Source organism: Oncorhynchus clarkii, chromosome 25 (assembly GCF_045791955.1).
Source record: "Oncorhynchus clarkii lewisi isolate Uvic-CL-2024 chromosome 25, UVic_Ocla_1.0, whole genome shotgun sequence".
NCBI classification, from domain to species: Eukaryota; Metazoa; Chordata; class Actinopteri; order Salmoniformes; family Salmonidae; genus Oncorhynchus; species Oncorhynchus clarkii.
In genome coordinates, this window is record NC_092171.1 from 34,612,638 (window position 1) to 34,756,816 (window position 144,179).

Below are 144,179 nucleotides of genomic sequence, written 5' to 3' on the forward strand. Positions count from 1 at the left end.
TCAGGACGGTGTGACTGCTAATGGCACCCTATTCTTAAAGTGCACTACCTGTGACCAGGGATCTGGTGAAAAGTAGTGCACTATTTAGGGAACAAAGGGTGCTATTTGGGACACATCCATAGACCACATGGCAGATGAAACTTTGTAGACAAAACCTATAATACTCTATGTGGGATTACTTTACACCTGTGGTCTGGTTGTCGTTTAGTGGTGAAACCAAATGCTATTTGAAATTCACGTAATCTTTAGAGTCACAGAGAGAGCAGTCAGTGCATTAAATAAAGGGGCTTTAGTTCACCCTGTTCAGCTGAATATTGAGGGCTCAGGAAGACATCCTTTACAAAATGTCTACTAAAAAAAGGCCATTTCCCAGTAACCGTTTGGGTGGAGTAAATTATTAATGATTTTCTGCAGCTAGATGAAAACCAAATTACACCTTAATGTCAAATCTATTTAAAGATCATATCTCTTATGTAAGAAACCATTTCGAGTCAACCACCTGCAGGTCAGAGCGATGAGGGCAGTTCATCTCTCAGAGCAGAGTTTACACAGGATCAGTGTTCAGGCTTCTATTCTATTTGTTTTCTGCTATGCGGGTATGTTCATTCCATAATGAAATTAGCGGGAAAAGACTTGTCGCACCGCACATGCAAACGGTTTAACGTGACAGCAACAAATATCCATCAGAGATTTAGAAAGAGGGGAGATCTAAAGACGCAACAACTAGCATGGGTTACTAATATGACTGACTGTGCCTTTGGCTACTGGACAATGAAAGAAAGTTGATTTGAAAACCAATAGAACATGAGAGAAATAGGCTACATGGTTTCAATAGTATATGGAAGTCTTTAGAAAATGATTGCCTCTAAAGTTCTACGGTCACATCTTACTTTGAATGAAGGTAAGTCGTGCCTCATAATATGAAGTAAAACCTTCAGCTTTTAATCAATTAAGTATCAAGTACGTTTTCAAAATGCATACTGCCTCCAGCTCATTGCAAAGTGGTGTGTGATGCGCTGAAGCCTACTGTTGCCTATAAGCACTTGGCGAATGGGAAGCGTGCTTATTATGCAATTTACAGTTTGAGGAATAGGATTTGTAGCTCTTTATAATTTTTTTAACACGTGATTGCATTTAGATTTGTTATGCAATGATTGGTCTTATAAAAGCATGTTTCACTCCAGCAGCAATGAATGAGCTGTTTGAGAAGCTGTAGCAGCAGCTCTTGCACTGTCCGACAGACAATCCGCTCATAAGCTCTGTATCATGCTGTGCATGTGTGATAATCATAAAGACTAATGAAAATACACACGAGCCAATTTAATTCCACTAAATTATGCAAATTAACCTATAGAACTATAAGCATGACCGGTCAAATGTGTTTACATCGACTGGTGTTTCAATCAATGAATAGGAAATGCCTGCTCCTGCTCCTTCTCTCTGGCGCTCCAAGGGCGCCAGGCGGCCCTTCATTACACACACCTGTCACCATCATTACGCGCATCTGCACTCATTGGACTCACCTGGACTCCTTCACGTTTGTTGATTGCCCCTCTATATCTGTCTTTTCCTCGGTTAGATCCCTGTGTCAGCATTATTGTCGTTTTGTTTTCCCCTGTCCAGACGCTGTTCGTATTCGGTTCTTGTCCGTGTTTCATTAAAATGGTCACTCCCTGTACTTGCTTCACATCTCCAGCGTCTGTCCTTACAACTATAACGCACTGTCAGTTTTTAATAGTTTATATAATTACACTTTTAGTTTGTGTAGCTTACGGTCTGCAAACTACTGTCTGCTAGTTTGTATTTTCTTAGCAAGTTGTTGCTAAAATAAATTGTGTTAGCCGCTAATGCTAATCACTAGTTAGTTGACTAGCTAGCTTGCTAAATGTACAAGAATCAGAGAGCAAACGTAGCTAGCTAAAACAGTTCACCAATTAACTAGGCCTAGATTTTTTTCCCATATCAAGCAGACCTGTGTGGCAGTGTGGAAATGATAATAAAAGTTCAAAAAAATGCTTATTACCAGCTAGCTTCAATGCCAAACAACTCTCCTTCCGTGGCCTCCAATTGTTCTTAAATACAAGTAAAACTAAATGCATGCTCTTCAACCGATCGCTGCCTGCACTTGCCCGCCTGTCCAACATCACTACTCTGGACAGCTCTGACTTAGAATATGTGGACAACTACAAATACCTAGGTGTCTGGTTAGACTGTAAACTCTCCTTCCAGACTCACATCAAACATCTCCAATCCAAAGTTAAATCTAGAATTGGCTTCCTATTTCGCAACAAAGCATCCTTCACTCATGCTGCCAAACATACCCTTGTAAAACTGATCATCCTACCAATCCCTGACTTCGATGTCATTTCTAAATTAGCCTCCAATACCCTACTCAATAAATTGGATGCAGTCTATCACAGTGCCATCTGTTTTGTCACCAAAGCCCCATATATTACCCACCACTGCGACCTGTACACTCTCGTTGGCTGGCCCTCGCTTCAGACTCATCGTCAAACCCACTGGCTCCAGGTCACCATAGCAGCACCCACCTGTAGCACACGCTCCAGCAGGTATATCTCTCTGGTCACCCCCAAAACCAATTCTTCCTTTGGCCGCCTCTCCTTCCAGTTCTCTGCTGTCAATGACTGGAATGAACTACAAAAACTCTGAAACTGGAAAACACTTCTCCCTCACCAGCTTTAAGCACCAGCTGTCAGAGCAGCTCACAGATTACTGCACCTGTACAAAGCCCATCTATAATTTAGCCCAAACAACTACCTCTTTCCCTACCTTATTATTTATTTATTTTGCACCCCATTATTTCTCTGTACTTTGCACATTCTTCCACTGCAAATCAACCATTCCAGTGTTTTACTTGCTATATTGTATTTACTTCACCGCCATAGCCTTTTTTGTCTTTACCTCACCTCACATTGTATATAGACTTATTTTTCTACTGTATGTTTGTTTTACTCCATGTGTAACTCTGTTGTTGTTGTATCTGTCGAACTGTTTTGCTTTATCTTGGCCAGGTCGCAATTGTAAATGAGAACTTGTTCTCAACTTGCCTACCTGGTTAAATACAGACAAAGACAGACAGAAAGAGCCTTGTGTGTCTCGCTTTAAATAAAGACAAAGACAAAGCCATGCCCCCCCCCCCCCCCCCCTCCCCTCCCGCACTTAAATTCGGGAGAGGAATTCAAGGCCTGGAGCTAGAAAGACAAAGTAGGATAAAAAGAGGAAGAGAGAGAAAGAAGATTCAACATAGAAGAGTATCATAGCAGCACATCATCATTCTCTTCCTAGTTACCATGTTGTGCACAGGAGATGCTGGCTCTCATTATATTGGTCCCCTTAGGCCTTTTCGGGTTCAACTTTGGTTTACTGAGCCATGCCACCACACACACACACACACACACACACATACCCCTCTGGGTATCTGTCCTGGTCATATGTCAATCAATAGTCCATGTGCATTTAATTTCCAATACAGTTTCACATCTGTGAAGCTGCAGCAGTTGAAACTTGGAACACTAGAACTTTCATCTAACAAATGTGCAGCCATGCACTCTGGGAGTTAGAGTTCATGTCAACAACCGAAGGGGACATTCTGCATTCTTTCTCTGCCAACACTTAGGCTAAGGTTTTATTTTGGGATTTCATGAAATTTGCCTAAATCCATGATAATCTTGAATATAGGTTAAACATCCCACCTACTTGATATTATTGATGATTTAATCTGGTCCAGATTCTCTACATGGAATAGAAAGCTATGAATAAGTAAAGACAGGCTAAATAGAGATTTAACACAGAAAATAAAACAAATAAGATGATTGCAATGACTTGAAACGCCTCTAATACAGTCAACAGTTGCCTTAAATTAGAGGAGACTAAATATCACCATCTGCTAAAAGCAGCCCACTAAAGAAATAATAAAACATTACCTTTAGAAGACAACGTTTCCATTCCAGACAGTGGCACCATAAAGGGTTTCAAATGACAGACTACATAAAGAGAGGTAGGGATAAAACACCCACTGTTCCAATATTGGGCATTACCAGCTGCTGGAGGACTAGGTTGGGTGCAGACAGGGAGGTTCCTTCTCTACAGATGGCAAAGTCAAACCATCCTTGTAGCACATCCAGTAGCAACACTTTCTCCCAGCTGAAGGGAGTTAGGTCAGGTGGTTAAAGAGAGTTGTGTAGGTGATATTGTAGTAAGGCAGCAAGCCCAGCTCCTTCATTTGAGAGTAGCATTCTAGAACTCCTGAGTGACATCACCCTGATGTTCCAAGTTCCAACTAAGCAGAGGGCAGCATAGCCAAGAACAGTACCAGACCTCGCCCAGACCAGACTTCATCACTTCCTGCACCAAAACTGTTACTATACTTAGTTTCTCACCCACTCTTCATTAATCACTTATAATGCAGACAAACCCACACAGGTCTCTTCACTGACTGTTCTCTCAGGGCTAGCCCTATAATCAACTAGGATATTCCCAGTAAAACTGTTACTATAGTTGTACTGTAGAAATATATGAATGCAGTAAGCAACAACTTCAAAGATTTTACTGAGTTACAGTTCATAGAAAGAAATGAAACAATTGAAATAAATTCATTTGGCCCTAATCTATGGATTTCACATAACTGGGCAGGGGCAGAGCCATGGGTGGGCCTGGGAGGGCATAGACCCACCCACTTGGGAGCCAAGGCCATCCACTGGGGAGCCGGGCCCAGCCAATCAGAATTAATTTATTACAGAAATAAATACTCCTCAGCTCCCCCTCCCTCCACAGACGATCACACAGGTGAAGAAGCTGGATGTGGCGGTGACGTGGTTACAAACAAAAATCTAAAAACCAGGAAAAATACAACAGAGAAAACGTCACAGATTTTATAGGCCCCACCTTAGAATTGCTTAACCAATATTTTACCAGGTATATTGACAGAAAACATTGGGTACTACTTTCTCTTGTACACCAAGGACCCGTGGAAGAGTTGTAAAGAAATAATCATTTTAGCCCGCACTATTGTTTTTTTTTTTTTTTTTTTAAAGTAGCGCTCATGCTAGAAAAGACAGTTGGAGACTCTTGCTCTATAGCCATCATGTGCATTATCTGGCCTTGCTGGTCATCTATGAACATTTGAACGTCCCGAAACCCAGTACAGCCAGAAGAGGACTGGCCAAACCTCAAAGCCTGGTATCTCTCTAGGTTTCTTCCTAGGTTCCTGTTTTCGATGGAGTTTTTCCTAGCCACCGTGCTTCTACGTCTGCATTGCTTGCTGTTTGGGGTTTCAGGCTGGGTTTCTGTATAAACACTTTGTGACAACTGCTGATGTAAAAAGAGCTTTATAAAATACATTTGATTGATTGATTTTGATCTAGACTAGTCACTGACTGTTGTCAGTTATAGCTACAGTATCAACCCCATACAGCATCAACCCCATACAGCACTACAGATAAACATGGTGCCCCATACAGCACTACAGATAAACATGGTGCCCCAGGCAGCACTACAGATAAACATGGTGCCCCATACAGCACTACAGATAAACATGGTGCCCCAGGCAGCACTACAGATAAACATGGTGCCCCAGGCAGCACATGATGCCCCAGGCAGCACACAGATAAACATGGTGCCCCAGGCAGCAACATGATGCCCCATACAGCACTACAGATAAACATGGTGCCCCAGGCAGCACTCCACCCAACTGTGATGTGAAAACTTCACCCCACACGCAGTCTCAGTAAAACATGACTTGTTTCCCTCCCTCTGTGCACGCCACGCGTGTCTGTGTTACCGCCCTGTGTGTTACATAAAAATAAATAAATTAGGGGCAATGACATGACTCACCAAAGAACGGCTAACCGAGTAAAAGAGGCAGTGCTATACAGTATGTCATATAATGGTATTTGGTGCTCATCTGAAATCGTATTTGCCTGCTGTATGTAAACAATTGCCTGACTTGAGGGACTCTGGCATTGGCCCATAGGATGAGTAGCAGCTGTGATGTGCACAGCCTATTTTGCTGTTATAATATGACAGACGCTTCCACTCCCTAAATTGATTTGGACCTCATGGAAGCTTCATGCACTGTTAGGTGGTGATGTGTGTGAGATGTAGTTAGTTCGTGACAGGATGAGAACTAGCCAGGAATAATTGGTTGTTCCATGCTGACAGTATCAACACACATTGGCACACACGGACACACACACACACACACACAGATACAGTACACCTATCAAATCGGGTGACTGATTTTATCATGACATCAACTTATATATGACGCATGAGTGTGTGTCCCTGTGTGTGTTAATAAATCAAGTCTCTACACTGCCCAAACAGATGTTTGGTATCTTTGTTTGTGATCTGGGCATATGGTTGAGATGGAACAGCAGGTTTGGAACTGACACAGTTTGACTAGAACATAAGGCCACACTGCCTCCCTTCATATTGAACATTTGGCATGATCACATATTGGCACTGACCGAGTAAGCAAGGACTGACTGTGCCGCAACCTCCAAAGCCAAATGCCAAGCACAACACATTTACCAGGCTGTCATAGTTCAGTGTCAGAGATTAATCCAATATTTTGGGAATTTTAAATAATATGAATGAATACATACATACATACATACATACATACATACATGGAAGTTTGTGAGACTGAATGGATGTTTTTCAGGCACTAGTCTTATCCTCTATTGCGACTAACGTAATTACACTGCAACGTATTAGTCCATTAAAATGGGTTGTTCTAAAAATGGGTTACTCTGATTTGAGGAATGTCAGGAACGTGACAGGCTGAATACTATAGGACCATAAGGGTTTAGAAAAATAATCTAATTGAGTACATTTACAAATCCAATTAGCTATTAAAAACACCAGCTATAATGCAGACGTTCTTCTGTTTATACATGTTGGCCCTCCTTGATAATGAACAGACACTTTGTAGCTAGCTTTTGTAAACAATGACAAATTGTGCCCACAAATGTTGTGATTTTGGGTATGGATGTTTTCTACGTTATTCTTTGTGTAAAACACCGCTTTAGCTAACTAAAACGGGCTAACCTAGCTGTAGCAGGTTGCACTGACTCTTTGCATAATTTCCCACGGGTGTTATTTCGCTAATAAATCTCAGCTAACCATGTGCACCAGAAAATAACGTTAGATAAGAGTCAGGAAATCAAGTTACTTACCAAAATACACTGTCTTGTCACACTTGGGACACTTTGAAGCCATGTTGCGATGGTTTTATCGACGAAAAACCAGAGTTCTGTGTCCACGTTGTCTTTGTATCTCATTCAAGCGTAAGTGCTGCTCTGTTCGCTGAGAGCATCTCTTTCACATCACCGCGCTACATTTGCATAACCTCCGCCTCTTGCACCTCTTTGGTCCGGCTCGCCGTCAGTCACAGACAGGGCGGGAGAACAGGAGCGCCTGCCGGGCAGTGATGTCAAAGGAATCGGAATCAGTCTGGAGCACTCTGTCTGGAGCACTCCGTCTTTCCACACGCACACTTTTCTTTTTTCCACCCGGCGAGTAGGCAGTGGTTGGTTGAACCACAATGCGCTCTTTCACTGGAGACTTTTAGCTTTTTTTTTAGGGCATGCATGATGATGGCAGATGTTGACATTTGAAATCATTGTGCTGGCACAATAGCTGAGATATTTGTTTTACTAGTTCAGGGAAGCTTAGTAATAATATAACATGTATTTCATGACCAGTGCCCTGACATTTGACTGTTCAATCTGTAAACTCCATACAAACATGGGTCATGTTATCTGTATTCACATGGTATGCCTACAAGCAGCTGTTGAATTAACACATATGCTCCCCTCTCTGACAACATAACATGTTTGCCTTTATCTTTCACCAGAGGAGGAAGTGCATGTATTTCTTTCCAAGCTACATGACTGTTAGTTAGCTCACCCATTCACACAGTGCTGTCATGTCTAGGCCCTGGCCTCTTGGTGACATTCTGCAGGTCCCAACCCAAGAACACCCACATTCTCCAAGTGGAAGCTATTTCCCAGAGCCCTGTGAGCTTCCCAGATGATTAGCAGCGTGCCTCAGCCTGTGACCACTTCATCTTATCTCACTACAAACTCACTTACTGTTTTTCTAACCGTCGGGCTGTCTGTCTGTCTGCTGAGTGTCTGTCTCACTTTGTGTGTGTGTGTGGTATGTGGGTGGGTGCGTGTGTGTGTGTGTGTGTGTGTGTGTGTGTGTGTGTGTGTGTGTGTGTGTGTGTGTGTGTGTGTGTGTGTGTGTGTGTGTGTGTGTGTGTGTGTGTATGTGTGTGTGTGTGTATGTGCGTGCGTGTGTGTGTGTGGTATGTGGGTGGGTGTGTGTGTGTGTGTGTGTGTGTGTGTGTATGTGCGTGCGTGTGTGTGCCAGAGAGGACATGACTTCATTACCAGTCCATCAGTCCCCTCCATCACGTTGCTGTGGTTGCAGGTCTGTGTTCAGCTCATTCAGCTTCGGTGCTCTGGCTCGGAACAGGACGATTGTCAGAAAGTTTCGGAGAGAGTTGGAATTAAGGGAAATACAGGAGGGAAATTGAGGAGAAGGGTATTCACTAACTTGTGATCTAAAAGAGATGCTTTTGCCTCCCAGCTTCTGGGAAAGGAACACATACCCCATAACACTTCAATGTGATAGGAAAAAAGTAGGTTACTGACCGAGCATGAGAGAGTTAGACAGAACATAGGGAGAAAGTAGGTTACTGACCGAGCATGAGAGAGTTAGACAGAACATAGGGAAAAAGTAGGTTACTGACCGAGCATGAGAGAGTTAGACAGAACATAGGGAAAAAGTAGGTTACTGACCGAGCATGAGAGAGTTAGACAGAACATAGGGAAAAAGTAGGTTACTGACCGAGCATGAGAGAGTTAGACAGAACATAGGGAAAAAGTAGGTTACTGACCGAGCATGAGAGAGTTAGACAGAACATAGGGAAAAAGTAGGTTACTGACCGAGCATGAGAGAGTTAGACAGGACACAGGGAAAAAGTAGGTTACTGACCGAGCATGAGAGAGTTAGACAGAACATAGGGAGAAAGTAGGTTACTGACCAAGCATGAGAGAGTTAGACAGAACATAGGGAGAAAGTAGGTTCCTCTCCAAGCATGAGAGAGTTAGACAGAACATAGGGAGAAAGTAGGTTCCTCTCCAAGCATGAGAGAGTTAGACAGAACATAGGGAAAAAGTAGGTTACTGACCGAGCATGAGAGAGTTAGACAGAACATAGGGAGAAAGTAGGTTCCTCTCCAAGCATGAGGGAGTTAGACAGAACATAGGGAGAAAGTCGGTTCCTCTCCAAGCATGAGAGAGTTAGACAGGACATAGGGAGAAAGTAGGTTACTGACCGAGCATGAGAGAGTTAGACAGAACATAGGGAGAAAGTAGGTTCCTCTCCAAGCATGAGGGAGTTAGACAGAACATAGGGAGAAAGTAGGTTCATCTCCAAGCATGAGAGAGTTAGACAGGACATAGGGAGAAAGTAGGTTACTGACCGAGCATGAGAGAGTTAGACAGAACATAGGGAGAAAGTAGGTTCATCTCCAAGCATGAGAGAGTTAGACAGAACATAGGGAGAAAGTAGGTTCATCTCCAAGCATGAGAGAGTTAGACAGGACACAGGGAAAAAGAGCAAAAGAGATCAAGAGAAAAGGGGCAAAAAGATTGTTTAAAGAGAATGGATGGATGGATGGAGTCCGGAAAAAAGGACAGTGTAAAGGGGATGGACTGATGGATGAGAGGATCCTGCTGGGCTCTGAGGCACTGAGCCATGGTGAGGCCCTGTTTATACAGTCTATGGCTATGTGCCTCGGCTGGATCTGGTCTGGAGGGGCACTGAGCCATGGTGAGGCCCTGTTTATACAGTCTATGGCTATGTGCCACGGCTGGATCTGGTCTGGAGGGGCACTGAAGTAGCTAAAGGCAGATCCAGCTAAACATATCTCTGATCTGCTGCTTGCTTCAGACCTCACCACTAGCCTGGTCTCAGATTTGGTTGTGCTGTAAGTTATCGCCAATGGCCTAGGAGTTGGCTATATGACACAAACAGATCTGGGACCAGGCTACTATACAACTGACACTGAAGTCAGTCCAAATGGAGATAACATGTGTGTGAACCAGAGATATGTTTGTTACTACCTGCAACACATACACACATACACACACGCACGCACACGCACACACACACACACACACCTTCTCCAGAGATTCCTCACGCTCACCCCATCAGACCAACCAACCAGTCCAGGGGTATAGCCTAGGCCAAGGGCTATAAACCAGGGCAGGGGTGTGAGCAGAACCAGGGATGTCTGTTAATGTTCCAATTCCTACCTGCAGCACACACACCTGCTCCAGAAACTCTTCATACGTACACACCCATCAGACTGATAATCCATAGGGCCCAAGGGCTAACAGGTGTCAGAACCCTTTGGCGTGAGCCATGTGATCCTCTAGCCAGTGTTTCCTGAAGGCATCCCACAGAACACTCTACCCTGCCTATGGCCTCACACACACACACACACACACACACACACACACACACACACACACACACACACACACACACACACACACACACACACACACACACACACACACACACACACACACACACACCACCCAGCCCTACCCTCTCGCTCAGCCAGTGTGTGGGAGCCATTTTGGCCTGTTTATGTGTTGTGTACATGTTGTCTGTCAAGGGTTACTTTAACATGTTTTGTACAATTGAGGGCACTGTATGTTGGGGTCATGGGTCACTAGTCACATGTGTATATAGGTAGCACAGGTGACCAGGCACAGGTGAGAGGAGAGCACAGATAAAGCTTATAGAAAGCATCTCTCTACAGGAATATGTGTTTTTTTCTAAAGGAATATGTGTTTTGGAGATATTTACAGTGCCTTGCGAAAGTATTCGGCCCCCTTGAACTTTGCGACCTTTTGCCACATTTCAGGCTTCAAACATAAAGATATAAAACTGTATTTTTTTGTGAAGAATCAACAACAAGTGGGACACAATCATGAAGTGGAACGACATTTATTGGATATTTCAAACTTTTTTAACAAATCAAAAACTGAAAAATTGGGCGTGCAAAATTATTCAGCCCCTTTACTTTCAGTGCAGCAAACTCTCTCCAGAAGTTCAGTGAGGATCTCTGAATGATCCAATGTTGACCTAAATGACTAATGATGATAAATACAATCCACCTGTGTGTAATCAAGTCTCCGTATAAATGCACCTGCACTGTGATAGTCTCAGAGGTCCGTTAAAAGCGCAGAGAGCATCATGAAGAACAAGGAACACACCAGGCAGGTCCGAGATACTGTTGTGAAGAAGTTTAAAGCCGGATTTGGATACAAAAAGATTTCCCAAGCTTTAAACATCCCAAGGAGCACTGTGCAAGCGATAATATTGAAATGGAAGGAGTATCAGACCACTGCAAATCTACCAAGACCTGGCCGTCCCTCTAAACCTTCAGCTCATACAAGGAGAAGACTGATCAGAGATGCAGCCAAGAGGCCCATGATCACTCTGGATGAACTGCAGAGATCTACAGCTGAGGTGGGAGACTCTGTCCATAGGACAGCAATCAGTCGTATATTGCACTAATCTGGCCTTTATCGAAGAGTGGCAAGAAGAAAGCCATTTCTTAAAGAAATCCATAAAAAGTGTCGTTTAAAGTTTGCCACAAGCCACCTGGGAGACACACCAAACATGTGGAAGAAGGTGCTCTGGTCAGATGAAACCAAAATGGAACTTTTTGGCAACAATGCAAAACGTTATGTTTGGTGTAAAAGCAACACAGCTGAACACACCATCCCCACTGTCAAACATGGTGGTGGCAGCATCATGGTTTGGGCCTGCTTTTCTTCAGCAGGGACAGGGAAGATGGTTAAAATTGATGGGGAGATGGATGGAGCCAAATACAGGACCATTCTGGAAGAAAACCTGATGGAGTCTGCAAAAGACCTGAGACTGGGACGGAGATTTGTCTTCCAACAAGACAATGATCCAAAACATAAAGCAAAATCTACAATGGAATGGTTCAAAAATAAACATATCCAGGTGTTAGAATGGCCAAGTCAAAGTCCAGACCTGAATCCAATCGAGAATCTGTGGAAAGAACTGAAAACTGCTGTTCACAAATGCTATCCATCCAACCTCACTGAGCTCGAGCTGTTTTTCAAGGAGGAATGGGAAAAAAATTCAGTCTCTCGATGTGCAAAACTGATAGAGACATACCCCAAGCGACTTACAGCTGTAATCGCAGCAAAAGGTGGCGCTACAAAGTATTAACTTAAGGGGGCTGAATAATTTTGCACGCCCAATTTTTCAGTTTTTGATTTGTTAAAAAAGTTTGAAATATCCAATAAATGTCGTTCCACTTCATGATTGTGTCCCACTTGTTGTTGATTCTTCACAAAAAAATACAGTTTTATATATTTATGTTTGAAGCCTGAAATGTGGCAAAAGGTCGCAAAGTTCAAGGGGGCCGAATACTTTCGCAAGGCACTGTATATTTATATAGGCAATAAATATGAACTTCACCCTAAAAGAGGAACGTTTGGAAAGCTGATTCTTGTGGATGTGTTATGGACAGCTCTCTCCTGTGCCAGTGGCTTTTCAAAGGAAATCGCCACTACACAGTGAACACAAGCTAGTGAGAGGTTCCCACTACAGAATAATATACGTCAGTGTGAGGAGTGTGTGGAGTGTGTGGAGTGTGAGGAGTGTGTGGAGTGTGTGGAGTGTGAGGAGTGTGTGGAGTGTGAGGAGTGTGTGGACTGTGAAGAGTGTGTGGACTGTGAGGAGAGTGAGGAGTGTGTGGAGAGTGAGGAGAGTGTGGAGAGTGAGGTGTGTGTGGAGTGTGTGGAGTGTGTGGACTGTGAAGAGTGTGTGGAGTGTGAGGAGAGTGAGGAGTGTGTGGAGAGTGAGGAGTGTGTGGAGTGTGAGGAGTGTGTGGACTGTGAAGAGTGTGTGGAGTGTGAGGAGAGTGAGGAGTGTGTGGAGAGTGAGGAGTGTGTGGAGAGTGAGGAGTGTGTGGAGTGTGTGGAGTGTGTGGACTGTGAAGAGTGTGTGGAGTGTGAGGAGAGTGAGGAGTGTGTGGAGAGTGAGGAGTGTGTGGAGAGTGAGGAGTGTGTGTAGTGTGTGGAGGGTGTGGAGTGTGTGGAGGGTGTGGAGTGTGTGTAGTGTGTGGAGAGTGAGGAGTGTGTGGAGTGTGTGGAGTGTGTGGAGAGTGAGGAGTGTGTGTAGTGTGTGGAGGGTGTGGAGTGTGTGTAGTGTGTGGAGGGTGTGGAGGGTGTGGAGTGTGTGTAGTGTGTGGAGGTGTGGAGTGTGTGTAGTGTGTGGAGGGTGTGGAGTGTGTGTAGTGTGTGGAGGGTGTGGAGGGTGTGGAGGGTGTGTAGTGTGTGTAGTGTGTGGAGGGTGTGGACTGTGAAGAGTGTGTGGAGTGGAGGCACAATTAAAGTACATGCTCCTAGGAGACAGACAATTATGGGTGTGTGTTGTCTGTGTGTGTGTTGTGTGTGTGTGTGTGTTGTCTGTGTGTGTGTTGTGTGTGTGTGTGTGTTGTCTGTGTGTGTGTTGTGTGCAAGTGGAAAATACATAATTGATAGTGTTTAAACAGTCATTACATACAACTTTGTTCAAGGGGAAGCGTTTAACCCTTTAAACTGCGCTGATGAGTTGAACAGATTTGAGTCAGTAGGCCTAAGCAGACAGACAGACAGACAGACAGACAGACAGACAGACGGACCCATCTCACCCCCAGCTCCATCCCCATCTCCAGCTCCATCCCCATCTCCAGCCCCATCTCCAGTCCCAGCTCCAGCCCCATCTGCATCCCATCTCCATCCCATCTCCATACCCATCTCCAGTCCCAGCTCCATCCCATCTCCAGCCCCATCTCCAGTCCCATCTCCAGTCCCATCTCCATCCCATCTCCAGTCCCAGCTCCATCCCATCTCCAGCCCCATCTCCATCCCCATCTCCAGTCCCATCTCCAGTCCCATCTCCATCCCATCTCCAGTCCCAGCTCCATCCCATCTCCAGCCCCAGCTCCAGCCCCATCTCCAGTCCCATCTCCAGTCCCATCTCCAGTCCCATCTCCAGTCCCATCTCCATCCCATCTCCAGCCCCATCTCCAGTCCCATCTCCAGTCCCATCTCCATCCCATCTCCAGCCCCAGCTCCATCCCATCTCCAGCCCCATCTCCAGCCCCATCTCCATCCCATCTCCAGCCCCATCTCCAGCCCCATCTCCAGTCCCATCTCCATCCCATCTCCATCCCCATCTCCAGTCCCAGCTCCAGCCCCATCTGCATCCCATCTCCATACCCATCTCCAGTCCCAGCCCCATCCCCATCTCCAGCCCCATCTCCATCCCATCTCCATACCCATCTCCAGTCCCAGCTCCATCCCATCTCCAGCCCCATCTCCATCCCATCTCCAGCCCCAGCTCCATCCCATCTCCATCCCATCTCCAGCCCCAGCTCCATCCCATCTCCAGCCCCATCTCTAGTCCCATCTCCAGTCCCATCTCCATCCCATCTCCAGTCCCAGCTCCATCCCATCTCCAGCCCCATCTCCAGCCCCATCTCCAGTCCCATCTCCAGTCCCATCTCCAGTCCCATCTCCATCCCATCTCCAGCCTCATCTCCAGTCCCATCTCCAGTCCCATCTCCATCCCATCTCCAGCCCCAGCTCCATCCCATCTCCAGCCCCATCTCCAGCCCCATCTCCATCCCATCTCCAGCCCCATCTCCAGCCCCATCTCCAGTCCCATCTCCATCCCATCTCCATCCCCATCTCCAGTCCCAGCTCCAGCCCCATCTGCATCCCATCTCCATACCCATCTCCATACCCATCTCCAGTCCCAGCCCCATCCCCATCTCCAGCCCCATCTCCATCCCATCTCCATACCCATCTCCAGTCCCAGCTCCATCCCATCTCCAGCCCCATCTCCATCCCATCTCCAGCCCCAGCTCCATCCCATCTCCATCCCATCTCCAGCCCCAGCTCCATCCCATCTCCAGTCCCATCTCCATCCCAGCTCCATCCCATCTCCATCCCATCTCCATCCCCAGCTCCATCCCATCTCCAGTCCCATTTCCATACCCATCTCCAGTCCCATCTCCATACCCATCTCCAGCCCCAGCTCCATCCCATCTCCAGTCCCATCTCCATACCCATCTCCAGTCCCATCTCCATTCCCATCTCCAGCCCCATCTCCATCCCATCTCCAGCCCCATCTCCAGCCCCACCTCCAGCCCCAGCTCCATCCCATCTCCATCCCATCTCCAGCCCCAGCTCCATCCCATCTCCAGCCCCAGCTCCATCCCATCTCCATCCCCAGCCCCAGCTCCATCCCATCTCCAGCCCCATCTCCAGCCCCATCTCCAGTCCCATCTCCAGCCCCATCTCCAGTCCCATCTCCAGTCCCATCTCCATCCCATCTCCAGTCCCAGCTCCATCCCATCTCCAGCCCCATCTCCAGCCCCATCTCCAGTCCCATCTCCAGTCCCATCTCCATCCCATCTCCAGCCCCATCTCCAGTCCCATCTCCAGTCCCATCTCCATCCCATCTCCAGCCCCAGCTCCATCCCATCTCCAGCCCCATCTCCAGCCCCATCTCCATCCCATCTCCAGCCCCATCTCCAGCCCCATCTCCAGTCCCATCTCCATCCCATCTCCATCCCCATCTCCAGTCCCAGCTCCAGCCCCATCTGCATCCCATCTCCATACCCATCTCCATACCCATCTCCAGTCCCAGCCCCATCCCCATCTCCAGCCCCATCTCCATCCCATCTCCATCCCATCTCCAGCCCCAGCTCCATTCCATCTCCATCCCATCTCCAGCCCCAGCTCCATTCCATCTCCATCCCATCTCCAGCCCCAGCTCCATCCCATCTCCAGTCCCATTTCCATACCCATCTCCAGTCCCATCTCCATACCGATCTCCAGCCCCAGCTCCATCCCATCTCCAGTCCCATCTCCATACCCATCTCCAGTCCCATCTCCATTCCCATCTCCAGCCCCAGCTCCATCCCATCTCCAGCCCCATCTCCAGCCCCACCTCCAGCCCCAGCTCCATCCCATCTCCATCCCATCTCCAGCCCCAGCTCCATCCCATCTCCAGCCCCAGCTCCATCCCATCTCCATCCCCAGCCCCAGCTCCATCCCATCTCCAGTCCCATCTCCATCCCATCTCCAGTCCCATCTCCATACCCATCTCCAGTCCCATCTCCATCCCATCTCCAGTCCCATCTCCATCCCATCTCCAGCCCCATCTCCAGTCCCATCTCCATCCCATCTCCAGCCCCATCTCCAGCCCCATCTCCAGTCCCATCTCCATCCCATCTCCAGCCCCAGCTCCATCCCATCTCCAGCCCCATCTCCATCCCATCTCCAGCCCCACTTCCAGCCCCATCTCCATCCCATCTCCAGTCCCATCTCCAGTCCCAGCTCCATCCCATCTCCAGCCCCATCTCCAGTCCCATCTCCAGCCCCATCTCCAGTTCCAGCTCCAGTCCCATCTCCAGCCCCATCTCCAGTCCCAGCTCCATCCCATCTCCAGCCCCATCTCTAGCCCCATCTCCAGCCCCATCTCCAGTCCCAGCTCCAGTCCCAGCTCCATCCCATCTCCAGTCCCATCTCCAGTCCCAGCTCCAGTCCATCTCCAGCCCCATCTCCAGTCCCAGCTCCATCCCATCTCCAGCCCCATTCCCAGCCCCATTTCCACCATAGTGTAGGTTATGTGATCCCTTCCCTCCATCAGCTCCCACTCTAGGCTACTATTGCTATGTTATTACATACAATAACAAAAATACTACTACATAAAGTTAATATATTACAAACAACAACTAAAATACTATAATATGAAGTTACTATATTACAAACAACAACAAAAATACTATTACATAAAGTTAATATATTACAAACAATAACTGAAATACTATTATGAAGTTACTATATTACAAACAATAACTGAAATACTATTACATAAAGTTACTATATTGTAACATACAATAATATACTGTATAGGATACGTCAGCTTTTAGATACTCCATTGAGGAATGCAGTCTACAGTAGGGATCAAGTCTTAGAAACACTGTGTCTTTGTTTGTTAGTAATTGACGATAAAAACGTCTGATGTCTTTATGAATGAACAGAATTAAAGACTTAGCTTTCTTCAGTGTCTTGTGTGTCTTTAGTGTAACTAATTGGACATTGTTCAGTGATCCATCGTTCTGACCGGGTTTGGCTGAGCCAGCTGAAGTGTCAGTGGTCCCCTTCCCCTTCCCCCGCTGGGGGTCCCCTTCTTTCATGTGATGTGGTTTTTTATACTGCCCCCTTCAGCAGAGGGCTCATTCAACACTGACAAACCTTCAGACAAGCTCATTTGTCATCATTTCCTAGGTTTGCATGTGGGAAGGTATTAACATGCTCATGTAACAGAGGAGGACCTAAAGACGTGTGTTAGCTTCCCAAACTAGTGCCTAAACCTTAGCTCAGACGGCTAACATATTCCGTCCACTCCCCCAGTTTGTATGTGGGAAAACATTTAATTAACATGCTTATGTTACGGAGGTGGTTCAGGTGAACTACCCTGGTGTGATGAGTAACCTTGTCTGAAACTTGAAGACTTGTGCTTGCTCCCAGATGTAGTGCCAAGAGACATTAGTCGACAAGCTAACATGCTTGTAGGGGGAAGGAGGATACCTGGGTTTGAAGCCCAGTTGGTCTCACTTGAATGAAATAATTATTGAACCATGTTAGAGCTATTCACATCGGCCACAGTGTATCCTCAAGAGCAGGTGCAGCAGATCCAACGAAATGCACAGATATACAGCAGGGATCCGTCTCAATCCAAGGATACTTGCCTGGCTACCCAAACTCCTTGCTCCGGCCAAACGTTACGCCACGCCCACGGGCGTGAGTTTCTTCTTCGCAATGAGTCTGGATCGGAGTACCTCCCCTACGATATTTAGAACACAAACACATTCTAACCATTCTGAATGGTCCCAGTGTCACGTTTTGATCTTAGTTCTTTTATTTAGGTATTTGTTTTAGTATGGTCAGGGCGTGAGTTGGGTGGGTTGTCTATGTTCGTTTTTCTATGTTGGTTTTTGAGTTTGGCCTGGTATGGTTCTCAATCAGACGCAGGTGTCGTTAGTTGTCTCTGATTGAGAATCATACTTAGGTAGCCTTTTTCCACCTGTGTGTCGTGGGTGTTTATTTCCTGTGTCTGTGTGTTCCACACGGAACTGTTTCGGTTGATATTTTCACGTGTCGTTTATTGTTTTGTTTCAGTGTTCGCTTGTTGTAATAAAGAGCATGAACACGTACCACGCAGCGCATTGGTCCTCCAATCCTTACTACTCTTCCTCAGGAGAGGAAGAGGACGACCGTTACACCCAGAAACTGATGGGTTGGCACAGAACCAGAACACATGTGGGTAAAGCAGCGTTTTGACAATGTATCATTGGCTTTGATACTCTGATTGGTTATACCTGTAGATGATCCAGTCACTGATGACTTTGTTTTGTACAACACCCCTCATTTTGACTTCACCACACAAACAACTTCACTGATGTCAGTCTGACTGAAGTACGTAGCGAACATAGAGCAACGGAAGAATTCCGTTTGAGTCGTCAGGCAACAAGGATGCCGCCTTTTGAGGCAGGAAGGCAGGCAACGGGCAGGCAGGCAGCAGGCAGGAAGGCAGCAGCAGGCAGGAAAACAGGCAGCAGGCAGGAATGCAGGCAGCAGGCAGGAAGGCAGCAGGCAGGAAGGCAGGCAGCAGGCAGGAAGGCAGGCAGGCAGGCAGCAGGCAGGAAGGCAGCAGGCAGGAAGGCAGGCAGCAGGCAGGCAGCAGGCAGGAAGGCAGCAGGCAGGAAGGCAGCAGCAGGCAGGAAGGCAGGAAGGCAGGCAGCAGGCAGGAAGGCAGCAGGCAGGAAGGTAGCAGGCAGCTGCTGCCTTTGGATTGAGATAGACTGGAATCTGCAGCACCTCGTATTGAGGACAATCTTCATGTAATAAGCTGCTCGTACATCGTTCAAGAATGACTGTATAAAGCAGACCAACATCATTCAAAAATTATGAAAGAGCATGAAAAAAGGCTTTGACCAAAACAGTCTCTGCTCTGTTTGACATGGCTGCGTGTGTGTGAGAGAGAGAGAAAAAGAGAGAGAGAGAGAAAAAGAGAAAGAGAGAGAGAGAAAGGATAGTTCAGTGTCTGCTCTGTTTGACATACTGGTAATCTGTCAGCTATCTTCGGCTGCCGGGAACTCCCAGGCTAAATCGGGAACAATATCTGCTTTGCTTAAGCAAGGAGGTCTCGCCCTCTAGGCCCTTCCATGGCAATACACAGTTTTAGAATAAAAATAATAAAAACGCTTCAGATATTTTCCAGAGAGCCAGGGTTAAACAAAGACTAGGCTGTGTTTCTCCAATTTTCAAACAGAACCTAGTTTTTACACTGTTTAGGTCCCAGTAAAACTAGATGACGAGTCACATTCTAGTATTATTCACAGTTTTGTTCCACTTGACACAAGCAAGGAAACATGCATCTGAAAAGCTGTAGTATAGGTAGTCTGGGCACACAGTAAATAAGTCTACACTCTGTGACTACATCATTTAGCATCGGAACTAGGAGGAGGCCAGCTACATTAAATGCAAATGGTTGGCCACTCTTGAAATGTGTGTGGGTGTGTACTGTGTAACCAGAAGACATGGAAGTAGCAGAGAAATGCCAGACTTTGAAGTATCACAGCTTTGGAAGGCTGGTGGTGTGGTGATAGCCAATAAAAAGACAGACGTGGAATTCGGGAATAAGATACTGTCAATTCTATATTGGAGCCTCTAATTCCATATTCCATTGATAGCTGTGCCATTGCATTTCATACCGTTTTCATGGTCTCAACTTCATAGTTTTCAGCATACACCGCACATACCATCATCTCCCCCACCAACTGTCTGGGTTTCTCTGTGAAGACTGAGCAGCCCTTGGAGGAGGTTTGTAGCAGCTGCCTCTCCAACTGGACTTGTCCGGGTCCTGGTTGGCTGCTACCTGGTATTCTTGGCACATGTTGTTCTTCCTGTGCTGTAGAGGGTGTGTAGATTCCCCCGCAGGGAGGGGGAGATGGAGACAGTGGTCCTTGGTTTCAACTGTCTGATCAGGAGAAGAACATGGAGATGTATTAGATACACACTCAGAAAAGACAGGCATTAGACTACAACCCACAAAGAAAGAAAAGGCATGGAAGGCCTGTGTGTCCTAGTCCAGGCTGCTCCTGTCTAGTGTACTTGGCACATGTCTTTCCTCCTGTGAAGGCTGGAAGGTGGAGTGGAGGGGCACTGGGCAGGGGGGTGGATTCCCCTGCAGGGAAGGGCAGATGAAGATGGTGGTCCTTGGCTACCGAAGCAGCTGGGGTGTGTGTGTGTCCTTGTCTACCGGGCAACTGAAAGGGAGAGGGCGGGGGGAGGGGCAATTTCCTTTTGCCAAATATTTCACTGTCTCCATCCTTCTCCCAGTTTGTCAGTCCCCACCTAATCTTAAGAGCCAGACTTTACATACCTTTACATAGACACATTCATCCGGTTTCACAAGTCCAGTCCCCACCCAGTCTATGAATTTTATAATGCTCTATGCCATGGTCAATTCAATATCAATATCAGTGACATATGCAAGTTGGTTAATCCCTATGTATCTTTTCTTGAAACTGATGAAAGGGTTTCTGGAGGATAGTTGTTCCACCTCAAAAAGCACAACAAATAGGATTTAAATGATTTTGTTGAAATATTATTTGATTAGGCTATTTGATTGCACATAAATTGGCTTTTTCAATTTATAGGATTCATATAATATTCAATAAATACAGTACCAGTCAAAAGTTTGGACACACCTACTCTTTCAAGGGTTTTTCTTTATTTTTAATATTTTCTACACTTTAGAATAATAGTGAAGACGTCAAAACTATTAAATAACACCATCCTCATGCAGTAAACAAAAAATGGTTGTTGCTCAATATGCAATAATGTGACTAGAAAACGTTGTATACAACAGCTAACTTTCCGGGACATAGACATGTCTTATATGGGCAGAAAGCTCAAATTCTTGTTAATCTAAACTGCAGTGTCCAACTTACATTAGCTATTACAGAAAAAAAAAACATGTTATTGTTTGAGGATACTGCACAACAACAAAACACTTTTATCACGGCAACTGGTTTGATACAGTTGAAGTCGGAAGTTTACATACACTTAGATTGGAGTCATTAAAACTCGTTTTTCAACCACTCCACAAATGTATTTTTAACAAACTATAGTTTTGGTAAGTCGGTTAGGACATCTACTTTGTGCATGACACAAGTCATTTCCAACAATTGTTTACAGACAGATTATTTAACTTATAATTCACTATATCACAATTCCAGTAGGTCAGAAGTTTCCATACACTAAGTTGACTGTGCTTTAAACAGCTTGGAAAATTCCAGAAAATGATGTCAAGGCTTTAGAAGCTTTTGATAGGCTAATTGACATAATTTGAGTCAATTGGAGATGTACCTGTGAATGTATTTCAAGGCCTACCTTCCAACTCAGTGCCTCAACATGGGAAAATCAAACGAAATCAGACCTCCTGCTTTGCTGCAGGAGGGACTTGTGCATTTCACAAAATAGATTGCATCATGAGGGAGGAAAATTATGTGGATATATTGAAGCAACATCTCAAGACAGCAGTCGGGAAGTTAAAGCTTGGTTGCAAATGGGTCTTCCAAATCCCAAGCATACTTTCAAAGTTGTGGCAAAATGGCTTAAGGACCACAAAGTCAAGGTATTGGAGTGGCCATCACAAAGCCCTGACCTCAACCCTATAGAAAATGTGTGGGCAGAACTGAAAAAGCTTGTGCGAGCAAGGAGGCCTACAAACCTGACTGCGTTATACCAGCTCTGTCAGGAGGAATGGGCCAAAATTCCCCCAACTTATTGTGGGAAGCTTGTGGAAGTCTAGGTGTATGTAAACTTACGACTTCAACTGTACATTCACCTCTGAATGTAAATAATGTACTTACATTCAGTAATCTTGCTCTGATTTGTCATCCTAAGGGTCACAGACATAAAATATAGTGTAGTTTTGTTTGAAAAAATAAAGGTTTATATTCAAATGTAGGAACTGGGTTCTAAGGTTTGACCCCACTGCTGTCTCATTACCATAATGCCCAATTCTCATTACCATGCCATATGGTGGTCTGTTACGGTAATAAGAAGTTCAGTTATGGCAATGATTAAAACAGTTTCTGATGCATGTGCAATATAACTCCATCACACTATGTGCGCAAAACAGATAACCAAACAACAGTGCTAGGTGCATGCACACTTAAATGAAAGGGTAACTACACTCAACATTTAAATGTTTTTTTTCTTCTTCTCCGGATCTGGTTTAAGCATTGTTAGCACATCCAATTTAGTTTTTCTATTAGAAAAGTGAAAACCTGAAGGAAAAAAAAAATCATAACAACCACCACCCTTAACACCTTCAATGACTCTTTCACCTCCCACCACTGCTAAACAACACACTGAGTTAGATGGGGAGAGGTTTGTCTGTGATAAAGAGATCCTCTGCTTTTTTAACATCACAACCAACCTAGTCCTGCAAGCTCTGGCTTTGTCGCATTTGTATGGTCAGGTGTGGCAAAACATTTAGTAAAAAATCTGTAGCTGGCTCAGAACAGAACGTCTGGCCCTCAAATGTACACATGTCAATAACGTGCAGGTCAGACTCTCCTTGTTCAGAGTGGAAGAGAGATTAACTGCATCACTGCTGGTCTTTGTAAGAGGTATTGATGTGCTGAAAGTACAGAATTGTCTGTTCAGCCAGTTAACACACAGCTCAAAACCTATACATACCCCACAAGACACGCAATCAAGGGTCTCTTAAGTCCCCAAGAGAGGCTGGGAGGCACACAGTACTGTATAGGGCAATGACTACATGGAATTCTCTTCCACCTCAGGTTTAATTTATTTATTTAACTTGGCAAGTTAGTTAAGAGCTATTTCTTATTTACAATGATGGCCTACCGGGGAGCAGTGGGTTAATTGCCTTGTTCAGGGGCAGAACGACAATTGTTTACCTTGTCAGCTCAGGGATTTGATCCAGCAACCTTTCGGTTACTGGCCCAACACTCTACCCACTAGGCTACCTGCCACCTCTCAGGCAACTGGCCCAACACTCTACCCACTAGGCTACCTGCCACCTCTCAGGCAACTGGCCCAACACTCTACCCACTAGGCTACCTGCCACCTCTCAGGCAACTGGCCCAACACTCTACCCACTAGGCTACCTGCCACCTCTCAGGCAACTGGCCCAACACTCTACCCACTAGGCTACCTGCCACCTCTCAGGCAACTGGCCCAACACTCTACCCACTAGGCTACCTGCCACCTCTCAGGCAACTGGCCCAACACTCTACCCACTAGGCTACCTGCCACCTCTCAGGCAAGCAATAAAAAACAATGTGGATACACACACATAGTATTATTCATTTCTTCATTTTTCTTTATTTTCTCTTTCTTCTTATTATTACTTCTAAAATAGTCGTATTGTTTTTTAGTCGTAGTGTTCTTAGTCAAAATGTGTATTGTTGTTCCTGTCCATTAGTGTTCTGCATTTTGTCATGTTCTATGTTTTGTGTGGACCCCAGGAAGCTGCTTCTTCAATAGTTAATGGGTGTGCATAAAATGTGTCATTTGCTCTTTATTTTTTATATTAATTTAAAACAGAAATAATAATAAAAAATCCAGGTTATGAACATGAGACACATTACGGTAATGAGATAACTGATCAAATTTAAAATATACTTAAAATCAAAATCTAATTAGCATTAGCAAAACATTTGCTACATTTTCACCTTGCTATGTTTTTTTTCTAACTTTACAATTGTAACGGTAATGAGTTTTTTTTGTACATGGTTTTGTCAAATGTGTAGAAATCATTCAATCTGAACAGTTAAGATGATTCATTTAACATAGACAATAATTTAATATGGTATTTTATCCATTACAAAAATAAATAATATTTTCTACATTTACTAAGAGTAATACCAAGTTTGTGAGAATCACCCAGATGCTTGTTCTGGTGGTGAGTGAGATCTCCACTAGCCATACCCTAACAAAACCACCCTCCTTCATGGCATTGCCCTTATCTTGCCATGGTCTCTCTCTCCACACCCAAACAAACAATCTTCACCATTCACACGCACTCTCTCACGCAGGCACTTGCACGCAGGCATGCACGTACACACAACTCTTTGTTCCTCCTAATCTAACAAACCAACAGGAAAATGAACAGGAAGGCAAGGGCAAAAATGGTGGAAATAAACACTCAGTGCCTCAATAAATAAGAATAAGATGATGTCAGAGTTAATGGAGGTCAGCTGAGGACCCAGCTCTGTTAGCTGGCCTGCCCTGGGCCTCACGATAAACAGCGCTGACTGTGTGACTCAAACAGCCTAAAAAAAACATCATAAATAAACGACAGAAGTGTCATATCCGTATCATCAGGGATTGCAGCAAAGCCTGAACAGCCTTGCCTGTCTGCTGTCCACTCAACACTGCTGTGAACGGAGCATATGAGGACAATTGAGAAAAATGTGTTTGCTGTGACCTCTGTTGGCGAAGAGAGGAACCTGCACCTTAATGCATCATGGTAGTCATGATACTCACACGTCTCAGGTCTCACGTGGGTGGAGCCCTTGACCCAATGCAGTATGCATGCAGGAAGAACAGATCAGTGAAGGATGCAGTCTTGACGGTGATCCACAGTGCCGTGACACACCTGGGGAGGCCTCACTCTTATGTGTGCATCTTTTTGCTGGAGTTCTTCTTTGCTTTTAACTGCATGCAGCCTCACCACAAAACTCTCTCACCTACAGGTGGACCCCAGCATTACCTTGCGGGTGCTGGACTTCCTGCTTTACAGGGGGAAGTATGTCAAGTTCAACAACACAACATCCCTTCCTCTGTGTACGTCTACCAGTTCCCCCCAAGGAACTGTCATCTCTCCAGGGCTATTCTCGATATACACCAATGACCTGAGGTTCTTGGCAGTGAAATATGCAGATAACACTGCCTATGTCGACCTCTCGGATGACACACTACATTTCCAAACAGAAGATAACAGGGTTCATGACTGTTGCCATAACAACAATCTCACATAAAAAAAAATATTTGAAAAAACTGCTTATTGATTTCCAGAGGAAGGCAGACCCAGTGAGCCACCTAGTCCTGGGTGGTGAAGAGATAGAGAGTGGAGAGTTTTAAGTACCTGGGAACCATCATGGACAGCACACTTTCTTTATATGCCAACTCTCAGAACATCAATAAAAAGTGACAACGACTGTACCTCCTGCACAGGATACTGTCCAACTACTGCACCAGACTGAGACAACTGAATGTCAACACCAGGATACTGTCCAACTACTGTACCAGACTGAGACAACTGAATGTCAACACCAGGATACTGTCCAACTATTGCACCAGACTGAGACAACTGAATGTCAACACCAGGATACTGTCCAACTACTGCACCAGACTGAGACAACTGAATGTCAACACCAGGATACTGTCCAACTACTGCACCAGACTGAGACAACTGAATGTCAACACCAGGATACTGTCCAACTACTGCACCAGACTGAGACAACTGAATGTCAACACCAGGATACTGTCCAACTACTGCACCAGACTGAGACAACTGAATGTCAACACCAGGATACTGTCCAACTACTGCACCAGACTGAGACAACTGAATGTCAACACCAGGATACTGTCCAACTACTGCACCAGACTGAGACAACTGAATGTCAACACCAGGATACTGTCCAACTACTGCACCAGACTGAGACAACTGAATGTCAACACCAGGATACTGTCCAACTACTGCACCAGACTGAGACAACTGAATGTCAACACCAGGATACTGTCCAACTACTGCACCAGACTGAGACAACTGAATGTCAACACCAGGATACTGTCCAACTACTGCACCAGACTGAGACAACTGAATGTCAACACCAGGATACTGTCCAACTACTGCACCAGACATATAGAGAGTGTGCTGACTTTTTGTTTACTGGTCTGGTACGGTGGGCAGTCAGTGGCCTGGTACGGTGGGCAGTGAGTGGCCTGGTACGGTGAGCAGTCAGTGGCTTGGTACGGTGGGCAGTCAGTGGCTTGGTACGGTGGGCAGTCAGTGGCTTGGTACAGTGGGCAGTGAGTGGCCTGGTACAGTGGGCAGTGAGTGGCCTGGTACGGTGGGCTATCAGTGGCCTGGTACAGTGGGCAGTGAGTGGCTTGGTACGGTGGGCAGTGAGTGGCTTGGTACGGTGGGCAGTCAGTGGCCTGGTACGGTAGGCAGTCAGTGGCCTGGTACGGTGAGCAGTCAGTGGCCTGGTACGGTGAGCAGTCAGTGGCCTGGTATGGTGGCTAATAAGGGTACCCTCAGTCGGACTGTGAACTTGGGGTCCAAGCTTTGCGGGCTGCAGTGCAGGGGGCTTCAAGATCTCTATGATAAATGGGCAAGGGACAAGGCCAAACACATCATAGAGGACCCCACGCGTAATCTTGCCCAATGATATGAGCTGCTGCCCTCCGGTAGGAGTTTAAGGGTCCCAATGTAGGGTCCCACTTAAGGGTCTCACTTCAGTAAGAATAGGAGCAAGGCTAGCTTCATTCCATCAGCCGTCGGGCTGCTGAACAGTGGGACACAAGGCTGCACACACTTTGAATATGTGTAAATGTAAGTGGAACTTGTTTACTAATTTTCCAGTTTTCCGTACTGCGTGTATTATAGTGTGTTGTGTTTGTGTATTTGTATGCTGACGTCACAGAATTAATTTCCATGTAACTGGAAAAATAATAGTACAGTATATCATATCGTATGGAAGTAATGAAGAATGGGACAATAGTGCCCACTGCTGTCTGATACATGTAATTGCATACAATGCACTTCATTGCAACAATATGTTAGTACCATTGAGCTGCTTCTGTACTTTAGGTGGCTTACTCAATAACTGCTGTGTATACTTAGTAATAGCACACACCATGGACTGTATCATGTGTCCTTGGTATAGGATTGTACCCATAGAATAATAACTAATGGGGAATTTGGGGCACTAAGAGGTTTCTATTGATTTTTATCATGCTCAAAATAATGTTGAGAAATGCAGCTGTATTATTGCTACATTTCCTGTCGTCCACAGAGATATTCCACAGATATGTCGCCCACTGAGATATTCCACAGATCTGTCGCCCACAGAGATAATCCACAGATATGTCGCCCACTGAGATATTCCACAGATCTGTCGCCCACAGAGATAATCCACAGATCTGTCGCCCACTGAGATATTCCACAGATCTGTCGCCCACTGAGATATTCCACAGTTCTGTCGCCCACTGAGATATTCCACAGATATGTCGCCCACTGAGATATTCCACAGATCTGTCGCCCACTGAGATATTCCACAGATCTGTCGCCCACTGAGATATTCCACAGATCTGTCGCCCACTGAGATATTCCACAGATCTGTCGCCCACTGAGATATTCCACAGATCTGTCGCCCACTGAGATATTCCACAGATATGTCGCCCACTGAGATATTCCACAGATCTGTCGCCCACTGAGATATTCCACAGATCTGTCGCCCACTGAGATATTCCACAGATCTGTCGCCCACTGAGATATTCCACAGATCTGTCGCCCACTGAGATATTCCACAGATCTGTCGCCCGCTGAGATATTCCACAGATCTGTCGCCCACTGAGATATTCCACAGATCTGTCGCCCACTGAGATATTCCACAGATCTGTCGCCCACTGAGATATTCCACAGATATGTCGCCCACTGAGATATTCCACAGATCTGTCACCCACAGAGGTATTCCACAGATCTGTCGCCCACTGAGATATTCCACAGATCTGTCGCCCACTGAGATATTCCACAGATCTGTCGCCCACTGAGATATTCCACAGATCTGTCGCCCACTGAGATATTCCACAGATCTGTCGCCCACAGAGATATTCCACAGATCTGTCGCCCACAGAGATATTCCACAGATCTGTCGCCCACTGAGATATTCCACAGATATGTCGCCCACTAAGATATTTCACAGATATGTCGCCCACTGAGATATTCCACAGATTTGGCATGAGTAATTTAATGATACATTTCCACTACGTGAGTCAGAGCACACACACGCACACGCACGCGCACACACACACACACACACACACACACACACACACACACACACACACACACACACACACACACACACACACACACACACACACGCGCGCGCACACACACACACACACACACACACACACACACACACACACACACGCACACACACACACACACACACCAGTACAGGAATGGAGTGAGGCATGGTGGAGGAACAATAATCTGGATGTAGGGATTCCGCTATACAGGCGCGGGGGGGAACAGGCTGTGGCTCGGGAAGTTAAAGAGAAAACCTCATCCTCAGACAACTGGAATGTTTCTTCTGTTTCTCCTATGTCTCTCGCAGTTGTCTGACTGTGAGCGTGTCACAGACAAGGTTATGGGGAGAGGAGAGATAGGGGAGAGGTCATCAAGGCTGAATTCCAGGCTGACTATCTTACAGTCAGTCACCTGCCAGATCTCAAAACATATAAACTGTGAAGCCGATGATGTGGCATGTAATCATTGGTTGATGAGCACAAAGTGACTGTTATATATTCAACCTGGAATGGGGGCAGTATCTTTCTGGCCAATCAAACGTCACTGCCTGACTCAGTGTGGTTCATTAGGGAAAACAGCTGGATTGTACAGAGCTCTGACATCACAAAAATCTGGATGAGAAGCCAGGCAATCAAAGACAGCATCTGTACAGCAGCCAGAGAGCAGCCAAGCCAACAAACAGCATGATGCAGGAACTCATATTCACAGTTCCCAGTTCCCCACAAAACATGTACACAAACTTTCGTCTTGTTCAAATTGCCTACAGGACTGTTTCACTAGCACAGACTGGAATATGTTCTGGGATTCATCCGGTGGCATTGAGGCGTTTACCACATCAGTACATTGACAAAGTCGTCCCCACAGACTGAACATATCCCAACCAGAAGCAATGGATTACAGGCAACATCCAAACTGAGTTATAGGCTAGAGCTGCCGCTTTCAAAGAGCGGGACACTAATCCAGATGCTTATTAGAATTCCCGCTACGACCTCAGACAAGCCATCAAACAGGCAAAGCGTCAAAACAGGTCTAAGATCGAATCCTACTACGCCGGCTCGGACGCTCGTCGGATGTGGCAGGGCTTGCAAACTATCACGGATTATAAAAGGAAACCCAGCCGCAAACTGCCCAGTGACGTGAGCCTACCAGATGAGCTAAATGCCTTCTATGCTCACTTCGAGGCAAGCAACACTGAACCATGCATGAGACCACCAGCTGTTCAGGGCGACTGTGTGATCAAGCTCTCCATAGCCGATGTGAGTAAGACCTTTAAACAGGTTAACATTCACAAGGCAGCAGGGCCAGATGGATTACCAGAGCATGCGCTGACCAGCTGGCAAGTGTCTTCCTTCACATATTCAACCTCTCTCTGAACCACTCTGTAATACCTACACTACCGTTCAAAAGTTTGGGGTACTTGTTTTTGAAAGAAAAGGCCATTTTTTGTCCATTAAAATAACAGCAAATTGATCAGAAATACAGTGTAGACATTGTAAATGACTACTGTAGCTGGAAATGGCTGATTCTTTAATGGAATATCTACATAGGTGTACAAAGGCCTATTATCAGCATCCATCACTCCTGTGTTCCAATGGCACATTGTGTTAGCTAATCCAAGTTTATCATTTTAAAAGGCTAATTGATCATTAGAAAACCCTTTTGCAATTATGTTAGCACAGCTAGCACAGCAATTAAACAGTCCTCAACTGGCATCTTCATTAAATAGTACCCGCAAAACACCAATCTCAACATCAACAGTGAAGAGACGACTCGGGGATGCGGCCTTCTAGGCAGAGTTCCTCTGTCCAGTGTCTGTGTTCTTTGCCCATCTTAATCTTTCATTTTTATTGGCCATTCTGAGATATGGCTTTTTCTTTGCAACTCTGCCTTGAAGGCCAGCATCCTGTAGTCGCCTCTTCACTGTTGACGTTGAGACTGGTGTTTTGCGGGTACTATTTAATGAAGCTGCCGGTTGAGAACTTGTGAGTTGTCTGTTTCTCAAACTAAACACTCTAATGTACTTGTCCTCTTGCTCAGTTGTGCACCGGGGCCTCCCACTCCTCTTTCCAATATCTATGTAGATATTCCATAAAAATCAGCCTTTTCCATTGACTATCGCCCAATAGCATTGACTATCGCCCAATAGCACACATCTGTAGCCATTAAAGGCTTTGAAATGCTGGTCATGGCTCACATCAACACCCTCATCACAGACACCCTGGACCCACTCCAACTCACATACTGCCCCAACAGATCCACAGATAATGCATTCTCTATTGCATTCCACACTGCCCTATCCCAACTGGACAAGAGGAACACCTACAGTATATCACAAAATTGAGTACACCCCTCACATTTTTTTTTAAATATTTGAGTATATCTTTTCATGTGACAACACTGAAGAAATGACATTTTCACTTAGGGGTGTACTCACTGTTGTTGCCAGCGGTTTAGACATTAATGGCTGTGTGTTGAGTTATTTTGAGGGGACAACAAATGTACACTGTTATACAAGCTGTACACTCACTACTTTACATTGTAGCAAAGTGTCATTTCTTCAGTGTTGTCACATGAAAAGATACACTCAAATATTTACAAAAATGTTAGGGGTGTACTCACTTTTGTGATATACTGTATGTGAGAATGCTGTTCATTGACTACAGCTCATTGTTCAACACCATAGTGTCCTCCAAGCTCATCACTAAGCTAGGGACCCTGGGACTGAACACCTCTCTCTGCAACTGAATTCTGGAATTCCTGACGGGCCACCCCCAGGTGGATACTGGAGGCAACAACACATCCGCCACGTTGAGGGGTCCCCTCAGGGGTATGTGCTTAGTCCCCTCCCTGTACACCCACGACTGCGTGACAACACATGACTCCAAAACCATCATTAAGTTTGCTGACAACACAACGGTGTTAGGCCTGATCACCGACGATGATGAGATAGCCTATAGGGAGGAGGTCAGTGACCTGGCCAGGGCAACAACCTCTCCCTAAACGTCAGGAAGACAAAGGAGCTGATCGTGGACTACAGGAAACAGAGGGCCAAGCATGCCCCCATTCACATCGACAGGGCTGTGTTGGAGCGGGTTGAGAGTTTCAAGTTCCTCTGTGTTCACATCCCTAAGGATCTATTACAGTCCACACAAACCAACAGAGTCGTGAAAAGGGCATGAAAACGGCTCTTCCCTCTCAGGAGGCTGAAAAGTTTTGGCATGGGCCCTCAGATCCTCAAAGTTCTACAGCTGCACCATTGAGAGCATCTTGACTGGCTGCATCACCACTTGGGATGGCAACTGTGTAAAGCCCAGTACATCACTGGGGCTGAGCTCCCTGAAATCCAGGACCTCTATACCAGGCAGTGTCAGACGGTCCTAAAAATGGTCAAAGACTCCAGCCACCGCACGGCAAGAGGTACCAATGCACCAAGTCTGGAACCAACAAGCCATAAGACTACTAAATAGTTAGTTAAATAGTTAACCAAATAGCTGTTAGTTAACCATTTTTACTCATCACATACGCTGCTGCTACTGTTTAGTATCTATCCTGTTGCCTAGTCACTTTAAACCTACCTATATGTACATATACTGTATACTTCAATTACCTCATACACCTGCACATCACCTCGCTACTGGTACACCGTGTATAAAGCATTACTCATTGTGTATTTATTATTACTTGTTATTAATTTTCTATTATTTCTCTATCTCTGCATTGTTGGGAAGGGCCTGCAAGTAAGCATTTCATTGTTAGTCTACACCTGTTGTTAACGAAGAATGTGACAAATACAATTTCATTTGATTTGAGAGCAGATTGTCTTGGATTAGATCCTGTTGATGAATGCAGGCTAGGATAGTGTAGTCACAAGAGGATGCTGTCTGGTTGTAAATCCAATAAACTGGGCAACAATGTCAGTAAATGTATAGAAGTGCCAACCTACAGCACACACATACACAAGCGAGCACACTAACACACTAACACACACACACAATGTTACTTAATATTGAATGTGCAAGTAGACAATACTATCTATACCTGCCTACTGTTACATAGAACTACTTCACTGCGAGTGCATTTGAGGTAAAAAAAATATATAGAGACCTGTGATTGGCTTACCATGGTCACATGACTGCAGATTTTGGTCCCTATACACTTGGCTTAGTAATTGAGGTTTCCATATGATATAGATCAGATGTTAACCACAGACTTCCTCCAAGCCTCCATTTACATTTAAAACCACCTCGCCAAACACAGTACAGATTCAGTACACCATCAGAGGAAGAACCAGAGACCTAGGAGACAATCTCTGCAATAAAATGCCCTATCTATCTGTGTCTCTGTCGGTCTGTCTCTCTGTGTCCATCTGTCTTTTTGTCTGTCTGGCTCTCTCTGCCTCTCTGCTGGTGTGTTGGTCTGTCAGCCTGCCTGCCTGCCTGCCTGCCTGCCTGCCTGCCTGCCTGCCTGCCTGCCTGTCTGTCTGCTTGCCTGTCTGTTACTGTTTCTGTCCATCTCTGTGTCTGTCTCGGTCTGCCTTCCCTCCTGCCTGTCTATCTCCCTGGCCTCTGACATGTTTTCATAGTAATAATCTCCTTGCTTGGACCCAGACATATCACACACCACAGCTCTCTATACGAGGCATCATTGAAGCTGTCCAAACCAGAAAGACGACTGTGTGGGTAGTGGGTACCTAACTATTTTATCAAACTGTCCTAAACAGCACATCTCCTAATGACGTTTTACCCAATTCTGTTCAGAATTAGCTGTTGTGTGATGTCAATGTTGGCCTAGCAGTTCAGGACAGTTCAGGACGTGTTGCCTAATTCTGTTTTACTCTTATCCTTTAGAAAACAAATGAATGATGAAGAGAATGAATGTGATTTGAAACTCTCCTTTGTCTGATAGTAATAAAAAACACATTGAAAACAGAGGTTGTTATATATAGTTAATGTAGCCTAAGACTACAACATCATCATCTCCGCCTCTGTCTTCCGTTTGAACATAATGGGGCAATGAGGCCAAGGGAGATTAACAGATATTTAAAAGGAATTGACCACACAAAACCATTGTAGTCTACTCATATGAAAGTTTAATTCAATCAAACAGCTAAACAGTTGAATACTTTATACATTTCCCATCTAATAGTGAGTCTGAGGTAAGTAACCAGCAAGGTCACACCAGCAACAGCATTGTTGTGTTGTGTGAGGGAGGCGGGTAGTGAGAGGGCAGTGACGCTGAATAGTGCCCTCCTCCCCTTCCCAATTCCGCCGATTTAGCGTCTGCCCACTCCTCGCTGCTGCACCGACCTCCAGGGGAAACCGCTTTGTTACCAACCGTATCCAAATTTTACGCGGGTTACCCAAGTCCGACTCAATTAAAATACAGTAGCCCCAGAGAAGTAGGTTTTGGAGAAATAACGTGTACTGTCTCTTTAAGATCACTTGGCTAGTTTGCTTCGTATTGATCAATCCACCATTTTCCAACACACAGCGGCGGCAGTGGTAACACAGCGACAGCTAACCCTACCTGGAGACGCCAGGACCCGGGGCAGTCATGGCAGCGAACATGTACCGGGTTGGAGGTAAGGGGGAACACATTTTGGGACAATTTTGTATCCTTTATGTTGCGCTCGTCCGGTTCGTCGCAGGATTTGCAGCATGTTTTTACCCTTCCTTTTATTTCCTAAAGCGCCTTGTGTTTCAGTCAGAGTGATGAAGACGATGGTGACTGTGTGAGGAGGAGGATGGTGATGAAGGGGAGTCTCGTAGCGCTAGGGATCGACCCCGGGGTTTTATTGTTGTTGTTTCCATCCCGTATCGCTATTGTTGTTACACAAACCAATATGATCGTCTTTGGTTGGCCTAACAGCATTTGTTTTCACTAAAATAGTTCAACCGCGATTCGCTTTTAAAAGTAAAGTTTGGCTTGCCAGTCAGCTACCAAACGTTAGCTAGCTAGGTTGCTAACATGTTATTTGGCTCTGGATGGAGTGAGTCAGAATTAAAGGAATTAGTATTAAATTAGTTTAATACCATCTCTGGTACGAGTGTTATGAGGCAGGGCAGGATGACTACTACTGGTCTCTGAAGTTAGCTAACTTAAATAAGGTGCCTTTCAGAATTATAATAAATTACAATTTAGTCTACTCAGGTTCAGGTTGAGTTAATTTACCTGAGAGTCTAGCTATTCAACTCACCTGGATATTTTAGTGTTGGGGGATTGATTATAGTTAGAAGACTGGGGTCAGGTGTTTCTCACTCCTGCAATACATTTGAACAGGAGTCTGACAACAAATTGGTGACTGTATCTAGTAGGCAAACGTTAGTCAAGCCACAGTTTTTAAACCAAGCTTGTTAGCTAGTGTGAAAATGTTTGTTGGACCACAACTGTGTGTGTGTGTAAAGTGTTGGTTTCATAAATGGAAATAAAAGATCCCAGAAATGTTCCATATGCACAAAAAGGGTATTTCTCTCAAATTTTGTCAACAAATGTGTTTACATTTCTCCTTTACCAAGATAATCCATCCACCTGACCGGTATGGCATATCAAGAAGCTGATTAAACAACCTGGTCAGTACACAGGTGCATCTTGTGTTGGGGACAATAAAAGGCCACTCTAAAATATGCAGTTTTGTCACACAACACAATAGATGTCTCAAGTTTTGAGAGAGTGTGCAATTGGCATGCTGACTGCAGGAATGTCCATCAGAGCTGTTGGCAGATAATTTGATGTGAATTTCTCTACCATAAGCCACCTCCAACTTCGTTTTAGAGAATTTGGCAGTACGTCCAACAGGCATCACAACCGCAGACCACATGTATGGGGTCATGGGTGAGTGTTTTTCTGATGTCGACGTCATGAACAGAGTGCCCCACGGGTGGGGTTATGGTACGGGCAGGCATAAGCTACGGACAACAAATACAATTACATTTTATCGATGGCAATTAGAATGCTCTAAAATACCGTAATGAGATCCTAAGGCCCTTTTTTTTAGGTATCAGATGCATATCTGTATTCCCAGTCGTGAAATCAATAGATTAAGGCCTAATTAATTTATTTCAATTGACTGATCTCTTATGAACTGTAACTCGGTGAAATTGTTGCATACATATATATATACATACATACATACATACATACATACATACATAAATGCATACAGTGGGGCAAAAAAGTATTTAGTCAGCCACCAATTGTGCAAGTTCTCCCACTTAAAAAGATGAGAGGCCTGTAATTTTCATCATAGGTACACTTCAACTATGACAGACAAAATTAGAAAATAAATCCAGAAAATTACATTGTAGGATTTTTTAATGAATTTATTTGCAAATTATGGTGGAAAATAAGTATTTGGTCACCTACAAACAAGCAAGATTTCTGGCTCTCACAGACCTGTAACTTCTTCTTTAAGAGGCTCCTCTGTCCTCCACTCGTTACCTGTATTAATGGCACCTGTTTGAACTTGTTATCAGTATAAAAGACACCTGCCCACAACCTCAGTCACACTCCAAACTCCACTATGGCCAAGACCAAAGAGCTGTCAAAGGACACCAGAAACAAAATTGTAGACCTGCACCAGGCTGGAAAGACTGAATCTGCAATAGGTTAACAGCTTGGTTTGAAGAAATCAACTGTGGGAGCAATTATTAGGAAATGGAAGACATACAAGACCACTGATAATCTCCCTCAATCTGGGGCTCCACGCAAGATCTCACCCCGTGGGGTCAAAATGATCACAAGAACGGTGAGCAAAAATCCCAGAACCACACGGGGGGACCTAGTGAATGACCTGCAGAGAGCTGGGACCAAAGTAAAAAAGCCTACCATCAGTAACACACTACGCCGCCAGGGACTCAAATCCTGCGGTGCCAGACGTGTCCCCCTGCTTAAGCCAGTACATGTCCAGGCCCGTCTGAAGTTTGCTAGAGAGCATTTGGATGATCCAGAAGAAGATTGGGAGAATGTCATATGGTCAGATGAAACCAAAATATAACTTTTTGGCAAAAACTCAACTCGTCGTGTTTGGAGGACAAAGAATGCTGAGTTGCATCCAAATAACACCATACCTACTGTGAAGCATGGGGGTGGAAACATCATGCTTTGGGGCTGTTTTTCTGCAAAGGGACCAGGACGACTGATCCGTGTAAAGGAAAGAATGAATGGGGCCATGTATCGTGAGATTTTGAGTGAAAACCTCCTTCCATCAGCAAGGGCATTGAAGATGAAACATGGCTGGGTCTTTCAGCATGACAATGATCCCAAACACACCGCCCGGGCAACGAAGGAGTGGCTTCGTAAGAAGCATTTCAAGGTCCTGGAGTGGCCTAGCCAGTCTCCAGATCTCAACCCCATAGAACATCTTTGGAGGGAGTTGAAAGTCCGTGTTGCCCAGCAACAGCCCCAAAACAGCACTGCTCTAGAGGAGATCTGCATGGAGGAATGGGCCAAAATACCAGCAACAGTGTGTAAAAACCTTGTGAAGACTTACAGAAAATGTTTGACCTCTGTCATTGCCAACAAAGGGTATATAACAAAGTATTGAGAAACTTTTGTTATGACCAAATACTTATTTTCCACCATAATTTGCAAATAAATTCATTAAAAATCCTACAATGTGATTTTCTGGAATTTTTTTTCTCATTTTGTCTGTAGTGTACCTATGATGAAGTGTACCTATGATGAACATTACAGGCCTCTCTTTTTAGGTGGGAGAACTTGCACAATTGGTGGCTGACTAAATACTTTTTTTGCCCCACTATATATATATATATATATATATATATATATATATAACTCAAATGTCTGCTTTTACTGAGTTAGTTCATATAAGGAAATCAGTCAATTTAAATATATTCATTAGGGCCTAATCTATGAATTTCACTTGACTGGACAGGGACGCAGTCATGGGTGGGGCCTGGGAGGACATAGGCCCACCCACATGGGATCCATGCCCAGCCAATCAGGAGTTTTCCCCCCACAGAAGTGCTTTATTACAGACAGAAATACTCCTCAGTTTCATCAGATGTCCGGGTGGCTGGTCTCAGATGGTCCAGCAGGTGAAAAAAATGGATGTGGAGGTCCTGGGCGTGGTTGCATGTGGTCTGCGGTTGTGAGGCCGGTTGGACATACTTCCAAATTCTCAAAAATTACAATGGAGGCGGATTAGAGTAGAGAAATTAACATTACATTCTCTGGCAACAGCTCTAGTGGACATTCCTGCAGTCAGCAGGCCAATTGCACACTCCCTCAACTTGAGACATCTGTGGCATTGTGTTGTGACACAACTGCACATTTTTAGTGACCTTTTATTGTCCCCAGCACAAGGTGCACGTGTGTAATGATCATCTTCTTGATATGCCACACCTGTCAGGTGGATGTATTATCTTAGCATTGGAGAAATGCTCACTAACAGGAATGCAAACACATTTGTGCACAACATTTCTAGAGAAATAAGCTTTGTGCGTCTGTAACATTTCTGGGATCTTTTACTTCAGCTCATAAAACATTGGACAAACACTTTACATGTTGCGTTTTTATATTTTTGTTCTGTTTAAAAATTTTTTTTTTTAAACAATTGTTAACGATGACCACGGCCATTTTGCTGACCAATAACCATCATCCAAAATTCCATAACCTCAACAACAGTGTCAGCAGCACCAGTTGTAGATTGTGAATGTGACAGATGGGGTCAATGGGACCAGTCATGGAGGAGACAATACTATATAACAACACAGCCTAGTCTTCCCACTCTTATTATTCATACGTGTCAACTGGCTGTCGGCTGTTCTGAACAAGTTGTTTTTCAGACAAGTGAGACAACTCACTGTTAAGATAGCTAGCTTTCATAAAAAATTGCCTACGGTTTGGTTCAGGCACTGTGTTGAAATGGTGAGGATTGTGTGTGTGTTGTTGTGCCTGTCTGCATGCGATCAGGCCCATGCTGCTGTATAGAAGAGACCCATGAGTTGTTGTGGAAACCGGTGAATTGAAGCCACTCCTCTTCTGTGTTAAACAGTCACTCGGTGCACACTGAGACAAGCTACATCCCCCCCCCCCCCCCCCCCCCCCCCGTTTCCAGCAGATCATTTTAATTGATAGCTGGAAATGCAACTTTTGACAGTAGATTCACTACTGCTTTACACTCATTTTAGGAATGATGGAACTGTTTGACAGTTTCTCAAGAAGCTCTGATTTATGGCCAATCAATCAGTACCAAGATAGTAAAAGTAGACCTAGATTTTAAGAAGGGGAAATGGTTTTGAATTTCCATGTCAATAACATTTATTAAATTCTTTTTACATCAGCAGTTACCCAGCCTAGAACCCAAAAGAGCAAGCAATGCAGAAGCATGGTGGCCAGGAATAACTCCCTAGAAGGCTGGAAACTAGGGAGGAACCAGGCACCAAGTGGTGGACGGTTCTCTTCTGACCCTCTACATTCACCATAGGTCTCCTGTTTGGACCTACCGCCCCAGTCATTGCCTTAGCTCTTCGGTACAATGGCAGTACACTGATGTTCAGAAATGGCTTTGGTCACAATTAGGGTTCTGAAGAGAGTCCCACATGTTAGTGAACCATTGTCAGAAGAAGCACCCATGACATGCTTTGAACCTCTGTGCAAGGATCCAGGATAAAACAGATGCCTCTGTGGCTGCCTTGTCCCCTCCTCCAGTCTAAGGCCTTGGCTTGGCTGGCATCAAAACAAACCTGGCTCCTCTCAAAGATGGCCAACACTTAGCAAGACAATGCTAGATCATCAGAGGCACTGAGGACTTTCCTTGTGGCTGAAGTACGCTTGCCAGGCCCTAATGTCTTTGTTTCCCCCATTAGATCAGGCCTTAGACCACTGCGCCACCCGGGAGGCCCTCATCCAATAGATCATTTGTATTTTCTAGTACATCACTCTTCCAGAGAGAGAGAGAGAGAGAGAGAGAGAGAGAGAGAGACACCTCTGGCATTTAGGTACCCTGAACATGTTATCCTCCAAAACCCAAGGAACCTTTTTAAAACAAGAGTCTGGATGGTCGTTATTGGATATTAGTCACACATCATTATTGTGAACTACAGGTAACTGCCAAAATAAAGAAAACACCAACATATCTATCTTAGTAGGGCATTGGGCCACCAGGAGCCAGAACAGCTTCAAAGCACGTGGTGTAGATTCAACCAATGTCTGGAACTCTATTGGAAGGATGCGACACTTCTTCACAAGAAATTTCATTTTGTGTGTGTGTTTTTGTTGATGGTGGTGGAAAACGCTGTCTCAGACGCCATTCCAGAATCTCCCTTAAGTGTTCAATTGCGTTGAGATCTGGTGACTGAGACGGCCATTGCGAATGGTTTACACCGTTTTCATGCTCATCAAACCATTCAGTGACCACTCGTGCCCTGTGGATGGGGACATTGTCATCCTATGGGGGCATAGCCATGGTAGTCAAAATAATGGCCTGTCCAGCATTTTTATAGATGATCCTAAAGCATGTTTGGATGTTAATTGCTTCATTAACTTAGGAACCATACCTGTGTGGGAGCACCTGCTTTCAATATACTTTGTATCCCTCATTTACTTAAATGTTTCCATTATTTTGACAGTTACCCGTGCCATCATAATATCCAAAACAGATGAGTTGTCCGGGCATTGAGTGTCCCTGAACATTACCCTTAACAAAACCCATTGTATCCTTCCTCCTTACATCAGAGGAGAGTTAACCAGAGTTGCTTGATCAGCATTATCTACCTGGCATCTTCAGCTTATTTTCTTGGCTCACACTAAATTATCACCTAATTGCCATCATGCCTACTTTCCCTGTAGGCGTGTAGTCTCAAGCCCTGGGATCAAAGGCCAGGAGAGGATCCAGCTAGTTGCTTGAACAAGCTCTACTAAGTGTTTAGTTGGATTGGCTCTCCTGTGAAAAAAAAACAAAAAAAACATGGCACGGTCACATGGCATCTTCCTGACAAATGGGATTGGCTCATCAGAAAAGGCTTCATGTCATGCAGAGACAGCCCATGGTGGGATCGATGTTTCGATGAAGAACACTGTTAGGACAAAGAGCATCACTGTCTTCAGTGACAAGTCCCCCGACGGCCAGTCACTGTGATAGAGATGTGATATATAACAGCAGAAATAACTGTAAACCATTTCCTCAGCAGATCAGTAACATATTGTGTGATGGTTAGGTGACAAACAAATGACCTGCGGCCACACAGAGGTGGGCACAACTGCACACACACACACACACACACTGCGTCTCCATGGAGCCGAACAGACTCCATCACACAGGTGGTAAACACACAGCATAGATTGTCAGCAGGATTGCTGCAGGTTCTAGAGAGAGAGAGAGAACATGACACCGTGTGTCTCTGATAGAAGGCATCGCCTCCACCTATTTCCCAACAGTCACGGACAGCACAGGTTATCATAGTATGTTTGGCTGTTGTTCATAAGAGGAAACGCAGGACCTATTTTAGTGAGATGGATGGACCGAGTGTATATGAGAGTTGGAGAGTAAGTGGGAAAAGAAGAGTGTGATAGGTTCAGTGGGGGATTGAATTACCTGACTGCCATTGCCATAGTAACCCCCATACCATATCCCTGCACACTGAGACTGACCCTGATATGGCCTGTGGTGTCTGCTCCTCTCCACAAGAACATACCGCTGTGTAAGTGTGGACTGGACTTGCGTGGGAGGATGTTCTCTACCTCTCGTCTGTTTCTCCCGCTAGTCCCTATGCCCATGTCTTTGTCTGTTTTTAATTGCTTACTTATTTACTTATTTCTGCTTATCTGTCAGTCGATGTCTGTCTGGCTCTTTCTCATTCCGTTTCTGTTTGTCTGTCTCTCTACATGTCTGTCTTTCTGTCTGACTCTGGCCTGGTTTGGTTCCACTCAGAGCGGGCTGACTGTCTCTTTGGGTCTCAGCTCAGCAACATGGTATGATTGGCTCAGAGGATATTTGACTGCACTGTGACGTAGCGATTAATGAGGGCCCGTGATTGGCTGAGGCTGGCAGTGGGGGAGGGGTGGGTGTAGCAGACGCTGGCTGTGGGCACATGTCGGCTGAGATGGCAGGAGGGTAGGCAAACAGACAGTTTGGTCTGCATGGAGCATGTTCTGTATTTTGGCTGTATAACAGTTTTCTGCTTGTATGTTGTTTTTCTAGGAGCCCCTCTCTCTCTCTCTTTCCCATCCCATCTTTCTCTCGCTCTTTGTTTACATGGACCCTGAAGTGTGTGTGTGTGTGTGTTCCTCCCTTCCTGGGAGAGTGGAGACCTACTCAGACGAGACGAAGACTCAGACTGGAGGGAATGGGGCAGGCCTGGAATTATGTGATTTTCAGGGGCAAGGCCATATTAACCAACCAATTAACCAAAAAATTGCCAATTTGAAATAGATTTGAAAACCTAAAAAAGACTAGCTGTTCTGTTACGAAAAACCCAAGTGTATGTAAGTGTACATAAGTAATTAGCCTACAGGTCAAAGGGTAGGTGATAGCCTATGGGAATTGGTTACAGTTTGTCATTTCCACACTGACACTGGCAGGAGGAAGGTGCCTGAAAATGTAGCCAAACTTTTTAATGAGACATTTTTATTTACAGATACACACACACACACACACAGGCTAAACAGCAGTCTTGGTTAACAATTAGAATGCAGGATAATGAACATGGACATCTAAGGCTTGATTCTGTAGTACTAGCGCCACTGTTTTCAGATGGCAGAGAAAGGCCTGTTCCGCACCACATTACCCACCTTGCAATCTGAGCAGAGGCACTTATCATTTTTTTAAACGATTTAACCATAAATGCAATTGTTCAAAAGCTGGACTTATGTATATTACCATGTTCTGACCATAGGAATGTTAAGAGGAATGTTTTATAAACACTTCCTCGTATGCCATTTAAACCAGTGTTTCTCCTTTGTTGTCCAGCAGCCAAAGACACAGTCCTAGTGATATTAACAACCCTGTGCTAGTTGTTGCATTTCTACATCTTCTCTCTTTCTACATTTCTAAAGGAGATTTTCATCTCGCATTTATGAAACCGCTCTCATTTGCGGCGCAATTTGGAGAACCGGTGTATTCCTGCTAATTGCATTTTGGAACATTCGTGCTTATAGACATGGCTTACTGGCTTGTGCGCGTTGCTGCGCTTATAATGTGAAGAAATGCCCTAATAGCTTATCAACATTTTAAGCTAAATGTTCTGATCTGTTGGCATCAGCGTAATTGTTTTTTAAAATGTTTTTGATGTACAGTGAGTTTATTCATTTGGAATCTATCGTCACACAACTGTCCCAGTCTTTCTGTAGTATTTATTTCTCGCCCGGAATGACAAGCTTGCTAATAGAATTGGTCAACTTTTGTACTATGGGGGACAGTAGATTGACAGGCTAGTGCTTTTGTTGATTGTTACTCCATCTTGTTTGCTTACGAAAAGTAAATGTGGACAGTTCTTCTACCGTCTTTGAATTTGATAAGAAGGATGTGCTCCGTTTCCTCTCCGATCTGTCTTCACTAGTAGCCTACTTCGGAGCTGCGATGCCTGTGAGAAGGACCCGATCACGTGACGGGCATTGGCTAATAAGAATTGAGATATCTGAAAGAGCCATGTGAGTGAGAGGTGCTTCGGAACAGGGTGATTGGCAGACGGGAGAATGGAATTATAATTATTATGTTCATGGCACAACAGCCACTTTTGCTGCAAGACATGAAAATGGGAGGCCTGGATAGGGGTCGACTAGGTAGTGTGGAGGGGGGAGATTTGAGGGGGTGGGAGTAGACTGTGGAGGGGTGAGAGAGTAGGGTAGACTACGGAGGGTTGAGGGGGTGGGAGTAGACTGTGGAGGTTGGGGGGGTGACATGGAGGAGGATGAGAGTGAATGGATGTAGGGGAATAGAGGAGGAGACGAGGGAGGGTTTAGCTCCAGGCAGCCTACCAAGTGTGCGGTGTGATAATCTGACGTTAGCCAAGACGCATGCAGGGTTAAGACTAGGCACCCTACCAAGCCCAGGGCCTAAAGGGATGTCAGGCTGAGTACTGAGGCTGCTATGGGCCTGGAGCTGGGCCAAGATCAGGGAGAGAGGAGTGGGGGAGGGGAGAGCATTGTGGTGTGAGAGCAGGGTGGAGGGGATAGGAGAGCAGGGGGAGGGGGGGGTGCAATGAGGGGGGGGGGTGGAGAGCAGGGGGGGATTGGAATGGGATGGGAGAGCAGGGGGGGGATGGGAGAGCAGGAGGGATTGGAGGGGGATGGAGAGCAGAGGGGGGTGGGAGAGCAGGGGGGGATGGGAGAGCAGGGGATGGAGGGAAGGGAGAGCAGGGGATGGAGGGATGGGAGAGCAGGGGAGAAGGGATAGGGGAGAGCAGGGGGAGAACAATGGGAGGGGACGGGAGAGCAGGGGGAGAGGGGAGAGCATTGGGGTAGGAGAGCAGGGTGGAGGGGATAGGAGAGCAGGGGGGATGGGAGAGCAGGGGATGGAGGGGATGGGAGAGCAGAGCAAGAGTGGAGAGCAGGGGGAGAGGGGAGAGCAGGGGGGATGGGAGAGCAGAGGATGGATGGGAGAGATGTGGCAGAGGGGAGAGGGATGAGAGAGCAGGGGGAGAGGAGGAGGAGAGCAGAGGGAGGGGATAGGGGAGGAGAGCAATTGGAGGGGATAGGAGAGCAGAGAGGAGGGGAGAGCAAGTGGGGAGGGGATAGGAGAGCAGAGAGGAGGGGAGAGCAAGTGGGGAGGGGATGGGAGAGTAGGGGATGGATGGGAGAGAAGTGGCAGATAGGAGAGGGATGAGAGAGGAGGAGGAGAGCAGAGGGAGGGGATGGAGGAGGAGAGCAGAGGGAGGGGATAGGGGAGGAGAGCAGGGGGAGAGGGGAGGAGAGCAATGGGAGGGGAAGGAATAGGAGAGCAATGGGAGAGGGGATGAGAGCAGGGGGCGAGGGGACGAGAGCAGGGGGCGAGGGGAAGAGAGCAGGGGGAGAGGGGAGGAGAGCACTGGGAGGGGATAGGAGAGCACTGGGAGGGGATAGGAGAGCACTGGGAGGGGATAGGAGAGCACTGGGAGGGGATAGGAGAGCACTGGGAGGGGATAGGAGAGCAATGGGAGGGGATAGGAGAGCAATGGGAGAGGGGAGGGGAGAGGAGAGCACTGGGAGGGGATAGGAGAGCACTGGGAGGGGATAGGAGAGCACTGGGATAGAAAAGCAGGGGGGATGGGAGAGCAGGGGATGGAGGGGATGGGAGAGCAGAGCAGGGGGGATGGGAGAGCAGAGCAAGAGGGGAGAGCAGGGAGGATGGGAGAGCAGATAGAGAGCAGGGGGAGGGGATAGGAGAGCAGGGGATGGATGGGAAAGAAGTGGCAGATGGGAGAGGGATGAGAGAGCAGGGGGAGAGGAGGAGGAGAGCAGAGGGAGGGGATAGGGGAGGAGAGCAGGGGGAGAGGGGAGGAGAGCAATGGAAGGGGATAGGAGAGCAATGGAAGGGGATAGGAGAGCAGAGGGAGGGGATAGGGGAGGAGAGCAGGGGGAGAGGGGAGGAGAGCAATGGGAGGGGAAGGAATAGGAGAGCAATGGGAGAGGGGATGAGAGCAGGGGGCGAGGGGAAGAGAGCAGGGGGCGAGGGGAAGAGAGCAGGGGGAGAGGGGAGGAGAGCACTGGGAGGGGATAGGAGAGCACTGGGAGGGGATAGGAGAGCACTGGGAGGGGATAGGAGAGCACTGGGAGGGGATAGGAGAGCACTGGGAGGGGATAGGAGAGCAATGGGAGGGGATAGGAGAGCAATGGGAGAGGGGAGGGGAGAGGAGAGCACTGGGAGGGGATAGGAGAGCACTGGGAGGGGATAGGAGAGCACTGGGATAGAAAAGCAGGGGGGATGGGAGAGCAGGGGATGGAGGGGATGGGAGAGCAGAGCAGGGGGGATGGGAGAGCAGAGCAAGAGGGGAGAGCAGGGAGGATGGGAGAGCAGATAGAGAGCAGGGGGAGGGGATAGGAGAGCAGGGGATGGATGGGAAAGAAGTGGCAGATGGGAGAGGGATGAGAGAGCAGGGGGAGAGGAGGAGGAGAGCAGAGGGAGGGGATAGGGGAGGAGAGCAGGGGGAGAGGGGAGGAGAGCAATGGAAGGGGATAGGAGAGCAATGGAAGGGGATAGGAGAGCAATGGAAGGGGATAGGAGAGCACTGGGAGGGGATAGGAGAGCACTGGGAGGGGATAGGAGAGCACTGGGAAGGGATAGGAGAGCAATGGGAAGGGATAGGAGAGCAATGGGAAGGGATAGGAGAGCAATGGGAAGGGATAGGAGAGCACTGGGAAGGGATAGGAGAGCACTGGGAGGGGATAGGAGAGCACTGGGAGGGGATAGGAGAGCACTGGGAGGGGATAGGAGAGCACTGGGAAGGGATAGGAGAGCACTGGGAAGGGATAGGAGAGCACTGGGAAGGGATAGGAGAGCACTGGGAGGGGATAGGAGAGCACTGGGAGGGGATAGGAGAGCACTGGGAGGGGATAGGAGAGCACTGGGAGGGGATAGGAGAGCACTGGGAGGGGATAGGAGAGCAATGGGAGGGGATAGGAGAGCACTGTGAGAGGGGAGAGGAGCTGGGTCAAGAGCACAGACTGAGGTAGAGGGAGCTGGAAATGGAAAAATGAAAAAAATATTGAATTGTGGGTCGGCACGTGTTTTGATTTACTGTACAACAAGCTATTGAAGTCATCCATTGGTCAGAGGGGCTAAACCACTCCGTGAGAATCCAGTTGCCACTGTCTGTCAGTTGGATATACAGAGTAACCTTGTTAAGACACTGTACTGACATTCTCTCTCCCTCCTTTCTTCCCTCTTCCTCCACAGATTATGTTTATTTTGAAAACTCATCCAGTAACCCACTGCTGATCCGGCGGATAGAAGAGCTCAACAAGGTGAGACCGTGGTGTGTGTGTGTGTGTGTGTGTGTGTGTGTGTGTGTGCGCGTGCGCGAAGTCTCTGGAGTCCAGACAGGTGCCAACTGTCCTCAATGTTTGGCTGTTTGAAGGTACTGGAGACTAGTGTCTGTCTGCTGTGATTAAAGGGACACTTCGGGATTTTGGCCCTTTTATCTACTTCCCAAGAGTCAGATGACCTCGTGGATACCATTTTTATGTTTCTGTGTGCCATTTGAAGGAAGTTGCAAACTAGCGCTAGCGCAATTGCTAGCAGATACCCATAGACTTCCAGTCATTGTGCTAATAATAGTTAGCATTGACTCACAAAACTACCACTTACTTCCTTCATACTGGACACAGAGACATACAAATGGTATCCACGAGTTCATCTGACTCTGAGGAAGTAGATAAAGTGCCAATCATTGCCAAAATCCGAAGTGTCCCTTTAATAGATGGACACAGACCTGACCCTAGGCCTAGCTAAGCTGCTGTACTCACTCACGCCACTGTCAGTCTGCCCAGACCGGCCTAGCAGTGGCTCTTTCCCAAATAGTCTCAAATAGTCTCCCTTCCTTCCTCTTTCTTCCACTCCTAAAAAAAAAATGCATTGGAAGAGAAGGTCAGAGGGGAGGGCCCTTGGATCTTCTCCAATATGGTTTGAGAAGGTGACGAGATTAACACCATAAATCATTAGTCACCTCACCTTGATCAATCAACACTGGCATGTAAATGACTTCTTATAGCATAGTTATTATATAACCTAGCCTAGTTCTACTGTTGCTCACCAGACTTCACCAGAGTTTCTGTTCGTTCTGAAATCGTAAGCAAACCTGAACTCCAACTCGACACTCTCTGTGTGTGTGACCAATGACGGTGTGGCAGGCGCGAGGCTTGTGGTCAGTTACCATGGCAACCCCCAGTCTTCAGTTCTCTCTCTCTGTCCCGTATTGTTTACAGACGGCCAATGGAAACGTGGAGGCTAAAGTGGTCTGTTTCTACCGACGCAGAGACATCTCCTCAACGCTCATCGCCCTCGCTGACAAACACGCACGTGAGTGACACGCACGGTTCACTGTTCAGTCAGAATCCACTATTTCTTCACCAGCTAACCACTGTGACTGTTCAACATTGAATGTCAGGGTTCAAATCCCCTTTATTTATACAGGTTAAGATATTGTCATTCAGATTAAACCTCTTGCAAGAGAGACCAGTTCCCTCTACACTGATTGACTAAGCACCATTCAGCATCCAATGCCACTTCATTCCCTTGTATAGGCTAGTTCACAGAGAGATGGTTTGACTGAACTGTTGGGGCGGCAGGGTAGCCTAGTGGTTAGAGCGTTGGACTAGTAACCGAAAGGTTGCAACCCCGAGCTGACAAGGTACAAATCTGTTGTTCTGCCCCTGAACAGGCAGTTAACCCACTGTTCCTAGGCCGTCATTGAAAATAAGAATTTGTTCTTAATTAACCGACTTGCCTAGTTAAATAAAGGTCAAATAAAAAAATGAAATAGCACATTTAAATCTGAGTTCTGTGAAAGACAATAGTGAAAGACAATAGCTGTGTTCAAATACTCATACTAACTGTACTATTTGTGATGTGAATTGAGGATATTGTTAGTATGCCAAAAGTTCCCGGAAGTCGTACAAAATTTGCCAAAATACGAAGTATACACGCAGTGGACACTATTTCTGTACTTTTAAGGCCCATAATGCAATTCTTCAGAAAATGGGCGTGGCTTCAGATTTGAAGAAAATGGCGAAAAATATGCAGCCGAAGTCCGATGAGAGGGTATAAAAATTAATTGCTTTATATATTAATTTAACTATATAAACTGTATTTAATCTTTATTACTTTAACCAATTAAATAAAATGTTGAGTAATGTAATAAACAAATTACTTTTCAAATAAGTTCTATTACACGTTATGTTGGCTGACAATTTGTTAGCTTACAAATTGCATACCCGGTACATACTGCTGTAACGTAAACTCGAACATCGCCTTGGTCCGTACAATTGCCCTTATTTTAGCGCCCCAAAAAAGTAACACTTCCAGATCAACTGTAATGTCAATACCATTGTAAAGCACAATTTCTCCCCTTTCCAACAGAATCAATTACATGACCTAAACGCTGCTCGTTTCTGTATAATTCAAGCAGGCAATGAGCCCCGTCGGGTCTTGTTAAAAATGGCGGGTGGGGAAGCGAAACTAATGCGTGGTAGTGACAAGGACAGATGTTGTGGGAAAACTGCTTTTTTTCACTTGATCTGTCCAACTTATCACCTTATCGCCTCTAAAATGTAAATAAAACACTATAAAGAGTTTATATAACGTGTCATTACATACCCATTTGAAGGTTTGTGTCGAATTTGAATTGTGTTTTTAGGGCGGTGCTAAAGTGATCTTAGAAGTAAACAGCGGCTTTGAGAATGATGATCGCATGCAATGATGACGCAAAAAATGACTAGGTATCCCCCCTTACCCCCGTCACTGTCCATTTCTTGTTTTTAAATGATGAGAGAAGTGCTACACCTGGTGGAGAGAGATTGTAAGACAGAAATAGTAGCTTTATGCGTGCTGTACATTACGACATGACACGTCAACATGTAACGGAGGGTCCGTTTTTTTCAACTTTTCTCCAATACTACAGAGCCATTTCCATGTCGATCAACGCTTGAATAGAAACCTAGTTCACACCCCCGATTTTGACGTCAACACAGTCGCTACAGTCCCATTCGTTTTCTTTGTAGACTCTTTTGAATGTTGCGGTTGCGCATTGTACGGAATGGGGTGAGTTTACGTTAATGATATGCTATGTTGGCTACCTACTGTAACATTAGTTGGCTACTAGTACATCAAACTTGCCAGTATATTTACTTTATGCTAACTAACTAACCAATGTTTATTGACTTGATTATTCACGTCATTCATAGCTTGGCATAGTCATTTTTGGATTTGTTCGTAAATTCGCTCTGGCTATCTACTCCAATTACATAGCATTCTCGTTTGACTGCCAGAGGCAGAGCTCAGAATAACTGATGAATTGACAAACGCTCAACACCCGTTGAATGTGGCCGGTGTCAGTAAACGTCGGTAAAAAAGTGTAATTAAATTGTTGCCAGCAGAACGGTTACAGTCACCAACGGCTCTAGATAACATGAAAACAGCCTTAGTAAAATGGTCAGAGGGATGTGTTCTCTCATTTGTCTCTGGGAATAGCTAGCCAACTTTAGCCAGTTAGTTTGGGTGCTTTACTGCCGTTCTGAGGTCAGTACGCTCGGATCAACCATTCTCCTCGGCCAGAGCGTCCAGTGTGCGCTCTGAACACTCCAAGAGCGAAATGCTCTGAATTTATAAACTGACAATCTAACAACTCCCTGAATATACAAACGCCCAGAGCGCACCCTGGCACTTCAGATTGAATTTACGAACACACCCGAAGTCTAGCTAGTAATTTGTTATGCTAACAAGCTAGCAAGAGGTTGCATAGCAACAGCATCAACTTCCGGTAGACTCGGTGAAGCGCTAGTATGCTCAACTGAAAGGATATCGTTAGTTTACAGCATACTAAAATGAACTAATAGTATGAAGTATACAGGATGTTAGTATGGGTATTCGAACACAGCTAATATCTCTGTATTGGTCCTAGACTAGTCTAGGCAAATGTCAGTGTTTGTTTACTTTTGCTCATCTAAGCAGAACTGTGTGTGAATTACTATTTTCAGGCCAGCGTAACTGTGTACTCATCCGTCTGTGTGTGTGTGTGTGAGAGAGCTGGCTCTGCAGTGTTAGCGGCTGTAGCTAGCTGTGTACTGTATCTTCGAACTGTTGCTGTTTTGGGCTGCTTGTATCTGTTCTATCAGAGTGCAGTAGACTGTAGCTGTGAGGGCCTGACTGGAAAAAAGTGAATCCTTCTAGAGCAGTACGCCCTCTGTTCTGTCCTACTCTGTGCTGCTAGAACCAGCAGTAAGTCCTTCCAGTCACCTACTCCCAACCTGCGTCCTTCCAGTCACCTACTCCCAACCTGCGTCCTTCCAGTCACCTACTCCCAACCTGCGTCCTTCCAGTCACCTACTCCCAACCTGGGTCCTTCCAGTCACCTATTCCCAACCTGCTTCCTTCCAGTCACCTACTCCCAACCTGCTTCCTTCCAGTCACCTACTCCCAACTTGCGCCCTTCCAGTCACCTACTCCCAACCTGCGCCCTTCCAGTCACCTACTCCCAACCTGCGCCCTTCCAGTCACCTACTCCCAACCTGCGCCCTTCCAGTCACCTACTCCCAACCTGGGTCCTTCCAGTCACCTACTCCCAACCTGGGTCCTTCCAGTCACCTACTCCCAACCTGGGTCCTTCCAGTCACCTACTCCCAACCTGGGTCCTTCCAGTCACCTACTCCCAACCTGGGTCCTTCCAGTCACCTACTCCCAACCTGGGTCCTTCCAGTCACCTACTCCCAACCTGGGTCCTTCCAGTCACCTACTCCCAACCTGGGTCCTTCCAGTCACCTACTCCCAACCTGCTTCCTTCCAGTCACCTACTCCCAACCTGCGCCCTTCCAGTCACCTACTCCCAACCTGCGCCCTTCCAGTCACCTACTCCCAACCTGCGCCCTTCCAGTCACCTACTCCCAACCTGGGTCCTTCCAGTCACCTACTCCCAACCTGGGTCCTTCCAGTCACCTACTCCCAACCTGGGTCCTTCCAGTCACCTACTCCCAACCTGGGTCCTTCCAGTCACCTACTCCCAACCTGGGTCCTTCCAGTCACCTACTCCCAACCTGGGTCCTTCCAGTCACCTACTCCCAACCTGGGTCCTTCCAGTCACCTACTCCCAACCTGGGTCCTTCCAGTCACCTACTCCCAACCTGGGTCCTTCCAGTCACCTACTCCCAACCTGGGTCCTTCCAGTCACCTACTCCCAACCTGGGTCCTTCCAGTCACCTACTCCCAACCTGGGTCCTTCCAGTCACCTACTCCCAACCTGGGTCCTTCCAGTCACCTACTCCCAACCTGGGTCCTTCCAGTCACCTACTCCCAACCTGGGTCCTTCCAGTCACCTACTCCCAACCTGGGTCCTTCCAGTCACCTACTCCCAACCTGGGTCCTTCCAGTCACCTACTCCCAACCTGGGTCCTTCCAGTCACCTACTCCCAACCTGCGTCCTTCCAGTCACCTACTCCCAACCTGCGTCCTTCCAGTCACCTACTCCCAACCTGGGTCCTTCCAGTCACCTACTCCCAACCTGCGTCCTTCCAGTCACCTACTCCCAACCTGGGTCCTTCCAGTCACCTACTCCCAACCTGGGTCCTTCCAGTCACCTACTCCCAACCTGGGTCCTTCCAGTCACCTACTCCCAACCTGGGTCCTTCCAGTCACCTACTCCCAACCTGGGTCCTTCCAGTCACCTACTCCCAACCTGGGTCCTTCCAGTCACCTACTCCCAACCTGGGTCCTTCCAGTCACCTACTCCCAACCTGCGTCCTTCCAGTCACCTACTCCCAACTTGCGTCCTTCCACCGACTCCCAACTTGCGTCACAAATTACACACTGCTTCTTAGTGCACTATGTAGGGAATAGGGTGCCATTTGGGATGCATGGTGAGCTGGGGTGTGTGTACATGGTGGGCTGGGGGGTGTGTGTACATGGTGGGCTGGGGGGTGTGTGTACATGGTGGGCTGGGGGGGTGTGTACATGGTGGGCTGGGGTGTGTGTGTGTGTGGTGTGTGTGTACATGGTGGGCTGGGGTGTGTGTACATGGTGGGCTGGGGTGTGTGTGTGTACATGGTGGGCTGGGTTGTGTGTGTGTGTGTGTGTGTGTACATGGTGGGCTGCTGCTGTATCCTGGAGCCAGCTGCCCAGACTGACACCAAGGACCTGCGAGAGCGAAGAGGGGATGATCAGAGGGCCTGGTGTCTTGTCCAAACTTTCTGTGTGTTTAACAGCGGCAACCGGGTAAAATAACTTGGAGAAACCGGTATATTATTATCATTTATTTCTATGAACAGCATGGGGTGAAATGGAACTGTTATATGCAATGTCTAAATCTGGCTTCTCACAGCCTTCTTTACTAACTGCATGATCAATCATCAACGCTCAGTGTGTGTCTGCGTGTGTGTGTGCTGTTGTACTTGCCTATCGTATTTACTATGTTGTTTAAGCATATTTTTAATGCTGAAACTTTACACGCCACCTTGAACTGCAGTTGGTAGGCCTATGGCAGGGCTGCCCAACCCTCTTCCTGGAGGTCTACTGTCCTGTAGGTTTTCGGTCCAACCCTAATTTAGCATATCTGATGAAAATCCCAAATGTATTTATTTTATGGATGTCGGATGTTGATTGATTTATTTAATTATCATAACATTCCTATGAATAGCCTATGCCTTCGTTAACAAATAACACCTTGCGAGATTATCAATGTCTTCATTGCTTTAGAATTACTGTTAGGCTAACGAATGATACAAATGATACTTTAGAATTACTGTTAGGCTAACGGATGATACAAATGATACTTTATAATTACTGTTAGGCTAACGGATGATACAAATGATACTTTAGAATTACTGTTAGGCTAACGGATGATACAAATGATACTTTAGAATTACTGTTAGGCTAACGGATGATACAAATGATACTTTAGAATTACTGTTAGGCTAACGGATGATACAAATGATACTTTAGAATTACTGTTAGGCTAACGAATGATACAAATGATACTTTAGAATTACTGTTAGGCTAACGAATGATACAAATGATACTTTAGAATTACTGTTAGGCTAACGAATTATACAAATGATACTTTAGAATTACTGTTAGGCTAACGAATGATACAAATGATACTTTAGAATTACTGTTATGCTAGGCTAACAAATGATACAAATGATACTTTAGAATTACTGTTATGCTAGGCTAACAAATGATACGAATGATACTTTAGAATTACTGTTATGCTAACAAATGATACGAATGATACTTTAGAATTACTGTTATGCTAGGCTAACAAATGATACGAATGATACTTTAGAATTACTGTTATGCTAGGCTAACAAATGATATGAATGATACTTTAGAATTACTGTTATGCTAGGCTAACAAATGATATGAATGATACTTTAGAATTACTGTTATGCTAGGCTAACAAATGATACGAATGCCATTGGAACATTTTAGATTTGATGTATAATAACACATTGGAATGGCATATGATTCTGTCCCATTGGTTTTATATGCTTTAGAATGACACTTCTGGAATTACCGGGTTACCTGGGAGAATAGTTATTTATTTTCAGAATGGAACATTTGTAAAATACTGGTAAAATATTGAGGGGGGGGGGGGGGGGCTGTGGAATATTGTTCTTGTGTAGTACTGGATGGCTTTCTTTCTCCCTGCTGGACTGGATCATTTCAGAATGGCTGTGTGTGTGTGTATTCTCGTCTGTTTGTGTGCTTGTCTTTGTCTGTGTGTGCTGTGAGTCATAGATCAAATATTTTCCTTGCTATGATTTGGTTAGAGCCTTACCTCAGAGGGCTCCTACGTGTCTTAGCCCCACCCTTGCTGGCAGAGATGCCTCCTGAGTGGTCGGTCCCAGTGATGGACATAGCCTTTGGCTCCTCTTGTCCTTCCCTCCAGTCATATGACTTAAGGCGTCACTAGGGTTGCAAAGGGTCAAACACTTTCCAGAAATGTTCCATGGCAAGTTAAGCCTGGGAATTTTGCTTAAATTCATCAAAAAGTTAGCTAAACAGTGAACCTTTTTTTGTGGGATGCACATAAAGGCAATTCTAGATATTGTGACATATTTTGGTTAAACTATCCCAAACTCATTGGAATTGCGACCCTCTGCATGCACAGTGCATTCTTCCATCACATTTACAGCTGATTCTCAATATCTAAATGAGATGCTATTGAGCCCACTAATGAGATGCTACTAATGAGATGCTATTGAGCCCACACTACTGCACTGTCTGAGCCAAGGACTACATGCTTTCTGGTAAGTTTTGATACAAAATACTGGGTGGGGTGAATATATTTTATGACATACATTATAATTTTTTTTACATTTGTAAATATTATCCTACAGCAAAGTGTGTTTTTTTAATAATTTAACTTGTTAACAATTTCTGCTAGTTGCTATCATGTGGGGTTTAGCTTGCTTGAGCCTGTATGTTAATTCACCTGTTTCCATACATGTTTCATTTTAAAACATTTATCTTACAAAGGAGTTGTTTTAATCTAACTGCTTAACTATTTATCTGGACATGGAATTGTATTATTTTGACTTTTTTCTTCTAATCTTTACAGGAAAAAGCCACGGGCACCATCTGATGTGTGGAGACCTTTCACTGCAGCTAATGTAGAAGGAAAAGCTGTGTACATTTGGAAATACTGTGCCAAATCATATGTGAAGAATGTGACAAAGATGCAGAATCATCTGGCCAAGTGCATAAAGTTCCCTCAGGGCTCACAACAAGCAATCTCTACTTCTATTCAAGGTGAAAATGATGAATCAGACACCTTATCGATAGCAACAGCTCATGGTCTTCCTGGAATCAGAAGTTGTTTTGATTCAATGGAGGAACGTAGTCAGAGAAATGCTGACACATACACAGCTCGAGCAAGATATTCAACTGGTTCACGTCTGATGCTCACAGGCGATGTGTGTTGGAAGAGATTTCTGAATGTTCTTCGCCTAGCATACACCCCTCCAACCAGACATGCTTTAATCTACTCATTTGCTGGATGCAGTTCAACAGAGTTCAATTTAAGGTCAAACAAATCATAGCGAAGCAGACTGTATTGCAATAATCTCTGATGGATGGACAAATGTTCGTGGGCAAGGAATAATTAACTACATCTCCACCCCTCAACTAGTATTCTACAAGAGCACAGACACAAGGGACAACAGACACACCGGTCTCTGCATTGCAGATGAGCTGAAGGCAGTCATCAATGACCTTGGACCACAGAAGGTATTTTCACTGGTGACAGACAATTCTGTGAACATGAAGGCTGCTTGGTCTAAAGTGGAGGAGCCCTACCCTCACACCCATTGGCTGTGCTGCTCATGCATTGAATCTGCTCCTCAAGGACATCATGGCACTGAAAACAATGGATACACTCTACACGAGAGTCAAGGAAATGGTTAGATATGTAAAGGGTCACCAAGTTGTAGCAGCAATCTACCTCACCAAGCAAAGTGAGAAGAATAAGAGCACCACATTGAAGCTGCCCAGCAACACCCGTTGGAGTGGTGTTGTCATCATGTTTGACAGTCTCCTGGAGGGGAAGGAGTCTCTCCAAGAAATGTCCATATCAAAGTCTGCCGATATGGACAGCCCCATCAAGAGGATCCTCCTGGATGATGTATTTTGGGAGAGAGTGGTAAGCAGCCTGAAACTCCTGAAACCTATAGCAGTAGCCATTGCACGGATTGAGGGAGACAATGCCATCCTGTCTGATGTTCAGAATCTGCTTGCAGATGTAAGATAATAAATATGTACTGCCCTGCCCACTTCACTGTTGCTCCAAGCAGAGGAAACTGCAGTTCTGAAATACATCAAAAAAGTGTGAAGACTTCTGCCTGAAGCCCATACACACCGCGTACATGTTTGGGGAAACTATTTCATTCTCCCGCGCATGTCTTCCTTGTTTGACGTACATGTTTGACCCCAAGTATTCTGGCAAGAGCATCGTGTCTAGGGCAGAGATCAACAAGGCCTATGGCGTCATCACTACCGTGTCTCGCCACCTTGGCCTGGATGAGGGCAAGGTTCTTGGCAGTCTGGTGAAGTACACATCCAAGTTAGGGCTTTGGGATGGAGATTCAATATGGCAGTCGTGCCAACATATCTCATCAGCCATCTGGTGGAAGGGACTTTGTGGATCTGAGGGTCTTTCCCCTGTTGCCTCCATCCTCCAAATCCCACCAACATAAGCCGCCTCAGTGCAACTGGTCCTTGTTTGGGAACACACACACCAAAGCACGCAACAGGCTGACCAATACAAGGGTTGAAAAATCGGGGGCCATCCGGACAAATTTGAGGCTTTTTGAGCTTGACAACGAGCCATCCTAAACAAGGTTGGAAAGTGACCGTGAAGATCAGGCCTCAGTCTGATGTTCAAGAGGTGGACATTGAGGAGGTCCAGGGAGAAGACATGGAAGCTTGAGAGGAAGACAACCAAAGCTTTCGTTTCTAGACTATCATTTTACAGATGTATGTTGAAAATGTTTTTGGGAGATGCGATGGATCAATGGGATCATTCAATATTCCCTTTTCTTTTGTTCAGTGAAATCATCATGTGACGAGTCAACTCATTTAATTAAAGTTCAATTCGTAACTATTTTTTTTAATTGTTATTGGAAGGATTTAATCATTTGCAATTGTCTACTTATAACATAAAAGGTGTTTGTTCCATATGGTAGTATATCCAATGCAAAAAAGATCTACTTTTTAAATGGTATTAATATACATTGCATATATTCCCGTTAATTCCCACGGAAAGTTTCCACCTCTGAATATTCCCCAAAATGTGCAACGCTAGGTGTCAGCATGCTTCAGTTCGGCTATCGGGTCCCTCAAAAGACATTCCCTTGAAAAAAATAAAACGGGATATTACCCCGCGACAGTAGAGGATGGTGTGCTGGTACTAGCCATCTACGGCCAAACAAGGAAGACATGAACGGGGGAATGAAATAGTTTCCCCAGAGAGACACTTGACTGGCAAATTTAATTTGTGAGAAATTCCTGGGATCTACTAGATTTGCTGTACCTAGCAACAGACATGCATGCGTTCGGGAAAGTATTCAGACTCCTTCACTTTTTCCACATTTTGTTACGTTACAGCCTTATTCTAAAATGGATTTAAAAAAAATCCCTAATCTATTGACACACCCCAAAATGACAAAGCAATAACAGGCCTTCATACATTTTCTAAAGTAATTTTTTAGAACTGAAATATTACATGTACATATGTATTCAGACCCTTTACTCAGTACTTTCTTGAAGCACATTTTGGCAGCGATTACAGCCTCATGTTTTATTGGGTATGACGCTACAAGCTTTGCACACCTGTGTTTGGGGAGTTTCTCACATTTCTTCTCTGCAGATCCTCTCAAGCTCTGTCAGGTTGGATGGGGAGCGTTGCTGCACAGCTATTTTCTGGTCTCTCCATAGATGTTCGATTGGGTTCGGGCTCTGGCTGGGCCACTCAAGGTCATTCAGAGACTTGTCCCGAAGCCCATCCTGCGTTGTCTTGGCTGTGTGCTTAGGGTCGTTGTCTTGTTGGAAGGTGAACCTTTGCCCCAGTCTGAGCACTTGCTCCAGAGCGCTCAGAACTTTTTCAAAGATCTCTCTGTACTTTGCTCTGTTCATCTTTCCATCGATCCTGACTAGTCTTCCAGTCCCTGCCACTGAAACGCATCCCCATAGCATGATGCTTCCACCACCATGCTTCACCGAAGGGATAATAATGGCTAGATGATGAGCGGTGCCTGGTTTCCTCATATGTGACGCTTTGCATTTATGCCAAAGTGTTCAATCTTGGTTTCATCAAACCTGAGAATCTTGTTTCTCATGGTCCGAGAGTCCTTTAGGTGTCTTTTGGCAAACTCCAAGCTGGCTGTCTTGTAACTTTTACTGAGGAGTGGCTTCCTTCTGGCTACTCTACCATAAAGGCCTGATTTGTGGAGTGGTGCAGAGATGGTTGTCCTTCTGGAAGGTTCTCCCATCTCTAGAGGAACTCTGGAGCCCCTGTCAGTGACCATCGGGTTCTTGGTCACCTTCCTGACCAAGTTGCTTCTACTCCGATTGCTAAGTTAGGCCGGGCGGCCAGCTCTAGGAATAGTCTTGGTGGTTCCACACTTCTTCCATTTAAGAATGATGAACTCCACTGTGTTCTTGGGGACCTTCAATGCTGCAGACATTTTTTTGGTACACTTCCCAAGATCTGTGCCTCCACACAATCTTATCTCGGAGCTCTACGGACAATTCCTTCGACCTCCGCTTGGTTTTTGCTCTGACATGCTATGACACGTGGGACCTTAATCTCGACAGGTGTGTGTGTGTGTGCGCCTTTCCAAATCATGTCCAATCAATTGATTTTACCACAGGTGGGCTCCAAGTTGTAGAAACATCTCAAGGATGATCAACAGGATGCACCTGAGCTCAATTTCGAGTGTCATAGCAAAGGGTCTGAATACCCTTTGGGGCGGCAGGTAGTCTAGTGGTTAGCGCATTGGGCCAGTAACTGAAAGGTTGCTGGATTGAATCGCCGAGCTGACAAGATAAAAATCTGTCCTTCTGCCCCTGAACAAGGCAGTTAACTGTTCCTCGGCAGGCTGTCATTGTAAATAAGAATTTGTTCTTAACTGACTTGCCTAGTTAAATAAAGGTTAAATAAGTATTCTTTATGTAAATAATGTAACTTTTATTTTAAAATGTGCTAAAACCAGTTTTCGCTTTGTCATTATGGGGTATTTTGTGTAGATTTAATTTTTATTTCATTTTTATTTTTTACATCAAAATGTAAAAGGGAAGGGGTTTTTGAACTTTGAACACTTTGAATGCACTGTATAATAGGCGAGATCCGGAGACAGATGCCCGCTACAGGTTCACAATGGTGGATGTAGAGGCATACGGCCGAGAGCACTATGGTGGAGTGTTACAAGAGTTCTTTTGGGTCCAAACTGCTGCATAAGACCCTCGATTTACCACCGCGAGCTGTCCTGCCAGGTACCACAACTCCAACTCCTCATGTTTTCCTGGGAGATGCAGCTTTCCCCCAACATGAGAACCTCATGCGCCCTTATCCAGGTATGTTGATAATAGAATGTTGGAATCAATTTCACTTTTGCTGGTTCTAATTTCCCTTGTTACTGCATACATGAATGAACCTCTGTGAAATGCAATTTTTATCAAGGCGTTTGGAATATGGGGGGTTACCGAAATATATAATATATACACTCTGACATTCAATTTTTACCTCTCATTCACAGGTGTCCATCTCAATAAACCTGGGCATACCTGGAACTTTTCACTCTCGTTGACGGAGAGTCAAGAGAAAGCGTTCGGCATCATGGCTGCAAGCATTCGGCATCATGGCTGCAAGGATGAGGATTCTTGATGGCCGCACAGACTCAGTTCTTTGTGAGCCAGTAGAGTTTTTACCTGATTCTGGGAGGTCTGTGTGCAGTCATTTAGATTGAACTACACCACAGGTAGAAAGCCTGTGGCACAGCTCTTCTGTACATTGTCAGCACTTGATATTCAAATAGAATGCATTGAAACACCTTGAACAAATGCCAACAGAGCTTTTTCAGCACACAAATAAACCTTTATTCTTACTTCTGGAAGTAAACCACAATAAAAGTGTCTGCTGATGACCGACATGAAAACAAGTGAATAAAGTGTAAGTGTCAGTGTAGTTACACATTTCTGAATATAAATATTTCGGAACAATAGAAATGTCTTTATGAAAAGACATGTAAATAACAAGTGTCTTTGGAATAAAATGAAAGTGTCTAGTTTCTGACTCATGATGTCTGAACAACAGAACAAGTTGTTAATTTCACTGTGGTCTCAGTTGTGCGGTCCATGTCCTCTTGAAGTCATGTAGCTGGGGATCGAGTTCTGGAGTTTTGGCCAGTGTTCATCCATGAAATCAGCTATAGGTGCCAGGACCCTCTGGAGAGGATGAGAAGAGGAGGGGGGATTAGGAGTGTCTGGAGAGAGGATGAGAAGAGGGGGGGGGGGGGGGGGGTTAGGAGTATCTGGAGAGAGGATGAGAAGGGGGGGGATTAGGAGTGTCTGGAGAGAGGATGAGAAGGGGGGGATTAGGAGTTTCTGGAGAGAGGATGAGAAGGGGGGGTTAGGAGTGTCTGGAGAGAGGATGAGAAGGGGGGGATTAGGAGTGTCTGGAGAGAGGATGAGAAGGGGGGGATTAGGAGTTTCTGGAGAGAGGATGAGAAGGGGGGGTTAGGAGTGTCTGGAGAGAGGATGAGAAGGGGGGGATTAGGAGTGTCTGGAGAGAGGATGAGAAGAGAGGGTTAGGAATGTCTGGAGAGAGGATGAGAAGGGGGGGATTAGGAGTTTCTGGAGAGAGGATGAGAAGGGGGGGGTTAGGAGTTTCTTGAGAGGATGAGAAGGGGGGGATGAGAAGGGGGGGTGATTAGGAGTGTCTGGTGAGAGGATGAGAAGGGGGGTTGGGAGTGTCTGGAGTGAGGATGAGAAAGGGGGGAATAGGAGTGTCGAGTGAGGATGAGAAGGGGGGGTTAGGAGTGTCGGAGAGAGGATGAGAAGAGGGGGGTTAGGAGTGTCGAGAGAGGATGAGAAGGGGGGGTTAGGAGTATGTGGAGAGAGGATGAGAAGGGGGGGTTAGGAGTGTCTGGAGAGCGGATGAGAAGAGAGGGTTAGGAGTGTCTGGAGAGAGGATGAGAAAGGGGGAATAGGAGTGTGGAGTGAGGATGAGAAGGGGGGGTTAGGAGTGTCTGGAGAGCGGATGAGAAGAGAGGGTTAGGAATGTCTGGAGAGAGGATGAGAAAGGGGGAATAGGAGTGTCTGGAGTGAGTGAGGATGAGAAGGGGGAATAGGAGTGTGGAGTAACCTTTCTACCGGCATCTCCACTGTGGAGTAACCTTTCTACCGGCATCTCCACTGTGGAGTAGCCTTTCTGCCGGCATCTCCACTGTGGAGTAGCCTTTCTGCCGGCATCTCCACTGTGGAGTAGCCTTTCTGCCGGCATCTCCACTGTGGAGTAGCCTTTCTGCCGGCATCTCCACTGTGGAGTAGCCTTTCTGCCGGCATCTCCACTGTGGAGTAGCCTTTCTGCCGGCATCTCCACTGTGGAGTAGCCTTTCTGCCGGCATCTCCACTGTGGAGTAGCCTTTCTGCCGGCATCTCCACTGTGGAGTAGCCTTTCTGCCGGCATCTCCACTGTGGAGTAGCCTTTCTGCCGGCATCTCCACTGTGGAGTAGCCTTTCTGCCGGCATCTCCACTGTGGAGTAGCCTTTCTGCCGGCATCTCCACTGTGGAGTAGCCTTTCTGCCGGCATCTCCACTGTGGAGTAGCCTTTCTGCCGGCATCTCCACTGTGGAGTAGCCTTTCTGCCGGCATCTCCACTGTGGAGTAGCCTTTCTGCCGGCATCTCCACTGTGGAGTAGCCTTTCTGCCGGCATCTCCACTGTGGAGTAGCCTTTCTGCCGGCATCTCCACTGTGGAGTAGCCTTTCTGCCGGCATCTCCACTGTGGAGTAGCCTTTCTGCCGGCATCTCCACTGTGGAGTAGCCTTTCTGCCGGCATCTCCACTGTGGAGTAGCCTTTCTGCCGGCATCTCCACTGTGGAGTAGCCTTTCCGCCGGCCTCTCCACTGTGGAGTAGCCTTTCTGCCGGCATCTCCACTGTGGAGTAGCCTTTCCGCCGGCCTCTCCACTGTGGAGTAGCCTTTCCACTGTGGCCTTTATGTATTTTCTTTGCCTTGACGAACTTGTTGCGAATCCTACCCCATTTTTAGAATAAGTGGTTGGGTCGGACCCCAGCGTCTCTGCAATCTCTTTCCATGAATTGGCATTTACATGCATGTTTTTATATAATGCATGGCTAGAATCGTACTGGTGAAGGTACTTTTGTACCTCCTCGGTCAATCAATGCTCCAAGTTGTTGTTCCACATGTTGAACCCACACTGAATGTCGGGCTGAATCAACAAGAAGCAGAAACTCACGTCACCCCCTACAGTTCACCAATCACGGATGAAGGGGCGTAGACTTCGGCTTCCGAACTTTGACTGGCCCTTGAACAAAAATGTGTGTGCCCGAACACCCGAAAAAACCCTAACCGAACTCCAAAACGAACAAAAATGTCACAAAATGTTGTCATAAAATATGCACAAACTCTTCTGAACTGTTTCGGCTGGGAAGCATGTGGCCGTCTTTAGTCTCTCTTAAATTGGCCTTTCTATTCTAAGTCTAGAACTCTGGGACCCTTAGTTTCACTAAACAATAGACATCAATGGTGACTGAATCTATTGTACTGAATTGATATCAGATTTGGATTGCCTGGCTGCCTGTAAGATTGAATCGGCTCTGGGGCTCTTGGATTGGGGTGCATGTTCATTCTGTGATGGTGTGTGTGTGTACAATTGTCTATGAGTGTGAGTGAGAGATAACTTATTGATTTGGCCCTATATCCCTTCTCCTGAAAATCCCTTTTGATTGCTTCTGCTCTGCTCTCTGTCTCCCTCTCTGTCTCTCACCTTCTCTAATGAAACTCCAAATGAGCTGGGTCATGCTTCAACTGGTTTCTGGTCCCCACCCCTCTCTGTCCCCCTCAGTCTCTCTTTCCTTCAGGGGGGTTATAGAGGAGAGCGGGGGTTATAGAAAAGAGGGGAGAGAGGGTGTTATAGAGAAGAGGGTTATAGAGAAACACAACAGTCCAGGCAGGGATCTATATCCCTATTTATTCCTAAGTGAGCCAGGTACCTGCAGTGTCACAAGGTGTCTTCACTGTTTTCCTGGAAAACCAATCCCTGTAGTATCTAATCCTCTTGTTTGTCTCGATTCTCTGGTTTAATATGTCGTGCCCTAACCTCAACCTAAATTCTGAGCGAAACACAGGTGTCACAACTATGAGGCGTGGCTCTAAATCGAGGCGGGAGAGGGTCATCACTAGTTAACTAACACAGCCACAAAGTAGAAAATTACAGACACCGACATCATACCAAAGCAATTTTGCATATGTAGGTCATTTTTGGTGATTAGCCTACACGATATTCATTTGTGCATTAAACAATAGGCTTCAGAGCGGCACGGCATACAGTGGGGCAAAAAAGTATTTAGTCAGCCACCAATTGTGCAAGTTCTCCTACTTAAAAAGATGAGAGAGGCCTGTAATTTTCATCATAGGTACACTTCAACTATGACAGACAAAATGAGAGAAAAAATTCCAGAAAATCACATTGTATGAATTTTAATGAATTTATTTGCAAATTATGGTGGAAAATATGTATTTGGTTACCTACAAACAAGCAAGATTTCTGGCTCTCACAGACCAGAGGCTCCTCTGTCCTCCACTCGTTACCTGTATTAATGGCACCTGTTTGAACTTGTTATCAGTATAAAAGACACCTGTCCACAACCTCAAACAGTCACACTCCAAACTCCACTATGGCCAAGACCAAAGAGCTGTCAAAGGACACCAGAAACAAAATTGTAGACCTGCACCAGGCTGGGAAGACTGAATCTGCAATAGGTAAGCAGCTTGGTTTGAAGAAATCAACTGTGGGAGCAATTATTAGGAAATGGAAGATATACAAGACCACTGATAATCTCCCTCGATCTGGGGCTCCACGCAAGATCTCACCCCGTGGGGTCAAAATGATCACAAGAACGGTGAGCAAAAATCCCAGAACCACACAGGGGGACCACATGGAGGAATGGGCCAAAATACCAGCAACAGTGTGTGAAAACCTTGTGAAGACTGAAAACAGAAAACGTTTGACCTCTGTCATTGCCAACAAAGGGTATATAACAAAGTATTGAGATAAACTTTTGTTATTGACCAAATACTTATTTTCCACCATAATTTGCAAATAAATTTATAAAAAAATCCTACAATGTGATTTTCTGGATTTTTTTTCAAATTTTGTCTGTCAGTTGAAGTGTACCTATGATGAAAATTACAGGCCTCTCTCAACTTTTTAAGTAGGAGAACTTGCACAATTTGTGGCTGACTAAACACTTTTTTCCCCCACTGTATATAAAAGCAAAACGGCATAGAAAAAGACACTTTCATCTATACCGTTTTATTTGAACCAAAACTACAACAGCCAAAGTGGATATGATGCAACTTCCACCAAGCTAGTGGATCCTCTTGGCTGTCTACCAAAGGAGTAAACATGTAGCTATTCATCTCTGCTTCCCGTAGTGACACAGCGGGGACAGATGTTGAAGCTGCTGTGACGCTTCCCCTGAAGAAGCTCCACAAAGACTTCCTGGGCCTTTTATTTTCTCCTATGGTGCACTAACTGGTGGGGTTCTGTCCTCACTGTGGGCCTCTCCACTGGTGAGGTTCTGTCCTCACTGTGGGCCTCTCCACCGGTGAGGTTCTGTCCTCACTGTGGGCCTCTCCACCGGTGAGGTTCTGTTCTCACTGTGGGCCTCTCCACCGGTGAGGTTCTGTCCTCACTGTGGGCCTCTCCACCGGTGGGGTTCTGTCCTCACTGTGGGCTTCTCCACAGGTGGGGTTCTGTCCTCACTGTGGGCCTCTCCACCGGTGGGGTTCTGTCCTCACTGTGGGCCTCTCCACCGGTGGGGTTCTGTCCTCACTGTGGGCCTCTCCACCGGTGTGGTTCTGTCCTCGCTGTGGATGCTTTGTGGCTGTGGATGCTAGTGGAAACCGAGCGGGAGCGAGCTTGCAACAGTTCTATTATACTGAACAAATACATACACGCAATACACAACATATAAGGAAATCAGTCAATTGAAATAAATTATTTAGGCACCAAATCTATGGATTTCACACGACTGGGCAGGGGTGCAGCCATGGGTGGGCCTGGCAGGGCATTGGCCAACCCACTTGGCAGCCAGGCACACCCACTGGGGAGACAGGTCCAGCCAATCAGAATGAGTTTTCCCCCTCAAGGGTTTTCTTACAGACCGAAATACTCCTCAGCACTGTGTCCCCTCAGGCCAGTCTACTACCACATATCTACAACATAAAATACATGTGTATAGTGTGTATGTTATCGTGTGTATGCATGTGTCTGCCTGTCTCTTCACAGTCTCCGCTACACCTCCAATATTAATTTTCACAAAGTCTGAGCCTCAGTTTGTATGATGGCAATTTGCATATACTCAAGAATGTTATGAGGAGTGATCAGATTAATTGCAATTAATTGCAAAGTTCCTCTTTGCCATGCAAATGAACTGAATCCCCCCCAAAATATTTCCACTGCATTTCAGCCCTGCCACAAAAGGACCAGCTGACATCATGTCAGTGATTCTCTCGTTAACACAGTGTTGACGAGGACAAGGCTGGAGATCATTCTGTCATGTTGATTGAATTCGAATAACAGACTGGAAGCTTCAAAAGGGGGGTGGTGCTTGGAATCATTGTTCTTCCTCTGTCTCCCATGGTTACCTGCAAGGAAACACGTGCGTCATCATTGCTTTGCACAAAAAAGGCTTCACAGGTAAGGATATTGCTGCCAGTAAGATTGCACCAAAATCGACCATTTATCAGATCATCAAGAACTTCAAGGAGAGCGGTTCAATTGTTGTGAAGAAGGCTTCAGGGCGCCCAAGAAAGTACAGCAAGCGCCAGGACCGTCTCCTAAAGTTGATTCAGCTGCGGGATCGGGGCACCACCAGTACAGAGCTTGCTCAGGAATGGCAGCAGGCAGGTGTGAGTGCATCTGCACGCACAGTGAGGCGAAGGACTTTGGAGGATGGCCTGGTGTCAAGAAGGGCAGCAAAGAAGCCACTTCTCTCCAGGAAAATCATAAGGGACAAACTGATATTCTGCAAAAGGTAAAGGGATTGGACTGCTGAATCCCCTTTCTGATTGTTTGGGGCATCCGGAAAAAAGCTTGTCCGGAGAAGACAACGTGAGCGCTACCATCAGTCCTGTGTCATGCCAACCGTAAAGCATCCTGAGACCATTCATGTGTGGGGTTGCTTCTCAGCCAAGGGAGTGGGCTCACTCACAATTTTGCCTAAGAACACAGCCATGAATAAAGAATGGTACCAACACATCCTCCGAGAGTAACTTCTCCCAACCATCCAGGAACAGTTTGCTGACGAACAATGCCTTTTCCGGCATGATGGAGCACTTTGCCATAAGGCAAAAGTGATAACTAAGTGGCTCGGGGAATAAAACATCAATATTTTAGTTCCATGGCCAGGAAACTCCCCAGACCTTAAACCCATTGAGAACTTGTGGTCAATCATCAAGAGGCGGGTGGACAAACAAAATTCCACAAATTCTGACAAACTCCAAGCATTGATTATGCAAGAATGGGCTGCCATCAGTCAGGATGTGGCCCAGAACTTAATTGACATCATGTCAGGGTGGATTGCAGAGGTCTTGAAAAAGAAGGGTCAACACTGCAAATATTGACTCTTTGCATCAACTTCATGTAATTGTCAATAAAAGCCTTTGACACTTATGAAATGCTTGTAATTATACTTCAGTATTCCATAGTAACATCTGACAAAAATATCTAAAGACACTGAAGCAGCCAACTTTGTGGAAATTAATATTTGTGTCATTCTCAAAACTTTTGGCCACGACTGTAGTACTGTGCACCTCCCATAGTCTGTTCTGGACTTGGGGACTGTGAAGAGATCTCTGGTGGCATATCTTGTGGGGTATGCATGGGTGTCCGAGCTGTGTGCCAGTAGTGTAGACAGACAGCTCGGTGTATTCAACATGTCAATCCCTCTCACAAATACAAGTAGTGATTAAGTCAATCTCTCCTCCACTTTGAGTCAGGAGAGATTGACATGCATAAACTCCCTCTTTGTGGTACCTGACCACACATCTGAACAGATGTCCAGGTGCGACAAAACTAGGGCCTGTAGGACCTGCCTTGTTGGTAGTGCTGATAAGATGGTCGAATAGCGCTTTATTATGAACGGATTTCTCCCCATTTTAGTTTCTGTTATATCAATATGTTTTGACAATGACAGTTTACGATCCAGGGTTACTCCAAGCAGTTTAGTCGCCTCAACTTGCTCAATTTCCACATGATTCATTACAAGATTTAGTTGAGGTTTAGGGTTTAGTGATTGATTTGTCCCAAATACAATGCTTTTAGTTTTTGAAATATTTAGGACTAACTTATTCCTTGCCACCCATTCTGAAACCATTTGCAGCTCTTTGCTGTAGTAGTGGCATGTCGTTAGTAAAGATTGAAAAAAGTAATGGGCCTAGACAGCTGCCCTGGGGAATTCTTGATTCTACATGGATTATGTTGGAGAGGCTTCCATTTAAGAACACCCTCTGTGTTCTGTTAGACAGGTAACTCTTTATCCACAATTTAGCAGAGGGTGTAAAGCCATAACACATATGTTTTTCCAGCAGCTGACTATGATCGGTAATGTCAAAAGCCACACTGAAGTCTAACAAAACAGCCCCCACAATCTTTTTATCATCAATATCTCTCAGCCAATCATCAGTAATTTGTTTAAGTGCTGTGCTTGTTGAATGTCCTTCCCTATAAGCGTGCTCAAAGTCTGTTGTCAATTTGTTTACAGTAAAATAGCATTGTATCTTCTCAAACACCAATCCAAGGAGATTTAACAGTTTTTACAGTACTTTTCATAATGGGTGCATGCTTATCAGTAACTGGAATAAGTAGTTTCATAAATGTGTCATGTGCAGCATCTGACTGCTCCTCATTACACACCACAGACCAGCAAATATTATTTATATCATCAACATAAGAATCGCTACACAACTTATTGTATGACTTTGGTTTTCCTCGATATGGCGACTATATTGTGATCACTACATCCGATGGATATGGATACTGTTTTAAAGGACATTTCTGCAGCATTTGTAAAGATGTGATCAATACTAGAGGTCGACCGATTATGATTTTTCAGAGCCGATACCGATTATTGGAGGACCAAAAAAAGTTGATACCGATTAATCGGCCGATTTTGAAATTTATTTGTAATAATGACAATTACAACAATACTGAATGAACACTTATTTTAACTTAATATAATACATAAATAAAATCAATTTAGCCTCAAATAATGAAACATGTTCAATTTGGTTTAAAGAATGCAAAAACAAAGTGTTGGAGAAGAAAGTAAAAGTGCAATATGTGCCATGTAAGAAAGCTAATGTTTAAGTTCCTTGCTCAGATCATGAGAACATATGAAAGCTGGTAGTTCCTTTTAACATGAGTCTTCAATATTCCCAGGTAAGAAGTTTTAGGTTGTAGTTATTATAGGACTACATGATTATATGCAACGCAGGACACGCTAGATAAACTAGTAATATCATCAACCATGTGTAGTTAACTAGTGATTAAGATTTGATTGATTGTTTTTTATAAGATAAGTTTAATGCTAGCTAGCAACTTACCTTGGCTTACTGCATTAACAAGCAGTCTCCTCGTGGAGTGCAATGTAATCAGGTGGTTATAGCGTTGGACTAGTTAACTGTAAGTTTGCAAGATTGAATCCCCCGAGCTGACAAGGTAAAAATCTGTCGTTCTGCCCCTGAACGAGGCAGTTAACCCACTGTTCCTAGGCCGTCATTGAAAATAAAAATGTTCTTAACTGACTTGCCTAGTTAAATAAAGATTAAATAAAGGTGTAAAACATTTTTTTTAATTGGCCAAATCCGTGTCCAAAAATACCGTTTTCCGATTGTTATGAAAACTTGAAATCGGCCCTAATTATTCGGGCATTCCGATTAATCGGTCGACCTCTAATCAATACATGTTGATGATTTCATTCCTATGCTATTTGTAACTACCCTGGTAGGTTGACTGATAACCTGAACCAGGTTGCAGGCACTGGTTACAGTTTGAAACTTTTTCTTGAGTGGGCAGCTTGATGAAAGCCAGTCAATATGGAAATCACCCAGAAAATTACTTCTGTTTATCTCATACATTATCAAGCATTTCTCACACATTATCCAAATACTGACTGTTAGCACTTGGTGGTCTATAGCAGCTTCCCCCCAGAATGGGCTTTAGGTGAGGCAAATGAACCTGTAGCCATATTACTTCAACAGTATTTAACATGAGCCCCTCTCTAAGCTTTGCTGGAATGTGGTTCTCAATATAAATGGCAACACCGCCCCCATTGGCATTTGTCTTTTCTGTAGATGTTATAACCGTGTATTGCTTCCACTGTATCATCAAAGGTATTATCTAAGTGAGTTTCAGAGATATTCATATTCTGACTATCATGTGTTACTAGCAAGTTATTGACTTCATGAACCTTGTTTCTTACCCACGTTGACGTATCGTGGGCAATTTCTTGCACTTTTCTGGGGTGCTTGATGCATGTGTAATCATCATGCTGTTTAATCAGATTCTTGATATAACACACCTGTCAGGTGGATGGAGTATCTTGGCAAAGGAGAAATGCTCACTAAACAGGGATAGAAAACAAATTTGTAGCATTTTTTTCTTTCTTGAGAAGTAAGCTTTTTGTGCATATGGGATTTTTAAAATTTCAGCTCATGAAACATGAGACCAACAGTTGACATGTGTTTATATTTTTGTTCTGTGTAGATGGGACTTAACTGTTCTAACACATTAACCATATTATTATTTTAAAAAACATGTATTTTTCATGTGTGTGGCAAGATTCTACTGGTTTAGTGAAAACTCAGTTGAGCTTACCAAATGTGAGTATTTACTTTTGACCCATATCAGGAGAGTTGGAGGAGATGCTGAACTGTGTTTGTGTCTGTGTCTCTGTGTGTGCATCCGTTTTGTGTGTGTGTGCGCACGCTAACTAACGTTAGTGTGTTTGACTTCTGACCCCTATCCAGGAGAGATGGAGGAGGAGATGGAGAACCCAGAGTTGAACCCAGTTGACCTGCCAGAGAAACAGAAACACCAGCTGAGACACCGAGAGCTGTTCCTGTCCCGCCAGCTAGAGTCACTACCCGCTACACACATCAGGTACACCATGACACTGTCACACCTAACCTTACTCTTAATCCATCGCACCTTATATACCTGCTACACACACATCAGAGAAACAGAAACACCAGCTGAGACACCGAGAGCTGTTCTTGTCCCGCCAGCTAGAGTCACTACCCACTACATTATATACCTACTACTAGACTAACCAGAGTCACTACCCACTACATTATATACCTACTACTAGAATAGCCAGAGTCATTACCCACTACATTATATACCTACTACTAGACCAGCTAGAGTCACTATCCACTACATTATATATCTACTACTAGACCAGGTAGAGTCACAACCCACTACATTATATACCTCTTACTGGACCAGTTAGTCACACATCAGATACACCTTTATACCAGCTAGCTACACACTTTAGGTACGCTCTATTCCCTTTTTTGTGTTAACGCAGCCTGGAAAATAGACGACTCTTCCTCTCACGGCTGGGAACACATATAGGCTGGGTGTGTAACGGTACACATATTCGTACCGAACCGTTTGGGGACCTCTGATTGATCCGCACTGTGAATCCTAATGAATACATACTTTTAGATAAGCTATGCCTACTCTGTGTTGTAGGCCTATGCCTCTTAAGTAAATCTGAGGTGACATTTTTTTTTCGGGCTATTCCATTAAAACAACTAACAGCCTATGCACACGTAATCAACATTTTCATCTTAACTGACACATTTCACACTGTCCTTGTGTGAGGCGCAGCCAGGAACTAGTTATTTATGATGGCTAGTGGTGAGTTCGATAAACCAGAGTTGGAGGATCCTCCAGCTTCGTTTAAATCTCCATTTTGGCTCACCAGTAGATTAGCCCTGGGCAGCTGATTCTGAACGGGCCAAAGAAATTACAAGAGCGACAGGTAGGCTATGTTTTTATTTCTAACAACCTTTGGTTTATAGCTGCGGATATGCATCCATTCTCGGTGGGTGAGAAAAGGGGCTTTCAGGCCCTCATGAAAGATTTTGAGCCACCTTTTAGAACTTCCCTTTTGCACCCAATTCAGCAAACATGTAGTACTCGCTTTATATAAGTAAACCAAAGCCGAAGGTTCCAATGAGTTGTGCTTGCTTATCAGTGACAGTCCATCACATTACCCCAGAGTGGGAGATGTACTGTACTACAGATACGCCCCCTTTATGAGAGGCACAAGTACGAATCTTGCACTGAACTAGGCAGTGTAAGCAAGAGTGAATTTACCATATACGACCGGTAAATTCCGGCCCTCAAACTGGTAATTACTAGTGGGAAACTTGTGTACCGAAGGCGAACCATGACCCCAAAACCGTAATATGTACCGAACCATGGGTTTGGTGAACCGTTACACCCCTAATATAGGCTGTACTGTGCTTCATTATATAATATTAGTAAGGGGTTTCTCTCTCTCTCTCAGGGGGAAGTGTTGTGTCACTCTGCTGAACGAGACGGAGGCTCTGAAGTCCTATCTGGACCGAGAGGTAGGTGGCTCGCCTCTCAAACACTGCCCTTCTCTCTCTCACTGACTCTCAATCTCTCACTCACACACACACACTGTCCTCACATAGAACTGCTGGATGGAGAATGGGATGTACTGTCTAAATGTACTCCATATTAAATTAATGTGTGTGTGTCTTGATGCTGGATGAATAATTCAGTGTGTTGAACCAGAATGTTCTTTTCACAGTCAGTAATGAGAAGACGAGAGACTAGCTGCTACACACACACACACACACAACCCCACTCAACCTCTTCAATCCTTTGTCTCTTACTCTCTCCTCTCCATCCCTCTCTCCATCCCTCTCTCCTCCCTATCTGTCTCTCTCTCTTGTCCTCCCTCTCCATCCCTCTCCATCCCTTTCACCTCCCTCTCAATCTCTCTCTCCATCCCTCTCTCCTCTCTATCTGTCTCTTTCTCTTGTCCTCCTTCTCTATCTCTCTCCTCCCTATCTGTCTCTCTCTCTTGTCCTCCCTCTCCATCTCTCTCTCCTCCCTATCTGTCCCTCTCTCTTGTCCTCCCTCTCTCCATCCCTCTCTCCAGGATGCGTTCTTCTACTCCCTGGTCTACGACCCCCAGCAGAAGACTCTTCTGGCTGATAAAGGGGAGATCAGGGTGGGGAACAAGTACCAGGCAGACATCACAGACTTCCTCAAAGAGGGTACATTTATATTTGAGTCATTTATCAGACGCTCTTATCCAGAGTGACTTACAGGAGCAATTAGGGTACGTACGCCAAAGACACTCATATGAAAGATTGAACTGTTAGCATTTCCCATAGCAAAATGTGTCACGCCTACCTGTAGATTAGCCTCTTGGCTAGTATTCTCTTTGGTACTGCAGGCAGGGTCCTATCTCAACTCAGGGTGCAGTCAGTGGGAGGGCATGGGCGTCTATCACACTGCACTGGACGCTATTATGCAACGTTATGTCAAAGAGTGTGAATCAGAGTGTGAGTTTTAGTGAGGAGTCATGTCACCCCAATAGTGTTTGAGAGGGCCAGAAGCCCGGATATACGTTATGTCAAAGTGTGTGGATGTGTCTACAAGCAAGTTTTATGAGGAACCAGAACCACATCACCCCAAGACTGATGGAGAGCCAGAGGGCATGTCTGTCTCCTCACTTTGCTGCACCGTCATAAGTTTAGTTTAAATACCCACAGGGCGGTTTAGTCAGGTTGGTGTAGTGTTGCAGACTGGGTGACTGTTAACTGGTTTATAAGGGGTGACTGTTAACTGGTTTGTAACGGGTGACTCTGCTAACTGGTTTATAAGGGGTGACTGTTAACTGGTTTGTAACGGGTGACTGTGTTAACTGGTTTATAAGGGGTGACTGTGTAACTGGTTTGTAACGGGTGACTGTGTTAACTGGTTTGTAACGGGTGACTGTGTAACTGGTTTGTAACGGGTGACTGTGTTAACTGGTTTATAAGGGGTGACTGTGTTAACTGGTTTGTAACGGGTGACTGTGTAACTGGTTTGTAACGGGTGACTGTGTAACTGGTTTGTAACGGGTGACTCTGTTAACTGGTTTGTAACGGGTGACTGTGTTAACTGGTTTATAACGGGTGACTGTTAACTGGTTTATAAGGGGTGACTTAACTGGTTTATAACGGGTGACTGTGTTAACTGGTTTATAACGGGTGACTGTTAACTGGTTTATAACGGGTGACTGTTAACTGGTTTATAAGGGGTGACTTAACTGGTTTATAAGGGGTGACTGTGTTAACTGGTTTTTAACGGGTGACTGTGTTAACTGGTTTGTATTGGGTAACTGCTAACTGGTTTCTAACAGTGACTGTGTTAACTGGTTTGTATGGGGTAACTGTGTTAACTGTTTTGTATGGGGTAACTGCTAACTGGTTTATAAGGGGTGACTGTGTTAACTGGTTTCTAACAGTGACTGTGTTAACTGGTTTGTATGGGGTAACTGTGCTAACTGGTTTCTAACAGTGACTGTGTTAACTGGTTTGTATGGGGTAACTGCTAACTGGTTTATAACAGTGACTGTGTTAACTGGTTTGTATGGGGTAACTGCTAACTGGTTTCTAACAGTGACTGTGTTAACTGGCTTGTATGGGGTAACTGCTAACTGGTTTCTAACTGGTGACTATGCAAACTGGTTTGTATGGGGTAACTGCTAACTGGTTCCTAACAGTGACTGTGTTAACTAGTTTGTATGGGGTAACGGCTAACTGGTTTCTAATGCGTAATTGTGCTAACTGGACCTTCAGGTGAGGAGGATGGCAGGGACCTGGCCAAGCTGGAGGAGAAGGTGTGGGACCCCAGCAGTCCCCTCACAGAGAAACAGATCGACCAGTTCCTGGTTGTGGCTCGGTAAGTGGGTCCGGTTCGGTGGGCTATGGTGGAAGGGTTGTGGCTCTACTGTGGCGGGAGGTGTTAGTAGCTTGGTAAGACTGCTGTGAGATGGATAGGACATGTAAAAGGCTCTGGTGGGACTAGGAGGAGATGGAGCAGGGTTTTTGGGGTAGTTGTTGGTAAGATGGACTCTGTTGTGGTATAAGGGTGGAGGGGTTAGAAGACTGGTCTGGTGGAGGAGTTAGAAGACTGGTCTGGTTGAAGGTGGAGGGGTTAGAAGACTGGTCTGGTGGAAGGTGGAGGGGTTAGAAGACTGGTCTGGTGGAGGGGTTAGAAGACTGGTCTGGTGGGAGGTGGAGGGGTTAGAAGACTGGTCTGGTGGAGGGGATAGAAGACTGGTCTGGTGGAGGGGTTAGAAGACTGGTCTGGTGGAGGGGTTAGAAGACTGGTCTGGTGGAGGGGTTAGAAGACTGGTCTGGTGGAGGGGTTAGAAGACTGGTCTGGTGGATGGGTTAGAAGACTGGTCTGGTGGAGGGGTTAGAAGACTGGTCTGGTGGGAGGTGGAGGGGTTAGAAGACTGGTCTGGTGGAGGGGTTAGAAGACTGGTCTGGTGGATGGGTTAGAAGACTGGTCTGGTGGAGGGGTTAGAAGACTGGTCTGGTGGAGGGGTTAGAAGACTGGTCTGGTGGAGGGGTTAGAAGACTGGTCTGGTGGAAGGTGGAGGGGTTAGAAGACTGGTCTGGTGGAGGGGTTAGAAGACTGGTCTGGTGAGAGGTGGAGGGGTTAGAAAACTGGTCTGGTGGAGGGGTTAGAAGACTGGTCTGGTGGGAGGTGGAGGGGTTAGAAGACCGGTCTGGTGGGAGGTGGAGAGGTTTATTGCCACCTCTTCCTCTGTTGTCATACCTCTAAATCTGGAGGGTTAACACAAACTCCTCTTGCTTATCTCTCTCTTCTCCCCCATCTATTTCCCTCCTTGTCTCTCTCTTTCTCCCCCATCTCTTTCCCTCCTTGTCTCTCCCTCCTCTTCTCTCTCTCTCTCCCCCATCTCTTTCCCTCCTTGTCTCTCCCTCCTCTTCTCTCTCTCGCCCATCTATTTCCCTCCTTGTCTCTCCCTCCTCTTCTCTCTCTCCCCCATCTCTTTTCCTCCTTGTCTCGCCCCCCATTGTCTCTCTCATCCTTCCCCCTCCCTCTCTGTCATCCCTCCCTCTCTCCCCCTTCCTTTCTCCATTCCTCTGTCTCTCAGGTCAGTGGGTACCTTTGCGCGGGCTCTAGACTGCAGTAGTTCTGTCCGGCAGCCCAGTCTTCACATGAGTGCTGCTGCTGCCTCTAGAGACATCACCCTGGTAAGACACACACACATACACACATTGCCCACTGCCCTAGGTAAGGTCAGGGTCAGGCCAGAGGTGAGTGCTCGGCAGGATTGCTATTAGCCCAGGGGTATGCTGGGAGCTTCAGTAGCGGGTGTGAGTGGGTGTGCGTGGGTGCATTCGTGCTCATGTGTGTCTGTGTGCGTGTATGGGGCATCTCTGTGTGACTGAGCGTGTGTGTGATATTGCGTGTGTGTGTCTGAGTATCAGTAACGAGCAGGCTTCAGCGGCCCCAGACGACCCATGTGGCCATGTTCCGGCCCAATTCTGCACCTCATACATAAAACATGGAAAACAGGCCTCCGAGCTACAGCGTACACACAAACACACACATCAATATACATGAAAACAACATGCTCACAACACACATCCATATACAGTACCAGTCAAAAGTTTGGACACACCTACTCATTCAAGGGGTTTTCTTTATTTAGACTATTTTCTACATTGTAGAATAGTAGTGAAGACAAAACTATGAAATAACACATATGGAATCATGTAGTAACCAAAAAAGTGTTAAACAAATCAAAATATATTTTAGATTCTTCAAAGTAGCCACCCTTTGCCTTGATGACAGCTTTTCACACTCTTGGCATTCTCTTAACCAGCTTCATGAGGAATGCTTTTCCAACAGTCTTGAAGGAGTTCCCACATATGCTGAGCACTTGTTGGCTGCTTTTCCTTTGCTCTGCAGTCCAACTCATCCTAAACAATCTCAATTGGGTTGAGGTCTGGTGATTGTAGTGGCCAGGTAATCTGATATAGCACTCCATCACTCTCCTTGGTCAAATAGCCCTTACACAGCCTGGAGGTGGGTTTTGGGTCATTGTCCTGCTGAAAAACAAATGATAGTCCCACTAAGCGCAAACCAGATGGAATGGCATATCGCTGCAGGATGCTGTGGTAGCTATGCTGGTTAAGTGTGCCTTGAATTCTAAATAAATCGCAGTGTCTCCTGCAATGCACCATCACACCTCCTCCTCCATGCTTCACAGTGGGAACCACACATGCAGAGATCATCCATTCACCTACTCTGCATCTCACAAAGACATGGCGGTTGGAACCAAAAATTTCAAATTTGGACTCATCAGACCAAAGGACAGATTTCAACTGGTCTAGTGTCCATTGCTCGTGTTTTTTCCCCCGAAGCAAGTCTCTTCTTCTTATTGGTGTCCTTTAGTCCATGATGGCCTGATTCACACAGTCTCCTCTGAACAGTTGATGTTGAGATGTGTCTGTTTCTTGAACTCTGTGAAGCATTTATTTGGGCTGCAATCTGAGGTGCAGTTAACTCTAATGAACGTAACCTCTGCAGCAGAGGTTACTCTGGGTCTTCCTTTCCTGTGGCGGTCCTCATGAGAGCCAGATTCATCATAGCGCTTGATGGTTTTTGCAACTGCACTTGAAGAAACGTTCAAAGCTCTTGAAATGTTCCAGATTGACTGACCTTCTTGCCATAATATTTTTTATTTTAATTTTACCTTTATTTAACCAGGCAAGTCAGTTAAGAACAAATTCTTTTTTTCAATGACGGCCTAGGAACAGTGGGTTAGCTGTCTGTTCAGGGGCAGAATGACAGATTTGTACCTTATCAGCTCGGGGGTTTGAACTTGCAACCTTCTGGTTACTAGTCCAACAATATGGACTTGGTCTTTTACCAAATAGGGCTATCTTCTGTATACCACCCCTACCTTGTCACAACACAACTGATTGGCTCAAACGCATTAAGAAGGAAAGAAATTCCACAAATGTACTTTTAACAAGGCACACCAGATAATTGAAATGCATTCCAGGTGTCTACCTCATGAAGCTGGTTGAGAGAATGCCAAGAGTGTGCAAAGCTGTCAACAAGGCAGGGTGGCAAAAAAATATATATATATAGCCCTTCTTACATCAGCTGATATCTCAAAGTGCTGTACAGAAACCCAGCCTAAAACCCCAAACAGCAAGCAATGCAGGTGTTGAAGCACGGTGGCTAGGAAAAACTCCCTAGAAAGGCCAAAACCTAGGAAGAAACCTAGAGAGGAACCAGGGTATGAGGGATGGCCAGTCCTCTCCTGGCTGTGCCGGGTGGAGATAATAACAGAACATGGCCAAGATGTTCAAATGTTCATAAATGACCAGCATGGTCAAATAATAATAATCACAGTAGTTCTCGAGGGTGCAGCAAGTCAGCACCTCAGGAGTAAATGTCAGTTGGCTTTTCATAGCCGATCATTAAGAGTATCTCTACCGCTCCTTCTGTCTCTAGAGAGTTGAAAACAGCAGGTCTGGGACAGGTAGCACGTCCGGTGAACAGGTCAGGGTTCCATAGCCGCAGGCAGAACAGTTGAAACTGGAGCAGCAGCACGGCCAGGTGGACTGGGGACAGCAAGGAGTCATCATGCCAGGTAGTCCTGAGGCATGGTCCTGAGAGAGAGAGAATTCTTAAGTTTACACAGGACACCGGATAAGACAGGAGAAGTACTCCAGATATAACAGACTGACCCTAGCCCCCCGACACATAAACTACTGCAGCATAAATACTGGAGCCTGAGACAGGAGAGGTCAGGAGACACTGTGGCCCTATCCGATGATACCCCTGGACAGGGCAAACAGGCAGGATATAACCCCACCCACTTTGCCAAAGCACAGCCCCCACACCACTAGAGAGATGTCATCAACCATCAACTTATCATCCTGAGACAAGGCCGAGTATAGCCCACAAAGATCTCCGCCACGGCACAACTCAAGGGGGGGCGCCAACCCAGACAGGAAGATCACGTCAGTGACTTTGCCCACTCAAGTGACGCACCCCTCCTAGGGACGGCATGGAAGAGCACCAGTAAGCCAGTGACTCAGCCCCTGTAATAGGGTTAGAGGCAGAGAATCCCAGTGGAGAGAGGGGATTCAGACAGCAAGGGCGGTTCATTGCTCCAGAGCCTTTCCCTTCACCTTCACACTCCTGTGCCAGACAACACTCAATCATATGACCTACTGAAGAGATGAGTCTTCAGTAAAGACTTAAAGGTTGAGACCGAGTCTGCGTCTCTCACATGGGTAGGCAGACCATTCCATCAAAATGGAGCTCTATAGGAGAAAGCCCTGCCTCCAGCCGTTTGCTGAGAAATTATTGGGACAATTAGGAGGCCTGCTTCTTCTGACCGTAACGTACATGTAGGTATGTATGGCAGGACCAAATCGGAAAGATAGGTAGGAGCAAGCCCATGTAATGCTTTTTAGGTTAGCAGTAAAACCTTGAAATCAGCCCTTGCCTTAACAGGAAGCCAGTGTAGGGAGGCTAGCACTGGAGTAATATGATACATTTTTTTGGTTCTAGTCAGGATTCTAGCAACCGTATTTAGCACTAACTGAAGTTTATTTAGTGCTTTATCCGGGTAGCCGGAAAGTAGAGCATTGCAGTAGTCTAACCTAGAAGTAACAAAAGTATGGATAAATTTTTATGCATCATTTTTGGACAGAAAGTTTCTGATTTTTGCAATGTCCAGAGTAGCGCCGAGGTCCTTCAGTTTTATTTGAGACGACTGTGCAACCCTCAAGATTAATTGTCAGATTCAACAGAAGATCTCTTTGTTTCTTGGGACCTAGAACAAGCATCTAGGTACTTTGGAGAATCTCAAATATAAAATATAGTTTTGATGTCTTCACTGTTATTCTACAATGTAAAAAATAGTAAAAATAAAGAAAAATCCTTGAATTTTTATGCAATTTTTTATTTCACCTTTATTTAACCAGGTAGGCTAGTTAAGAACAAGTTCTCATTTACAACTGCGACCTGGCCAAGATAAAGAAAAGCAGTTCGAAACATACAACAACACAGAGTTAGACATGGAATAAACAAACGTACAGTCAATAATACAGTAGAAAAAGTCTATATACAATGTGTGCAAATGAGGTAGGATAAGGGAGGAAAGGCAATAAATAGGCCATGGTGGCGAAGTAATTAAAATATAGCAAATTAAAACTGGAATGGTAGGTGTGCAGAAGATGAATGTGCAAGTAGAGATACTGGGATGCAAAGGAGCAAGATAAATAAATATAGTATGGGGATGAGGTAGTTGGATGGGCTATTTACAGATACAGTGAACTGTGAGCTGCTCTGACAGCTGGTGCTTAAAGCTAGTGAGGGTGATATGTGTCTCCAGCTTCAGTGATTTTTGCAGTTCGTTCCAGTCATTGGAAACAGAGAACTGGAAGGAAAGGTGGCCAAAGGAAGAATTGGCTTTGGGGGTGACCAGTGAGATATACCTTCTGGAGCGCGTGCTACGGGTGGGTGCTGCTATGGTGACCAGTGAGCTGAGATAAGGCGGGGCTTTACCTAGCAGAGACTTGTAGATGACCTGGAGCCAGTGGGTTTGGCGACGAGTATGAAGCGAGGTCCAGCCAACGAGAGCGTACAGGTCGCAGTGGTGGGTATATGGGGCTTTGGTGACAAAATGGATGGCACTGTGATAGACTGCATCCAATTTTTGAGTTGAGTGTTGGAGGCTATTTTGTAAATGACATCATCGAGGATCGGTAGGATGGTCAGTTTTACGAGGGTATGTTTGGCTGCATGAGTGAAGGAGGCTTTGTTGTGAAATACTTTTGGATTGGAGATGTTTAATGTTTTTTATTTTATTTTACCTTTATTTAACTAGGCAAGTCAGTTAAGAACAAATTCTTATTTTCAATGACGGCCTAGGAACAGTGGGTTGTCTAGGAACTGGCTTGTTCAGGGGCAGAACGACAGATTTTGTACCTTGTCAGCTCGGGGGTTTGAACTTGCAACCTTCCAGTTACTAGTCCAACGCTCTAACCACTAGGCTACCCTGCCGCCCCAATGTGAGTCTGGAAGGAGAGTTTACAGTCTAACCAGACACCTAGGTATTTGTAGTTGTCCACATATTCTAAGTCAGAACCGTCCAGAGTAGAGGTCGACCGATTATGATTTGGTGGTTCCTTTTAACATGAGTCTTCAATATTCCCAGGTAAGAAGTTTTAGGTTGTAGTTATTATAGGACTATTTCCCTCTATACTATTTGTATTTCATTAACCTTTGACTATTGGATGTTCTTATAGGCACTTTAGTATTGCCAGTGTAACAGTATAGCCTCCGTCCCTCTCCTCGCTCCTCCCTGGGCTCGAACCAGCAACACAACAACAACAGCCACCCCATCGAAGCAGCGTTACCCATGCAGAGCAAGGGGAACAACCACTCCAAGGCTCAGAGCGAGTGAAGTTTGAAATGCTATTAGCGCGCGCTAACTAGCCAGCCATTTCACTTCGGTCACACCAGCCTCATCTCGGGAGTTGATAGGTTTGAAGTCATAAACAGCGCAATGCTTGACGCACAACGAAGAGCTGCTGGCAAAACGCACAAAAGTGCTGTTTGAATGAATGTTTCCACGCCTGCTTCTGCCTACCACCGCTCAGTCAGATACTTAGAAACTTGTATGCTTGTATGCTCAGTCAGATTATATGCAACACAGGACACGCTAGATAATATCTAGTAATATCATCCACCATGTGTAGTTAACTAGTGATTATGATTGATTGTTTTTTGTAAGATAAGTTTAATGCTAGCTAGCAACTTACCTTGTCTTACTGCATTTGCGTAACAGGCAGTCTCCTTGTGGAGTGCAACGAGAGAGAGGCAGGTCGTTATTGCTTTGGACTAGTTAACTGTAAGGTTGCAAGATTGGGTCCCCCGAGCTGCCAAGGTGAAAATCTGTCTTTCTGCCCCTGAACGAGGCAGTTAACACACTGTTCCTGGGCCATCATTGAAAATAAGAATGTGTTCTTAACTGACTTGCTAGTTAAATAAAGATTAAATAAAGGTGTAAAAACATTTTTTTTTAATTGGCGCCCAAAAATACCGATTTCCGATTGTTATGAAAACTTGAAATCGGACCTAATTAATCGGCCATTCCGATTAATCGGTCGACCTCTAGTCCAGAGTAGTGATGCTGGGCGGGCAGGCAGGTGTGGGCAGCGATCGGTTAAAGAGCATGCATTTAGTTTTACTTGCATTTAAGAGCAGTTGGAGGCCACGGAAGGAGAGTTGTATGGCGTTGAAGCTCGCCTGGAGGTTAGTTAACACAGCGTCCAAAGAAGGGCCAGATGTATCCAGAATGGTCTTGTCTGCGTAGAGGTGGATCAGAGAATCACCATTAGCAAGAACGACATCATTGATATATACAGAGAAGAGAGTCTGCCCGAGAATTGAACCGTGTGGCACCCCCATAGAGACTGCCAGAGGACCGGACAACAGGCTCTCTGATTTGACACACTGAACTCTATCTGAGAAGTAGATGGTGAACCAGGTGAGGCAGTCATTTGAGAAATCAAGGGTGTTGAGTCTGCCGATACGAATGTGGTGATTGACAGAGTCGAAAGCCTTGGCCAGGTCGATGAATACGGCTGCACAGTAATGTCTCTTATTGATGGCGGTTATGATATCATTTAGGACCTTGAGCGTGGCTGAGGTGCACCCATGACCAGATCTGAAACTAGATTGCATAGTGGAGAAGGTACGGTGGGATTCGAAATGGTCGGTAATGAGTAGGTGTCCAAACTTTTGACTGGTACTGTACATGAAAAGCACATGCGCAGAGCACACGTACATATACATGAAAACAACATGCGCACAGCACACATGCATATACAGTGCCTTGCAAAAGTATTCGGCCCCCTTGAACTTTGCGACCTTTTGCCACATTTCAGGCTTCAAACATAAAGATATAAAACTGTATTTTTTTGTGAAGAATCAACAACAAGTGGGACACAATCATGAAGTGGAACCACATTTATTGGATATGTCAAACTTTTTTAACAAATCAAAAACTGAAAAATTGGGCGTGCAAAATTATTCAGCCCCTTTACTTTCAGTGCAGCAAACTCTCTCCAGATGTTCAGTGAGGATCTCTGAAAGATCCAATGCTGACCTAAATGACTAATGATGATAAATACAATCCACCTGTGTGTAATCAAGTCTCCGTATAAATGCACCTGCACTGTGATAGTCTCAGAGGTCCGTTAAAAGCGCAGAGAGCATCATGAAGAACAAGGAACACACCAGGCAGGTCCGAGATACTGTTGTGAAGAAGTTTAAAGCCGGATTTGGATACAAAAAGATTTCCCAAGCTTTAAACATCCCAAGGAGCACTGTGCAAGCGATAATATTGAAATGGAAGGAGTATCAGACCACTGCAAATCTACCAAGACCTGGCCGTCCCTCTAAACTTTCAGCTCATACAAGGATAAGACTGATCAGAGATGCAGCCAAGAGGCCCATGATCACTCTGGATGAACTGCAGAGATCTACAGCTGAGGTGGGAGACTCTGTCCATAGGACAACAATCAGTCGTATATTGCACAAATCTGGCCTTTATGGAAGAGTGGCAAGAAGAAAGCCATTTCTTAAAGATATCCATAAAAAGTGTTGTTTAAAGTTTGCCACAAGCCACCTGGGAGACACACCAAACATGTGGAAGAAGGTGCTCTGGTCAGATGAAACCAAAATTGAACTTTTTGGCAACAATGCAAAACGTTATGTTTGGCGTAAAAGCAACACAGCTCATCACCGTGAACACACCATCCCCACTGTCAAACATGGTGGTGGCAGCATCATGGTTTGGGCCTGCTTTTCTTCAGCAGGGACAGGGAAGATGGTTAAAATTGATGGGAAGATGGATGGAGCCCAATACAGGACCATTCTGGAAGAAAACCTGATGGAGTCTGCAAAAGACCTGAGACTGGGACAGAGATTTGTCTTCCAACAAGACAATGATCCAAAACATAAAGCAAAATCTACAATGGAATGGTTCAAAAATAAACATATCCAGGTGTTAGAATGGCCAAGTCAAAGTCCAGACCTGAATCCAATCAAGAATCTGTGGAAAGAACTGAAAACTGCTGTTCACAAATGCTCTCCATCCAACCTCACTGAGCTCGAGCTGTTTTGCAAGGAGGAATGGGAAAAAATGTCAGTCTCTCGATGTGCAAAACTGATAGAGACATACCCCAAGCGACTTACAGCTGTAATCGCAGCAAAAGGTGGCGCTACAAAGTATTAACTTAAGGGGGCTGAATAATTTTGCACGCCCAATTTTTCAGTTTTTGATTTGTTAAAAAAAGTTTGAAATATCCAATAAATGTCGTTCCACTTCATGATTGTGTCCCACTTGTTGTTGATTCTTCACAAAAAAATACAGTTTTATATCTTTATGTTTGAAGCCTGAAATGTGGCAAAAGGTCGCAAAGTTCAAGGGGGCCGAATACTTTCGCAAGGCACTGTACATGAAAACAACATGCACACATACATATACATGAAAACAACATGCGCACAGCACACATACATATACATGAAAACAACATGCACACAGCACACATACATATACATGAAAACAACATGCGCACAGCACACATACATATACATGAAAACAACATGCGCACAGCACACATACATATACATGAAAACAACATGCGCACAGCACACATACATATACATGAAAACAACATGCACACAGCACACATACATATACATGAAAACAACATGCGCACAGCACACATACATATACATGAAAACAACATGCGCACAGCACACAAATCAACTCTTACACTCATGAATAGAGAGACCCTCACACTGACTAAGACAAGTGTCAAGATAATAGCACATCCATAATAGACTATGCAGCACCATTAACCTTGGTGGCTTTGACAGACAGAAAAATAGGGACCTTTTGCTTGGTTTGTTTGTTACAAGGGTGTGTTTTGTTGGCTGGGTATAGGTGAAATCCAGGGGCATACATGTTCATTAGGGCACACAGTAAACCCCACGGAAGTGTTTCTTATTGGACAAATACAGATGGTACCACCCTGTTTCTTCGTGTTTTCTGCTTACTGAACACAACACAATACCCCCCCCCCCCCCCTCCCATCTTCTCCCTAGTTCCATGCCATGGACACCTTGGATAAGACGGGTTATGACATGACGCGGGCCATCGCTGCCCTGGTTCCCCAGGGAGGACCTATTCTCTGCCGGGACGAGATGGAGGAGTGGAGCGCCTCAGAGGCCAACCTGTTTGAAGAGGCCCTGGAGAAATACGGAAAAGACTTCACAGACATACAACAGGACTTTGTGAGTACAGACAGACATGTTTCAGACAGACAGACAGGTACGGTTCTGCTGCCTTGGCTTGGACTACCCTCCACAAGGAAACTCTGATGTGTATATCACCAAATCGTCAGGGGAATTGTTGGGCTACAGCTTGCCAGCCTGGTCCACCACTAGGGACCAATCAGATTGCATTATTTATTTCTAGAACTACTCTCACAAATGTAAAGGAAACGATGCTTAGACTGAGAGGAACTGTTAAAGGCTCATAATAATGTAACTTTTGGTGAGACTCAACTCAGAGATGATCAGGAAGGCATCTATTGAGAGCAGAAAAGATAATACTGCATGTCTACTCCAGCCATATATATATACATAGTGTATGGCTATATTTCTCTCAGCCATAGATATAAATAGTGTATGGCTATATTTCTCTCAGCCATAGATATAAATAGTGTATGGCTATATTTCTCTCAGCCATAGATATAAATAGTGTATGGCTATATTTCTCTCAGCCATAGATATAAATAGTGTATGGCTATATTTCTCTCAGCCATAGATACAGTTGAAGTCGGAAGTTTACATACACCTTAGCCAAATACATTTAAACTCAGTTTTTCACAATTCCTGACATTTAATCCTAGTAAACATTCCCTGTTTTAGGTCTGTTAAGATCACTACTTTATTTTAAGAATGTGAAATGTCAGAATAATAGTAGAGAATAATTTATTTCAGCTTTTATTTCTGTCACCACATTCCCAGTGGGTCAGAAGTTTACACCAGCATCATGAGGAATGGGCCAAAATTCCCCCAACTTATTGTGAGAAGCTTGTGGAAGGTTACCCGAACTGTTTGACCCAAGTTAAACCATTTAAAGGCAATGTTACCAAATACTAATTGAGTGTATGTAAACAACCTGAGTCAGGTTGTAGGACTCCTTGCTTGCACACGCTTTTTCAGTTCTGCCCACACATTTCCTACGGGATTGAGGTCAGGGCTTTGTGATGGTCACTCCAATACCTTGACTTTGTTGTCCTTAAGCCATTTTGCCACAACTTTGAAAGTATGTTTGGGGTTATTGTCCATTTGGAAGACCCATTTGTGACCAAGCTTTAACTTCCTGACTGATGTCTTGAGATGTTGCTTCAATATATCCACATAATTGTTCTTCCCTCATGATGCCATCTATTTTGTGAAGTGCACCAGTCCCTCCTGTAGCAAAGCACCCCCACAACATGATGCTGCCACCCCCGTGCTTCACGGTTGGGATGGTGTTCTTCAGCTTGCAAGCATCCCCCTTTTTCCTCCAAACATAACAATGGTCATTATTATTTCTCCAAAAAGTATGATCTTTGTCCCCATGTGCAGTTGCAAACTGTAGACTGGCTTTTTTATGGCGGTTTTGGAGCAGTGGCTTCTTTCTTACTGAGCGGCCTTTCAGGTTATGTCGATATAGGACAAATTTTACTGTGGATATAGATACTTTTGCACCTGTTTCCTCCAGCATCTTCACAAGGTATTTTGCTGCTGTTCTGGGATTTGCACTTTTCGCACCAAAGTACATCCATCTCTAGGAGACAGAACGCGTCTCCTTCCTGAGCAGTATGACGGCTGTGTGGTCCCATGGTGTTTATACTTGCGTACTATTGTTTGTACAGATGAACGTGGTACCTTCAGGCGTTTGGAAATTGCTCCCAAGGATGAACCAGACTTGTGGAGGTCTACAACAAAAAAAATCTGATTTTCTTTTGATTTTCCAATGAGGCACTGAGTTTGAAGGTAGGCCTTGAAATACATCCACAGGTGCACATCCAATTGACACAAACGATGTCAGTTAGCATATCAGAATCATTATAAGTGAAATAATCTGTCTGTAAACAGTTGTTGGAAAAATTACTTGTGTCACGCACAAAGTAGATGTCCAAACCGACTTGGCAAAAATATAGTTTGTTAACAAGAAATTTGTGGAGTGGTTGAAAAACAAGTTTTAAAGACTCCAACCTAAGTGTATGTAGACTTCAACTGTACAGTCGTGGCCAAAAGTTTTGAGAATGACACAAATATTAATTTTCACAAAGTTTGCTGCTTCAGTGTCTTCAGATATTTTTGTCAGATGTTACTATTGAATACTGAAGTATAATTACAAGCATTTCATAAGTGTCAAAGGCTTTTATTGACAAGTACATGAAATTGATGCAAAGAGTCAATATTTGCAGTGCTGACCCTTCTTTTTCAAGACCTCTGCAATACGCCCTGGCATGCGGTCAATTAAATTCTGGGCCATATCCTGACTGATGGCAGCCCATTCTTGCATAATCAATGCTTGGAGTTTGTCAGAATTTGTGGGTTTTTGTTTGTCCACCTGCCTCTTGAGGATTGACCACAAGTTCTCAATGGGATTAAGGTCTGGGGAGTTTCTGGCCATGGACCCAAAATATCTATGTTTTGTTCCCAGAGGCACTTAGTTATGACTTTTGTGCTCCATCATGCTGGAAAAGGCATTGTTCTTCAGCAAACTGTTCCTGGATAGTTGGGAGAAGTTGCTCTCGGAGGATGTGTTGGTACCATTCTTTATTCATGGCTGTGTTCTTAGGCAAAATTGTGAGTGAGCCCACTCCCTTGGCTGAGATACAACCCCACACGTGAATGGTCTCAGGATGCTTTACTGTTGGCATGACACAGGACTGTTGGTCGCGCTTTTTCCGGATGCCCCAAACAATCGGAAATGGGATTCATCAGAGAAAATTACTTTACTCTAGTCCTCAGCAGTCCAATCCCTGTACCTTTTGCAGAATTTCAGTTTGTCCCCAATGTTTTTCCTGGAGAGAAGTGGCTTCTTTGCTGCCCTTCTTGACACCAGGCCATCCTCCAAAAGTCTTCGCCTCACTGTGCGTGCAGATGCACTCACACCTGCCTGCTGCCATTCCTGAGCAAGCTCTGCACTTGTGGTGCCCCGATCCCGCAGCTGAATCAACTTTAGGAGACGGTCCTGGCGCTTGCTGTACTTTCTTGGGCGCCCTGAAGCCTTCTTCACAACAATTGAACCGCTCTCATTGTAGTTCTTGATGATCTGATAAATGGTTGATTTCGGTGCAATCTTACTGGCAGCAATATCCTTGCCTGTGAAGCCCTTTTTGTGCAAAGCAATGATGACGGCACATGTTTCCTTGCAGGTAACCATGGCTGACAGAGGAAGAACAATGATTCCAAGCACCATCCTCCTTTTGAAGCTTCCAGTCTGTTATTCGAACTCAATCAGCATGACAGAGTGATCTCCAGCCTTGTCCTCGTCAACACTCACACCTGTGTTAACGAGAGAATCACTGACATGATGTCAGCTGGTCTTTTTGTGGCAGGGCTGAAATGCAGTGGAAATGTTTTTGGGGGATTCAGTTCATTTGCATGGCAAAGAGGGACTTTGCAATTAATTGCAATTCATCTGACCACTCTTCATAACATTCTGGAGTATATGCAAATTGCCATCATACAAACTGAGGGAGCAGACCTTGTGAAAATTTATATTTGTGTCATTCTCAAATTTTTTGGCCACGACTGTAGAAACTGTATGGCTATATCTCTCTCTGCCATATAAATATATACTGTATGGTGATATTTCTCTCAACAATAGGTATAGATAGTTTGTGTATATCTCTCTCAGCCGTAGATATAGATAGTGTATGGCTAAATCTCTTTCAGCCATATAGATAGATACGGTATGGCTATATAGTGCATTCAGAAAGTATTCAAACCGCTTGACTTTTTCTAAATTTTGTTACGTTACAGCCTTATTCTAAAATGGATTAAAACTTCTTATGGCTGCAATCCCATTAACGGGATCGATATGACAACAGCCAGTGAAAGTGCAGGCGCCAAATTCAAAACAACAGAAATCTCATAATTAAAATTCCTCAAACATACATGTATTTTATACCGTTTTAAAGGTAATCTTGTTGTTAATCCCGCCACAGTGTCCGATTTCAAATAGGCTTTACAGCGAAAGCACCACAAACTATTATGTTAGGTGACCACCAACTCACAGAAAAACACAGCCATTTTTCCAGTCAAAGAGAGGAGTCACAAAAAGCACAAATAGAGATAAAATGAATCACTAACCTTTGATGATCTTCATCAGATGACACTCATAGGACTTCATGTTACACAATACATGTATGTTTTGTTTGATAAAGTTCATATTTATATAAAAAAATCTGAGTTTACATTGGCGCGTTACGTTCACTAGTTCCAAAAACATCCAGTGATTTTGCATAGCCACATCAATTCAACAGAAATACTCATCATAAATGTAGATGAAAATACACATGGAATTATAGATATACCTCTCCTTAATGCAACCTCCGTGTCAGATTTAAAAAAAACTTTACGGAAAAAGCAAACCATGCAATAATCTGAGATGGCGCTCAGAAAAAGAAATATCCGCCATGTTGGATTCAACAGAAATCAGAAATAACATTATAAATATTCTCTTACCTTTAATGATCTTCATCAGAATGCACTCCCAGGAATCCTAGTTCCACAATAAATGCTTGATTTGTTCGATAATGTCCATTATTTATTTCCAAGTAGCTACTTTTGTTAGGATTTAGGTATACAAATCCAAACGCTCATGCAGGTCCAGCATAACGTCGGACAAAAACTTCAAAAAGTTATATTACAGGTCTTAGAAACATTTCAATCTAAGTATAGAATCAATCTTTAGGATGTTTTTATCATAAATCTTCAATAACATTCCAACCGGAGAATTCCTTTGTCTGTGGAGAAGCCATGGAACACAGGTCGCTATCATGTGAATTGCGTGTGACCAGCCCTTGGCTCTCTGCCAGACACCTGGCTCATTCAGCTCCCATTCAGCCCCACAACACAGTAGAAGCCTCATTCAAGTTTCTAAAGACGGTAGACATCATCCATATTCCACTGTGAATTCAATAATGGCTGGGTTGAAAATCGACCAACCTCAGATTTCTCACTTCCTGTTTGGAATTATTCTCAGGTTTTTGCCTGCCATATGAGTTCTGTTATACTCACAGACATCATTCAAACAGTTTTAGAAGCTTCGTAGTGTTTTATATCCAATATGCATATATTAGCAACTGGGACTGAGGAGCAGGCCGTTTACTCTGGGCACCTCTGCGTACCTTTCATCCAAGCTACTCAATACTGCCCCTACAGCCATAAAAAGTTACATTTAAAAAATACTCATACCTTATTTACATAAGTACATACATTTACATACAGTGCCTTGCGAAAGTATTCGCCCCCCTTGAACTTTGCGACCTTTTGCCACATTTCAGGCTTCAAACATAAAGAAATAAAACTGTATTTTTTTGTGAAGAATCAACAACAAGTGGGACACAATCATGAAGTGGAACGACATTTATTGGATATTTCAAACTTTTTTAACAAATCAAAAACTGAAAAATTGGGCGTGCAAAATTATTCAGCCCCTTTACTTTCAGTGCAGCAAACTCTCTCCAGAAGTTCAGTGAGGATCTCTGAATGATCCAATGTTGACCTAAATGACTAATGATGATAAATACAATCCACCTGTGTGTAATCAAGTCTCCGTATAAATGCACCTGCACTGTGATAGTCTCAGAGGTCTGTTAAAAGCGCAGAGAGCATCATGAAGAACAAGGAACACACCAGGCAGGTCCGAGATACTGTTGTGAAGAAGTTTAAAGCCGGATTTGGATACAAAAAGATTTCCCAAGCTTTAAACATCCCAAGGAGCACTGTGCAAGCGATAATATTGAAATGGAAGGAGTATCAGACCACTGCAAATCTACTAAGACCTGGCTGTCCCTCTAAACTTTCAGCTCATACAAGGAGAAGACTGATCAGAGATGCAGCCAAGAGGCCCATGATCACTCTGGATGAACTGCAGAGATCTACAGCTGAGGTGGGAGACTCTGTCCATAGGACAACAATCAGTCGTATATTGCACACATCTGGCCTTTATGGAAGAGTGGCAAGAAGAAAGCCATTTCTTAAAGATATCCATAAAAAGTGTCGTTTAAAGTTTGCCACAAGCCACCTGGGAGACACACCAAACATGTGGAAGAAGAACCAAAATTGAACTTTTTGGCAACAATGCAAAACCTTATGTTTGGCGTAAAAGCAACACAGCTGAACACACCATCCCCACTGTCAAACATGGTGGTGGCAGCATCATGGTTTGGGCCTGCTTTTCTTCAGCAGGGACAGGGAAGATGGTTAAAATTGATGGGAAGATGGATGGAGCCAAATACAGGACCATTCTGGAAGAAAACCTGATGGAGTCTGCAAAAGACCTGAGACTGGGACGGAGATTTGTCTTCCAGCAAGACAATGATCCAAAACATAAAGCAACATCTACAATGGAATGGTTCAAAAATAAACATATCCAGGTGTTAGAATGGCCAAGTCAAAGTCCAGACCTGAATCCAATCGAGAATCTGTGGAAAGAACTGAAAACTGCTGTTCACAAATGCTCTCCATCCAACCTCACTGAGCTCAAGCTGTTTTGCAAGGAGGAATGGGAAAAAATGTCAGTCTCTCGATGTGCAAAACTGATAGAGACATACCCCAAGTGACTTACAACTGTAATCGCAGCAAAAGGTGGCGCTACAAAGTATTAACTTAAGGGGGCTGAATAATTTTGCACGCACAATTTTTCAGTTTTTGATTTGTTAAAAAAGTTTGAAATATCCAATAAATGTCGTTCCACTTCATGATTGTGTCCCACTTGTTGTTGATTCTTCACAAAAAAATACAGTTTTATATCTTTATGTTTGAAGCCTGAAATGTGGCAAAAGGTCGCAAAGTTCAAGGGGGCCGAATACTTTCGCAAGGCACTGTAAGTATTCAGACCCTTTGCTATGAGACTCAAAATTAAGCTCAGGTGCATCCTGTGTCCATTGATCATCCTTGATGTTTCTACAACTTGATTGGAGTCCATCTGTGGTAAATTCAACTGATTGGACATGATTTGGAAAGGCACACACCTGTCTAGATAAGGTTCCACAGTTGACAGTGCATGTCAGAGCAAAAACCAAGAAGGAATTGTCCGTAGAGCTCCGAGACATGATTGTGTCGAGGCACAGATCTGGGGAAGGGTACCAAAACATTTCTGCAGCATTGAAGGTCCAAGAACACAGTGGTACCATCCCTACGGTGAAGCATGGTGGTGGCAGTATCATGCTGTGGGGATGTTTTTCAGTGGCAGGGACTGGCAGACTTGTCAGGATCGAAAGATGAACTGAGAAACGTACAGAGAGATCCTTGATGAAAACCTTCAGAGTGCTCAGGAACTCAGACTGGGGCGAAGGTTCACCTTCGAAAAGGACAGCAACACTAAGCACACAGCCAAGACAATGCAGGAGTGGCTTCAGGACAAGTCTCAATGTCCTTGAGTGGCCCAGAAAGAGCCCGGACTTGAAACTCCCCAAATACTGGTGTGCCAAGCTTATAGAGTCATACCGAAGAAGACTTGAATGAGTAAGTGTCCACACTTTTGACTGGTACTGTACACTGAATGAGCTAAAATCTCATATTGCTCTTTCACAGTCAGCTGTACTGTACAGTAGGCTAATAGTAAGCCTACTATTGAAACAGATAAATGAGGCTGTCAACTGAGTCAGAAATTCAGAAGTTTCTGGTTTAAATTTATTTTCCAGGTTTTTGCTCGCATTCACACTTTTTAAAAAAATAGTAAAAACACTAAATGTAAGTCCATAACAATGCTAAACCACTTTAGGAGACCACTTTTGAGGTCTGGGAAGATCTGGGAAGATTTTTGAGTGTAGTTGCCCTTTAAATCAAGTCCACAGGCACCTAGCACTGTATGATTAGTGGTGTTTCTGTAGCACATGAGATGGAGTTTGTAAAACAAATGGGCACTGGATTGATACAAGTAATCTTGATATCGTTCTGCCAGAAGACCGGTAGATCTATCGTTAGTGTCGCTATATTTTTCCTGTTCCTTAATTGTTTGAAACCTGAACGTTTTACCTTGCTTCAAAATAGCCTATAGCCAATTTCCCACCATAGAAATGTGGAGGCAATTATTTTATAAAGACTTCCTCATATGTGTTCTCCTGTTCTATTGGTTTTCTTTCAACTTTCTTTCATTGTCTAGCAGCCAAAGGCATTATCCTAGTTATATCAGCAGCCCATGAGTGTTGTTGCATCTTTAGATCTCCCCTCTTTCTGCATTTCTAACGGATAAAATTCCATCTCTGTCTAAGAAACCGCTGTGCGGTGAGCATTTTCTAACATTTGCACGTAGGCCTACCACAGTTTGCACATTGCTGCCCATAAAATGTCAAGAAATAATAGTTGATCAACTTGTTAAGCAATCTGATCTGGTCCATCAGCCTTGTTAACCTCAACTACACTACTTTGATACGCATCATGGGGATTAAAAAGTGAGTACTATATCTCTCTCAGCCATAGAGATAGATACTGTAAGGCCATATCTCTTTCAGCCATAGAGATAGATACTGTAAGGCTATATCTCTCTCAGCCATAGAGATAGATACTGTAAGGCTATATCTCTCTCAGCCATAGAGATAGATACTGTAAGGCTATATCTCTCTCAGCCATAGAGATAGATACTGTAAGGCTATATCTCTCTCAGCCGTAGAGATAGATACTGTAAGGCCATATCTCTCTCAGCCGTAGAGATAGATACTGTAAGGCCATATCTCTCTCAGCCATAGAGATAGATACTGTAAGGCCATATCTCTCTCAGCCGTAGAGATAGATACTGTAAGGCCATATCTCTCTCAGCCATAGAGATAGATACTGTAAGGCTATATCTCTCTCAGCCATAGAGATAGATACTGTAAGGCTATATCTCTCTCAGCCATAGAGATAGATACTGTAAGGCTATATCTCTCTCAGCCATAGAGATAGATACTGTAAGGCTATATCTCTCTCAGCCATAGAGATAGATACTGTAAGGCTATATCTCTCTCAGCCATAGAGATAGATACTGTAAGGCCATATCTCTCTCAGCCATAGAAATAGATACTGTAAGGCCATATCTCTCTCAGCCATAGAGATAGATACTGTAAGGCTATATCTCTCTCAGCCATAGAGATAGATACTGTAAGGCTATATCTCTCTCAGCCATAGAGATAGATACTGTAAGGCCATATCTCTCTCAGCCATAGAGATAGATACTGTAAGGCCATATCTCTCTCAGCCATAGAGATAGATACTGGAAGGCTATATCTCTCTCAGCCTTAGAGATAGATACTGTATGGTCATATCTCTCTTAGCCATATAGATAGATACTGTATGGTTATATCTCTCTCAGCAATAGAGATAGATACTGTATGGTTATATCTCTCAGCCATAGAGATGCACTATATATACAAATGTACGTGGACACCCATTCAAATTAGTGGATTCGGCTATTTCAGACACAGCCGTTGCTAGCAGGTGTATAAAATCAAGCACACAGCCATGCAATCTCCATAGAAAAACATTGGCAGTAGAATGGCCTTACAGAAGAGCTCAGTGACTTTCAACGTGGCACCGTCATAGGGTGCCACATTTTCAAGTCAGTTCGGAAAATTTCAGCCCCGCTTGAGCTGCCCTGGTCAACTGTAAGTGCTGTTATTGTGAAGTGAAAACGTCTAGGATCAACAACGGCTCAGTTGCGAAGTGGTAGGCCACACAAGCTCACAGAATGGGGCCACCGAGTTCTGAAGTGCGTAGTGTGTAAAAAACATTATCTCCTCTGTTGCAACACTCACTGCCGAGTTCCTCTGGAAGCAACGTCAGCACAAGAACTGTTCGTCAGGAGCTTCATGAAATGGGTTTCCATGGCTGAGCAGCCGCACACAAGCCTAAGATGACCATGAGCAATGCCAAGCGTCGTCTGGAGTGGTGTAAAGCTCGCTGCTATTGGACTCTGGAACAGTTAAAATGCGTTCTCTGGAGTGATGAATCGCGCTTCACCATTTTGCAGTCCGACGGATCAATCTGGGTTTGGCGAATGCCAGGAGAACGCTACCTGCCCAAATGCATAGTGCCAACTGTAAAGTTTGGTGGATGAATAATAGTCTGGTTTTTTTTCATGGTTCAGACTAGGCCCCTTCGTTTCAGTGAAGGGAAATCTTAACGCTACAGCATACAATGACATTCTAGACAATTCTGTGCTTCGAACTTTGTGGCAAAAGTTTGGGAAGGCCCTTTCCTGTTTCAGCATGACAATGCCCCTGTGCACAAAGCGAGATCCACACAGAAATGGTTGGTCGAGATCAGTGTGGAAGGACTTTCTTCAACCCCATCGAACACCTTTGGGATGAATTGGAGCGCCGACTGTGAACCAGGCCTAATCGCCCAACATCTGTGCCCGACCTCACTAATGTTCTTGTGGCTGATGGAAGCAAGTCCCTGCAGCAATGTTCCAACAACTAGTGGAAAACCTTCCCAGAAGAGTGGAGGCTGTTATTGCAGCGAAGGGGGAGCAACTCCGTATTAATGCCCATGATTTAGGATTACATGTTTTATTTAAATAGGCAAGTCAGTTAAGAACAAATGACGGCCTACCCTGGCCAAATCCGGACAACGCTGGGCCAATTGTGCGCCGCCCTATGGGATTCCCTATCACGGCCGGATGTGATGCAACCTGGATTCGAAAACCAGGGATTGCAGTGACGCCTCCTGCACTGACATGCAGTGCCTTAGACCGCTGCGCCACTCAGGAATGAGATGTTTGACGAGCAGGTGTCCACATACTTTTGGTCATGTAGTGTATCTCTCAGCCATAGAGATAGATACAACTGGCTGAGCAATATATAGCCATACAGTATCTATGCTGCTGTTACCCTGAGGGGAAGGAATACATTAGGATTCTGCTGTCTTTACACTGTGTACACTGACCTGGTGGTCAGTTACAGTCAGTGTAGTTCTCTGTTCTACTCAAGCCCACAGCCACAGCAAACCACGTGCTGCCATTAGGGGTGGGGCCTGCCAGCTCTGGTATTCTGACAATTCAGTTACCTCTTTGAAACTTTTTAAAGAGAGCGGTCTTAATTCAACTATAAAATATCACTTTACAAAGATTGTATTGAATAGAAAAAATGTAGAGAAAATACAAAAGGTGGTGCCTTTTTAAAGCATGATGACGAAGATGTTATGCTGAGAACGTTGTCTCTCTTGTTTTCCCCTGCAGCTGCCCTGGAAGTCCCTGACCAGTATCATAGAGTATTACTACATGTGGAAGACCACAGACAGATACGTACAGCAGAAACGGTTAAAAGCAGCAGAGGCAGAGAGCAAGTTGAAGCAAGTCTACATCCCCAACTAGTGAGTATCTACAGACTGAGACAGCAGGTCCTAATGAGCTCCTCCCAAACCCCTAACGTTAACTCTTATGAAGTCTGCAGGTCGGAAGACTCTGTATGGGCATAAGCCATGTAGTGGTGGAGCTTCCACCATATTGCTTATACTTTACAGGGGGCAAAATGGGACTGGCTGCAGAATTTTGCATTTCTGAGACTCTGATACTCTGCCCACTTCCTCATAGCAACAAACCCAACCCCAACCAGCTGAGTGCTAACAGTGTGAAGCCTGGCATTGTGGGAGGCCTAGTGAACGGCTCCGGGGCTGCAGCTGGAGCCACAGTCGGAGCTGGAGGTGTCCCGGGGGTGCTACCAGTGCCCCCAGGACAGACCCCAGGACTGGGCCGCGCTTGTGAGAGCTGCTACAGTGAGTACCACTCCCCTCCACCCACACTCATTGTTTTTGCTTCATTTAGACCGCGTGGAAATGAGTGATTCATTCCATACTGTAGTAAGGCTCCAAGCCATTGCCTCTATGGCTCTCCTTTAACAATGGAGTGAGTTAGAGAGAGTGCGTGAGAGCGAGTGAGTGAGCTCAATGTAATCTAGTCAGAGCTATTTTAGTGTTAATTAATTCAGTCTTAAATGATTAAAGAATGTCACTAACTCTGTGTGTGTGTGTGTGCACGTGTCTCTGCGTATGTGTCTGTCTGTGTGTGTGTGTGTGTCTGTCCCCATGTGTCTCTGTCTCACTCTGTGTGTGTAGCCATCAGCTCGTATCAGTGGTACTCGTGGGGTCCCCCCAACATGCAGTGTCGTCTGTGTGCCTCCTGCTGGACCTACTGGAAGAAGTATGGAGGACTGAAGATGCCAACAAGACTGGAAGGAGAGAGGCCTGGACCTAACCGCAACAACATGGTAAACAACACAAACTGAGATCATGATTAGGATGAGAAGGTTTTCCCAAGTAATGTAAACTGAGCAGGAGAAACTCCTGGCCCTCCTTAATGTCAACCTACAACTCTTTGTCTTGGACTTCTCTTGTCTGATTGTTGTCCATTCTCTAACTCTCTCTTCTTCCTCGTCCTCTCCCTCTCACTCTGTCTCTCTGGCTTCTCTCTCCCACCCCTCTCCCCTCCCATCCAGTCTCCCCACGGTGTTCCAATGCGTCACAGCGGGAGCCCCAAGTTTGCTGTAAAGACGAAACAGGCCTTCTACCTGATGACAACTCAGGTGACGCGCGCCGCCCGACGCGTCTGTCAGGACATCATCAGACCACGCTCCCTCGCCAGGCACCCCTACCTCCCCCTCAACACAGCCCAAATCAAACAGGAATGTGAGTAACATACCACACCTCTACCTCCACCCCTATCCTCTACTCCTATCCTCCGCTCCTCCACTCCTATCCTCCGCTCCTCCACTCCTATCCTCCACTCCTATCCTCCGCTCTTCCACCCCTATCCTCCACCCCTATCCTCCACTCCTATCCTCCACTCCTCTACCCATATCCTCCACTCCTATCCTCCACTCCTATCCTCCGCTCCTCTACCCATATCCTCCACTCCTATCCTCCGCTCCTCCACCCATATCCTCCACTCCTATCCTCCGCTCCTCCACTCCTATCCTCCACTCCTCTACCCATATCCTCTGCTCCTCCACCCATATCCTCCGCTCCTCTACCCCTATCCTCCGCTCCTCCACCCATATCCTCCACCCCTATCCTCCGCTCCTCCACCCATATCCTCCGCTTCTCTACCCATATCCTCCGCTCCTCTACCCCTATCCTCTGCTCCTCCACACCTATCCTCCGCTCCTCCACCCATATCCTCCACTCCTATCCTCCACTCCTCTACCCATATCCTCCGCTCCTCTACCCATATCCTCCGCTCCTCTACCCCTATCCTCTGCTCCTCCACTCCTATCCTCCGCTCCTCCACTCCTATCCTCCACTCCTATCCTCCGCTCCTCCACTCCTATCCTCCGCTCCTCTACCCATATCCTCCGCTCCTCTACCCATATCCTCCGCTCCTCTACCCATATCCTCTGCTCCTCCACTCCTATCCTCTGCTCCTCCACTCCTATCCTCCGCTCCTCCATTCCTATCCTCCGCTCCTATCCTCTACTCCTATCCTCCGCTCTTCCACCCCTATCCTCCACCCCTATCCTCCACTCCTATCCTCCACTCCTATCCTCCGCTCCTCCACTCCTATCCTCCGCTCCTCCACCCCTATCCTCCACCCCTATCCTCTGCTCCTCCAGCCCTATCTTCCGCTCCTCTACCCCTATCCTCTGCTCCTCCACTCCTATCCTCCGCTCCTCCACTCCTATCCTCCACTCCTATCCTCCGCTCCTCCACTCCTATCCTCCGCTCCTCTACCCCTATCCTCCGCTCCTCTACCCCTATCCTCCGTTCCTCCACCCCACTCCTCCACCCCTGTTGTAGAATCCTCCACCCCTATCCTCCACAAAAAAAATCCACCTTTACCTTCCCCCTCCACTCCTACCTCCCCCTCAACACAGGTCAAATCAAGGCCTATTGAGAGTACTGAGTAGACCTGGGTCCTGTTCATTAAGGCACCACACAAAGGAGACTGAGTAAAACAGGGAGAGACTGTAATTGTCCAATAAGAAATGCCATTTTCCTTTTCTGTTATATATATATATATTTTTTAAAGGTCTTATGTAACAGCTACACATACTAACCATGTGCTGTGGTGTTTTCCAGGTGCACTGCGGTTGCCAGACGAGCCCAAAAAGCCATTGCCGCTGAAGCCGGTTGACAGGAAGCCTCTGGAGTCAGTGGTCCGATATCTTGGTGGGAATCTCATTCTCACCCATCTATAGAGAAGTCTCTAATTTTCAGTCTGCTAAATGGCATATATTAAATATAATAGTCTGTTTTAGCCAGTGTTGATTTGAAATTCATAACTTTGCTGATTAAACTCAAACATCTCTCTCTCTCCTTCCTCTTTCTCCCTCCCTCCCTTCCTCTCTCTCTCTCCCCCCTCCCTCTCTCCATGCCCAGAGGCCCACCCGTGCCCACCCAAACCTGACCTCCCGCGCGGCCAGACCGTAACCACGGGCAGCCTGACACCCATCAAGTCGACGCCTAACATCCTCAACAACGGATCACCCACCATCCTGGGAAAACGCACCTACGAGCAGCACAACGGCATGGACGGTGAGAGACCGAGGAGAGGGTCAGAGGTAGAGAGGGGCTGGAGGAGGATGACGTAGATGGAAGACAGTGTGGTCATGCTAAGGCTGTTGCGATGACCATATTACCGCCACACCGGCGGTCACGAGTCATGAAGGCAGTCAAATTCCACGTGACCGTTTAATCACGGTAACTAGGCTTCTCCAAGCTCTGATGCTGCTGCTGGTCATTAGTAGCCTACCAAACTTGATAACTGTCTGGTACTCAGCACTCTATTGTCCCTCTAATCATTCTGACATCAATGCAAAAAAAATTGAAAATCTAATCACACACTTCATGAGAGCTCATGTTGCGCCACATTTCTATAGGCTATACAATTGTGGCAGAAAACAGAGTGATGGCCTCTATTAAAAAGAGGAGGATCCTATCAGCTTTCTATAGGTTAGGCCTACTATATTTATTTCTCAACTTTCCTGTGTGTTAGCACATTGCTTCTCTTTACAACAGGAGTATAGCCTACCTGGCTGGCATGAAAATAAACCACAGGGAAAAACCTCCTCCATTGGCTATTTATGTTCATAGTTGACATGTATTTTTCCAGCTGTCCCTGTTTCGATACAGGTACGTGATTATGGTCAATTCTAAATCATAACAAATGTCACACATAGTATATGTAAAGACAAGATTACCCTATCACTTGTGAATGATGCCCAGCATAAGAAACAATACCTTTTTTTGTGTGACTTTTTGTAATCATAGTCTCACACCTCATGTAGCGTAACCCATAGGCCTATATGTTTTAATAAGGTTTGTATCCCAACTAAAGTGGCCAAATAACTTCTTATAATGAAGCACATTAATACTCTTTACAAGGGGTGTAGAGCCTAACTGGCAGACTGTATGCAGCGTGAGAGTTTCAAGTTTGGGGAAGATCATTTTCACCATAAAATGCACCTTAATAATAAAGAATTACATGGATAATTGCACGTGCGGTCACTTTTGATAATGGTGTTTTCGGGCTAATGGAACATTTGTACATGTGTGCATTGCTGCGCTTATAATGTGAAGAAATAGCCTAATAGTTTATCAACATTTTAAGCTAAAGGTTATGATCTGTTTGCGTCAGCCACATTGCGTAAAAAAGATTTTGTTGATGCTAGTGGTTGTAGTAATTTGAGATCTATCGCATCCCACAACTGTCCCAGACTGTTTGGAATATTTATTTCAATTCAATTAAAATTTAAGAGGCTTTATTAAATTGCGTTATTTCTCGCATAGCATAGGTCAAATTCTGTACTATGGTGATAGTAGATTGACATAGGCTAGTTCTTTTGCTGTTTGTTAGGCCTACTCATCTTGTTGGCTGACGAAAAGTAAATGTGGACAGCTCATCCAATATCTTCAATATGCACCTCGGAATTGGATAAGGACATGCACAGTTGCGTCCCCGATGTGTCTGTCTTGTAGCCTGTGTGAAAGACCTGATCACGTGACGGAGAGCCATGAGAGACGCTTCGGATTGCGCATCACACTCAGGGAGAAGGGCACACCGCTGCCCCCCCCCCCCCCCGGTCCGCAAAAGGCATGGATTTTTAGGGTGCATTGCTGCCACAAAGGGGATGCCGCCGGGAAATTCAAGGCATTATCAAGTGCTTGTCAAATTATGAATGAGAGACTGATGAAGTGTGTACAGTCTGCGCAAAAAATACAAAGCAGAGCTCGTGCCTTTCAAGCAACTAATCATCATTAGTCTCATCATGCAGTCTTACAATGTATTAAAAATCAAAACATATGTGACCCGATTCAGGAAACTAGGCATTTGTCGCAAGTCACGACTTAAAAGGAGAGCCGTTTGAATGTGAAAAATATTTTTTTATCAAAATGCATTTTTTTTTGTTGCAGAAATGCCTTCTTGAACATGTGCCTTGATAACAAACTGGTATGCCATCTGTAAATATGAATACAATTGTTAAATTACGAGCCTTGTTGATTAAGCCACAGAAAAAGTCAGCAACCTTCCCACTAGCTATGATTGGCTGAGATAATGAGTGGGCTGGACATCCCGAAAGCGGAGTTCAGATTGGTCTGCCATAGAAGCTCGTCAGTCTGTGTTGGTAATCCTGTCGAATGCAGCTTTATGTTAAATGTATTGTGTGGTGGTGCTGCATAAGTGTGGCTGTCCACTTTCTGGAGGATCAAGTTTTGAAATCAGTGGAATTAGAGTATGATAGCTAAAGAGATGGAGGAAACACCTCCAGATTTCATCTTCATTAAGGGCAATCGTGGCATGGCATTCCTGACAGGGAGACCCGTCCATGCACAATGATGTATACATGTAAGATAGTCTAGCGTTAGCTAGCTAACGTTACTTTTCAGATATTACACGTTTTGTAATTTTGACAGAAAGTTGTTTCAAGCTAACATTAGCTGGCTGTCTTCCGAGCTGATGTTATTATTCGTTTCCCAGAGCCATTTGCTGTTCTAGTTAGAGCCTAATGTTAGCTAGCTAACATTGAACATGGTTGGTTAGATCCCAGCACTGTGGCATTGTTGGCACTGTTCATTGTTGTCTGACTAGCCAACGTTGGTTGGCTGGCTCGTTAGCTAACGTTAAGTGACGTGTGTACAACACCCCTTGAATATGGCCGGTGTCAACTTCTGCAAAAAAGCGTAATGAAATTGTTGACAGCAGAGCTGGTTAGGCTGTTTTCATATTATCCAGAGGTAAACAAATCATCGGCCAGAGCGTCAAGTGTGCACTTAGAGAGAGAAACAAAATGGGTGGGGCTAAAGGTTAGGGTGAGGGTGTGAACGATGCTGAATGGGTGTAGATGGCTCTTTAGCAGAACATTCAAAGGCGATTTTCTCAAAAGTGAGTTTACAAGTTGATCAACTTTCAAATCAGAATTACTTTCCCATTGTTCTTCAAATACTGTGTATTATATACCATTTTGTAGCTCTGAGTCTCTACTTTTATATAATGTAAAAATCACAATTTCAAATTTTGCTACATAAGCCCAAATCCAGGTGGTGAGTTACATATAGCTCAACGTTTGTAGGACAATTAAAGTTACATTAATAACTCTAAATTAAGCATATAGGAGTACTTATTAGAGGTCGACCCATTAATCGGAATGGACGATTAATTAGGGCCGATTTCAAATTTTCATAACAATCGGAAATCGGTATTTTTAAACACCGATTTGGCCGATTTAAACTAGGCAAGTCAGTTAAGAACACATTCTTATTTTCAATGACGGCCTAGGAACAGTGGGTTAATGACCTAAGGCTCGTATTTCTGTGTGTTATTATGTTAGAATTAAGTCTATGATTTGATAGAGCAGTCTGACTGAGCGATGGTAGGCACCAGCAGGCTCGTAAGCATTCATTCAAACAGCACTTTCATGCTTCAAGCATTGCGCTGTTTATGACTTCAAGCCTATCAACTCCCGAGATTAGGCTGGTGTAACCAATGTGAAATGACTAGCTAGTTAGCGGGGTGCGCGATAATAGTGTTTCAAACGTCACTCACTCTGAGACTTGGAGTTGTTGTTCCCCTTGCTCTGCATGGGTAACGCTGCTTCGAGCGTGGCTGTTGTCGTTGTGTTCCTGGTTCGAGCCCAGGTAGGAGCGAGAAGAGGGACGGAAGCTATACTGTTACACTGGCAATACTAAAGTGCCTATAAGAACATAGTCAAAGGTATATGAAATACAAATGGTATAGAGAGAAATAGTCCTATAATTCCTATAACTACAACCTAAAACGTCTTACCTGGGAATATTGAAGACTCATGTTAAAAGGAACCACCAGCTTTCATATGTTCTCATGTTCTGAGCAAGGAACTTAAACGTTAGCTTTCTTACATGGCACATATTGCACTTTTACTTTCTTCTCCAATGCTTTGTTTTTGCATTATTTAAACCAAGTTTAACATGTTTCATTATTTATTTGAGGCTAAATTGATTTTATTGATGTATTATATTAAGTTAAAATAAGTGTTCATTCAGTATTGTTGTAATTGTCATTATTACAAATACATTAATAAAATTGTCCGATTAATCGGAATAGGCTTTTTTTGGTCGTCCAATAATCGGTATCGGCGTTGAAAAATCATAATTGGTCGACCTCTAATACTTATTTCTTTGTTAACCGCTCAACACAGAATAGCCCTCAGATCGTTTGTAGAAGATATTTACATTTATTCAGCTTTGCTCAATTGAATTCTTCATACACTGAAATAATATAAAATAATGCCATGGCTAACGTTGGCTGGCTGGCTCGTTAGCTAACGTGTACAACACCCATTGAATATGGCCAGTGTCAGTAAACTGCTAAATGAACTAGTGTGTCCCACAGCCATTTGACATAGCCACATCAGGACCTAACATAAGGACAACTCAGAGTATGCTATTCTGTTCTTCTGAAATAGACTACATTTTCTTCATATCATGTTTCTTTAGACCTGTCTAAAATAAATAATGGATTCATTGTGAAGGTGTAGGCTATATTACATGGATTTATTAAGACTTTTTAAAATGACTTGTAGGCTGTGTGTGGAAACCAGGAGATGGTAAATGTGTTTATGCTAATTAACTGTCAATTACCGTGAGACCGACAGTTATTTGCTTGACAATCACTGGCTGACAAAATGTTGTGACCGCCACAGCCTTAGTTCTTGGCTAACCCTAACCCTCCTGTGGTTTTAATTTGCTCCCCAACATCTTGTATCTTTTGTATTTGTCTCCCTCTACTTTTTTGCTGCCTCTCTTTTCCCACCCATCCAACCCCCCTTTTCTCCACCCCCCTCCTTTCTCCACCACCACCCCTTTCTCTACCCCTCCCCCACCTCAACCTTTCTCTACCCCTCCACCACCTTAACCTTTCTCTACCCCTCCACCACCTCAACCTTTCTCCACCCCTCCCCCACCTCTACCTTTCTCCACCCCTCCCACACATCCACCTTTCTCCACCCCTCCCCCACATCCACCTTTCTCCACCCCTCCCCCACATCCACCTTTCTCCACCCCTCCCACACATCCACCTTTCTCCACCCCTCCCCCACATCCACCTTTCTCCACCCCTCCCCCACATCCACCTTTCTCCACCCCTCCCCCACATCCACCTTTCTCCACCCCCCCCCCCCACCTCCACCCCTCCCCCACCTCTACCTTTCTCCACCCCACCTCCACCCCTCCCCCACCTCTACCTTTCTCCACCCCTCCCCCACCTCCACCTTTCTCCACCCCTCCCCCACCTCTACCTTTCTCCACCCCTCCCCCACCTCAACCTTTCTCCCCACCTCTAACTTTCTCCACCTCTACCTTTCTCCACCCCTCCACCTCTACTTTTCTCCACCCCTCCACCTCTACCTTTCTCCACCCCTCCCCCACCTCTACCTTTCTCCACCCCTCCCCCACCTCCACCTTTCTCCACCCCTCCCCCACCTCTACCTTTCTCCACCCCTCCCCCACCTCAACCTTTCTCCCCACCTCTAACTTTCTCCACCTCTACCTTTCTCCACCCCTCCACCTCTACTTTTCTCCACCCCTCCACCTCTACCTTTCTCCACCCCTCCCCCACCTCTACCTTTCTCCACCCCTCCCCCACCTCAACCTTTCTCCCCCACCTCTACCTTTCTCCACCCCTCCCCCACCTCTACCTTTCTCCATCCCTCCCCCACCTCTACCTTTCTCCCCCACCTCTGCCTTTCTCCACCCCTCCCCCACCTCTACCTTTCTCCACCCCCCCACCTCTACCTTTCTCCACCCCTCCACCACTACCTTTCTCCACCCCTCCCCCACCTCAACCTTTCTCCATCCCTCCCCCACCTCTACCTTTCTCCCCCACCTCTACCTTTCTCCACCCCTCCCCCACCTCTACCTTTCTCCACCCCCCCACCTCTACCTTTCTCCACCCCTCCACCACTACCTTTCTCCACCCCTCCACCTCTACCTTTCTCCACCCCTCCACCTCTACCTTTCTCCACCCCTCCACCTCTACCTCCCTCCACCTCTACCTTTCTCCACCCCTCCACCTCTACCTTTCTCCACCACCTCTAACTTTCTCCACCCCTCCCCCACCTTTACCTTTCTCCACCCCTCCACCTCTACCTTTCTCCACCACCCTTTCTCCACCCCTCCACCTCTACCTTTCTCCACCCCTCCACCACCCTTTCTCCACCGCTCCACCTCTACCTTTCTCCGCCCCTCCCCCACCTCTACCTTTCTCCACCACCCTTTTTCCACCCCTCCTCCACCACCCTTTCTCCACCCCTCCTCCACCACCCTTTCTCCACCCCTCCACTCCCTTTCAGTTTCCCTTTCAGTCTCAATATACTGTACTACTGTAATTGTGGTTACGGATGTCTACTTTTTCTCTCACCAACTCTTCACCTTTCACTCTCTTTCTCTTACTCTCCTTACCCAACCTTCTTCCTCTCCAGTTTCTTTTCCCCCCTCCCTGCTCTCTCCTCTCTTTCTCCCATCCCCCATCTCTCTCTCATCCCTCCCCATCTCTCTCTCCCTCCATCTCTGTCTCTCCATCACCCCCTCCATCTCCATCTCTCCCCCTCTATCTCTCTCTATCCATCTCTCTCCCTCCATCTCCCTCTCTCTCACGCTCTCCCTCCATATCTCTCGCTCTTTCTCCCCATCTCGCTCTCTCATCTCCATATATCCTCTCTCTCTCTGTCTCTCTCTTTGTCTCTGTATATCCATCTCAGTAGGTTGTAGTGAATGCTGGTTTCTCTCCCTGTGGTTTATATAGCTCCAGGCTATATGGGGGGTGTTGTCATGGTAACGGAAGGTAGCCAGGAACTATCTGAGACTAGAGGGGTAGTTTGGTCCGGTGGGACCTCACCGGTAACAACCCTCCTCTCCTGGACCAGACCACACTCATTAGGGACTATGTCCATGCCCTGTTCAGAAAGGAAGAGCACATATTAACACACATTTTTTATTATATGTCCTGCAGAGAGAGAGTGAAATGCGGAGGGGGAGATAAGTCAATAGGCTACCTACACTGAGTGGTTGTTTTAGTTCTGCAGTGCAGACTAGCTAGTAGCTACAGACATCTTCTCTGGGTTTGGAGTTTGGACGTGAGCCAAGTCTCCATGGATATGTGCTGTCTGACCGGCACTCCATGTCTTTCTCTCCTTGGTTTTGGAAACATCCTCTGAGCTTAAAGAAATGTGCTACACATCACAGACTGCACTACTACATGAATAACATGTATAGGCTACTGCAAATTTCAGGTCAATCTCATTGATGTGTTGTATGAACAAAGCAGTTGGATTAGAGTCCTGTTTAGTCTGAGTCTGTAATTGTCTGTCTGTAGCAATGTCTTTCTGTCCTTAGGGTTTGGGACAAGAGGTATGTCACTGGCTCTCCTGCAGTGCAGGGCAGAGACATGGCAGACATGAACATGCAGTTCTACATAAACCACCAGGGGGCAGAAGAAGTCATATTTTATTGCTGCTGCTCCATCAGCATAAGTCACAAAGTGATGAATGCGGCATTTGCCATGCGTGTGTTTGTGTGTGAATTAATATCCCTCTGTCCTCTGCTAGGAACAAAGCCCAAAGCCCCACAGTGGGACATCATGGCCAAGAGAACAGCTGAGCCAGGCAGGACTGCTTCTGCCCCCATGCAGCAGGACGAGGTACATGAACTGGACTGACTGACCACAGCAGGCACCTCACTACAACCTTCATATAAGGTAGGAAACCTCTCATTCAAGGACGAATTGATTGATTGCTGATTGATTTGATGTAAAATGGACACTCACGCATGACTAAGTCGCTTTGGATAAAACCGTCTGCTATATGGTATATTATGTAAGGCATAAACGGCGACGTTCTGTACATTACCTTGGAAATAATGAACGGCGCTTCATCCCTTTGCAGAGTTAATTGTTCCAAGGTAATGTACAGAACTGAGGTGTTTATCCCGCTTATACCACAGTTGCCAAAGAAAACAATACTAAAGCACACATTTACCAGTAGAGAATTTTTTTTTATATATATATTTTTTACAAGATAACTCATACTTTCTCATCTTTTGGTTGCTAGAGATGTTAGTTTGATTGGTTCGATATTTATGGATGCGACCCAGTTGTTCGTTCTATATGTTCAATACAATTACTACAAAGATACAGGCGTCCTTCCTGACTCAGTTGCCGGAGAGGAAGGAAACCGCTCAGGGATTTCAACATGAGGCCAATAGCGATTTTAAAACGGTTACAGAGTTTAATGGCTGTGATAGGAGAAAACAGGATGGATCAACATTGTAGTTACTCCACAATAGCTAGTGGTTAGAGCGTTGGACTAGTAAACGGAAGGTTGCAAGATTGAATCCCTGAGCTGACCAGGTAAAAATCTGTCGTTCTGCCCCTGAACAAGGCAGTTAACCCACTGTTCCTAGGCCGTCATTGAAAATAAGAATTTGTTCTTAACTGACTTGCCTAGTTAAATAAAGGTAAAAAAATATGAACCTAAATGACAGAGTGAAAAGAATGAAGCCTGTACAGAATAAAAATATTCCAAAACATGCATCCTGTTTTCAATAAATCTTAGGGATAGCCCCATTTTTTCCAATTTTCTTCGAAATGACATACCCAAATCTAACTTGCCTCTAACTCAGGCCCTGAAGCAAGGATATGCATATTCTTGGTACCATTTGAAAGGAAACACTTTGAAGTTTGTGTATATGTGAATTGAATGTAGGAGAATATAACACAATAGATCTGATAGAAGAAAATACAAAGAAAAAAACCAACCAGTGTTTTTTTACCACCATCTTTGAAATGCAAGAGAATGCAAGAGTTATAGCCAAACCACATGTATTTATATAGCCCTTCGTACATCAGCTGATATCTCAAAGTGCTGTACAGAAACCCAGCCTAAAACCCCAAACAGCAAGCAATGCAGGTGTTGAAGCACGGTGGCTAGGGAAAACTCCCTAGAAAGGCCAAAACCTAGGAAGAAACCTAGAGAGGAACCAGGCTATGTGGGGTGGCCAGTCCTATGTACCGGGTGGAGATTATAACAGAACGTGGCCAAGATGTTCAAATGTTCATAAATGACCAGCATGGTCCAATAATAATAAGGCAGAACAGTTGAAACTGGAGCAGCAGCACGGCCAGGTGGACTGGGAACAGCAAGGAGTCATCATGTCAGGTAGTCCTGAGGCATGGTCCTAGGGCTCAAGTCCTCCGAGAGAGAGAAAGAAAGAGAGAATTAGAGAGAGCACACTTAAATTCACACAGGACACCGAATAGGACAGGAGAAGTACTCCAGATATAACAAACTGACCCTAGCCCCCCAACACATAAACTACTGCAGCATAAATACTGGAGGCTGAGACATCACTCTGAATGTAATTCTAATAGTGTCCACAAGATGACAGCAGTGTATGTGCAACATTTCAGATGGATAACTTGGAGTATGACTGATCCTCAAGACTTTTAGTGTAAAGTCCCCAGGTACATTTGGGCAAATCGTAAAGAAGACATTCACATTCCATTTTTCTGCAAGAATATCATCAAACCGGTATACTTGGACTTTGATTTAGCTTTTCCAGTATTAGTAGCCATATTATAAGTTCAACATTTGCAAAACAACCAGTTTTCATAACTTCATAACTCTGAATATCCTTATAATTTTTGTCCAAAATGAAAAGGCATGCTGAGAAGGTTAGAAGCTACATTTTATGACATGTACACGGTTTTAGGATACTCCCGTAAAGCCCAGCTCATTGGCTATCTAGATAGCTTTGTTTGACCCCGATTGTTGCTTATTTCACAAAGATACAGTCGTTCAAGAGATGGCCGTCCGCGTCATCAGTGTGCCATGAAGGCGTCGCTCTCTGACCAAATATGGTGTCCTATAGGATATACTACACCCCTAATGAAATAGTGAAGTCTTGTTACCTTCTAGGATCTCTGAGGAATAGATAACGAACGTGATTTGACTCATACAACCATGTTTAGAGTGAGATTTTCACAGATTCCTTTCTTTGCAAATTGAACGAGTGGAAATATAAAATCAATCATAGGTACTATATGGACCTTTTTAGGATATGAAAAAGGATTTTATCTAACAAAACGACACTTTATGTTATCTCTGGGGCCCTTTGGATGATAAATCAGAGCAAGATTTCAGAATGTAAGTACACATTTCACCTTCAGAGGTGAATTTATCAAACCTATCGTGGTGGAAAAATTGTTTTGTTGTTAGGAGCTCTCCTCAAACAATAGCGTGGCATTTTTTTCTCAGTAATAGCTACTGTAAATTGGACAGTGCAGTTATATTAACATATACAGTGCCTTGCGAAAGTATTCGGCCCCCTTGAACTTTGCGACCTTTTGCCACATTTCAGGCTTCAAACATAAAGATATAAAACTGTATTTTTTTGTGAAGAATCAACAACAAGTGGGACACAATCATGAAGTGGAACGACATTTATTGGATATTTCAAACTTTTTTAACAAATCAAAAACTGAAAAATTGGGCGTGCAAAATTATTCAGCCCCCTTAAGTTAATACTTTGTAGCGCCACCTTTTGCTGCGATTACAGCTGTAAGTCGCTTGGGGTATGTCTCTATCAGTTTTGCACATCGAGAGACTGAACATTTTTCCCATTCCTCCTTGCAAAACAGCTCGAGCTCAGTGAGGTTGGATGGAGAGCATTTGTGAACAGCAGTTTTCAGTTCTTTCCACAGATTCTCGATTGGATTCAGGTCTGGACTTTGACTTGGCCATTCTAACACCTGGATATGTTTATTTTTGAACCATTCCAATGTAGATTTTGCTTTATGTTTTGGATCATTGTCTTGTTGGAAGACAAATCTCCGTCCCAGTCTCAGGTCTTTTGCAGACTCCATCAGGTTTTCTTCCAGAATGGTCCTGTATTTGGCTCCATCCATCTTCCCATCAATTTTAACCATCTTCCCTGTCCCTGCTGAAGAAAAGCAGGCCCAAACCATGATGCTGCCACCACCATGTTTGACAGTGGGGATGGTGTGTTCAGCTGTGTTGCTTTTACGCCAAACATAACGTTTTGCATTGTTGCCAAAAAGTTCAATTTTGGTTTCATCTGACCAGAGCACCTTCTTCCACATGTTTGGTGTGTCTCCCAGGTGGCTTGTGGCAAACTTTAAACGACACTTTTTATGGATATCTTTAAGAAATGGCTTTCTTCTTGCCACTCTTCCATAAAGGCCAGATTTGTGCAATATACGACTGATTGTTGTCCTATGGACAGAGTCTCCCACCTCAGCTGTAGATCTCTGCAGTTCATCCAGAGTGATCATGGGCCTCTTGGCTGCATCTCTGATCAGTCTTCTCCTTGTATGAGCTGAAAGTTTAGAGGGACGGCCAGGTCTTGGTAGATTTGCAGTGGTCTGATACTCCTTCCATTTCAATATTATCGCTTGCACAGTGCTCCTTGGGATGTTTAAAGCTTGGGAAATCTTTTTGTATCCAAATCCGGCTTTAAACTTCTTCACAACAGTATCTCAGACCTGCCTGGTGTGTTCCTTGTTCTTCATGATGCTCTCTGCGCTTTTAACGGACCTCTGAGACTATCACAGTGCAGGTGCATTTATACGGAGACTTGATTACACACAGGTGGATTGTATTTATCATCATTAGTCATTTAGGTCAACATTGGATCATTCAGAGATCCTCACTGAACTTCTGGAGAGAGTTTGCTGCACTGAAAGTAAAGGGGCTGAATAATTTTGCACGCCCAATTTTTCAGTTTTTGATTTGTTAAAAAAGTTTGAAATATCCAATAAATGTCGTTCCACTTCATGATTGTGTCCCAGTTGTTGTTGATTCTTCACAAAAAAAATACAGTTTTATATCTTTATGTTTGAAGCCTGAAATGTGGCAAAAGGTCGCAAAGTTCAAGGGGGCCGAATACTTTCGCAAGGCACTGTATATAATCTTTCAGCCGATAATTTGTTGTTTCTCTAAAATCTGAGATCTTGACACAACGCGCTGCATGATTTACAACTGTCCCGTTGACAGGATGACGATCTGTGGTGTAATGAAGTGATAATACCAGAGCATATATCGTTATGGGTGTTGTTAGGCCCGAGACAAGGGCATTATCACTTTATACAACGGGTTACCAACATATTGAAATAATGATTGACATATTTTTATTTTTTTAAATTCATTTATTCATACTATTTTATGCTTCCACAAGATACAGTCCCGATATCTAGGGTCGATACCCAAGCCGGCTGGTCGTTCGATCAATCGGTTCGGTTGCCAGAGACGCGACCCAGTCGTTCAGTCTTTTTGTTTTCTGTATTTATGGACGCGACCCTGTTGTTTGTTCTAAATGTTTCCATTGCCATACTGGCTACATTCTTATCCCTTGTTTGCTAGCTAGCCAACTACGGCTAACTTACAGTCACGTCAAAAAGTTCAGCCAGAATAACAGCAAAGTAGCTGCATTTGCAGCTGCACTACAAATACCTAGGTGTCTGGTTAGACTGTAAACTCTCCTTCCAGACTCACATTAAGCATGTCCAATCCAAAATTAAATCTAGAATTTTTCTTCCTATTTCGCAACAAAGCCTCCTTTACTCATGCCGCCAAACATACCCTCGTAAAACTGACTATCCTACCGATCCTTGAGTTTGGCGACGTCATTTACAAAATAGCCCCCAAAACTCTACTCAGCAAACTGGATGTAGCCTACCACATGGCCATCCGTTTTATCACCAAGCCCCATATACTACCCACCACTGCGACCTTTATGCTCTCGTTGGCTGGCCCTCACTACATATCCGTCGCCAAACCCACTGGCTCCAGGTCATCTATATGCTTTGCTAGGTAAAGCTCCGCCTTATCTCAGCTCACTGGTCACCATAGCAACACCCACCCGTAGTACACGGTCCAGCAGGTATATTGCACTGGTCATCCCCAAAGCCAACACTTACTTTGGCCGCCTTTCCTTCCAGTTCTGTTGCCAATGACTGGAACAAATTGTAAAAATCTCTGAAGCTGGAGTCTTATATCTACCTCTCTAACTTTAAGCATCAGCTGTCAGAGCAGCTTACTGATCACTGTACCTGTACACAGCCAATCTGTAAATAGCACACCCGACTACCTCACCCCCATATGCACACATATCACTCCAGTATTAACGCTAAATTGTAATTATTTTCGACCTCTATGGCCTATTTGTTGCCTACCTCCCCACTCTTCTACATTTGCACACACTGTACATAAATAGAAAAATCTTTATTTTCTTTTTTGTTATTGACTACGGTTTTTTTATGTGTAACTCTGTTGTTTTTGTCGCACTGCTTTGCTTTATCTTGGCCAGGTCACAGTTGTAAATGAGAACTTGTTCTCAACTGGCCTACCTGGTTAAATAAATGTGAAATAAAAAATAAAATAAATACATTTTCATTTGTTTAAGCGGTTTTCTAGTGACATGTATTTGGATACATCCATAATAATGACCTAATGAGGTGCGATTTCGCCTGGCATAGAAAATGTTCTAACTTGTCAGCACACTATTGTTGAAAGGAGCTATCCAACAACACAGCTAACACAAACACTTCAAACTGAAGCTAGAAAGACTGCAAACTAGCTGCACTTCGTTTTTTTTATTACCTTTTTTCAATTGACATTTCTTTGTTTATATCCATAAAAATTATGCGAGCTGATTCATGATTTTGACTGGCTGAGAAATGCTGCCTGCCTGTGTGTCTCGTCCCGACACGTTCATTACTATGGGGCAACTGGAGATCAAATTTGAACATTGAAACAATGTTGCAAATGTCGGAGAGACAGACAGCAAGGTTTATACAAATGTCTGCTGTTGAAAACTACATGTTAGTCTAAAATAAATTAGAGATAATGTCTAGGGTTATAGTGGAGATCAAGTTTATAAATTGCCTGGCTGGGCTGATGAGACAGTGGATTGCGCAGTCAGATGGAACAGGGTAAATAGGCATTTTAACGTCATAGATTTAGCCGGTGGTAACTTGTGGAATAGACACCGGCTGGAATGCGGTTTTAACCATCATTCAGGATTAGAACCACCCGTTATATAATATATTATATATTAAGATGCATTTGTCCATATGGGCTTATAAAATACTAGATATTCCAAAAGTATTCAATTTACAGTGTGTTAAATAATACAGTATTGTGCACTACAATCATATAGTGGATTATTAAGTCTCAACCCTCTTCTTGTGTTTTCTTACCCCAGGTAAATGAAATGGGAAGGCATTTTTCCATATCCAAAGATGGAGTTGGGGGGATTTGAGTGGAGCAGGGCTGGAGGCCGCAGCACCATCAATGATTGGCCTCCATCTCACACAATCAGCATGAGCCTGCAAACTGTCAAAGACCAACCAACCAATCGTCTTTTGGAATGGAAGGAATAGAACTAAGGCTGTGGCCTATCAGAAGACTGCCTGACTGTACAGGACTGTGTTTATTACTTAACCTTTCTTGTTATTACTGTCATTACTGTAATTATTATTATCGTTATTATTTTGTTTATTTTTGTTTAATTTTTTTTACCAACTATAACCCGAAGCTTAAGTTTAATTGTTGATAATAAAAATAAAAAAAAAGATTAAACTTAGTTTCATGAAAACTGCTTTCGTTGTTGCGTGGAAAACCCCTGTGGAAAAGGGTGAAAGAAGGACTGTCTGTATTGTAATATAAGCCACTTGCATCTTTTTTTAACAGGTTTATTAAACATATGGCAAGGAGATGAACATTAATTTCAATGACATAAGTATACTTCCTTGGTTATTTTTATTATTATTTTGAAATCTTCAAGAGAATTCTGATTCTGTTTTGTGAGCAAGCCCGACCCTATTTGACCAGAGAGGTTTAACTTATTGAGAAAAACTGAAACATGCTGTTTTTTCTACCTTTTTCACAAGTAATGCATCTATGCTTCAATGATGTAATTAAAATGATAATAGATTTTTTTCGCCTTGTGTGGGATTACTGTTCTGGTTCTGGAACTGCTATATTGCGTCCCAAATGGCACCCTAAACCCTATATAGTGCACTCGTTTTGACCATGGCTCTGGTCAAAAGTAGTACACTATATAGGGCTCACAGGGTTCTGGTCAAAAGTAGTGTACTATATATGGAATATGATGACATTTGGGACACATCCCTATATGAGGTGCTATTAGTGGTGGTGATGTCAATGCTTGTGTTAACAGAAATACGACAGCTAGAGATGTTGCCCTGCCCCCTCTCTCCTAAACCACTTCCAGGTCACGCAGGTTCTGTTGATGACAGATTTTTTAGAGACCAGGCTGTATGTCAGGTTCAGGGTATGGGTCAATTCCATAAGAGCCTGGTGAAGTCAAATCAATGCTAAGGCCGAGTCCAAGTTTACTTTTTTTTTAAAACCTTTATTTAACTAGGCAAGTTAAAAATAAATTGTTATTTACAATGACGACCTACCCCGGCCAAATCATAACCCGGATGACGCTGGGCCAATTGTGTGCCGCCCTATGGGACTCCCAATCACGTCCGGTTGTGATACAGCCTGGAATTGAACCAGGGTCTGTAGTTAAGCCTCTTGCACTGAGATGCAGTGCCTTAGATCGCTGCGCCACTCAGGAGCCAAACGTGGAATACAGTTGAAGTCTGAAGTTTACATTCAGCCAACTACATTTAAACTCAGTTTTTCACAATTCCTGATATTTAATCCTTGCAAAAATTCCCTGTCTTAGGTCAGTTAGGGTCACCACTTTATTTTAAGAATTTGAAATGTCAGGATAATAGTAGAGAGAATTATTTATTTCAGCTTTTATTTCTTTCATCACATTTTCAGTGGGTCAGAAGTTTACAAACACTCAATTAGTTTTTGGTAGCATTGTCTTTAAATTGTTTAACTTGGGTCAAACGTTTTGGTTAGCCTTCCACATCCTTCCCACAATAAGTTGGGTGAATTTTGGCCTATTCCTCCTGACAGAGCTAGTGTAACTGAGTCAGGTTTGTAGGCCTCCTTGCTCGCACACGCTTTTTCAGTTCTGCCCAGAAATGTTCTATAGGATTGAGGTCAGGGCATTGTGATGGCCACTCCAATACCTTGACTTTGTTGTCCTTAAGCCATTTTACCACAACTTTGGAAGTATGCTTGCCGTCATTGTCCATTTGGAAGACCCATTTGCGACCAAGCTTTAACTTCCTGACTGATGTTTTGAGATGTTGCTTCAATATATCCACATAATTGTTCTTCCCTCATGATGCCATCTATTTTGTGAAGTGCACCAGTCCCTCCTGCAGCAAAGCACCCCCACAACATGATGCTACCACCCCATGCTTCACGATTGGGGTGGTTTTCTTCAGCTTGCAAGCCTCCCCCTTTTTCCTCCAAACATAACAATGGTCATTATGGCCAAACAGTTCTATTTTTGTTTCATCAGACCAGGGGACATTTCTCCAAAAAGTATGATCTTTGTCCACATGTGCAGTTGCAAACCGTAGTCTGGCTTTTTAAAAGTGGTTTTGGAGCAGTGGCTTCTTCCTTGCTGAGCGGCCTTTCAGGTTATGTCGATATAGGACTTGTTTTACTGTGGATATAGATGATTTTGTACCTGTTTCCTCCAGCATTTCACAAGGTCCTTTGCTGTTCTGGGATTGATTTTCACTTTTCACACCAAAGTACGTTCATCTCCCCTTGGGTTGTGCGGTGGCGGAGATCTTTGTGGGCTATACTCGGCCTTGTCTAAGGATGGTAAGTTGGTGGTTGAAGATATCCCTCTAGTGGTGTGGGGGCTGTGCTTTGGCAAAGTTGGTGGGGTTATATCCTTCCTGTTTGTCCCTGTCCGGGGGTATCATCAGATGGGGCCACAGTGTCTCCTGACCCCTCCTGTCTCAGCCTCCAGTATTTATGCTGCAGTAGTTTATGTGTCGGGGGGCTAGGGTCAGTTTGTTATATCTGGAGTACTTCTCCTGTCTTATCCGGTGTCCTGTGTGAATTTAAGTATGCGCTCTCTAATTCTCTCTTTCTTTCTCTCTCTGAGGACCTGAGCCCTAGGACCATGCCTCAGGACTATCTGGCACGATGACTCCTTGCTGTCCCCAGTCCACCTGGACGTGCTGCTGCTCCAGTTTCAACTGTTCTGCCTACGGCTATGGATTCCTGACCTGTTCACCGGACGTGCTACCTGTCCCAGACCTATTATTTGACCATGCTGGTCATTTATGAACATTTTAACATCTTGGAAATGTTCTGTTATAATCTCCACCCGGCACAGCCAGAAGAGGACTGGCCACCCCTCATTGCCTGGTTCCTCTCTAGGTTTCTTCCTAGGTTTTGGCCTTTCTAGGGAGTTTTTCCTAGCCAACGTGCTTCAACACCTGCATTGCTTGCTGTTTGGGGTTTTAGGCTGGGTTTCTGTACAGCACTTTGAGATATCAGCTGATGTACGAAGGGCTATATTAATACATTTAATTTGATCTCTAGGAGACAGAACGCATCTCCTTCCTGAGCGGTATGACGGCTGCGTGGTCCCATGGTGTTTATACTTCCGTACTATTGTTTGTACAGATTAACGTGGTACCTTCAGGCATTTGGAAACGCCCAAGGATGAACCAGACTTGTGGAGGTCTACAATTTTTTTTCTGAGGTCTTGGCTGATTTATTTTGATTTTCCCATGATGTCAAGCAAAGAGGCCCTGAGTTTGAAGGTAGGCCTTGAAATGTATCCACAGGTACATCAGAAGCTTCTAAAGCCATAAAATCATTCGCTGATACTGACCATCAGATACAGGCACCATCAGCCTAGTAAAATAAAAATACAAAGCTAATTATGTAAATGTATGCTCACTCAGCTGTGCTTCACAAGTAATACAATAACTGATATATTACCAGTGTGATCATACAGTCTACATCAAATTTAGATTTAAAAAATAATAATTATGGCACGAACAACAATGCATTGACGGGGCAATTCAAGCAAAGCCAATATGCGGTGGTAATGTTTTGGACCTATAGCTTACTGCACATTCCTCATTGTTACAGTACTGTTTTAATTGGTTAATTTAGGTTTACGTTTTTTAAATCATGTTAAAAAATCATCTGAGCGGTAGATCTCGGCTTGCATTTTGACTCAGAGATCTTGACTCAGAAAAGGTTGGTGACCACTCTTCTATAGTTTTCCCTGTTAACACTATCAACGTTTCCCTTTATTCTGACAATCGTAACACTCAATATTAGCCACTTTAAATACAACATACCAAAACAAAACAAACTATGCAACAGAATTTGGTTGTAGGCAGAACGCATATATGCAAATAGACCATTCCTATATATGATCTGTGCCATTTACTTTACACTGGCCTGTGTTTACAGCATTAGCGGTCGTGAGTAGATGCGCTTCCACATTTAACCCAACCCCTCTGAATCAGAGAGGTGCGGGGGGCTGCCTTAATCGATATCCATGTCTTCGGCACAAGGAGAACAGTGGGTTAACTGTCTAGCTCAGGGGCAGAAGACGTGGATGTCGATTAAGGCAGCCACCCGCATCTCTCTGATTCAGAGGGGTTGGGTTAAATGTGGAAGACACATTTCAGTTGAAGGCATTCAGTTGTACAACTGACGAGGCTATGGTCCAAACACTTAAAAGACACACCCTATCCCCTCGACTTAAGTGGACACTTCTGATGACGTCTCATGACTCTTATGACGCGTATACACTTGCAGGTCAAGGGGCGAAGGCGGCAGGAATAATTTTTAAATGGACCACCATTAGCCGGAAATTCGTCACTCGTTCATCCGGTGATGATTGTGTTTTCAGCCACCGGTAACTTGTGGGGGATTTATATGCGCTACAGGCGGCAGGGTAGCCTAATGGTTAGAGTGTTGGACTAGTAGCTGAAAGGTTGCAAGTTCGAATCCCCGAGCTGACAAAGTACAAATCTGTTGTTCTGCCCCTGAACAGGCAGTTAACCCACTGTTCCTAGGCCGTCATTGAAAATAAGAATTTGTTCTTAACTGACTTGCCTATTTAAATAAAGGTTAAACAAATATATATGTCTACTTAGATGGGGTTGTGCCATCATGTGCATAAGTAACACAATGTCTAACTTATTTCCCTTCTTTTTGACTTGTATGTTAACTTCTCCATTGATGTTGTTTTTAAGTTTTCACTGACCTTTCTTAGCGGATGTACAATCGTTCCGATTTTAAGTATGAGGAGATTCAGGCCCCAGAGTGAACATACTTATACACTCGCAAAGCCGACTAAAAATGAGGGCTGAGGGCCTTACTTCCCTTGCTTGGCTTATCATTTGGACCACCAGCTTTGTCTTATCCCATGTAAATAGCCTGTCTTTTTCCTATATATCTTAATCTCTCTTTCTATCTACGAACTAAATATACTTTCCTGCAACTCGCCTCACCCAATGTGGTACGGATCTGCTATTTTTATTCCTTATAACTGGAACTTCAATCAGGAGCTAGCCAGCTAACCAGCTGCTAGTCTTTGTTAGCCACGGCTAGCAGTCCTCGCCTTTTCCCCCCGGAATCAGCCAGCCTTAGCTCGGACAATGACCTGCCAGTCTGCACAGCGCGATATTAACCCAGAGCATCTCGGACTGCTTCTCTCTACCATATCACCGGATTCCTTTATTGTCAACACGGAGCCCCGCCGATCCATCACAACTGGACCACTGACATGATCGCCCGATGTGGTCTCAACAGGCTATTCTGTTACGATATCGCCAAAGAACCATCTACTAGCCCTTGCCCGCTAGCTTTTCTGAACGTTGTGTCCCCTGCTCGCCTAGCGTAGTGACTACCGAAGAGCACCCTGACTCACCTATTGCTGCTCTTTTGACCCTATGATAAGTCAGCTACACAGCTGATGCCCCCTGGACTGTTTCAATAACACGGTACCTTGTTTTGTTTACCTGCCAGCCCCAGCCTCAAACTCAGGTCCTGTATGTACCTAACTGGCCCGCTCTGCCCATTCATCACCATTTACCCGTTGTTGTCTTAGCTCTCCTGATCAACACCTGCGATTGCTTTATGCCTCTCTCAAATGCCAATATGTCTTGTCTACTGCTGTCTTGGCTAGTTTTTGTTTAATTTCACTATAGAGCCCTCAGTCCCGCTCAAAATGCCTTAGATAGCTCTTTCGTCCCACCCCCCACACATGCAGAGACCACACCTAGGTTAACTGATGCCTCCAGAGACATGACTGCCTCGCCTGGTTCATCAACTACTTCTCAGACAGAGTTCAGTGTGTCAAATCGGAGGGCCTGTTGTATGGACCTCTGGCAGTCTCTATGTGGCTGTCACAGTGTTCAATTCTCGGGCCGACTATTTTCTCTGTATACATCAATGATGTCACTCTTGCTGCTGGTGATTATCTGATCCACCTCTACGCAGACGACACCATTCTGTATACCTCTGGCCCTTCTTTGGACAGTGTGTTAACAAACCGCCAGACGAGCATCAACGCCATACAACTCTCCTTCCGTGGCCTCCAACTGCTCTTAAATGAAAGTAAAACTAAATGCATGCTCTTTAACCAATCTCTGCCCACACCTGCCTGCCCGTTTAGCATCACTACTCTGGACGGTTCTGACTTAGAATATGTGGACAACTACAAATACCTAGGTGTCTGGTTAGACTAAACTCTCCTTCCAGACTTACATTAAGCATCTCCAATCCAAAATTAAATCTAGAATCATCTTCCTATTTCGCAACAAACCTTCCTTCACTCATGCTGTCAAACATACCCTCGTAAAACTGACTATCCTACCGATCCTCGACTTTGGCGAAGTCATATACAAAATAGCCTCCAACACTCAACTCAAAAATTGGATGCAGTCTATCACAGTGCCATCCGCTTTGTCACCAAAGCCCCATATACTACCCACCACTGTGACCTGTATGCTCTCGTCGGCTGGCCCTCGCTGCATATTCGTCGCCAAACCCACTGGCTCCAGGTCATCTATAAGTATTTTCTAGGTAAAGCCCCGCCTTATCTCAGCTCACTTGTCACCATAGCAACACCCACCTGTAGCAGCAGGTATATTTCACTGGTCACCCCCAAAGCCAACTCCTACTTTGGCCATCTTTCCTTCCAGTTCTCTGCTGCCAATGACTGAAACGAATTGCAAAAATCAATGAAGCTGGAGACTCATATCTCCCTCACTAACTTTAAGCATCAGCTATCAGAGCAGCTTACAGATCATTGCACCTGTAAATAGCCCACCCAACTACCTCATCCCCATATTGTTTTTTTTCCTCCGTTGTACCCCAGTATCTCTACTTGCACATTCATCTTCTGCACATCTATCACTCCAGTGTTTAATTGCTACATTTTAATTATTTTGCCACTATGGCCTATTTATTGCCTTACCTCCCTAATCTTACTTCATTTGCACACACTGTATATAGACTTTTATATTGTGTTTTTGACTGTATGTTTGTTTATTCCATGTGTAACTCTGTGTTGTTTGTGTCGCACTGCTTTGCTTTATCTTGGCCAGGTCGCAGTTGTAAATGAGAACTTGTTCTCAACTGGCCTACCTGGTTAAATAAAGGTGAAATAAAACGGATTGTGATGGGGCATAAGACGAGGGTGTGTCTTAAGTGTTTGGACCGCAACCAAGGTATCCCCCTTTCCCTTTGTGTTTTGAGATCAATGCGAGAGCTGCATGCCACGTGTGCACATTTTGTTCATATCCTTTGCTGTTTAGTGAGTTGTTAGCCCCATGTTATAAATCATTTGTAGTCAGCAGTAGGGGAGTGACATACATTTCTAGACATCTTTGAAAAGCTTGTCAGATAAAGAGCTTTTTTTTGTCTTAAATGGGCGGTGTTGTATTTTTAGACAGGCTGAGTGGAAAAATATCTCCTGGGCAGACGAATCCCGGTTCCTGTTGCGTCATGCTGATGGCAGAGTCAGGGTTTGGCGTAAACCGCAATGAATCCAGCAGGAGTCCATTGATCCGTGGCAGTGGTGTAGCCTTCTGGTGTGGTAAACGTTTTTCTGGCACACGTTAGGACACTTGATAAAAATTTAGCAATTATTGAGCGCCACAGCGTATCTGAACATTGTTGCTGGCCATGTGCAACCATTCAGGCTGTTCTGGAGGTGAAGGGGGGACCGACCTTGTACTAGATGGGTTTACCTAACAAACTGAACCTAACAAAAAGCCAATGGGTCAGTTTGTGCACAACTCAGATCTGTCACCCTCCCTCTGGCTATAGATACGGGTACATTCAACAGAGTGCCTGAAGAGGTGACAATTTTCCTACGGTGTGATCTAGTGTTTTATTGCCCTCTGTATGGCGATCTGAGACGTTCTTTTTTTGTTCATTTCTGGTGCTAACCCTAAATTATTCTGGTTAAGGGACGAGCAGAGGTGTAACTTTTGTTTCAGTGTTTGAGATTGCACCGTTTGTTCACAATGACTGGAGGAGAAGGAGAAATGTACTGTTTGTGGCTGTACAATTATTGTATATTTGCACAATTTGTAAAAAACAAAAAACATGTTTTGAGTACAAGGAAATTGGTACTATGTTTAGTAGTAGGTGTATGACACTTAAATAAATCATATCAATCAATAATACCTCAGGTCAGGGTCCCTGGAGGTTAGTGGCCATAAAAAGGATCTGCTCTGTCCTCTGATTATCCCATGACAAATTGGTTACCTGGGGTAGAAAGGCCTGGGTCCTGTTCAGTAGGGCACACTGGAGCAAAACGTTTCACAACGGTGGAGCAAAACGTTTCACAACGGTAGATTGAAACTACACTTGTTCTAATTGGACAAGTTTCGGTAGCACTTTAGCGGTTAAGAGAGTCGGACCAGTAACCGAAATGTCACTGGTTCGAATCCCCGAACCGGCAAGTTGGAAAAATCTGCCGTTCTTCCCATGAGCAAGGCAGTTAACCGCCAACAATAACTGCTCCCCGGGAGCCAATAACTTGGATATCGATTAAAGCAGCCCCCGCATCTCTCTGATTCAGAGGGGTTGGGTTAAATGTGGAAGACCCATTTCTGTTGAATGCATTCAGTTGTGCAACTGACTAGGTATCCCCCCCTTTCCACTCTCACTCAGTTTCAAAATGTTTCTCCCTACTGAACAAGACCCAGCTCTAAGTGCTACTCACTGTTTAAGGCACTGTTCGTTGAGGTGACGAAAGAGTTAAGATGCAAGAACCGCGTGAGTGGAGCCGGTGCTCGAGCAGTCTCTGAACATGTGCGGCTGTCCTGGCTAGTGGCTACTACTGCAGTCGGTGAAGGATCGGACAGTGGAGGGACCCGGAACGGTGCGCCGGTAGCAGGACGGTGAGACTTCGCATGGACTGTTGGTCCATATATCACATAAATTATTGGCTGTGCTGCATCCGGTGGGACCACCGCAGCGACAATATTACGGTAAGATGTTTAGGTTCGTATCATTTTTGTTCCACTTTAAATGAATGTACTTGAAACCGGACAGGACATTGTGCAAGACTACTTTTTTCATCACTACAGTAATTAATATTTATTTAACTGAAATCTCCTCTTGCAAAACGACCCGAGGATAATATGGGCAGTGACATATTGAACCAATGGAATGGAATGAAATGTAGCCAAATAAAATATGGGCCAGCTTGTGTCCGCGGTTCGCTATCATTTTTTTTTACTCTGTCCAATTTATTTTACAACACTGCAATCATCACGGAACAAGACTATTCATGCTTATCTATAAGGATTATAACCAGCGTTTTCCCGATATTTCCAGTTTCTCCAGATAACATTCGCACATGTTTATTCTCACACTGATTTTATAGGAACAGTTTGTCGCATTGGCATTATGTAGTGTAGCCTAAAATAAATGCACACAAAGCCATCATCAGCAATCAATATTTTGATTTGGGGGAGTACTAAGTAGGGTAGGCCACCGTAGCCTATTTGTGTCATGTCATCGACATTTCCTCCACTATCAGCTAAGCTTTGTGAGTTTGCCAATGCAGCGTTTAGAACCGGGACAGGAGAGATGGAGAATCTTGCATCCGCGCAGTAATGCTGCGGTCTCCCCTCCCCCTCGTTCACAAGCCTGGTCAAGGTGTCGTGGCCAACCCTTCTTCTTCCTCTTTTAATTTGAGTGTCCAAGATTCCTAATCCCATGGATATAAACCATGTCACAGGTTGGAGGGCTTAGTTATTTAACTCCACATATCAGGGTCTTTCAGGGTCCCTGAACTTAATGACACAGAGAGAGGAAGAGAGCGAGAGAGGGGGGGCGGGGCCACAGGCTAGTAATTCATTTTACTGAATTAATTTCCACACAGCACAGTAGCCTACCAAATAACCAAATCGCATCCACATTTTCACATCAAACTTTGAATACTCTTTTAGTCATATAAAGTTTTTAAAATTTTTTTAACATTTTTAACAATTATTTTTTTCTGCTAAAATAGATGCAAAATGATAGACGTCTGCTAAGGGACTGTACATTATTTATAATGAGGGATACCCAGACGAAATTGTATCTCTCTGAAATTAAAATGGATGGCCCTCCCTTCAGTAAAATACAGTATATATTTTCCCAACCCTTCCTGAACAATTGGAGAGAAAAAAGGACCCTCCCTCAATTAAAACGAAGTGGATAGCAGAGAACATGCCTACGGTTTACCCTCACTCCTAGGACAGACCAGAGCCTTGGGTATGCCGGTTTAGGAACTCTTCTTGGTTTTGTAAGCATCACATGGCAAAGTAGCCAGAAGGTTGTGGATTCGCAGACCACAGAGGACAAGGGTAGAAAGATGTCCATTATAATAAAAGCACTGCATGAATCTATCATCTTATTTGCGGTCCGAGAAAATAATTGCCTTTTATTAATGCATTTCATGTAATTATACATCCATTTACTTGACTGGAGACAAGCTTTTTTAATACCACAACAGTGCATGAAAACTAATGAGTGCATGCTGCAGCACCAGACACGTGGTGGTTTCTATACAGGCTAATGTTCAAAAAGAGGATAGTCTAAGTTCGGAAAAGTTTTCCATCAAGTGTAATAATGTAGAGCAACAGAACCAGTTACAACTGAAGTATCTGATCGTCAATGAATTGGAGAAAAATCGATTAATTGATTAACACAGCAGACCACATATCATCAGGTATTCACTTGTAATTTATTTTTCATTTGGCAACTATCATTTTCTAATTCATTATATTTTATTGTTGTTACAAAACAGATTTGTGTTGACTGTGGTTCAATAAGAGCATCTGCTAGGCTAAATTAACAAGCTAGGCATGCATAGCTAGCTCACCACATGATCTTCAAACCAAACACTGGCCAGACTCATGTTTCTTAAATTGAATTCAAAGGCAAACAGTTATTTTGTAACATTTTTTTTACAGCCTAAATGCAAAATGAAGGGCATGTGGTTGAAGTGCTGTTGTTGATGTGTTATTGAAGTGCTGTTGTTGATGTGTTATTGAAGTGCTGTTGTTGATGTGCTGTTGTTGATGTGTTGTTGTTGATGTGTTATTGAAGTGATGTTGTTGATGTGTTGTTGTTGATGTGTTATTGAAGTGCTGTTGTTGATGTGCTGTTGTTGATGTGCTGTTGTTGATGTGTTGTTGTTGATGTGTTGTTGTTGATGTGTTATTGAAGTGCTGTTGTTGTGTTGTTGTTGATGTGTTGTTGAAGTGCTGTTGTTGATGTGTTGTTGTTGATGTGTTATTGAAGTGCTGTTGTTGATGTGTTGTTGAAGTGCTGTTGTTGATGTGTTGTTGAAGTGTTGTTGTTGATGTGTTGTTGATGTGTTGTTGTTGATGTGTTATTGTTGATGTGTTATTGAAGTGCTGTTGTTGATGTGTTGTTGAAGTGCTGTTGTTGAAGTGCTGTTGTTGATGTGTTGTTGTTGTTGTGTTATTGAAGTGCTGTTGTTGAAGTGCTGTTGTTGATGTGTTGTTGAAGTGCTGTTGTTGATGTGTTGATGTGTTATTGAAGTGCTGTTGTTGATGTGTTGTTGTTGATGTGTTGTTGAAGTGCTGTTGTTGATGTGTTGTTGATGATGTGTTGTTGAAGTGCTGTTGTTGATGTGTTGTTGAAGTGCTGTTGTTGATGTGTTGTTGTTGATGTGTTGTTGAAGTGCTGTTGTTGATGTGTTGTTGAAGTGCTGTTGTCAAAGTGCTGTTGTTGATGTGTTGTTGAAGTGCTGTTGTTAATGTGTTGTTGAAGTGCTGTTGTTGATGTGTTGTTGTTGAAGTGCTGTTGTTGTTGAAGTGCTGTTGTTGATGTGTTGTTGAAGGGCTGTTATGTTGTTGAAGGGCTGTTGTTGATGTGTTGTTTGTTCAAGTGCTGTTGTTGATGTGTTGTTGATGTGTTGTTGATGTGTTGTTGAAGTGCTTTTGTTGATGTGTTGTTGAAGTGCTGTTGTTGATGTGTTGTTGAAGTGCTGTTGTTGATGTGTTGTTGAAATGCTGAGTGCTCCTGACAGCCTATAGCGTGTCACAAATGTTTCACAATTTAATTCTTAAATGGCAGGCAATAGCATTGAAATAAAAATATAGCCTGAATAATATATTTAGGCTACCTTGCTTGCTTCTGACAGATTTAGAGTTAGTATGTTGTTTAATAGCCTGTTGAGATGGCGAACCTCAATTGATAGCGACAAAATCCTTACTTCCCTAGTAAAGTCATTTTTTTGTCTCCTCAGCTACAGAAGGTTGTAGCGCAGCCTCTGAATGTCATAGAGGCAAACCAAATATATCCCATATGCATCGGAGTCAAGTCATTCCCCGGCATTTTCCACCCAGCATCGTTATTGATCACTTTATATAATCAGTTCAATTATTATTTTTTTTATCTCAAGTTAACAAAGGGTAGACCTATGCTTTTAGCGATTTTCCTAAACAAAAGCCACAATACCCTCACATACCCACTCAAATAGAGCCCTGGTTTTAACTTAACACACCAAGCCCTTAAGCCCTTAACTGACAGTGAGATATTTAAGGAGTTCATGGTGACTGAAGGAATAGGCTGACAAAATCTATGGATAGTAGAATATAATTTAGTATGTCAAACAGGTAGGTCTACCTTTTATTTAATAGGAAGAAATAGGCGCCAACACAGAGCCCTCTAGTTGTTAGTAGCCTAAAGTCTAATTAAAATTAGACTGTTTTAAATGAATTAGGTCTTCTCGAATTAGCCTACTTTCAGCACCCATGTGCTGTCCATCTCTGTGGCTTCCGCTTCATAGTAATGTATGTAAATTACTTGAATATGGTTAATTTGTGAGTTCAATAACTCTGATAAATAGCTTTTATTATGGGCAATGAAACATATTTTTTATTAAAATAAATTCTACCAATAGTAAGCTTACCTCCGGTCCTCCTTCTCCTCTTCACGCTCTCCCTCTCAAACTGAACAGGACATTAAGAGGCCTAGTCATTGAACACAGATATTGCATTTTTTTTGTTGACATATTGACTCGCCTCCTGAAGTGCCACGATACACAGCACAGTCATTGGTTAGGCAGCACAAAAAGGGTTTACATCAGCAAGAGCAGGGCATGCCATTCAAACCTTTTACTCAGTACTTTTTTGAAGCACCTTTGGCAGCATGTACAGCCTTGAGTCTTCTTGGGTATGATGCTACAAGCTTGGCACACCTGTATTTGGGGAGCTATTTTCAGGTATCTCCAGAGATGTTCGATTGGTTTCAAGTCCGGACTCTGGCTGGGCCACTCAAGGACATTCAGAGACTTGTCCAGAAGCCACTTCTGCATTGTCTGTGTCCTTAACCTCTCTAGGGTATGTGGGACGCTAGCATCCCACCTGGCCAACATCCAGTGAGATTACAGAGCGCCAAATTCAAATACAGAAATACTCATTATAAAAATTCAGAAAAGATACAACTATTTTACATACGTTTAAAGATTAACTTCTTGTGAATCCAACCACGGTGTCAGATTTAAAAAATGCTTTACAGCGAAAGCATGCCTTACGGTTATTTGAGAACATCGCCTAGAAGACAAATCATTACAAACAGTAACTAGCCAAGTAGAAGAGTTACACAAGTCAGAAATAGAGAACAAATCAATCACTTACCTTTGATGATCTTCATATGGTTGCACTCAGAAGACATTCATTTATTCAATAAATGTTCCTTTTGTTCGATAAAGTCTCTCTTTATATCCAAAAACCTCAGCTTTGTTCGTACGTTTTCTTCAGTAATCCACAGGCTCAAACGCAGTCACAATAGGCAGACAAAAAATCCAAACTGTATCCGTAAAGTTCATAGAAACATGTCAAACGATGTTTATATTCAATCCTCAGGTAGTTTTTAGCCTAAATAATCGATAATAATTAAACCGGACAATAACGTTGTCAATATAAAAGGTAAACCAGAAAGGCACTCTCTCGGTTGTGCGCATGAAAAAGCTTTGTGACACGGCAGGGTCCACTCATTCCGTCTGCTCTTACTCCCTCATTATTCAGAATAAAAGCCTGAAACAATTTCTAAAGGCTGTTGACATCTAGTGGAAGGCATAGGAACTGCAATTTGAGTCCTAGGTCAATGGATACTGTAATGGCATTGAAAAGAAAACTACACACACACAAAAAATCCTACTTCCTGAATGGATTTTTCTCAGGTTGTCGCCTGCCAAATCAGTTCTGTTATACTCACAGACACTATTGTAACAGTTTTGGAAACTTTAGAGTGTTTTCTATCAAAATCTACCAATTATATACATATCCTATCTTCTGGGCCTGAGTAGAAGGCAGTTTAATTTGGGCACGCTTTTCATCCAAAATTCCAAATGCTGCCCCCTACCCTAGAGAAGTGTCGTGTCTTTGGCGATGCCGAATTTAGTGATATGACATGCTATTCTATAAAATAATTTATCCGTAATTAATATCACCTGATTGAGCTAATCATGTAAATGTAATTAACTAGAGAGTCGGGCACCACAAAATAATATTTATAGAGCTGTTATCTGCCGAATAAACTCTTAAAGACCTAGTAATATTTTACATCAATAGCAGTCAATATTAATCGTCATCTTAATTCAGTCTCATCTGAAAGTTGTAAATTCTTGGTTATCTGCATGAACCCTGGCTAACAATTTGAATCAGCAATACAAAATTGGGTTTAATTATTTATTTACTAACTACCTAACTAATCACACAGAATTACACATACACATAATTCAATCATAACTTGATTACAAATTACGTCATGAAGGAAAACGGCCCTAGCGGGCGGAACAGATATGACAGCTTGTTACACAAAGGAAAAGGGCAGGGTTTGAGTGAAAGGGCGGGAAGACTGAGGGACACAGGGAGAAGCTGTGCTATAATGTAAATAGAGTATCTGATGCATTCTAAATTCTGCATTATCTGATGCATTCTAAATTACCGCCCATTTGGAAAAGGAAAATGCAATAAATATTTACTCTGAGCTGCGCTTCGGTAGGTTGGTGGTAGATGGAAGGCCGTGTTGCCAAACCGAGTCCTTTGAAGAATGTCTCTGGTTGTCAATTGGATTCATTGTAGTAACGTCTTTGGGTGATAGACGGGATACTCTGTCTGTTCCTTCCTAACCCTCGTTGCATCTGCTGTTGCTAACTCAATGGCTAGGAGGTATCACATCTGTAGTGAATAAGAGTTCAAAGATCATACCATTCGCAACCAAAGCTCAAGCTGATGTTGGCTTTGTTCTGTAGTTATTATCTGATACATTCTGACATAGGACCGTTGTCCTACATCCTCGGAACAGGAAGTTATATTGTCGTCAAGGGCTTATATAGGAAGGGAGAGGAATGCGTGTTTGACAGGTTTTATAGCCCACGTCCCTTCACAGGGGCGGGCCACTGATTGAGCAGCCCTATCTTATGAAAACCCAATCTCTCATTTTATAAGCTAACATCACATTTCATCCCATCACAAATAATTTCATATTCAAACATTTAAATTGAACAGCAATTCCATGTGAATCCGATAACTCTGATGTGTAGACTTTCCACTGTAGAGTTTATGTCATCTGATCATTGATGAGAATGTCTCAGATGACAACCGAACTGACATCATATTCATTAAGTACCACCACATATGTTGCTCGGATTACCAGAATATAGTTAATTTCCCCCCACCTTCTGACGTTCCCAGAATTCCCCCCAGGCCAACATGACAGAAGTTAAGGTCGTTCCAGTCTGAGTTCCTGAGTGCTCTGGAGCAGGTTTTCATCAAAAATCTTTCTGTATTTTATGCCGTTCATCTTTCCCTCGATCCGGACTAGTCTGCCAGTACCAGCTGCTGAAAAACATCCTCACAGCATGATGCTGCCACCACCATGCTTCACCGTAGGGATGGTACCAGGTTTCCTCCAGACTTGACGCTTTGCTTTCTGGCCAAATAGTGGTTTTAGAGAATCTTGTTTCTCATGGCCTGAGAGTCCCAAGCGGGCAGTCATGTGCCTTTTACTGAGGAGTGGATTCCGTCTGGCCACTCTACCATAAAAGCCTGATTCTGTGGAGTGCTGCAGAGATGGTTGTCCTTCTGGAAGGTTCTCCCATCTCCACAGAAGAACTCTGGAGCTCTGTCAGAGTGACTATTGGGTTCTTGGTAACCTCCCTGACAAAGGCCCTTCTCCTAAGATTGCTCAGTTTGGCCAGGGGGCCAGCTCTAGGAAGAGTCTTGATGGTTCCAAACTTCTTCCATGTAAAAATGATGGAGGCCACTGTGTTCTAGGGGACCTTCAATGCTGCAGAAATTGTTTGGTAACCTTCCCCAGATCTGTGTCTCAACATAATCCTGTCTTGGAACTGTCTACGGACAATTGGTTTGGTGTTTGCTCTGACATGCACTGTCAAATCAAATCATCAAATCTATTTTTAAAGCCCTTCTTACATCAGCTGATGTCACAAAGTGCTGTACAGAAACCCAGCCTAAAACCCAGAACAGCAAGCAATATAGGTGTAGAAGCACGGTGGCTAGTAAAAACTCCCTAGAAAGGCCAGAACCTAGGAAGAAACCTAGAGAGGAAACAGGCTATGAGGGGTGGCCAGTCCTGTTCTGGTTGTGCCGAGTGAAGATTATAACAGAACATGCCATAGATGACCAGCAGGGTCAAATAATAATAATCACAGTGGTTGTCGAGGGTGCAACAGGTCAGCACCTCAGGAGTAAATGTCAGTTGGCTTTTTATAGCCGATCATTTAGAGCAGGGGTGTCAAAGTCAAATGGACGGAGGGCCAAATAAAAAAATCAGCTACAAGACGAGGGCCGGACTGTTCGAATGTTCATTGAAAAATTTTTAAATGACGCATATAGTCTAGTGAACCTAATTGAACCTACTGAAAACCTAACAAATATATTACAATATGATCAGATAAATAAAGCAATATTTTCTTATGGCTCTGTCAGTAATCTTTAATTTTCAACAGACACAAAAGACAAATTTCCTTTATATAAATATCCCCATAACATGAACATTAAATGAAAGAAACCGGTATTCAAGGCACCATCAGTAGACTATATTTTCTATTTTAGCAAAAGTGGGCTAAATTTACTTCAAAGAAAAAACAATAATAGCAATTTTCTATCATCCACTCAACTGAAATATTTTTAAAATATAATTGGATTGAAATACAAAAAAATAAAGTGCAAAAATCTATTAATCAAAAACAACACTTTGTTTAAGGAGAAGTAACATGCAGTGAAAACAAATATTAAATTTTAACTTTTAAACTTGAACTGAGTAAAAACTCTAAATATGTGATTGCACAGTAATGTTCACTTGTTTGAGGTTGAGGGTGATACTTGGTGGTGTCCCATCTTTTCCACAAGTTCATCAATGTTCGGGGTAAGGCTCTGAGCTGAAGAAATCCTCAGAATTGAGTGGAGGTGTTCAGCAGTAAGTCGACTTCTGTGTGATGTTTTGTTCAGGTTCATCAAAGAAAACAGTTGTTCACACAGGTATGTGCTGCCAAACATAGACAAAGTTTGAGCAGCCTGGATGCGCAGCTGGGGCATTGTGCCGGGGAGGAAACGGGCGAACTCCGCAGCACCCACTGCCGCATATTTTGCCCTCAGTGCATCATTGCATTGGAGGTCAATCAACTCCATTTGGAGGTTTGGTGGTGAGCTTTCCACGTCAACAGCAAATGGGTTACCGAGCAGTTCCAACCTGCTTTTTTGTGCTTCAAAGTCAGCAAATCGGCGTCGAAAGTCAGCGGCAAGCATACCTATTTTATCAGCCAACTGTGTGCTCGGGAACGCACTGGTAGAGAGCTTCTCTTTCATGGTCTGGCAGCTGGGAAAGTGGCTCAAATTTTCTTTCCGCATCTGCGTCTCCCACAGAGTCAGTTTGGTTTTAAATGCCTTCACTGTACTGTACATATCAGAGATGACACGATCCCGACCCTGCAGCTGCAAGTTTATTGCATTCAGATGACTCGTAATGTCACACAGAAAAGCCATTTCACACAGAAACATTTCGTCTCGGAGTTGTGTTGTGTCTTTCCCTTTGCTGTCCAAGAACAGACAAATCTCCTCACGAAGCTCGAAACATCTTTGAAGCACCTTTCCCTGGCTTAGCCATCGCACCTCTGTGTGATAAGGCAAATCACCATGCTCCGTTTCTAACTCCGTCAGAAATGCCTTGAACTGGCGGTGATTCAAACCTTTGGCTCTGATAAAGTTAACTGTGCGCGTGATGATGCTCATTACATGCTCCATTTTCAAGGCTTTACCGCACAACGCTTCCTGGTGTATGATACAATGATAAGCTGTCAGCTCACCTGTCGCGTTTTCCTCTTGCATCTTTTCCCGTATCTTCGCCACCAGTCCGCTCCTGTGTCCACACATCGCAGGTGCTCCGTCGGTTGTCAAACCCACGAGTTTTTCCCAAGGCAGCTCCATCTCATTTACACATCTTGACACCTCTTCATACAAATCATGCCCCGTAGTTGTGCCATGCATAGGACGTAAAGCCAAAAACTCCTCTGTCACGCTTAGGTTGGAGTCCACTCCGCGGATGAAAATTGACAACTGGGCAATGTCAGAAATGTCGGTGCTCTCATCCACAGCCAAGGAATATGCAATAAAATCTTTTCCCTTTTTCACAAGCTGCTCTTTTAGATTGATGGACAACTGGTCTACTCTCTCGGCAATGGTGTTTCTGCTCAGACTCACATTTAAAAAGAGTTGCCTTTTTTCTGGGCAAACTTCGTCACAAACTTTAATCATGCAGTTTTTGATGAAATCCCCCTCCGTAAATGGCCGGGCTGATTTAGCGATCTCTTCTGCCAAAATAAAACTGGCCTTGACAGCAGCCTGGCCTTGTGATTTGGCTTTTTTGAACAGAGCCTGTCGAGATTTGAGGCCTCGTTTTAATTCCTCTGCCTTTTGTAGCCTTTGTTCCATGTCCATATTCTTGTTTTTGTCCGCGTGTTTCGTTTCATAATGTCGTCTCAGATTATACTCTTTCAGTACCGCCACACTTTCTCCACACAGAAGACACACAGGTTTTCCAGCTACCTTCGTGAACATATACTCCGACTCCCACCTTGTTTGAAACCCCCGGTTCTCAGTATCCACCTTCCGTTTTGCCATTTTTGATGGGTATCTGAAAGTTAATTTTACTGTGATGCTGACGACTGCTGTGCCAATAAATATTGAAATGAAGCAGCCTACTGCTCGGTGCGTCACCTTTGCATTGTGGGAAATGTAGTATTGGTGCGTGTAAAAGATCTGCGGGCTGCCAGCTTGCTGCGGGCCGGTTCTAATAATAAATCAAGATCATCCCAGGGGCCGTAAAAAACCTTCTTGCGGGCCGGATGTGGCCCGCGGGCCTTGACTCTGACATATGTGATTTAGAGTATCTCTACCGCTTCTGCTGTCTCTAGAGAGTTGAAAACAGCAGGTCTGGGACAGGTAGCACGTCCGGTCAGAGATCCATAGCCGCAGGCAGAACAGTTGAAACTGGAGCAGCAGCACGGCCACATGGACTGGTGACAGCAAGGAGTCATCAGGCCAGGTAGTCCTGAGGCATGGTCCTCAGAGAGAGAGAGAAAGAAAGAAAGAAAGAAAGAAAGAAAGAAAGAAAAAGAGAGAGAGAATTAGAGAGAGCATACAACCTCACACAGGACACCGGATAAGACAGGAGAAATACTCCAGATATAACAGACTGACCCTAGCCCCCCGACACATAAACTACTGCAGCGTAAATACTGGAGGCTAAGGCAGGCGGGGTCGGGAGACACTGTGGCCCCGTCCGACGATACCCCTGGACAAGGCCAAACAGGGAGGATATAACCCCACCTACTTTGCTAAAGCACAGCCCCCACACCACTAGAGGGATATCTTCAACCACCAATTTATCATCCTGAGACGAGGCCGAGTATAGCCCACAAAGAACTCCGCCACGGCACAACCCAAGGGGGGCGCCAACCCAGAGCTGTCAACTGTGGGACCTTTATATAGGCAGGTGTGTGCCTTTCCAAATCATGTCCAATCCATTTTAGAATAAGGCTGTAACGTAACAAAATGTAGAGAAGGAGAAGGGGTCTGAATACTTTCCAAATGCACTGTAAGTAGGTAGAATGAAAGAGGATTAACGTCTTCACAGCCATCTCTCTGAGTTGCGGGTATTCTCTGCTTCTGAACAGCCAGAATGTCAACAGGCGAATCTCATTAAAATAAGTGTGCAGGACTTGGTCTGGACAGCTCCAATAGTTTATCATCAAGAACCAGTGACATGCTTAAGTGCGGGCGAAGGGATTACACATCCACTGCTTTCCCGGGCTTAGATCAGATTGTGAAGGGATTCCTTGAATTTGAGCAGAGTTTGGCTCAGATGTGACCTCATCAATTTACAAATGTGATCCATGTCTACATAACCCATGTCAGCCAGAATTGAGAATAGGGGGAGCATATCGAAAATTATTCTATCCTCTCGGTCTCTCCAGATGCCCAGTTCTTTTCTTGAAATCAGTATTTTTATTGTTTGCTGGGAAGTTGTCACTTGCGCATCCCTAGGTAGGTTGATAGGTTGAGCCACAGTCTCGTCGGTAGACTTACAGATCCCAATATAACAGTCCCATCATAATCCATGTCCCATTATGTAGTCATTCAGAACACATAATATTTCACCTGCATTTGTATTCTGAGGCAACTCTTTAAAACAAAGACATTCTTCATGTAGTGAATATACAGTGGGGCAAAAAAAGTATTTAGTCAGCCACCAATTGTGCAAGTTCTCCCACTTAAAAAAATGAGAGAGGCCTGTAATTTTCATCATAGGTACACTTCAACTATGACAGACACACTTTTTTTTTTTATCCTGAAAATCAACATTGTAGGATTTTTTTGTGAATTTATTTGCAAATTATGGTGGAAAATAAGTATTTGGTCAATAACAAAAGTTTATCTCAATACTTTGTTATATACCCTTTGTTGGCAATGACAGAGGTCAAATGTTTTCTGTAAGTCTTCACAAGGTTTTCAGAGTATGTATGAAGTTTTCAGTAAACTCTCATTGTCTGGGAAACTATTGTGCATCTTTTTTGTTAGATTGGTTCATCTCTTTTGATAATCTTTTTTTAATGGTCTGGTTTATCCTTGGGATATGGATGCTTTGTTTCTAAACGCATTTTCGATGGTGTCGTTGCTGAGGCAAATATGACATAACACACAGACCGGTTTTGGCAGGCAGCTGTTATTTGAAACAAATCCAGAGAGAGAGAGAGCGTGTGTGTTTTTTGGTGTAGCTAGACTTAGTCATGGCAACACAATTATTTTATTGCTGCATGTATAGTTCAGCGCATTACGAAGGTAGGCCTATGGCAAGTATTTATTTGAGTCAGATAGGGCGCAGACCATAAACCCCCCCACCCAAATCATATTCAATACAAATATGCTGCAGTCAGACACGCATTCCTCCACAGACCCGGGGTTTGAGAAAGGCCGGTATAGGCTATGGATCATTTTACTGAGACCAAACCAGGTGTACTTGATATTGCACGCCCAGCAGAAAATCATGGATGAGGGGCATCATTGGGCACACATGAGATATTATAATAAGCAACTCATTTTCAAACCCTGAGCAATATGACATTCAATTGATTACAAATTACATGACCCTCCCCTGGACAAAATAAAACAGATACTAAAACCTCCCCGACTGAAATGAAACCCATTGCCTCCAGATACCTATTATGTAAATGTGGACCTCTCCCTAACACGCTGCAACAATGTATGTACTGTATATCCATCATGAAGAGCAGAGGTGTCAAGTCCAAAGGGGGGCACATTCCCCCTCAGAATATATATTGTTTCTCTGTAATACTACTAGCCACCTATTTTATGAAGTTGGCTTTAGCTAGTCTAGATAGGTTCCCAACCTCATAACTAGATTCCAAGAAGACATTTCAGCCTATCAATCAAGTTAGTTTGACAAGCTGGCTACTCTATCATAGCTGGCATGACTGCTGGCAAGGTTGGTAGACTTTAGAAAAGCAATAAATAACTAAATGTGCTGAATAAGACTCACATTCCTTTCAATATTTTACCCAGATTTTAGCAGACATGCAGAGAAGCAATATATTGTTTTTCTTTTTTCTTTAGTTTCTTTAAAATTAAAGAATCGCCCGTCAGGAGGATACAGAGGCTCAAAAGGTATACTTAGATATGCAGACCTTTTTATGTGATGATTATGGCTCTAGATTGCAGAAAAAAACTGTTTCAGGTGTTTGAAAAATGCAAAATTCTCCAATATACGGTTGGATGGCCTAGTACCCCTATGGACCATCCTCGCGTACTTTGTGCCCCCTCAGATTTTTGGTGTGCCTCACGCCCCTGATGAAGAAAATAATGACTAAATTATATAGACCTAACTATTCTCTCTACCTCCCTCTCTCTCTCTTTCTCTCTCTCTCTCTGTGTTTGTTTAGGATTCACCTTGAGGAGAGTACACTGATGCCTACTGGAGTGTTACATTAGCTTTTTAAGCACTCCAAAAATCTCTCTCTCTCTCTTCCATCAGCATCGCTCTGTTGTATTTTATATAATCCTCCATGCTATTCTCTCTCAGTGGGTATGACTCTCACAGTCAGTGACCTCAGGAAGGTCCCTGTTTCATTTCTTCTATTCCTTCTGTATTCCACTAGGGCTTCACTGTATCAGAGCTACTGTAAAACACATAGGAGACTGTCCAGGAGTAATCGAAACATCTTTCCTATTCATTTGGAACAACTTCGTTTTGTGCTGCTGTGTGTGAACCGCTGCTGCATACAGCACATGACAGGAACCCAGTACCTGCATCCCAAAATCAGGATAAATAAAGAGTGACTTAGGAAGCCATACAACTGTCAGTTACTGGCCGGAGGTCAATAACTTGGCCCGTATCCACAACGTGTCTCAGAGTAGGAAATTGCTGAGAATAGAAACATTCTAATCCTACTCTTATGGGTCAAAATAAAAGCAATAGGTGAAGCCTCTTTAGTCATAAGATCCCCACCTAGTCGACAGATACTTTTGGTCATGTAGTGTACAGTATGTGGACACCTGCTTGTTGAACATCTCATTCTAAAATCATGGACATTAACATGGAGTTGGTCCCAGCGTTGCTGCAATAACACCCTCCACTCTTCTGGGAAGGCTTTCCACTAGATGTTGGAACATTGCTGCTATAACTGCCTCCACTCTTCTGGGAAGGCTTTCCACAAGATGTTGGAACATTGCTGCTATAACAGCCTCCACTCTTCTGGGAAGGCTTTCCACAAGACGTTGGAACATTGCTGCAGGGACTTGCTTCCATTTAGCCACGAGCATTAGTGAGGTCGGCCACTGATGTTGAGCGATTAGGCCTGGCTCACAGTTGGCATTCCAATTCATCCCAAAGGTGTGCGATGGAGTTGAGGTCAGGGTTATGTGCAAGCCAGTTAAGGTCTTCCACACTGATCTTGACAAACCATTTCTGTATGGAGCTTGCTTTGTGCATGGGGGTATTGTCATGCTGAAACAGGAAAGGGCCATCCCCAAACTGTTGCCACAAAGTTGGAAGCACAGAATCATCTAAAATGTCATTGTATGTTGTAGCAATAAGATTTTCCTTCACCCAAAACATGAAAAACAACCCCAGACCATTATTCCTCCTCTACCAAACTTTATAGTTGGCACTATGCATTCGGGCAGGTAGCGTTCTCCTGACATTCACCAAACCCAGATTCGTCTGCCGGACTGCTGCCAGATGGTGAAGTGTGATTCATCACTCCAGAGAATGTGTTTCCACTGCTCCAGAGTCCGAGCTTTACACCACTCCAGTCAACGCTTGGCATTGTGCATGGTGGTCTTAGGCTTGTGTGTGGCTGCTCGGCCATGGAAACCCATTTCATGAAGCTCCCAATGAACAATTATTGTGCTGACGTTGCTTCCAGAGGCAGTTTGGAATTCGGTAGTGAGTGTTGCAACACCGGACAGACAATTTTTACTTGCTTCAGCACTCAACGGTCCCGTTCTGTGGGCTTGTGTGGCCTACTACTTCGCGGGTGAGCCGTTGTTGCTCCTAGACGTTTCCACTTCACAATAACAGCACTTACAGTTGACCGGGGGGCAGCTCTAGCAGGGCAGAAATCTGACAAAGTAACTTGTTGGAAAGGTTGCATCCTATGACGGTGCCACATTGAAAGTCACTGAGCTCTTCAGTAAGGCCATTCGACCTGGAATGTCTTAAATCAAAATATATATGGGCAGCATGATGTGACTATAGGCTCTTGATGATTTGAGAAAGTCGCTGTTCTCTCATCAAGTGATCATATTTTCACCCATCAGACTATTCTCAATGTAATCTAGTCTTTACTAATATGTCAAATTAGTTTAGATTCAGAATGCTTCATTATCAAATGGGCAGGAACAGGGGCACAGGAAAAATGGAGTCCACTTTCCTATGGTTCGTTTTTCAATAATGCAGGTAGGCTACTGTTTCACTCCCTGCATCAATCACTGTTCAAAGTGCATGCAGCCTCTTGCTGTGGGACTTGGGATTTTTCGCCCCAAACTCTGTATGCCATGAGCTCTCCAACCCTGTTCATGCAGGTAACCAGTGCTCTGTATGCCATGGGCTCTCCAACCCTGTTCATGTAGCTAACCAGTGCTCTGTATGCCATGGGCTCTCCAACCCTGTTCATGCAGGTAACCAGTGCTCTGTATGCCATGGGCTCTCCAACCCTGTTCATGCAGCTAACCAGTGCTCTGTATGCCATGGGCTCTCCAACCCTGTTCATGCAGCTAACAAGTGCTTAATTTGGGAAACCAAGTGAAATCTGTTTGGGAACATCAATAGTAACATGTTTTCACTACAAAACATATTTCATTAAACTGTTTGACAGCCCTTCTTTCTGCATGCTGGAGAAAGGAATGAAGGAGAGAGAGGAGGAGATGGAAATGCACAAAGAATAGATATTCTGTAGCTAAAGGTAATGTGTCAGCCTATTAATTATAGAAATATGCCTTTTTACTAGGCTATACAAAATCAAATACAAATTCTATGTAATTGTAGGCGAACCAACAGCATAGCATAGGCCTATAAGCTCTCCCCCAGACTCACGAATAGAAAGTTTGGAGCGTAGCAGAAGGTAACCAGTCCATCCAGTATGCATAATAATACAGTCCACACTCAAAGGTGATTACTAGAATTAGTTTAATTCTGGAGTATAGGCTAGACCAATTATGTACTAAAGACATCTTAAAATCAGTTTAAAAATAATAAGTCTGTAATAAATCGTAAAAATCCAAATAACTTCACAAGATGCCATCCCTGCCAAAATATATCAATCTGGTATTATAAAATGTCACAATCATTATTTTATTTAAGTTTTTTTGTGGGGCTTGGGCTCATATATAGGCCCTAATATGCATATGAAAGCGCTGTCATTATCATTGTGTTAGGCTTTGAAACAACATCCACAAGGACCATGTATTCCACTTAGTTTCAACTTGTTGTTGAACTTCTTTCTTGAAATTGATCATCACAGTGATGTGAGTTTTAAAAGAACAATACTGTTTTGATGATAAGTGTTTGATGTGATTTTCGAATACGTGTGCATTGATGACAGAGTGGTTAAAGGGACAATAGAGCCCTGAGTACCAGGCCATTAGCTATCTGATGGTCGTTAGCGAGTGGGTACTACCAACGCATGTCCAGAATGCATAAGAGGACATTACCGTGACTCAATGGTCACGTGGAATTTGACTGCGGTCATGACTCATGACTGCCAGTGTTGCTGTGTCAACAGTCCTATGTACCTGTATGACAGAGTGGTTGTATGACAGAGTGGTTGTATGACAGAGTGGCTATATGCCAGAGTGGTTGAAGGATGCCATCCCTGCCAGGGCCTCCAGACTCCTGATACCAGTGGTGCCTACTGCCAGTGGTGCCTACTGCCTCGGACTAAAACACATTACCAACTAAACTCAGCAAGAAAAGAATCGTCCCTTTTTCAGGATCCAGTCTTTCAAAGATAAATCGTAAACATCCAAATAACTTCACAGATCTTCATTGTAAAGGGTTTAACTTCTTTGGGGTAGGGGGCAGTATTTTCACGTCAAGATGAAAGCGTTCCCAGAGTAAACTGCCTGCTACTCAGGCCCAGATGCTAGGATATGCATATTATTAGTAGATTTGGATAGAAAACACTGAAGTTTCTAAAACTGTTTGAATGATGTCTGTGAGTATAACAGAACTCATATGGCAGAGACAAAAACCTGAGAAAAAATCCAACCAGGAAGTGGGAAATCTGAGGTTTGTAGGTTTTCAAGTCTTAGCCTATCCAATATACTCTGTCTGTGGGGTCATATTGCACTTCCTAAGGCTTCCACTAGATGTCAACAGTCTTTAGAACCTTGTTTCAGGCTTCTATTGTGAAGTGGGAGAGAATGAGAGCTGATTAAGTCATAGGTCTGCCAGAAGGCCATGTGCTCAGTCAGGCGCACGCCCGTGAGAGTTAGTTCCGTTCCCTTTAATTTCTAAAGACAAAGGAATTCCCCGGTTGAAACATTATTGAAGATTTATGATAAAACATCCTAAAGAGTGATTATATACATCGTTTGACATGTTTCTACGAACTGTAATATAACTTTTTTGACTTTGTCTGGACCTTGTGCCTGCACATTTGGATTACTGTACTAAATCATTGAACAAAAAGGAGGTATTTGGATATAAATGATGGACTTTATCAAACAAAACTAACATTTATTGTGGAACTGGGATTCCTGGGAGTGCATTCTGATGAAGATCATCAAAGGTAAGTGAATATTTATAATGCTATTTCTGACTTTTGTTGACTCCATAACATGGCGGGTATCTGTATTGCTTGTTTTGGTCTCTGAGCTCTGTACTCAGATTATTCCATGGTGTGCTTTTTCCGTAAAGCATTTTTTAAATCTGACACAGCTGTTGCATTAAGGAGAAGTATATCTTTAATTCCATGCATAACAGTTGTATTTTCTGCAATATTTATGATGAGTATTTCTGTAAATTGACGTGGCTCTCTGCACTTTCACCGGATGTTTTGGAGGCAAAACATAACAACGCGCCAATGTAAACAGAGATTTTTGGATATAAATATGAACTTTATCGAACAAAACATACATGTATTGTGTAACATGAAGTCCTATGAGTGCCATCTGATGAAGATCATCAAAGGTTAGTGATTAATCTCTATTTCTGCTTTTTGTGACTCCTCTCTTTGGCTGGAAAAATGGCTGTGTTTTTTTGTGACTAGGTACTGACCTAACATAATCGCATGGTATGCTTTTGTCGTAAAGCCTTTTTGAAATCGGACATTGTGGTGGGATTAACAACAAGTTTATCTTTAAAATGGTGTATAATACATGTATGTTTGAGGAATTTTAATTATGAGAATTTCTGTTTGAAATTGGCTCCCTGCACTTTCACTGGATGTTGGTCAGGTTGGACTTTGGCATCCCACGTAACCTAGAGAGGTTAAACACTGTTTCCCATGCTTGTTCAATGAACCAAGAACAATTAATAAACATGTACAGTACCTGTGGAATGGTCGTTAAGACACTAACAGCTTACAGACGGTAGGCAATTAATGTCACAGTTATGAAAACCTAGGACACTAAACAGGCCTTTCTACTGACTCTGAAAAACACCAAAAGAATGATTCCCAGGGTCCCTGCTCATCTGTGTGAATGTGCCTCAGGCATGCTGCAAGGAGGCATGAAGACTGCAGATGTGACCAGGGCAATAAATTGCAATGTCCGTACTGTTAGACACCTAAGACAGCGCTACAGGGAGACAGGATGGACAGCTGATCGTCTTCACAGTGGCAGACCACATGTAACAACACCTGCACAGGATCTGTACATCCGAACATCACACCTGCGGGACAGGTACAGGATGGCAACAACAACTGCCAGAGTTACACCAGTAACGCACAATCCCTCCATCAGTGCTCAGACTGTCTGCAATAGGCTGAGAGAGGCTGGACTGAGGGCTCGTAGGCCTGTTGTAAGGCAGGTCCTCACCAGACATCACTGGCAACAACGTCGCCTATGGGCACAAACCCACCATCGCTGGACCAGACAGGACTGGCAAAAAGTGCTCTTCACTGACGAGTCGTGGTTTTGTCTCACCAAGGGTGATGATCGGATTTGCGTTTATCGTTGAAGGAATGAGCATTACACCGATGCCTGTACTCTGGAGCGGGAGAGATTTGGAGGTGGAGGGTCTGTCATGGTCTGTGGCGGTGTGTCACAGCATCATCGGACTCAGCTTGTTGTCATTGCAGGCAATCTCAATGCTGCGCGTTACAGGGAAGACATCCTCCTCCCTCATGTGGTACCCTTCCTGCAGGCTCATCCTGACATGACCCTCCAGCATGATAATGCCACCAGCCATACTGCTCGTTCTGTGCGTGATTTCCTGCAAGACAGGAATGTCAGTGTTCTGCCATAGCCAGCGAAGCGCCCGGATCTCAATCCCATTGAGCACGTCTGGGACCTGTTGGATCGGAGGGTGAGGGCTAGGGCCATTCCCCCCAGAAATGTCCGGGAACTTTTAGGTGCCTTGGTGGAAGAATGGAGTAACATCTCAGAGCAAGAACTGGCAAATCTGGTGCAGTCCATGAGGAGGAGATGCACAGCAGTAGGTAATGCAGCTGGTGGCCACACCAGATACGGACTGTTACTTTTGGGACACATTATTCCATTTCTGTTAGTCACGCAGATTTGACTCACAAAGGCTTTTCAATCACAAAGACAATAACACCCACATCTCCCTCCTTGCCACTTCCCCCTCTTACACATCTACCCCACCCCTACTTCCCCATTCCTTTCCAGGTTCCTCTCTCCTCTAGGTCTCTTCCATCCCAGGAACCCCCCACGCTCCCTCCCCCAGCCTGTCCAAGGCTGCCCTCCCCTTCCCCAACCACCAGATAAGGTATCTCCATGCAGCCACACTTAAGCGCTGCACTGACCAGCTCTCCCCGGTTTCCACAGACGTATTCAACCAGTCACTAGCACAATGCACTGTTCCTGCCTTTTTCAAATCTCCCATCGTTGTTCCAGTCCAGAAGAAACAAAAGATGTCCTGCCAGAACGACTACAGACCTGTAGCGCTCCCCTCACTCATCATGAAAACCTTTGAGCTACTGGTACTCTCATCACAAAACCAGCACTCCCTCAACCCACTGCAGTTCGCCTACAGAGCCAACAGGTTGTTGGACGACGCTGTCAACTTGGGCCTTTATTACATCCTCAAACACCTCGATAACCCAAAGACATACAGTATACAAGGATATTGGGCTCTGCGTTCAGCACCATCATCCCATAACTGCTACAAGATAAACTCTCCCAGCTGAACATGTTCAGCTCAATCTGTCAGTTGATCACTGACTTCCTGACCAACAGGATGCAACACGTGACGCTTGGACAATCCCTTTCAGACTCTTTATCCCTCAGCACCGGAGCGCCGCAAGGATGTGTGCTCTCACCTCTACTCTACTCACTCCACACCAACGACTGCATCTCCAACATCGCGTCTGTCAAACCACTCAAGTTTGCAGATGACATCACTCTGGTTGGTCCATGTACCATTCGTTCACACCGTTCGACTGGCTGATTGTCATTAGGGAATTGAATACTACCAGTGCAAGTCCAGAGTGCATAAGAGGATAAGAGGACATAAGTGCATAAGAGGACATTACCGTGACTCAATGGTCACGTGGAATTTTACTGCGGTCATGACATGACTGTCAGTGTGGCAGTGTCACTGCAACAGCTCTGTGTACCTGTATGACAGAGTGGTTGTATGACAGAGTGGTTCTTTGACAAAGTGGTTGAAGGATGCCCTCCATGATAGGGCCTCCAGACACCTGATACTAATGGTGCCAACTGCCTATGTGTGTCTGGCCTTGCATCCCTTATTTATACAGTCTCTGGTCTGACCTGGGTATTTACACTACAGAAAGCAAGGGCACGTGATGCACACAGATCATGTGGGTTACTCAAATCAAATGTTATTGGTCACATATACATGGTTAGCAGATGTTATTGTGAGTCTAGCGAAATGTTTATGTTTCTAGATCTGACAGTGCAGCACTATCTAACAGGTAATATCTAATTCCACAACAAAACCTAATACACACAATCTAGTAAAGGAATGGGATGAGAATATATAAGTATAAAATATATGGATGAGCAGTGACAGAGTGGCTAAGATGCAATAGATAGTAAAGAATAGATAGTGAAGGACACAGTATATACAGTGGGGCAAAAAAGTATTTAGTCAGCCACCAATTGTGAAAGTTCTCCCACTTAAAAAGATGAGAGAGGCCTGTAATTTTCATCATGGGTACACTTCAACTATGACAGACAAAATGAGGGGGAAAAAATCCAGAAAATCACATTGTAGGATTTTTAATGAATTTATTTGCAAATTATGGTGGAAAATTAGTATTTGGTCAATAAGAAAAGTAAAAAAACAAAGAACCAGAAAGCATAGACTTTCCCACCCGAGTCACACCCTGACCAAACAAACAGAGAATAAAAGGATCTCTACGGTCAGGATGTGACCGCAACACGTCGATGTCCACGAAAGGGCTGGTTTTCTGTGATTGTTTGTAGACCCTGCCACATACACATGTTTAAGTTGTTGAATTTCGACTCCACTTTCTCTATACTGACGCTTTTCTTGTTTGATTGATTGTTTGATTACTCTCTTTATATGATAACATTGTGTTGAGCCTGATTCCAGGGGCCATATGTAGCTTCTCAGAGTAGGAGTGCTGATCTAGGATCAGGTCCCCCCTCTTTATGCAATCTTCTTAATTGTGATCTAAAAGCAAAACTGATCTGAAATCTGTATGCCTACTCTCAGACTCTTGATACATATAGCCCTAGATATGTAATATTAAGGGTCTCCGCAGTGCCAAAAAGGAATCCTACAGGGCTCACTGCTCTGCCAAAGAGGAAGACTACAAGAACAACAGGAACAGGGGGGCCAAGAAAAAGCTCCACTCAGGAATGAAGGAACTAACTTCAGTACAAAGTCAGCCTAGAGCAGCAGTCCTCCAACAACGGCTGCTTGTCTGTCTG

The 144,179-nt window shown here is 44.4% G+C and overlaps 2 protein-coding genes and 1 long non-coding RNA gene across 3 annotated transcripts in view; 2 read left to right on the forward strand and 1 right to left on the reverse strand.

Annotated features, from left to right (window-relative positions):
• LOC139384188 (cysteine-rich protein 2-like) overlaps positions 1-7,478 on the reverse strand; it is a 24,119-nt gene extending 16,641 nt beyond the window's left edge. Inside the window, exon 1 of the mRNA XM_071128907.1 lies at positions 7,200-7,478. Within this exon, the coding sequence (XP_070985008.1) occupies positions 7,200-7,242 (43 nt within the window). The 5' untranslated portion in view covers positions 7,243-7,478. The remainder of the gene's footprint in view (positions 1-7,199) is intronic.
• Positions 7,479-33,585: 26,107 nt separating this feature from the next.
• LOC139383463 (metastasis-associated protein MTA1-like) lies at positions 33,586-113,559 on the forward strand. The gene is made up of 18 exons (XM_071128009.1): positions 33,586-33,697; positions 33,790-33,880; positions 46,133-46,200; positions 47,161-47,254; positions 69,718-69,850; positions 71,268-71,331; positions 71,892-72,009; positions 73,582-73,684; positions 74,910-75,009; positions 83,969-84,157; positions 95,319-95,452; positions 95,673-95,854; positions 96,194-96,345; positions 96,574-96,763; positions 98,153-98,242; positions 98,453-98,608; positions 106,153-106,301; positions 112,826-113,559. The coding sequence occupies exons 2-17, from the start codon at positions 33,853-33,855 to the stop codon at positions 106,260-106,262; spliced, it is 1,911 nt and encodes a 636-aa protein (XP_070984110.1). The 5' UTR covers positions 33,586-33,697; positions 33,790-33,852; the 3' UTR covers positions 106,263-106,301; positions 112,826-113,559.
• LOC139383464 (uncharacterized) lies at positions 58,781-59,722 on the forward strand. Its single transcript, XR_011628736.1, has 2 exons — positions 58,781-59,014; positions 59,197-59,722. It is a non-coding gene; the product is annotated as an uncharacterized lncRNA (long non-coding RNA).
• Positions 113,560-144,179: the final 30,620 nt, after the last annotated feature.

Excerpts from the sequence above, each read along its gene's own strand:
- LOC139383463 (XM_071128009.1), top strand. The coding sequence starts at position 33,853 with ATGGCAGCGAACATGTACCGGGTTGGAG. Across the intron at positions 33,881-46,132 it reads GAACATGTACCGGGTTGGAG|ATTATGTTTATTTTGAAAAC; the intron begins GTAAGGGGGAAC and ends CTTCCTCCACAG. Across the intron at positions 73,685-74,909 it reads CAGTTCCTGGTTGTGGCTCG|GTCAGTGGGTACCTTTGCGC; the intron begins GTAAGTGGGTCC and ends TCTGTCTCTCAG.